The 144,179-nt window shown below is 37.7% G+C and overlaps 2 long non-coding RNA genes and 2 pseudogenes across 3 annotated transcripts, besides 3 other annotated features; 2 read left to right on the plus strand and 2 right to left on the minus strand.

The window, feature by feature from the left end:
* Positions 1 to 31,369: 31,369 nt before the first annotated feature.
* YY1P2 (YY1 transcription factor pseudogene 2) lies at positions 31,370 to 33,220 on the plus strand (annotated as a pseudogene). The gene has a single exon (NR_033658.1). The product of NR_033658.1 is annotated as a YY1 transcription factor pseudogene 2 (transcript).
* Positions 35,450 to 36,878, minus strand: AHCYP4 (adenosylhomocysteinase pseudogene 4; annotated as a pseudogene).
* Positions 36,200 to 36,700: an enhancer, noted in NCBI's record as "H3K4me1 hESC enhancer chr2:139659724-139660224 (GRCh37/hg19 assembly coordinates)". NCBI's record gives its function as "activates a minimal SCP1, AML or CMV promoter by ChIP-STARR-seq in primed H9 embryonic stem cells {active_cell/tissue: H9 hESC(primed)}" and the evidence as "EXISTENCE:reporter gene assay evidence [ECO:0000049][PMID:30033119]".
* Positions 36,701 to 37,201: an enhancer, noted in NCBI's record as "H3K4me1 hESC enhancer chr2:139660225-139660725 (GRCh37/hg19 assembly coordinates)". NCBI's record gives its function as "activates a minimal SCP1, AML or CMV promoter by ChIP-STARR-seq in primed H9 embryonic stem cells {active_cell/tissue: H9 hESC(primed)}" and the evidence as "EXISTENCE:reporter gene assay evidence [ECO:0000049][PMID:30033119]".
* On the minus strand, positions 44,101 to 51,279 carry LOC105373639 (uncharacterized). The gene is made up of 3 exons (XR_923370.3): positions 51,162 to 51,279; positions 50,690 to 50,851; positions 44,101 to 44,533 (listed from the first exon to the last, which is right to left on the minus strand). It is a non-coding gene; the product is annotated as an uncharacterized LOC105373639 (long non-coding RNA).
* Positions 51,271 to 109,297, plus strand: LOC105373640 (uncharacterized). Its single transcript, XR_923371.2, has 3 exons — positions 51,271 to 51,358; positions 54,009 to 54,106; positions 108,688 to 109,297. It is a non-coding gene; the product is annotated as an uncharacterized LOC105373640 (long non-coding RNA).
* Positions 76,821 to 77,321: an enhancer, noted in NCBI's record as "H3K4me1 hESC enhancer chr2:139700345-139700845 (GRCh37/hg19 assembly coordinates)". NCBI's record gives its function as "activates a minimal SCP1, AML or CMV promoter by ChIP-STARR-seq in naive H9 embryonic stem cells {active_cell/tissue: H9 hESC(naive)}" and the evidence as "EXISTENCE:reporter gene assay evidence [ECO:0000049][PMID:30033119]".
* Positions 109,298 to 144,179: the final 34,882 nt, after the last annotated feature.

Consider the following 144,179-nt stretch of genomic DNA (forward strand, 5'->3'; position numbering starts at 1 on the left):
AAGACCAGCAGATAAATCTTTAAATACTGAAAAATTTACTTTTCAATCAAACATAAGGGTATATTTGTCATAATAGAGACAGAGACTAGGGTTGTGTCCAATATCATTTTAGCTATTAGTTCCAAGTTCTGTTCCAACCATTCAATGGCCAGTGAGTGGAATTAAAATAGCATGTTCTCTGGAGGAAGGAAGAGCTGCAGCTGCAATTGAATTTGCATGGGGAAAGATACTTAGGTTTGCTTTTTTCTTAACTGGTTGATTTTTACTTTATTTCTCTTATTCCTGAATACCAGTTTCAAGAGTAAAATGCAGTATGCACCTTGCCTTCCCTTTCTCAGATTGGACCTTTGACCAGCGCAGCAGTCATTAACCCTCTAGCCATTCCTTTCAAGGAAGAACATGGAGTGGGTTCTTACAGTGGCATTGTCAACAATCACAAGAGAGTTTCAACCCATCCTGCATCTTTGATTTTTTATTCAGTTGGAACTGAACATAAAAGATTGATCTTTCCAAAGTCATTTTGTGACAGGGAAAAGAATCAGTTGCTTTTGGTTTTATAAATGCAGCGTAAAATAAAGTAATACCTCCAGCCTTCTTCCTTGCAATCTGCTTTCCACATCTTTCCTCCACATTCTTTCTAAAATGCATATTGGCTTATATAATCTATTCATTTCTGGTAGATGGAGTCCAAATTTATCACCACAGACTGTAAGTTCCTTCCTGCCCTGGACTCCTCCTGCCCAGCTTAAGCTCTCGTGACTGCCACCATAAGGTCTCCTGCACTCCAGGGTTGCTCAATGTGGCACAGTTTCCAAAGGTGTCTTACTTCCTGAAGCTCCCACTTGGCCTTTGTAAATGCCATTTCCTCTGTGTTGGGTACATGGCCTCCTCTATTATGCAACTCAAGTGTGATCTCCTCTGGGAGGCCAACCTGAGCACTCCAAGAAGAATCAGACACATCCTCCTCAGTGGTATCACATCATCTTATAGTACTTACAACATTGCTGTCATTTGATGATGTGTCAGTTTCCCCTGATGGAAAATAGAGAATTTTCTACTTATCTCATCAGATACATTGACTGGCACACTTCAGTAGCATTTTTTGAATGAATAAATGAACAATGAGTACATTTCCCATAGGCTGATTCTTTAATAAGAGTAGAACCAGCACAGTTATTATGGGCATCTCATTGTCAAATAGGAAGAATGAAAACTAAAAGATGCTGATCCAAGTCTTAATAATTATAGCAAACACGATGGCATTCATCACCTCTTCAACAGATTTTTATAGAGTGTCTGCCATTTACTGGTTTAACCAGTCACCACTTCTGTGACAGCTGGGCTTTCTACATCTAGATTAAATAAATAGCTGAGGGAATACAGGCCCAGTCTTAAGCGTGTATTACTATTCTTAAGTTTATAGTAGAAAGTCAGATAATCATGTTACAAAAACAGTTTTCTGATTTCAGAAATAGGAGCTTTGGAAAAAAGTGATTTTCTTTCTTATTTGTGTAAATTTGAATTGGCTACTTGTACTCCCAAGGGTATTGCTCAATTATACTAACCTGCTTAATAGGATTACATTGATTTGCACTAGCCTGAAACAAATTTCATTACCTTCTCAGACTCTGAGCATTTCAGCAATTCTGAGAATTTTAGCAACAGGCACTGCTTGTTTTTCTCTTGGTCTGGTTGAATTTCTTTAAGGGCAAAGACTTTTGAATAGTTTGCAGATTTGTATAATGTTAAAGTTGGGAAGAGTCCATTGTAACCATCTTTGCTCAGTGCTCTCATTTTAAGGATAGGGCTCTGAGAGCAAGGTGAGTTAAGGAACTTGCTAAAAGTCACAAAACCAGCTGGTGGCAGACATCGTTTAGGGTTCTGGTTTCCTTTCTGTAAGGCCAGTGTTATATTCTTTACCCTGCACTGCCTCTCACAATGAGTTATGACTTTACATATTCAATCCAGGGCAGTGCAAGTACATGCAGCCATGTGTACACTGAAGGCTTTCAAATTATATCTTCAAAATTGAAGTTAGTTTAAGCACAGGCTTTGAATTTATTCACCAGTTAGAAAAATAGATGTATGTGATATTCTCAACCCACTGAACCATAATCTTTCTACAAAATACTAATGAAATACACAGTGTGATCCAGCTTCTCATTTCTCTCTTCCCCCTGTGAACCCTCCTTCCATCTGCAGAACTTCATTTGAAGGCAGTGGCATGCACGTAGCCCCTTCCAAATAACCTTCATTAAAGAATGTGCAAGACAAAGATCCCTTTGCCCTGGAAGCATCGACAAAATGATTTAAGAATAAGAATCCATGTCATAGGATAGTTGAAATCAAATAGGAAAAATTTCATGAAAGTTTAAAAAATTATCTTCTAGAAAGAGAGCTAAAAGAAAATGAATACACTAATATGTACAATTTTAGTTGATAGATAAAATGTAAAGCCTACAATATTCCAATGCAAAGGAGAAGATTGTAGCTGAGCAGAGACTCTTAAAGACCCAGCTCATTGGAATTAGGAATAGTTTGAGTTTAATTGGTAGGGAAGGGAAAACAATAATGCATGGGAAGAGTGGGATGGTAAGGAGTCCCAGGCGAGAGCTCCAGAGCTAAGATTGCACCTCATGTGCTGAATAACCTAAGCCCTCAGTAAGGCTATGCCACTGGCTGTGAGCCTGAATTCAGGAGATCTGTGGTCCAGGAGAGGTACTTACGTTTTATTCGGCTCTGCATATTTCATCTGCAAAATACTGGGGCGAAATCAAACAACCTTATAGCATGTGCATTCTGGGCTTGTGGAGATCTTGCTTTCTCTGAGTTCATACTACCAAAAAACCTAATAAAAGAAAATATGTGGGAAGTGTTGCTTTTACTCATTCCTAGTTGTGGACTGTTCTCTGCCCTCTGTATATCTTGGCCTGATGGACAGGTGATGACTGGGAATCCCAAAGAAGGGTCTAGATTAGTCTCACTCTTTCTCCATCCCATGGATGATCTAATGAAGCCCTTCTTCAGCTGTGATGTGGAGCTTAGTTGATGTCTTCTCAGGACTAGCAAGTCAAACTGCCCTTATTGAAATATGGAGTACACCACTTACAAGCTATGGGCCTTGGACAAGTCTTTATGGGCCATTTAAGGGAAGCAATTTACAATTCTGAAGACTTCTGCTTTCATAGATGATTAAAGGTCACTTACTGGTAACCACCCAGTATGTTATTAAGAGCTACCAACCTTTCATCTTAGTTGAAAATGGCTCCATTGCTAGTATTTACCGAGGCCCAGTATTCAAGACTGCTAAGATCCCTGTTGCAACAATTCTGGACACAGACACATATGCAGAAAGTGAAATGGTCTCAGATATTAGTAAGGCAGCAACAGTATTGGCTAGCCCCAGTGGTCATTTTCAATGGCTAGTCTTATTTTGTGTTATAAATTACCATTATATCATGAACATTTAGTTCCTATGTAGTTAATCCTTCCATGTATGTGCCTAAACTAAATTATATATATATTTGCATTGTTGTTCTCCCATACCCAAATTTCTTTTTTTAAAAATTATTTTTAGTTCTCGGGTGCATGTGCAGGATTTGCAGGTTTGTTACAAAGGTAAACATGTGCCACAGTGGTTTACTGCACCTATCAACCCATCACCTAAGTATTAAGCCCAGGATGCATTAGCCATCCTTTCTAATACTCTCCCTCCCCTGACCCTACCCTCTGACAGGCCCCAGACTGTGTCTTTCCCCTCCCCATGTCCATGTGATCCCATCATTCAGCTCCCACTTATAAGTGAGAGCATACAGAGTTTGTTTTTCTGTTCCTGTGTTAGTTTGCTGAGGATAATGGCTTCCAGTGTCATCCATGTTCCTGCAAAGGACATGATCTCATTCCTTTTTATGGCTGCATAATATTCCATGGTGTATATGTATTACATTTTCTTTATCCAATCTATCATTGATGGGCATTTGGGTTGATTCCATATCCTTGCTGTTGTGAATAGTATTTTAATGAACATATGTGTGCGTGTATCTTTGTAATAGAATGATTTATATGCTTTTGGGTATACACCCCATAATGAGATTTCTGGGTCAAATGGTATTTCTGGTTCTAGTTCTTGAGAAATCGCCACAGCTTCTTCCACAATGGTTGAACTAATTTACATTCCCACCAACAGTGTAAAAGTGTTCCTAGTTCTCCACAACCTCATCAGCATCTGTTGTTTCTTGACTTTTTAATAATGGCCATTCGTGACTGGTGTGAGATTGTATCTCATTGTGGTTTTGATTTGCATTTCTCTAATGATCAGCGATGTTGAGATTTTTTTCATATGTTTGTTGGCTGCACGAATGTCTTCTTTTGAGAAGTATCTGTTCATGTCATTTACCCACTTTTTAATGGGGTTATGTTTTTCTTGTAAATTTGTTTGAGTTCTTTGTAGATTCTGGATATTAGACCTTGGTTGGATGGGTAGATTGCAAAGATTTTCTCCCGTTCTGTAGGTTGCCTGTTCACTCCGATGATAGTTTCTTTTGCTGTGCAGAAGCTCTTCAGTTTAATTAGATCCCATTTGTCAACCATACCCAAATTTCTAAAGCAAATGTATTCACAATGCTTTTTATAATTTGCTTCTATAGCTCATTGGCAATGAGCAGCCTGTGAATACCTCTGCAACATAGTGTTGCTAAAAGAAAGACTTTAGACATTTTCAAATTTAACAGAGTTTAATTTCGCAAAGAACGATCTTTTGCAAATCAAGCAACCTCTCCCACCAACCCATGTTCCCCCTCTTCCTTCCTTTCTCCAGAGAATAAATTCAGTGATTTCTGTGCCACTTCGTTGTTGGAGAGGATTCAAGGACAGAAAAAGGAAAGTGAGGTGCTGAAAGGAGAAGTGAGGTACAGAAACATCTGGATTAGTTACAGCTTGGCACTTGCCTTATTTGAACAGGGCTGAATAGTTGGCTGTCTGTGATTGGCTGAAGCTCAGTGATTACTAGAGTAGGTCATAATTTGTTTACACATCTAAATAGGCTATAGAGAAACCTTTAGGCTGAACTTTAAATATGTAAGGGGAAGCTTTAGGCTAAACTTAACACTATCAAGGTAAGTCTTATAAAATTATTCAGCTAATTTTAAGTTCAGAGATCATTGTTATTCATATAAGATCAGTGTATATATTACTACACTTGCTTTAAATAAAAGAAGGGCAATTTCTTCCTTTTTTTGGTAAAGGGTTGGATAGAAAATATTTTAGGTTTTGCAGGTCATATGGTGTCTACCACCACTATTCAACCTTGATGTTTTAGTGCAAAACCCACTGTGGACAATACATAAACACATGGAGTTGGCTATTTTAAAATTGAAACTTTATTTACAAAATCAGATGGTGAGCCAACCAGGCCTACAGACTGTAGTTTGGTGACCCTGTTTAAAAAAGTAAGTGATGAGTAATTTGTGCAATGTCCTCTGAAATTCTTTTTCATGCAATTTTCTTGGTCACTGGAATGTGAAAATTAGTTCAGAATTGGATCAGTTGGTCCTTGCCCTATATGAGTCAGCTATATTAAAAAAAATTTGAGAACCACTAGTATACAAAAGGCAGGTTAGAGGTATTAGTGTTCTACAAATAGTCAACTTCATTTTTTAACCTGAGTGTTAGAGGCTGTGACTTGTAAAACCATCGAAAACATTTCTTTATGTATTTTTGTGGGGGAGCCACAAATAAAGGGATGGGAATGCAGCCTACTAGGCTAAATTATACTCAAATGTCTGTTTATCAAAATGGAACAAGGCACTCAAAAATAATGACGGAATTTCTTAAAGAAATTGTATTTTAAATAAAGATGAAACTACATGAATTCTGTGGGCAAGAGATTGGATTAAAAACTAATGTGCATCTTTAAAATGAGAATAGGGCACTTGAGATTAGGGAGTGGTGACTCTTAACGAGCATGCTGCCTTCAAGCATCTGTTTAACAAAGCACATCTTGCACCGCCCTTAATCCATTCAACCCTGAGTGGATACAGCACATGTTTCAGAGAGCACAGCGTTGGGGGTAAGGTCACAGATCAATAGGATCCCAAGGCAGAAGAATTTTACTTAGTACAGAACAAAATGAAAAGTCTCCCATGTCTACCTATTTCTACACAGACACAGCAACCATCCGATTTCTCAATCTTTTCCCCACCTTTCTCCCCTTTCTATTCCACAAAACTGCCATTGTCATCATGGCCCGTTCTCAATGAGCTGTTGGGTACACCTCCCAGACGGGGTGGTGGCCGGGCAGAGAGGCTCCTCACTTCCCAGTAGGGGCGGCTGGGCAGAGGCGCCCCACACCTCCCAGACTGGGCGGCTGGCCGGGCGGGGGGCTGACCCCCCCACCTCCCAGACGGGAGAGGGAGAGGGAGAGGGGAGAGGGAGAGGGGAGAGGGAGAGGGAGAGGGAGAGGGAGAGGGAGAGGGAGAGGGAGAGGGAGAGGGAGAGGGAGAGGGAGAGGGAGAGGGAGAGGGAGAGGGAGAGGGAGAGGGAGAGGGTCCTCTGCCTAGGAAAACCAGAGACCTTTGTTCACTTGTTTATCTGCTGACCCTCCCTCCACTATTGTCCTGTGATCCTGCCAAATCCCCCTCTGCGAGAAACACCCAAGAATGATCAATTAAAAAAAAAAAACAACAAAACCTCAAGGAGAACAAGTTGGTGAAATATCTCTCCATCATTTCAGGAATAATTGATTTGCACTCTGACACAAACCGGTCCTGTATTTAACATATTAGAAACATGGCAATCCTCAGATATTCTGTTTAAAAGAAAAGATGCAATCTAATATGGGCAATGGATACATAGGTGTTTGCTGTATGATTCCCTCTACTTTGGTATGTTAGAGATTTGGGGTTATGGTTCTTGTTAAAACGAAGTAAGCACAGTCTACTCTGTCTCTGCCACCAAAACAAATAAAATCTCTGGAAAGAAAAAAAGAAAAAAAATAAAATAAAATGAGAATAGGGCAGAAATATTTATTTTATTAATATAATATGATTTTTAAAAGAGAACATTTCTAGTTTGTAACCTATACTTAAACCTTAAGTATATAAAATTGTAGGTTTTACACTATACACCTGAAAATATAAATCATATGATATTACTAGTCACTTAGTGTTGCTTTAAATAGATATAAATGCAAGCTGTTATGCTACCTAATGTTAGGTCTTATATTAAGAAAAACACAGTATCTAATTTTGGTCAGCATAAAATGGTTTTAACCTTGAACAACATTTATATATAATTGATATAATAAATTAGAAAATGACTTTTAGAAGTTTCAACGAAGGTTAAAATTAACAGAATAATAAGAGTCACACTTCTGGTTAAAATGTGAAACAGAAAATTTGAGTAAATATACTTAGAAGTGTCTCTTAAAAGTAAAAAAATTATTTTATAGAATAAGTTTTTCTAATTACAATATATTTGCAAGCACCTTCCAAAAGTCTTTATTATCTTCAGCAATCAGGTAAAAATTTAGCTATGAGCAAAATGCAGCCCTTATGGTGATTTTTCACAATAGCTGTTTTTAAAGTAATACTGCAGTTTTGCTAGGCTAGCAAATTACCTTGCATGCACTGCACATTACATATATCCCACGGGAATTTTCCTACCAATCAGTGGAGAGAGTACAAGCCTAGTGCATGTATCAGTAACAATTTAGGCCCTCTCTTCTAGTTTAGGCCTGCAGCTCCAGAGGCCCCAGTGATAAACAACTTAGTCTGGGAGAAACTATAACACACCTGTACTTCAGCCAATGAATGAGACAACATCAAAAACACCCACCAAATTCTTCCCAGTGTAATGAATCGTTACAAAAAGGCTTTACCTTATTTTCTATGTAACAAATATATGTCAGTTATCCAATTTTTGCTTATGTCAGGCATTGCAGATTGTTTTTGTTTTAAAGTAAAAATTAGTGATTTAACTATGCTCCTAAACAAAATTTGTTATATATGTTTATATACTCACTGCAGTCTGCTTGAGGTTATTATCCTTGGTTCTTTGTTTCTTTGAACACCTCTTTATCCTGTACTAATACATGTTTTGAAAGGTTCAAATGCCTTGGTAGAAATTGTCTAAAAACAGGAAGAATACTTAAAAAGCTTTTGTTTATGCATTTCTCATAAGCAATTATGAAACAAAGTGCTTATAGTATATGATGTCAGAATTTAGTAATTTAGTCTTTATTCTTGATTTACTCTTTCCTAATCAAGTCTGTGTATACAAAAAGTGGTGGATCTTTGCTCTCACATTATGACTACAAGCAAATTTTCTCTGCCTTGAGTGTTTTAGCATTGAGTCTGCAGCACACACATTTAGCCTCACATTTTGCCACTACCCAATTTTGTCCAGTTTTGTTTTATGCATGTTAGTTTTATTACTTCAATTTATTAGCGAGTGTTTTTAAAGCTAAGAATCAAATCTGAGATGTTTTTAGCATCTCTCAGCATATTTAGCATAATGCCAGCCTCATAGCAAACATTAAAGACCTATTTGTTGATTGACAGTAATCTAAACATAGTTAACATTTCTAATCTATGTCTACTTATGTGCCACTGGACAAAGATAGATCATCAATTTAGCAAAGAACCAAATAGAAATCAGGTTGGTTGACACAACTGGGTCAAATTTAAAATTTTGAATTTGACAGGTTTAAATAGCTCTACTCCTACTCATCATAATTCCTCATGATACATTTAGATTGAAAAGAGCACCTCCTCTCTGTCTCTCTTTCTCTTTTTATTCCCATTCTTTATTCAGTTCTAAATCTTGGCTTAATGATTGAGAAAAGATCATTCTTTCTCAAACCTTCACTGATAAAACCTCTCTCTCTTGATAACAATGGCTGAAAAAAATGGAAGGATCTGGCCTGTGATATCTGATAATTACTTTGGGTTATAAGAAAGAAGGCTTTATTTTTTACTTTATTTTATCATTTAATTATTTCCCTGTTGTAGTGCACATCTGATAATTTAGCTTGTCTGGTACCTCTTAATCCAGCTAACGGAGTTCCCATTGTCGTTTTGTGAAATGTTTCTTCCATATTCTCAAGACTAAATTTTTCTTCTTCTTTACTCCATAAGTAGGCTCATGACCCAGGCCTGACCAACCAGAATGCCAGTTATTGGGTAGGGATAAAGCATAGATTTTTTTTGTCCAATGAGAAACTGGTTTGGATCTTCTGCTTGAACCACTGGGAGAGAAGAGATTTCTTTCTGGCAGGGCTGTTGAGGTGGAGGATTATATGCCTGGGGTTAGCTCGTCACCTTTGTCAACACATGATGTTTTCCAAAAATTAGTTAACACCAAAGAAAGAAGAATCGAGAAATAGCAAGAAACAGATTTTATGTGACTTAGTTTGAACACTTTGCAATATTAGTAATAAACTCCCTTTTTAGCTGAGGCCTGTTTGAGTTGAAGTTTCGTTATTCAAAACTGAAATAGTTCCGCCTAATTCAAGTGCATAAAAAGAAACTCTTTCTCATAAAAATAAGCTACTATGTCTTGGCTTAATGTTTTTTTCCTATTATGTTAAAAGTAACAGGTTTATCCTGTCCAGCACTATAGTGGGTGGGATAGAATTGGTTAGAAGTTCACGTTTTGTTGCATGGCCTAGTTTTAACAAGCCTAAGTATTAGGTTTAATATTGCTAACACTAACAAGGTCTGCTATACCAGGTGTAACAATTGCTTGATGCTCAGTTTTATTTCCAAGATACTATGAATAAATTTATTACATTAAAAAGAATATGAAACCGATAGGTTGTTTCCATACTAAAAGTTTTTAATTTATTTATTTTTATTTTTAATTTTACTTTAAGTTTCAGGTTATATGTGGAGAATGTGCAGATTTGTTACATAGGTATAAATGTGCCATGGTGGTTTGCTGCACCTATCAACCCGTTATCTAGGTTTTAAGCCCCACATGCATCTGGTATTTGTCCTAATGCTCTTCCTCCCCTTATTCCCCAGCCCCCAACAGGCCCCGGTATGTGATGTTCCCCTCCCTGTATCCATGTGTTCTCATTGTTCAACTCCCTGCAAAGGACATGATCTCATTCTTTTTTATGGCTGCATAGTATGCCATGGTGTATATGTGTCACATTTTCTTTATCCAGTTAAAAGACTTTTTAAATGTGGACATAATTTGTGAGTATAGCAGTGTTGCCTAAACATGTTTACCCTTCAGTGCAATGGCTGTGCAAATTTTCATCACCTGGAGTAACTACCTATACTTTAAATAGGTCAGTATTTTTTACTGGCTCAGTCCTGCAAGAGGATAGAAGAGGATGTGCTAGTGGCAGCAATGACTAAACACTTGGTCTCATTACACTTTCAGCTTTCTGTGTTTGCAGAAGGCCAGGTACTTTTCATCAAAGAAGTGAAGTTAAATGAAAATGTATTACACCAAGAAACTTACTTTCTAGGAGAAATTTCTAGAAAGAGATTCTGTGGTAGTAAATAATATAGAAAAACTAAGGGAAGGGTATTATAAAGAATTACCAAAAGTACATCTATGCAGTTCTAAAGAGAGACAAATATAACTAGGTGATGACAGTTACATTTGAAATACAATCTGAATCACACATGACATTTAAAATTTTCTAGTAGCCATGCTAAAAATAGCAAAAGAGGGAAATTAATTTTATAATATATTGTATTTTACCTACTGTATCCAACTCTATTAATCTGTTTTCATGCTACTGATAAAGACATACCCAAGACTGGGTCATTTATAAGGAAAAAGAGGTTTAATGGACTCACAGTTCCACGTGGCTGGGGAGGCATCACAATCATGGTGGAAAATGAAAGGCACCTCTCACACAGTGGCAGATAAGTGAAGGGAACTTGTACAGGGAAACTCCCCTTCATAAAACCATCAGACCTTGTGAGACTTACTCACTATCACGAGAATAGCATGGGAAAGACCTGCCCCTGTGATTCAGTTACCTCCCACTGGGTCCCTCCCACAACACATGGGAATCATGAGAGCTACAATTTAAGATGAGATTTGGGTGGGGACACAGCCAAACCATATTACCAATATATCATCCTTTCAACATGAAATTAATATAAAAATTGAGATACTTTACATTTCTTTTCATGTTTGGTTGTCAATATTCAGCATGCATTTTGTAGTTACAGCAAATCTCTAGCCACATGGTAATAGTCACATGTTCTAATAGTTACCATAACGGACAGAGCTGCATTAGAGAATGAGGAAAGATAAAATTCATCCTAGCTAGTTTCTGAACTTTAAATTTCTACCTTAAAAAGGAGAGCTAGGGGGCACATCTTTATAGCTACCCTCTCCCCAACTCTAATCTTAACCTTAACTCTAGCCCAGCCTTTACCTTGCTTCCTGCCTCAGGAATGAAAGATAGTCAGTGCATTTTGATGAATTATTATGCATCAAAATGTTATAAGAAACAGATGGCACCCAAATTGCATAAATTAAGGAAAATTTAATAAAATAGTTGTTTACAAAACTATGTTGCCAGGGTGAATAGAAACCACAGGGTATAGTGTGATACCCAAGGAATTTAAAATAAGTGAGACTTTACCACCTCACGCCTGAAGGGAAATGGGAGGAAGTAATCTCCAGAATCTGGAGAGGGTGAGTCATGTGTGGAGGGCCACATGATAGGAGCTACATTCTTCAGTTAGAGGACATTGCCCGTCCATGGTAACACTGAGGAGACAGCAGGAAAACTAAACCTCAGGCTCCACTTTCTGCTCCCTCTCCAATCTCTGGTGGTTATTCGTATTGAGCAAGCCCACCTGAATGCTGGAGGCAAGGCAGCCTGAGGATGCAGCCTGCATAGTCAATTGCTGGAGCACCGCAGGTGGGGAAGTATGATCTGGAGGGGAAAGTTAAACACATCCGGAACAATTGCCAGCTTGAGGAAATTAAGAAGCAGCAAAGCAAAATCATTGATAGAATACAAAATTAATGAGGCCTCGAAAAGAGTAAAAAAGAAAACACTAAAAGTATGCGTTTTCTTAATCTTCCGGCACTTTGGCATCTTATGTTTTGTTCCCTGTCTTAAATAGTGTGTCAAGGTCAATAATTTTGAAACTAAGGCCCACAGGTGGGTTTCAGGGGACCCAGAAACTCTTTGAAATGATGTAGAATATTGTGTATATATGGTGTTTTTTTCCCCTGAGCAAAATCCGTGGCTTCCCATAAATTCTTGGTTGTGGGAGCTTAAGAAACCCCAGTGATAGAGAGCAGAACATAAAGCTGTCCAAATTGCTGAACATTACCCAGGGGTAGTAGGGTCAGCAATTTTCGTGGGTTGAAGGCCCCAAAGCAGACCTTGATTTATTAAGAAACTGAGCCCGGAAGAAACTCATTGGGAACTTGGGAAGCAGGACAGGGAAGGCAAAGGAGGCAAACAAGGGTGTGACTTCAGGCAGCGTCCTGAGAAGGGTGGCTTCTGCCTGGCCTGACTCTTAGGGGGAACTCTGGAGTGTAAGCTACAGTTGTCATTTGTCATGTCTAAGGGCTACCCAGAAGATGTGAATTTCTGAGCAATTTTGGCTTTTTGTACAAGAGGCCTAGCTGCTTTGGTAGCCCAAGGGCTGTACTCTGAAGAGCCTGAGATGCTGGCAGTAGGAAGGAAAAGGTCACCCAAACAGGCAAAGGGCCACATAGACTAGGTAAGGGGTATCTGACAGTGACCACCAAACCAGTGCATTTGGTGCCACTGGTGGTGGAGATGAGTGGCAGGTAATTAGTTTTTTAAGGCATGCAGAACTCAGTTTCTCATCACTGAGCCAAAACATGCATATTATGCAGTGAGGACTGGGTAGTTGAGCCAGGGTTCCACCAAATGCCTACAGCCACTGGGTCATAGATCCCTGCTTTTTACCCCCATGGAAAAGTCCCAGAGCTTTTTCCAATGCATAGCCTTGAAGTGGTAGCATCTCATGGTTCTCTAAGTTATCAAAGTACAACATGTACAAAAATTCATGTGTTGTATCCTAACTAAAATTCTGGTCCCAGCCTCAATCCACTCAGTCACAGAGTAATCACAATCAACACAAAATGTTAAGCTATTTCTAACCATTGCTCTTCTTCTGATTCCCACTACCCTGCTCTTAGTCTCTTCCTTTCTCATATAATGACCATAATAATAATACAATGATGATGATGATGATAGAAACTTATTAAGCACTTATTCTATGTAGCCGCAAGCTAAGTATTTTATATGGATTGCCTAATTTAAATAAACCACATTGTAATTTTGATAGGATTATTATTTTCATTTTATAGCAGATAACACAAGCTTAGTGAGTTTAATTAATATTCCCAGGTCACAGAACTGGTAGTGTGAATCCAGCCTTGCTGATTCCAGAGCTTGCAAACTCTGTAGTCTTGATTTTCCTTTTAATATAATGTTTATATCTTCCATAACTCTTATTTCGTGTGATTCCAGGTGTGAAGATCATCTCTTGCCTTGCTCTGTCGAGTTGTCTATTTCCTCTTCCAGTAATGGAACAACTCTTCCACTTTAGGGACTCCTCTCCATTCCTAGACCATGTCGTGCAGGTAAAGCAGCTCTTCCCTAGCTCTCTTCCCTTTATGGAAAGTCAGGGCATGTGATCTAAGCTGGTTAATGACAACCCTTTTCTGAAATATTTGTTGGAACCATTTGTAAAGAAGCATTTTCTCCATGAAAGCCTGAGGGTACACACACAAACCTGCAGCTGTGGAGGGACCATTATTGACACCTTGAGAAGAAATCACAAGGCAGGCAAGGACTCCTTAGGTATCCCTGGGTGCTCTGATGAACACCCCACTTTCCTTGTAATGTTAGTAAGCAATGCCAACCTCTCCCCTACATGGCCGGGGGCACAGGGGTTGCTGTTATCTCTGGTTACTTGGATTGAAGCAATTGTCTAGGTTTCTCTGGAAAGATAGAGATCAATAGCAGCCACATGGTGAAGAACATTATCCCATTTTGCCTCCTCAGTGGGACCTAAAGATTGGTAGTTTCAACACTTCTGGTTTTTACGTGTGAATCTATTGTCAGCATCTCTAGTCTTCAGCAAAACCAGCCTTCCAGCAATTACAGCTGAGCTGCATGTGTGAGCCTCTTCATATGCACCTGGGGACCATTTCCCTCCAAATTCTCACTTAGTCATTTAAGTCAAAGGCACTTAGTTTCTCTTGAGCGGCTTACCCATGTCAGTTAGAAATAAGCATACTGCTCAAATTCTGCCCAGCATATGGCAAAATGAGAGTCTGGTCCAGGCTTAGGGAAGGGAGGACTAAGCCAGAATGGGAGGTGTTATGGTTATCTGACTGAGAGTATTTTTCTGGTGTTGTTATTCACATTATTTTTATTCTAAACTATGAAATTATATTCCCTGTAATGTAACTGTGCTGTAGCTGTGGAGTCTTCAGTTGCACATATCTGTGTATTCATAGCTAGCTCTATGTGTATGCAGATTAAATGCCTATGTTACATAGCTTATATTAAAATGCAAAATTACAGCCAACGTATTATGGCCCACAAGACTCCCAATTCTATAGAAACTCTTCTTTATTAATATTGTTGTCTCCACAAAGACTAGTTAATTGAAGCTCGATATGCTAACTAAGAAACATGGTCATTTGAATCGTTTCTTTAGATTTGGTACAACACTGGAAATATGTTTTATCCTGGGATCACTGCCTTAAGAGGAACATTTATAAAAGGAGGTGAATTCAGAACAGAATTAATCCAGAGTATTTCAGATGCAGCCTGATGGGACAAATAAAACAATACAAAATAACAAGGACAACAAAGGAAAGTTTGGGGGAAATGTGGTGTTTGTCTTCAGGTAACTGAAGGACAACTGTAGAAAAGAAATACCACTTGTTCGAAATATCACTTGTTCTTATCATCACCATAGGGCAGAGTAGTGATCAGGTAGAAGCATCATGAAGGCAGGTTTCAGCTAGACACAGGAAAAAGCCAGTCTGCTATTGAATTGGTTTGCTTTTGGTTGTAGGAGATTTCGCTATCACTGGAGATCGGCTAGCCAGAAGTTGGAGATAATTTGGTAGGGGAGTGGTGTGGCAGTGACAGCTCAAGGCCTCCTCAGTATCCATTCTCCTCTTCTTTCTTACCAATAGGATCTGGGAGGTTGTTTCAGATGAAAAGGTACATTTCCCAACTCCCCTTGAAGACACATGTTATCAATAGGGTATAAGGAGCACTTATTGGATGGAGTTTCTGGTAAAGGCTTTTTGCCCTTCCTCTCTCTCTTCTGGCTTCCTCCTGGGAAAGCAGATGTGAGGGCTGTAGCTCCAGCTGTATTTAGGATGAGGATGATGACATGACCTTGAGAATGAAAGAGACACATCTGGTGTGGTGGAGCAGAAATACAGAAGCGACTCAGTCCCTAATGGCCAAGTCAGACTGGACTGCCTATGTCCTTTTGTACATAACCAGCAGCCTAATGCAATTCCTATCTCTAGCAGCCTAATGCAATTCCTATCAGATACATGTGTCAACCACCTAGTCCTGTGGTCTCTTTGAATTTTAAGCATCTATGAATTTAAGAATACATCACTGCACTTCTACCTATTATCTTAATAACCTACTCCCTAGAAAGATTAAAATATCAGAAGATATAATGTGAAAATAATATTGAGATAATACACTAATGTATTTTTATTCTAAATTGTCTCTGGGGCCTAAATGTCCTGTAACATTTACTCAAGCACAATTATTCATTTATTTGCTTCAGGGACATCGAGAGCAAAGAGGTCATTGCTCACTCTAGTTACAAATTGGCATCTTATGTATCCTAACTAGACAGTGTCTTCAAAGCAAGACTTTATTGAGAGAGAAGAGAGTTTTCTAAATTCCAAAAGCATCCTTCTCCTAATAAGAACCAAGCGTGCCTGACTCAGATAATAGAGCTTTTATGTAAGTCACAGAATACAGAAGGAGAAAGAGAGGGTATAATAAAATGAAAGTGCCCTTTTCCCCAGTAATAAAAGGTAGGTCATAGGCTCTCTATGCTGGTAGAATAATCTGTAGAGATGGGAGAGATGAAAATAAATGTTGACTTGAGTTCTACAGCTCCCCATGGAGCCAATTCTCCTGAAGTGGGATTAAGGAAGAAATCTAGGTAAGTTAGGAACAGTCTGAGAACTACAGTGCTGGTGTCCCTGAGAGAAGGTCACTTTTCAGGCCAGCTGCTGAGGCAAAAAAGGTACAGAAATAGAGAGCAAAACTGGCAGAGGGAAGGGCCTCGAGAGAGTCTTAAACCATCTGCCAGTTCCTTAAGAACCCTGTGAGCTTACACAAATGCCCCATGTGCTTCAGGGTGGGCAGGTACAGTAACGCTGGGAGGCCTGTAATTTGTACCAGCAAGGCACCAAGGTGAGCACATTACCTGCTCCTTGCATTTGGACTTCATTTTGAGGGGAAACGAAATATCTTGAGAATCACAAAACAATCTTGACCTCTCAACTGAATATTTACCCAAAGAATCTATTTTTAAACTGGAAGGAATCACGATACCTTTAATTGTCAAATCTAAGTGTGCCTCAGCATATCAGTCAGGGTTTGATCAGGACTTAGGAAATCGTGGGAGTAATCTGACAAGGCTTTTTCATTTATGCCAGGTGGTGGCCCAAAGTGACTATGGGTCAGCTACTCTGGCAATAAAGAGGGAGATCAGAACATAAAGTTGCAAAGAGCAAAGACAAACTGGAATCTTCAAGAACCAACTGGAGCTCATGAGGACAAAGTAGAACCTGCATCTCTCTGTTGCCATTTCCAGTGTGCATGACGTTGATGGCCTGCAGAAGGAGCTGGTACCTTCGCCATAAAAGTGCACACACATCCAGCCTAGCACTTGGGGGAGTAGGAGGAGGATATCTGGCAGGAGATGGAGATGCTGAGACCTGGCTGGTATTCCCGCCAACAAGGTGAGCTACTGCCATAGAAGCCAAACTCCCAAGTATAAACATGTCTGCTCTTCTTTCTCCACCTTCCAATTCTCATGAATATTTCTTGTGAGCAACCACAATCCAGAACTACACAGGCAAGTGTCTACTAGCGAACATAATTCCCACATAACTCAAGTGACACGGGTCAGAGCCACAACAATTAGTAATAATTATTCCAGAATAACATAAAGTTTATTTCAGAAAAAAGTTAGACATTTAGCAAATCCGAGTTGAAATGTGTATATTTCAACCCACTCCACAAAATTTGTTTATTGGATTGTTTATCGGAAAGTAAGGCTCTTAGGGAACAGGGACAGGTCAGGAAATGTTTGATAATTTGGAGAAGTCTTTGGAATGTGGTGTGGTCCTGGATAAGACATGAATAAGATGATGTCAAGGTGGCTCCTAATGGAAGGTACCAGCAGAGAAAATGATGCACACGGAGGCCAACACGATACAAACAACTGCCTTCCAGCGTCCTCTAGGACCGGCAAAATATTTGTATGTGAAACTTTGACCCCATTTTCTTAGCTATATACAACAGGAACGGAAGTAGGTGAGACAATGACTACAGCCTCTTTTAAGCCATCTTCTATCTCAGAGCTTGAGGCTTCTGCCTTTTCCCTGCTCCTAGGAGGATGAAGGGAAGTATATAGGGATCTTTGTGACGAAGGTTCTCATTTGTAGAACTATGAGGCATCGTTTTGATCATGGAACGACACGTATTTTAAAATAACTCTCATCTGGACTCTCCATACTGACAGGCTCATCCAGTTTACTGATACATTAATCTTTTATTTCCTTAAATAGTTTTGAACAAACTTCAGAATTGTACATCCTTTTAAGAATAGAAGCACTCCAAGAATAAAAATGAGCTTTCCAGTTCATTTCCAGCCCTCCTTGATTAAAATGCCCTTTCTTGCTTGTGTGGACCACTGGCCTTCTCATGCCAGATACCCACAAAGGACCTGGGTGGACTTGGTTGTTTCCTCATCTACATAATATGTTGTAGTATTCAGCTCTGGCTAAAATGTAACTTTTTAAAATGTCTGTGCAAGCCTGGAGGAGGTAAGGAAAGTTGCAGGGGTTTAGTTAAGTGTCTCTGGAGGCATTTATGATTAATATATATGTGTGTTGGGTGGGAGTGGGATAGAGTGTGGGCTGGTCCTTCAACAGAGACCTGCATTTGCTACATCATGTCCTTTCAATCAGAAGCATTTCTGCCCAGGACAATTAGAGGCTTTGACATCAGACTGGGCACCTGGCCCTCTTCCAGTATGGCAAACACACTGACATAGTCTCTTGACGATCTTTCCTCCCTTCCATCTGTCAGGATGGTCCTAATTCACTCCCCAGCCACTTGGCCCTTTCTCTTTTGACGTAGGTTCTAGGCAGGGGTGAATTTAGAGGAAAAAGTTCACAGAACCATACCCATTGTATCCCTTAACATTTTTTTTTTGCAAGTTCTGTGGCTTTTAAAAAAATCCTTTTAGTTGGTGTCATAGGCTCAAATTTTGGTTCATTAACTCAGGCAACTTTCTTTGGGTTTCCTACTCCAGCTTCCTCAGTTTTTTTATCTGCTTGGCAAATTGCTACTTGCTCACTGAGAATTATTTCTCTGAGTTGTACCTTTCCAACTCTTGTCTCCAAGCTCCTGAAAAAGCTAATGAGCACTGATGCTTGGATTTTAACACTAGACATTTGCCACAGAGCTAATGCAAAATGCATGGCATGTGTCCAATATCAGAAAGTGAGGGGTTGCAGCATAAGAGGAAAAAGGAAGTGCTTTCTTTATTCTGTGCAACATAATTATCTAGAAATTTGCTTTTAAAGACACAGCTAAACCTTACGAAAAACCAGCTGTCATCAGGATGAACTTGGAGGAGAATTGACTCATGACCATGTAGTAGGTGTCTTGGAAATCATGTGGAAAATCATCGGTGACCAAGGAGAAATTATAAAACAAAAGTTTACATACATTAGACATAGTCAGCTTAATTGCTTGGCACCTCTATGATTCTGCCAGGCTGATTCGTGTGGGCCACATCAGTGGGTGACTTCCACTGGTCTGACTTTCAGCTGAGTTAGGCCAATAGGGAGTTCCAAGAGGAGATTGGAGAGGGGAGAGAGAGGTCATATTATTTCCTTCCCTGGTTCCTTCCTTCAAGGTCACCTTAGGTTGGCTGTAACTTTTGATCTCTCACAGTGATTCATTCTGCAATTCTTTGTTCCTCCTAATCCCAGAAACTGGCCTTCCTTAAACTCTAAAGATTTAGGGGGTGATAACAAATCAGCTGCTACTAAGCCATCAGTTACAGTGCTATTTCTTGTGATTTCCCTACACCTTCAATTTTGTAAAGTTTCATTTTAAAATGTCCACCACTATTATTCCATTATGAGTGTGTCATCTGTGTACCATTGGGATCCCAACCAATACATATATTGCAAAAAAATGAATTCTATTAATATAAAAGTGTTATGTGTTAGAAATTTTGGTTAGTGTAACTATATTCTATTTATTTATTTATTTAAGACAGGGTCTCACTCTGTCACCCAGGCTGGAGTGAAGTGGCACAACTGCACCCTCGAACTTGTGGGCTTAAGTGAGCCTCCTGCCTCAGCCTTCTGAGTAGCTAAAACTATGGGCATGTTGGCACCATGCTCAGTTAATTTTTTAATTTTTATTTTTTACAGAGACAAAGTCTTGCTATGTTGTCCAAGCTGGTTTCAAGCCCCTGGCCTCAAGCTACCTTGACCTTCCAAAGCACTGCAATTACAGGTATGAGCCACCACACCCAAACTAAAAAATATGTATCTAATCAACCATGACATTGGGTGATGGAATATTGCAGTGACTAAGAACAAACCCAAGAACCAACCAACCTGGTTGTGACTCCTATAAGCTTGTGGTAAAACTTCAATTAGTTTATCTATGTAAATGTCTGGCATTTAATGAACAACATGTAAGTACAAGTTATTAGTATTACTACAACTACTATGTTTTTAAAAAAGAAATTTTACAGAGGGTTAGGAAGACTTTATTGCAGGTTTCTCTTCGTAAATACATATTATCAAGAAAAAGCATCATACAGTTAACAATGGGAAACATTGATTGAGAGTTTGCTGTGCCAGGCATTGTGTTATTAGGTATCCAGCAACACTATATGCAGACTTCTGCCCTTAAGAAGCTTAGTCGAGTTTAATAAAATGGAAAAAACATCATACAAAATGAAAAGACATGAAAGGAGTTAGGATCTGATGATAGGAAACTCTCTCTCTCTCCCTCTCTCTCTCTCTCCATCTATCTGCTTACCTACCTAATATGGTCTGAATGTTTGTGTCCTTCCAAAATTTATGTTGAAACCTAATCTCTAATGCAATAGTATGAAGAGGTGGTACCTTTGGAGAGTGATAGGTCATGAGGGCTCTACTCTCATGAGTTTATTGCCATTGAAGAAGAGGTTTGAGGGTGCTTGTTTGCTCCTCTGCCATGCAAGGATACAGAAGGCACCATCTATGAGCAACAGGCCCTCACCAGACACTGAATCTGCCAGCACCTTGATCTCAGACTTCCCAGCTTTAGAATTCTGAACAATAATTTCTGTTGTTTCTAAGTTATGCAGTCTAAGATATGTTTTTATAGCAGTCTGAACAGTCTAAGATACTATCTGGCTGTCTATCATGTATCTGCAGATTTATTATAGGGCTTTTATCTTACAGAACTGTAAGGATTGGCTAAATGATCATTGGAAAGCTGGTTCTTCTTGTTGGGATACTGAAGTCTGAACATGGGCAGTCAGAAATGGAAGATGGATGTGAAGTGAGGGAAGCAAGGACAAACTAGAACTGGTGAAGATGAGAGCAAACCTACAGCAATGGGCTGGAACCTGCATCGTTCTCTCACCACCTCCTTCTAAGCTCCATCCTTTACAGTGGGAGAGTGTCCTGGAAGAGAGTCTGGTGCCCTTTGTCATGAAGCTAAACACACCCTGACCAAGGAGTTAGAGAAGCTGAAAAGCATCTGAAAGGAGCTGGAATTGCGATGGGCTCAGGTGCTGCCCCATGCCAACAAAATGAGCCGGCTGATAAGCAACTATGTGCCTGAGTTGAGAAATTATCTTTTGGCCTGCTCTGACTTTTCCCTGTGTGAAAAGCAGTAGAGCCTCTACGTGCCTTCTGCCTTCAGTCACTTGCAGAAGATTTCTTGTGGCCCATGCTCATCGGAAGCCATGCTGTCAGGTGTATTCTGGGAAATACAGTGCCAGCTTCGCCAAATTCACACAAAACAAATACACCAAGAGGAGTTATACAGACTTATAGGATTCTAGACATGGAAAGAACCTAATACTCCACAGTCAGAGGTGAGGAAACTGAAGCCAGAGAACACAAAACAAGGATTATTCTCTAATGGAAGTGTCTATATCCCTGGTCTACTTAAAATCATCATGAGCATATGTAGTTTTAGTTTAAAGAAATTTTAATTAGTTTAAATAAACATATTGTACAATATGTAAACATGTGAGTATCAAAGTGCGATAAGAGTAGTATACGGTTAATATATTCAAAGCAGATGCTTGTTACTTAATGGCACATACAGCAAAGACGTTTACTGAGAACTTTTTTTTTTGACGTAGTTTCACTCTGTCACCCAGGCTGGAGTGCAGTGGCGCGATCTCCGCTCACCACAAGCTCCACCTCCTGGGTTCACGCCATTCTCCTGCCTCAGGCGCCCGCCAACATGCTCTGCTAAATTTTTTTGTATTTTTAGTAGAGACGGGGTTTCACCGTATTAGCCAGGATGATCTCAATCTCCTGACCTCGTGATTCGCCCACTCGGCCTCCCAAAGTGCTGGGATTACAGGCGTGAGCTACCACGCCCAGCCGAAAACTTTTTTTAAAAGAGTTGGGTCAGTTGCCAAAATTGGAAGGAGAGGTTTGTGCAGGTACACGAGAAAGTTTTGACTAATCTGCCATGGTCCCCATTTCCACAGTTGATCCCACACATCATCCTTTTGGGACTGAATTGAGTGACCCCAAGACCTGGCCTTCTTGTCTGTTTCCTCCCACAGGCCTGTGAGACTGGTTGGCCCCTAAGAAAGGTGATGTGGTGCCAGCCCTGAAGGAGGATCACCCCAATTCATTTCCCTCTCACTCCATTACTAAGGAAGAGATTGACTGAAAACTTGGCATTCTTCTGAGTAAAGAGGAATTGTGTTCCCTGAATTACCACGGGGCTGACAAATATATCCATTGGCTCCATAAAAGAAGGCTGAATCCTAATCTTGGTTCAAGCCCTGTTTTGTTGTGTAAATTTGAGCAATTCACTTAATCTCAGGGTGTACAATATATATTCAACCTACCTTATGGGATTATTATCCAGAAACCTTGCCCAGGTCTCTCTGGCCCTAAATACTGAGACTCTTCCCAAGCCCAAACCTGCTCCCTGGCTTTCTTTTTCTTGCAATTGATCAGCCTTCGTACCTCACCATTTGTCCTGCTTTTCAGGGTGCCTCTCATCCCAAGTGTTTTTAGATGCCTTATACTGAGATCTCCATTTTATTTCTTTACCAGGTAATTAACAAATAAAGCCTCATCACTGGAAGGTTTTAATACCAAGCACTTATGATTGTAGCTAATACTCACTTAACTCTTTCCATATTCCCAGCTCACCTAACACTTTCCATCTTCATAGCAACCTTAGGATATAGGTGCTATTATTGTCTCTATTTTACTATAAGGAAACTGAGCCTTGTGGTGATTTTGCAAAGCTTAGAGCTTTGGTCCTTTGTCTTTATTTCCCAATTTATTTGATAAGAGGTTAAAATGGAAGCATCACCAGGATTATACCTTCAGTTTTTATTTCAAAGGATGAGAATTATCAACATTTGGTACACTTTTTTTAAACTTTGTGTTAATAAAGACTATGTCTTTTTTTCTATGGTGACATTGCCTTACAGCCCAACGAATAAAATAAATGCATAAAAATAGTGTGCTTCCTAAATGCCCACAGGAGAAAAAGGGAAAGATCTGAAATCGACATCCTAACACCACAATTAAAAGAACTAGAGAAGCAAGAGCAAACAAATTCAAAAGCTAGCAGAAGACAAGAATAAGTAAGATCAGAGCAGAACTGAAGGAGACAGACACAAAAAAACCCTTCAAACAATCAATGAATCCAGGAGCTGGTTTTTTGAAAAGATTGACAACATAGATAAACCGCTATCTAGACTAATAAAGAAGAAAAGAGAGTAGAATCATAAAGACTCAATAAAAAATGATAAAGGGAGATCACCACTGATTTCACAGAAATACAAACTACCATCAGAGAACACTATAAACACCTCTATGCAAATAAACTAGAAAATCTAGAAGAAAGTGATAAATTCCTGAACACATACACCTTCCCAAGACTAAACCAGGAAGAAGTCAAATCCCTGAATAGACCAATAACATGTTTTGAAATTAAGTCTGAAATTGAGTTCTGAAATTGAAATTAATATCCTGCCAACCAAAAAAGCCCAGGACCAGATGGATTCACAGCTAAATTCTATCAGAGGTACAAAGAGGAGCTGGTGTCATTCCTTCTGAAACTATTCCAAACAGTAGAAAAAGAGGGACTTCTCCCTAACTCATTTTATGAGGCCAGCATCATTCTGGATACCAAAACCTGGCAGAAACACAACAAAAAAGAAAACTTCAGGCCAATATCCCTGATGAACATCAATGAGAAAATCCTCAATACAATACTGGCAAACTGAATCCAGTAGCACATCAAAAAGCTTATCCATCACGATCAAGTCAGCTTCATCCCTGGGATGCAAGGCTGGTTCAACATACACAAATCAATAAACGTAATCCATCACATAAACAGAACCAATGACAAAACCCACATGATTATCTCAATAGATGCAGAAAAGGCCTTCAATAAAATTCAACACCCCTTCATGCTAAAAACACAATAAACTAGGTATTGATGGAACATATCTCAAAATAATAGGAGATATTTATGACAAACCCATAGCCAATATCATACGGAATGGGCAAAAGCTGGAAGCATTTGCTTTGAAAACTGGTACAAGACAAGGATGCCCTCTCTCACCACTCCTATTCAATATAGGGTTGGAAGTTCTGGCCAGGGCAATCAGGCAAGAGGAAGAAATAAAGGATACTCAAATAGGAAGAAAGGAAGACAAATTGTCTCTGTTTGCAGATGACATGATTTTATATTTAGAAATCCCATCATCTCAGCCCAAAAATTCCTTAAGCTGATAAGCACTTCAGCAGCCTCAGGATACAAAATCAGTGTGCAAAAATCACAAGCATTCTTATACACCAACAATAGAAAACAGAGAGCCAAATCATGAGTGAACTCCCATTCACAATTGCTACAAAGAGACTAAAATACCTAGGAATCCAACTTACAAGGGATGTGAAGAACCTCTTCAAGCAGAACTACAAACCCACTGCTCAAACAAATGAGAGGACAAACACAAATGGAAAAATACTTCATGCTCATGAATAGAAAGTGATTTATACAGTCAATGCAATTCCCATCAAGCTACCATTGACTTTCTTCACAGAATTAGCAAATCTACTTTAAATTTCACAGGGATCCAAAAAAGAGCCCACATAGCCAAGACAATCCTAAGCAAAAAGAACAAAGCTGGGCTGGATGCGACAGTGCACGCCTGTAATCCCAGCACTTTGGGAGGCTGAGGCGGGTGGATCACCTGAGGTCAGGAGTTCGTGACCAGCCTGACTAACATGGTGAAACCCCGTCTCTACTAAATACAAAAAAAATTAGCCAGGCGTGGTGGTGCATGCCTGTAATCCAAGCTACTTAGGAGGCTGAGACAGGAGAATTGCTTGTACCTGGGAAATGGAGGTTGCAGTGAACTGAGATCGCACCATTGCACTCCAGCCTGGGCAACAAGAGCAAAATTTTGTCTCAAAAAAAAAAAAGAAAAGAAAAAAACTTGGAGGCATCACGCTACCTGACTTCAAACTATAATATAAGGCTACAGTAACCAAAACAGCATGGTACTGGTACCAAAACAGATATATAGACCAATGGAACAGAACAGAGGCCTCAGAAATAACACCACACATCTACAACCATCTGATCTTTGACAAACCTGACAAAAACAATGGGTAAAGGACTCCCTTTTTAATAAATGGTATTGGGAAAACTGGCTAGCCATATGCAGAAAACTGAAACTGGATCCCTTTCTTATGCCTTATACCAACATTAACTCAAGATGGTTTAAAGATTTAAACATAAGACCTAAAACCATAAAAACTCTAGAAGAAAACCTAGGCAGTATCATTCAGGACACAGTCATGGGCAAAGACTTCATGACTAAAACACTAAAAGCAATTGCAACACAAGCCAAAATTGACAAATGGGATCTAATTAAAATAAAGAGCTTCTGCACAGCAAAAGAAACCATCATCAGAGTGAACAGGCAACCTACAGAATGGGAGAAAATTTTCGCAATCTATCCATCTGACAAAGGGCTAATATCCAGAATATGCAAGGAACGTAAGCAAATTTACAAGAAAAAAACAAACAAACCTCATCAAAAAGTGGGTGAAAAATATGAACAGACACTTTTCAAAAGAAGACATTTATGTGGCCAACAAACATGAAAAAAAGCTCATCATCATCGGTCATCGGAGAAATGGAAATCAAAACCACAATGAGATACCATCTCACGCCAGTTAGAATGGTGATCATTAAAAAGTCAGAAAAAAACAGATACTGGAGAGGATGTGGAGAAATAGGAATGCTTTTACACTGTTGATGGGAGTGTAAATTAGTTCAACCATTGTGGAAGACAGTGTGGCAGTTCCTCAAGGATCTAGCACTAGAAATACCATTTGACCCAGCAATCCCATTACGGGGTATATACTCAAAAGATTATAAGTCATTCTACTATAAAGACACATGCACACGTATGTTTATTGCAGCATGATTCACAATAGCAATACTTGGAACCAATCCAAATGCCTATCAGTGTTAGACTGGATAAAGTAAATGTGGTATATATACAGCATGGAATCTATACAGCCATAAAAAAGAATGTATTCATGTCCTTTGCAGGGACACGGATGAAACTGGAAACCATTATTCTCAGCAAACTAACACAGGAACAGAAAACCAAACACAGCATGTTCTCACTCATAAGTGGGAGTTGAACAATGAGAACATATGGGCATAGGGAGGGGAACATCACACATTGGGGCCAGTTGTGAGGTGGGGAGTTAGGGGAGGGATAGCATTGGGAGAAATACCTAATGGAGATGACAGGTTGATGGGTGCAGCAAACCACCATGGCACATGTATACCTATGTAACAAACCTGAACATTCTGCCTATGTATCCCAGAACTTAATGTATAATTAAAAAAAATACTGTGCTTCTTTTTCTTAAATGAGCAACTTATATTTCTAAGAATCTTCAATCTCAGCTTGGGGTCTGCAGAGAACCCTGTTTTGTATATGTAACACTAATAATACTGTTTTTGGCTACCTCTGATTTCAAAATGACTGGATCCAAACTAGCCATATCATAAACTTTCATATATTATCAGCTATAATTATTAGTAGTAATATTCTATCATTGGAATCCTACATATAATAGAAGTGTAGTTTAAAAAATAGTAGAAGAGAAGGCTCCTTCTTTAGACTCTTAGCACGTATGTATCAAGAGCACGTACATATCACATTTGAGAGAAGTGAAATGTAGATTAAGAGAAAAGTGTATATTAATATACAGTCTGAGCCTGCTTGCAAGTTATATTAGTAATAATACTCTTCAAAGAGCAAGAGACGATTATTAAATATATCAAATATTAAAATATCAGCTAGAGAAGCTAAGGCAAGTATCAACAAAACAAAATATAAAGCTGTAAAAACAGAAGACATTCAGTTATCAAAAACATGAAGAAAACAGGCAGATGGATCAACTCAAAGTATTGGTAGTCATTTTGAAAGAGAGAAATAGAGATGTAAAAAACCCTGTAAGATGGAAACAAAATAAGTAGGTCAAAAAACCAAGATACTTTTATATGGGTTGACCTATAATACATGCCATTAAATGACAAAAGCAAGGTACAGATAGTGCATTCTTTCAAGAGACTAGTTACTGGGGGTTGACTCATTTAATACTCAAAACACTCTATAAAGTAGATATTATTATTCACATTTTACAAGTGAGGAAACAGAGGCTGCATTCCTTGAATAGGTCACCTAAGTAGTAAGCAATAGCACTAGGATGCTCATTCAGGCCATCTTTTTCCAGAAGTGATGCTTTTAATGCTGTTTGCTTCATTTTTAAGAAAATATACTTACAGGTACACAGACTATTTCTGAAACTTTATATATGAAAACAGTAACAGAATTTGCTTCTAGATAGAGAAGGACTAAGGACTAGTAGTCTAAGGTAGGAGAGACATTTACATTTCTCCATATAGTATTCTGTATTTTTGATTTATTACTTTTTTATCACGTGCATGTAAGTTTTTCAGTAATACTGTAAAACATAACTAAAATGAAAAAGAAAATAAACTAAGAAGGGAAACTCTGCATTTACCGGTGCTGACTCTCTTTTTTACAGCTCCCCTTTCCTTTTAAAAGTTCCTTCAATTTAGTTTATTGTTCTATGACTTCTCCCTTATGCCTCTGACTCTGACCTGATCCCTCCTGTGCTGGTATCCAATGGACACATCAGGCCACATTGGAATCCTTTGTTAGCATGTGCTGTCCTACATCATCAATTCTTGAGAACAGGGGCCTTGTCTCATTCATGTTGGATTTTTAGTGCCTACCTCTGTATCTGGCCAAGAGTAGGCACTTGATAAGTTCGTATTGAAAGGACCAAAATCAATGTCAAAGATCTGGAAGTTTAAATAAGGTAAACCTGATCTTCAGTCTCTCAGGAGTACTTACTTATGCAATAGTCTTATCTGGTTTGTGATCAGCTGTACACACAGTTCCTTTGAGTTGACTTACACAACAGAGAACTGGGCCAGGTTTCGGTAAGACACTTACTACCCTATAAAATATTGGGACAAAAATTCATCAACAGATTCTTCCTAAACTGACCTCTAGAGGAAATAGACCTAGGCATGGCCAGTAAGAAGTTTCTTTACATTAATAGTTACGTTTGGGGGTTTAAATTATCAGAGAAAATATATTATTTCTTTCTTACTGTATATTTCTTTCCAAAAATTATCCTACCCTTTTAGTAAATCCATTTGCATAAGCCTATACATTAAAATAGGATGAGACGGAAAGGATAGAATCTAAAACAGGAAAGCAGGGAAGTATTATGTAAGAAATGTTCTCGAAGGTTTTTACTCACAGGTTAGAAGTTGATAGACTTAGGGATTAAAACATTTTTACTAAGCTTCAGGAAATAGAACTGAGACAAAGAATGATACCATGAGCTATATATATGGTTTCTATGGGTTGGAAAGATCATACCGCCGCATTTGTTTAATTAAAAAATATGGTAAGTAGAGTGTTATACAAGATTTGGGAAAGACAATAGTAAGAATGGGAAAGCCGCAGTTACAAAGAACAGAAGTTATGAGTAAAGGAGGAAAGGGACAAATAATTTTCAAATAAGAATAGCTAATGTACTGAATTATGTAAATACTTAAAAGAGTACATAAAAAGATAACTAAAAAGTTAAATAATAAAATAATTGAAAAAGAATATAATGGAAACAAAATGTGTGTATATATGGCTTGAGAACAGAAGGATTATAAATACAGATACCATTTTCATTATAAAACCTGTGAGGATCAAATGTTACACTTCAGTATTTTGAAACGTAAGGACTATAAAGATTTATTTTTATTAAAATAACAGCATTGAACACATTGTCATCAAAACTATCTTAATCTATGAAAACATGGTAGAAGTGTAAAGAGGTCATCTCAAGTTGAAAATTACTGATCAAATCTTTCTGTGTAAAAATTGGCATTGTTTTTAAAGAAAAAGTACCTTTTAATAAAAAGATTCCAAAGTTCAGATGAAAGAAAATGGTTTATTTAAGATTTTTTTCTTTGTTGACTTCCAGAGTGTTTTTTTTTTCTTTACAAAAGACAGACTATACAGGAAACATTAGAAAAAGATTGGCATCCAGAAAAGTGAAAAAAAAAAAAAAAAACACTATGAAAGAGAATGAATGTTATAAAAAACCTTCAGATTGGCAGGTGACACTGATAGAAAAACTCACTTCATATGCAATTGTAGAGTGTCTATGATAAAGGTGACTGAATTCTAGGTGCTAGAGGAACAGCAATAAGGAGAACAAACATCTCTACGCTCATGGAGTTTATGGTTAGTGGTGAGAGATGGTGATAAAGACAAAGAAATTCAAGCAGGAAGGAGCTAGGGAGATACTGGTTGGTTGTGCAATTTGTAATAGGATATTTGGAGCCTATCTCCCTAAGATGATGCTTGAACAAAGACGGAAGAAGTGAGGGACCAAATCTTGTGACTATCTGGAGAAAGACCATTCCAGCTGGTGAGAAGATGGAGATCCTGTTTGGAATGTTTGAGTAATGCCAAGGGGCCACAATGGCTAGCAGAGAGTGAAGGAAGAGGATGAGAGCAGATGAGATTCAAAGACCAACAACTCCAAACTGAGAATAAAGGTTTTATTTCTGGGCATCCTTGCTCCAGATTTTAAGATAACAGCTCCTCATTGCTCTTTATGTGTCGTGTTAGAGAGAACCATGAGGAGAACTAATCAGAGGGCACTTGTGAATGATATGTATTAGGTGTGTAACCTTTTGTGACTATTAGCTCTTTTGAGCTGAGCTTGACACATGCCTTACCTACTCCCATGATGCTGGTGTGCATCATAAAACAAAAAGTCATACCCGTTGACCTCTACTACATTCCCAGTGAGAATGTGGGGCCTCTCTACACATAGGCAGAAGGATGAGGAATGGGGCCAGTTACTTGTAAAGTCATAGTTCAATATTCAGGGGTTGAAATTTTTCCAAAACATTTTTTGCAGCTCTATTCTACCTTGTCAGATATCTTCTAAATTTCTGAGGTTAATTCCATTTTTGATTCAATACTTTGTTTTTATTAGGTACATAAAGATCAAGAATAAAAGGGTAATGAAATTAAATCTTTTTAGTTAAGTTTTTGTTTGGGTTTTCCAATGACTCCCAAATACAAGGCTCAAAATTTGGATACATAGAGAATTGAAATATGTCATTTTGTGTATTGGTTAGTATCTTTTTCTGTCTGTTTTAAATCCTCCACATGTTGAACCATGCCAATATTATCCATGCTAGATTATAAATCCCTTCTAATCAGAGACTATGCTTGTCTAAATCTCTCTGTAGCAACATTTGTTAGTGATCATAGTTATCAAAAAGTTATCTCTATGTATACAGAAAGCCATGCCATTTCATCAGCTCAGTAGACCATAGAGCCTTCCACAAATATCTTTGAGCCCCAAGGCCAGTCCAACTATTGGTTAATGCAAATAAGCATAGCAAATGTTTCTGCTCTGCCTCAGTAACCTCAATCCCATTTGAAATAGAGTTATGTATTATGGGATTACTAGGCAGACCCCTTCAAGCAAGGCAAGATCTGTATGCAGTTACAGAATGTTCAAATTGGTTTCTCTTTAAATAGAGGAAGGTTTGGGTTTGCTGATCAAATCAATTAGAGTATTTTTCCCTAGTTCACTCACAGAAGGGGAAATTGCCTTTTCAAACATTGGAGAAAAACAAGGACCCCAGACCAAAGGTCCAAAGAATTTAGGTATACACATCTGGGGAATCGACCTGGGGCCTATTTGTATGAAGAATATCTACTCATAGCTTGATCTATTTATCTATCTTAAATTTTTTATCACTTTATTGAAGTATAATTTATACACAGTAAAATGCACAGATTATGAGAACGCTTAGATGACTTTTGACAAATGTGTACACCCACATTATCAGCACCCTATTCAAGACATACAGTACTTCCATCATCTCAAAATGTCTCTTGCATCCCTCTTTGCAGGAAATTCCCATATCCCCTGTTCTGAGACAGTCTGATTACTATTACCATAGCTTCGTTTTTCCTATTCTAGATCTTTATAAAAATTAAGCTTCCTTCCTCACAGTTGGCCACCTCCTTGCCTGCCACCACAGCTGAGGAGCCCAGGCCACTGGATGACACCCTCTGCATGGGTACAGACGCCTCGGAGATGCTGGCTGAGATCTTGCAGCTGCAGTAGATCTAGGTGGACATCATCCTGGTGAAGACCATTGAGACCATGATGGTAGGCGAGGAGGAGGACAATGACAATGAAGACGGTGGCAGGGGTGGCCATAGGCATAGGGTGTGACCACCCACACCACCTGGCCAGGATCTGCTGCAGCCATTCCTCACGACGACCTCACCCAGGTTCACCACCACCAGGAGGTGATCCTGGTGCAGGCATGCCAGGAGGTGGTGGGTAGCGACGACTTGGATGGGGAACCAGATACTCATCCTGGTGCCAGAGCTGGCCAGCGGCGACCACCACCACCACCTCGAGCAGGCCCTGGTCACCATCGTGGGGGCTGGCAAGGGTGGATGTGGCACCATCTTGGGCAACAAGAAGTGGGGGCAGAAGCGAGTGCAGATCAGGAACCTGGAGGGCAAGTTATCTGTCTCCATGTGGTACTCGGATGAAAACAAAAAGACATTAACCATAAAATAGTGGTTGAGAAACAGATCACTGGAGAGAACTCACCTCCTGATTATTCAGAGTATATGACAGGAAAGAAACTTCCTCCTTGGAGGAATACCTGGCATTGACAGCTCAGATCCCAAAAAACTGCAGAATTCGCCAGAATGAAGCCAAGAAAAATTTAAAAGATGATGTTCCATGAACAATAGCTGGCCCTCGCCAAGGCTGCACAAAGATGTTCAAGGATAACTGACATGAGAAAACATCTGCACACTCACTGTCACGGAGTCCACTTCTGCACAGAATGTAGAAGAGCTTTTGTTGAGAGCTCAAAACAAAAACCACACAAACTGGTTCACACTGGAGAGAAGCTGTTTCAGTTCACGTTTGAAGACCGTGGGAAATGCTTTTCACTGGACTTCAATTTCCACACACATGAATTTTAAAAAGGCTTTAAAAGATGCTTTATCTTGCTCTCTAATCTTGTTTCAAAAACATGGTTTTTTTGTAAAGTGTGTTCCCAACAGGACAACTCGTAGATGCAAAAGACAATTCTTTATACAACAGTGCTAAAAATGGGACTTCTGTTTACATTCTTGCAAGTATGAAGCTCATTTGTTGCTTATAATTTTTTAAATTTTTTATTTTCTAAGTGTGCATATTGTACACTTTTTGAAGATATGCTTAGTAATGCTATGTGTGATTTTTCTGGAGGTTGATAATTTTGCTTGCAATAGATTTTCTTTGAAAGAATGGGCAGTTACATGCATGCTTCAAAAATATTTTCCTGTAAAAAAAGTTATATAGGATTTGTTTGCTATATGAATTTTGGTTATATTCTTTGATGTTAACACATTTTGTATAATTGTATCATATAGCTGTATAGAGTCATGTAGTATCAAATATTAGATGTGATTTAATAGTGTTCATTTAAATCCATTTTAGTCACGTTTTTCCCAAAAAATACTGCCAGATGCTGATGTTCAGTGTAATTTCTTTGCCTGTTCAGTTTCTGAAAGTGGCACTCAGTTATAGAAATGTTGTACCTTTTAAAACCTGTTGTGCACATTCCATGTAACAAAAAGGGCAACAATAAAATAGCCATCCTAAAGAAAGAATATGGCAGAACAAGCTCTGTAAGCACAGTCTTATTTTCTTTTGTTGTCCAGAATACTTATAATTCTTGAGTCTCCCAGAAATTGGAAGCTAAATAAAGCATCTTCTTTCCTTTATTTTGAACTCAGTTACAATGATTTGTTATTAAAGTGATGCATAGATATTTCAATACTAAAAATAATTATATAGTATGTACCCTTGTATCAAGTTTTGTTTACTGTACAGAATGCTTTTGAGATACAGCTAGACTATTGTATTTATGCATAGGTTTTTATTTATTTATTTATTTATTTATTTATTTTACTAGTTTTGTTTTGCCATTCATGACTTGATGGGTATTTGGGTTGTACCCAATTTGGGGCTGTTATGAATAAAGTTGCTATAAATACTTATGTATACATCTTTGCCTGAGCATAAGTTTTCATTTCTCCTGAGCAAATTCTTAGGGGTAGGGTTGCTGACTCATGTAGGCAGTATATATTTAACTTTCTAAGAAAATGGTAAACTGTTTCCCAAAGTGGTTATATGTTTTACATTGTCTACAGAAGCATAGAAGAGCTCTAGTTTACTATACATCTGCTCTGGCACTTCATATTGTCACTCTCAAATTTTAGCTCTTTTAGTATGCATGGAGTTTTATTTTGTTGTTTGAATTTTCGTATTTCTAGTGACTAATGAGTTTGAGCATTCTTTAACATATTCACTGGCTATCTTAATATTTTTATGGTGAAGTATTTGTCCAAGTCTTTTGCTCATTTTTAAACTGGTTGGTTATTTTTACTATTGAAGTGTAGCAGATTAAAAAAAATATATTTTCGATACAAGTTCTTTGTTGTACGTATGTACTAAGAATGTTTTATTCCAAACAATGGTTTGCCTTTTGAGGCACAAGATTTTAAAATTTGATGAAATTTATCAATATGGTTAGTGTTTTCTGTTGAATAAATATTTGTAAATTTTTAGAGAAGATAATTTCCTGTATTTTATTCTAGATAATTTAAATTTATAGTTTCTATATTTAGGTCTTTGATCCATTTGGCAGGGATATAATTTTCATGTATAATATGAAATGGGGGGGTGAAGCTCATTTTTTTCCCCATATGAATATACAGTTGTTCTAGCACTATTTGTTAAAAATATTTTTTTTCCCAAATATTATCTTGGCGTTTTGTTGAAAATCAATTGATCCTATGTATGTGGTTCTAGTTCTAGAGCATATTCTATTCAGTTGATTTATTTTTTTATTCGTATGCCTATACCACTTTTTTTTAAACTATTGTAGCTATAGAACAAGTCTTAGAATAAGCTACTGTATCTCTATCAACATTTTCCAGATTGTTTTAACTCTGAGTTTTTTTGAATTTCTAAAAATGAATTTGAATCAGCTGGTCATTTTGTAGAAACATTTCTGTAGGATTTTGTCTGGCATTGTTTCTGAGTTTATATAGCTATCTGGAGACAAATAAAATATTAATACTGAGAGTTTCAATTCAATTGTTTAGGTCTTCTTAAATTTCTCTCAATATTCTTATAATTTTAGCATACAGTTTCTATAGATTTTTATTAAAGTAATTTCTATCAATATTGTAATAATAATAGGATGCTATCACAAATAGTATTTAAATTTTGTGCTACTGTAAATGGTATTTTAAAGAAGTTTATTTTCCAGTTTTTAAGTGATTAGTATATAGGACCATAGATAATTTTTGGACTTTTCAGCTTCTGATCTAATTTTATTAATTCTAATAATTTATTTGATATATATTTTATGAATATCTATGTAGTCAAACTACATGCAGATAATGAAAGTTTTTGCTTCTTCCTTTCCAATCTTCATAGCTTTTTTCTTATCTATTGCTCTGGTATAAAGATATACAGAAGTGGTAAGAGCAGACTTCATTTTTTTTTTTTCCACCAAGATTTTTATTTACCCACCTTTCTGCTTTCTTTTAACATTATAAACATTGTAGGCCAAATTATTCTCTGATAGGAACCATCAGGTTACAAAGTGGTGGCAGATCTCTGCCAGCTTTTATGTTTTTATGGCCCCTCTCAACCTCTGGCTGTCACTTCTCTGTTCTTTCTCAGTTGCCCCTTAACAGTCTATTCTAATCCCTGTAAAACAGGGACTAAAAGTACTAACCTCATTGTTATGAGGTTTAAGAGAAGGCCCAGCACTAAGCCAGTCTCTCAGGAAAATTCGATCGACAGATCTTCTTTGCCCTTCAATATAGCTCTTTCTCATCTGTCATGGGCTGAGGAACCACTGGACCTGTCAACCAAGCACACAGGTATAAGTCCATAGACCAGGTGAAGGCCTAGATGACAAAATACACGGGCTTTGTGACTCCACTACTGACTGAGACTAAGGAAGGACTGACTTAGTGGGCAGTTCTAAGACCACTGAGCTCATGGTTCCCTGTGGCTGGGACCTCCATCATGACCGTGGCTTCTGGAGGGGCCTCTCAGTTCCCGCTGCCACTCTTGGAACAGTATGAGGACTGCAGCAGAGGCCAAAAACTGAGTGACCGGCCCCAGAGAGTCGATGGGGGACACTGACAAACGAATCACAAAGTTGGTGCCGTTTGCTCTTAGGGAGGAGAGGAGGGGCCTGGGCAGGGACAGCGGCTGAAAGGTGAAGCGCAGACCGGGTTCTCAGTAGCGGTAGTGATCTGGCTTGAAGGGGCAGTAACAAGACATGCCCAGGTACTGGGCCTGCTTCTCAGTCAGCTTGGTCAACTTCATGTTCAACTTGCCCAGGTGGGCTTCAGCCACTGACTCATCCAGCTTCTTGGGCAGGAAGTGAACCCCAACGGGGTACTTGTCTGGGTGGGTCCACAGCTTGATCTGCGCCATCACCTGGCTGGTGAAGGAGTTACTCCTCACGAAGCTAGGGTGACCCATGGCACAAGCCAGGTTAACCAGCCGACCCTCAGCCAGCAGGATGATGCCCCGCCCATTCTTCAGCCGGTACGGGTCCACCTGCAGCTTGACGTTCACCTTCTCCACAGTGTTCTTGTTGAGCCACTTGACATCCATTTCCACATCAAAGTATCCAGTGTTACACACAATGGTATCATCCTTCGTCTGCTCAAAGTGCTGGCCAAGGATGATGTCAACACAACCTGTGGTGGTGACAAAGACGTCGCCCTCCTGACAGGCCTCATCCATGGTAGTCACCTCATAGCCCTCCATGGCAGCCTGCAGTGCCTTGATGGGGTCAGTCTTGGTGATGATGACGCTGGCCCTGAAACCCCGCAGGGCCTGGGCACAGCTCTTGCCCTTATCGCCATAGCCTGCTACCACCGCTACCTTGCCGGCAATCATCACGTCTGTGGCCTGCTTGATACCACCTATGAGGGGCTCCCACAGCCATAGAGGTTGTCAAACTTGCTCTTGGTGGCGGAGTCATTGACATCGATGGCAGGCACCTTCAGAATCCCATTGACCATCATCTTGTACAGGTTGTGGACCCCGATTGTGGTCTCTTTGGATATACCTCGGAAGCTCAGCAGGAGCTGCGAGTACTCGCTGTGGATGAGGTTGGTAAGGTCGCCCGTCTTCCAGAATCATGTTAAGGGGCCCGTCCTTGAGGTACATCATCTGCTCAATGCACCACAGGTACTCCTCGTCTGTTTCGCCCTTCCAGGCATGCCAGCCTTGGCAACGGCAACACTGGAATGCCAGTGCTGGCTGAAATGCCAGCTTTGGCAATGGCAGCAGCCGCATGGTCCTGGGTAGAGAAGATGTTGCAGCTGGACCACTGCACCTCAGTACCCAGGGTGATGAGGCTCATTAGGACGGCAGTCTCCACGGTCCTGTGCAGACAGCCAGGGATGCGGGCGCCGTTCAGTGGCTTGGAGGCGGAGTACCGCTCCCATATGCGCATCAGGCCTGGCATCTTGTTCTCTGCAATGTCCAGGGCCTTGCGTCCCCAGGCTGCGACTTTGTAGGGCAGTTTGTCAGACATGCTGGTGGCGCTCGTGATGGGCACGGGCGAAGGGGGCTGGGCCTCAGTCTGGGGACAGGCACTGGGCGGTCGGCGCCGGGCAGGGCAAGAGCAGACATTCTTGCCTTGCTCACTTGGTCTTGGGAGAAAGAGTTCAACGTTTCAACATTAAATATGATATTAGCTGTAGGTTTTTCATACATGCCCTTTATCAGGTTTGTTGAATGTTGTCACATATTTTTGCTGCATGAATTGAATAACTTATACTTTTTCTAATCTTCTGTTAATGAAGAGAATTCCAACTATTAATTTTTGGATGTTAAAACAAACTTGCATCTTGGGATAAACTCCACTTGGTCGTTATGAATTATCCTTTTTATATATCATTGGATTTTATTTCTTAATATTTTGTTTAAAAATTCCTCCATCATGATTGTGGTCTGTGATTTTTTCTTGTAATATCTTTGTCAGGTTTTGGTATCAGAGTTACATTATTCGTATGAAATGAATTAGAAAAGATTAATTATTTTTACACATTAAATAAAATTTATCATTGAATACATCTGGACTTTTAGTTTTTAAAATTTTTTTGTGGGAAAGTTTTATCGTGATTTCTTTATCAGATAAGTGGCTATTTTATTTTTTTCGTTTTTGTGTCAGTTTTGCAAAGTGCATTTTACAATAACTTTATCCAATATATAGTAATTCAAATTCACTGAATAAAAGTATTTTTCAGTAACATTTCATTGTGTTTTTAATGTTTCTAGGACACAAAATGATATACCATATTTTATTCTTTGGGTTGATAATTTGTGTTTCCTTCCTTTTTATCCCCTGGTTCGTCTAGCTAGATATATGCCCCCCTCCCCTTTTTTTAAATCCTTTTGAAATTAATTTTTTGTCTTTTTATTTATGATGCTATTTGTTTTTTCCTGCTATATGAATTTATGCTCTTCTATTTGTTACTTCTTTCTCTCTGCTTATTCCTTATTTAATTACACTTATTCAGGCTTTTTAAGTGGAAAATCTAGATTGTTGATTTCACATCTTTCTGCTTTTCTTTATTTAAAGTGATAGATTTTTACTTTTATAACTGTTTTAGCTACATCCTATCCATTTCGTCTTTTGTATTATCATTTTGGAATAATTCTAAACTCACTTTTGATTTTTTCTTTGATTCACTGGTTACTTAAAAGAGGGTTATTTTCCATACTTTTGAGATTTTTCTGTATATCTCAATGTTATTGATTTTTATTTTAATTTTGTTGTGTAAGAGAACAAATATATTTTAAATAATTTCAAGTTTTCAAAATTTCCTGAGGCTTATGATATACCCAGTATAGGGTATATTTTCGTGGTTGTTCCATGTGATTTGAAAAGAATGTGTATTTTGTCCTTGTTTGGGTATAATATTCTATGAATATCAAATTGTTTTGATTTGTTTATTCAAATATTCTTACTAACTCATACTGTGTGTGTATGTGTACTTGTTCTATCAAGTACTAAGAGATGTAAAAATATTCTTTCATTGCTATCAATTTTTGCTTCATGTATTTTGAAGCTTTTTTATTATAGATATTTTAGATATACATTTAAGATTATTTTGACTCTTTTATCCTTTTGAAATGACCCACTACTTGCCTTGAAGTCTAATTTGTCTGACATTATTACAAATTCACAGGATTTCTTATGGTTAGATTTTGTGTGGCATATTTTGTTCATTTTCTTTTACTTAATTTTCTTTCCCAGTATGCTGTCAATGTCTTTATTTAAGTCATTGGTAAAAATGTTTAGGCCAGGAACAGTGGCTCATACCTGTAATCTCAGCACTGCTGGAAGCTGAGGCAGGTGGATTACTTGAGACCAAGGAGCTAGAGACCAGGAGGTTGAGACCAGCCTGGCTAACATTGTGAAACCCTGCCTCTACCAAAAATACAAAAATTAGCCAGGCATGATGGTGCACAGCTGTGGTCCCAGCTACCCAGGAGGTTGAGGCATGAGAATTGTTTGAACCCGGGAGGCGGGGGCTACAGTGAGCCGAAATTGTTCCACTGCACTCCAGCCTGGGTGACAGAGAAAGACTCTGTCTCAAAAACAAACCAATAAAAAAAGGTTTAACAGTAGCAAATGTCTTATTATTCCACTCCCATTTCTTCATTTATTTCCCCCCTTTATTGACTTTTCCCCCCACATTCATACAATGCTAAATTAATGCCAAGGATATTATAGGTACTTAGTATTTATAGCTTTGAGAAACAAAAATATTTATAGCTTTGAAAAACAAAATGTTTTATATGTTTTCATATATTTAGCTTTTGTGGTATTTTGCATTCCTTCCTGTAGATTCAATTTTCCATCTGGTATAATTTTCCTTCATCATGAAGAACCTGCCTAGCATGTTTTAAATGTTGCATTTATGTTGGCAATAGTCTCCCAGTTTTCATGTATTTAGAATTCTGATTTGATAATTTTCTTCTTTTGGTCCTTTAAGATGTTGTTATATTTTCTTCTTGTCTCTCTTGTCTCTGATGGGAAATCATCACTCTCTTTTATAATTTATCCCCTGTATTAGTCTGTTTTTTCTTTAGCTATTTTTATGAGTTTTTTCTTTGTCTTCGTTTAAAGCCATTTTATATGATACTCTTAGATGTGTGTGTGTGTGTTTTCAATTTATTGTACTTGGTGCTTACTGGCTTTTTTGAACCTCTAAATTGACATTTGTAATCAATTTTAGAAAGTTTTTATTCTTTCTATCTCTATATTCTATTTCTATATTTTTTCATTTCTTATTCTTTCTTATTCTATATTCTATGTCTATATTCTTTCATTATTTTAGCTATTTTTTCATTATTTATAAAATGCAATACTATGTATTTGACTACTTAATATTGTTACACTTCAATCATTATTTTAAATATTTTTCTTTCTGTGCTTTAGTTTGAGTGATTTTTGCTGTCCTGTTTTAAGTTTATTTGTGTCCAATATGCTCATAAACACATTCAGTGAATACTTTATTTCAGGTATCTATTTTTTAGCATCAGGATTCTATTTTGGTTTTCTTTTACAGTTTGCAAATCTCTCCAAAATTGCTTTGCTCATTATGCTTACTATTTTGTATAGATTCTCATACAAATTTATCAGACATTTATATGTTCTTATTTTATAATTCTGGCATCTAAACTGTGTATCTATTTTTATTAACTGATTTTCCTCTTGATTATTGGTCTAGAACACATTTTACTGTTTCTTCACATATCTTGTAATTTTTTTATTGAAACCTAGACATTATGTATAAAGAAAACTAGAGACTGAAGTGGACTATGAGGTTGCAGGAGTAGAAACCCATAAAACTTTGAAAATGAGAGACAGTGAGCTTACAAAACATGAGGCCATTCACATTGTACCTGCACATAGAATGTCCATAAAATTTTAAAAGTCACAGTATTGAGGCTTGTCTGATCCTATTTTAATGATTCCTAAAATTTCAGTTGAATAATGAAGTTATCCCTACATTTTCACCTATAGCAGTCTCTAATGAAGAAGGAACTTATCTTGAGTGAAGAAAGAGTTGACATAAAAGGCTTAACGAGTAGTTATCTACAGTCATGCATTGCCCAATGATTGGGATATGTTCAGAGAAATTCATTCAGAACAAATGAACCATTTTGAGTTTGATATCTCAAACTAGTTGCTATTTTTCCCACACACAAAAAATAGAAGAACTGTATGCCATTGTGATTGTACTCCTCATGAGACACGAACCAGAGATTTTTGGATTAGAAAACACTACCATGAATTTATTGTGCTCCGTGGCTAGTGTAACCTGAAAAAAGAATGAATATAGACCCTGAAAAAAAGGGGCTAGATCTGACTCTACCACAGAGACATTGAGACATTTTGTAGTGATTTGCTTCTTATTCTTGACAATATGATGATTAGAGCGCATAATCATAAACTGCCAAGATGCATGCTTTGTTTGATGGCAGGAAAAGATTGAATTATTTCTCTGGAAGGAAGATCAGGAAAAGAATGAGCTGCTGCAATTGTAAATGTCATTACTTATGGAGAGCCAGAGGAAAGTGTTCAAAGTGGTCATGAAAGCCAATGTACCAATTAAGTAAAGATCTTGAGGTGAAGAAGTAAATGGAGACTAAATGGCTGCGAAGCATGAGAAGCAGGCCATGTGCACTTAGGAAACATTGAGCAAAGCAGTTCCATCAGTTGTTTATTCTTGCCTCAGTCTTAAACATTAAAGGATTCAATTGTAAATTCTTTTTTAAACTATTATGGTATAAAATTAATTAATGTAAAAATGTGTGTCTTTACCATGTACAACATATTTTGAATTATGTAAACATTGTGGATTGGCTAAACAGAACTAATTAACGTATGTGTTATCTCACATTATGTATCTTTTTTTGCGGTAGAAAACAAAATCTACTCTGTTAGCTATTTTTAAGAGTATAATACATTGTTGTTAACTATAATCACCACTTATTCCTCCTATCAAACTGAAATTTTATATCCTTTGACCAAAATCTCTCTGACTCACTCCCCATCCCCTACCCAGCCCCAGGTAACCACCATTGTACTCTCTGCTGCTATGAGTTCAACTTTTAAAAATTCCACATACAAGTGAGATTATGTGGTATTTGACTTTTTGTCCCTGGCTTATTGGGGTTAATATAATGTCCTCCAGGTTTATCCATGTTGTTGCAAATGACAGAATTTCCTTCTTTTTTGAAGGCTGAATAGTGTTCTATTGTGTAAATATACACCACATTGTCTTTATCCATTCTTATGTAGAGAGACACTTAGTTTGATTCCATATCTTGGCTGTTGTAAATAATACTTTAATGAACATGGGAGTACAGACATTTCTTTGGCAGGTTGATTTAATTATAAATCCTGTGAGAGACTGTCTGCTTGGACCACAAAATGTGCCTCACATTATTTTCTGGGGAGGCGACAAAAACTTCTCTGCCCTGTATTTCACAGTTACAGGATATTTACCTGATGTTGGGGTGACAAGGACAGAGTTGGAGAGGATGTCAGGACATTATTCTTCTTTGATGCTGTATATTAACTTCTCCATTATTCCCACTGAGGTGAATGCACAAATATTACAAATAAATTCAAGCGTATTTTTGCTTAAGTTCTCTGGTGATACATTCAAATTGCAAAGAGGTAGAGGCCATGCAAAACCATGTTTTGTGGTGTGCTGTGTCACTGTGGCTCTCATTCCCCATTTGCACTGTATGAGAAGACATGGCCTCATTGCTCTGACCTGTTGGAAGACCCTCATTGTCATTCCACAGGTAAGCCCTTAGAATCCTCTTCTTTCTTCTTTGTTACAACCATCTTCCTCTAGCCTGTGACCTCCAGACCATGGGTTACATAATAAAGTGTCCCTCTATTAGCTTGACAACAAATGACACCATAATCAATTGTTCCTTCCCAACACCTGGATTTTTTTTCTCTGATATGAGTGGTGAAGGTGGGAAGGACATTTCATCCTTCCACATGGGCCAGTTTTTCCCCATGGCCTAGAGTCTCCTTTAGTACTGCCTTATCCTTGAACATATTTCCTCTTAGATCCTTTTCCTGACCAAACTCTTGATTGAGTTGTATTTGCTTATTTATTTAGGCCCCTCATAGTGTAGCTATGCATATTTATCTAGTCATTTCTATGTTATTTATATAGTTATTTTTAGTATGACCTGAAACAAAATATCTGCTCTTTGAGCTGTTTTTCTATTACCAGTAGGGAAAGCCTGAGCTTATCCTTCCATACCTTCTTGCCTAGTGCCCAAGGCATATATTTAAAGGGAATGTACCAAGGTTAAAGGAGTAACTTTTGGTTTCTGTAAAAGAGTTTTTGGTACTTATACAAAATGAATCAATGAACTAACACTATTTAATGAGAATTTACTCGACCCTGAGTTTAATATCTTTTGCACTGTCCTCAGTTCTGTTAAATTGATCTAACTCAGGATTCCCCTTTTTGATGCATACGGTGGCCTTGCTGAGAGTAATATTGAATATTAAAAAACTTTGTGCTGGATACCTGAGAAAGAAAATTCTGAACTTCTTCATAACTAAAAATTACAAAATTTTGTATATATATCTTGACTGCATTGTGCAGAGAACCAAGGGAGGGTAACAGAAAGGTCTCAAGTTTATTAATGAAGCTAAATATGTTTGTGATGAAAGTCAACCCTACAGCCAGAATTGATGCTGGAAATAGAACTAGCGTTGAAGTGGGAGATAGAGCTGAAAAGAATATTGTGACTTGTGCTACTACTTGTCATAATGTAATGGAGAGGACCCAGTGAAATAACTAGTATAATTACCTGCTGAGAGAATGGACTATATTATAATTATACCAGAAAGAGAATCACATGCAGTTTTTTTAGACTCCTTAAATCAGAAAAATTACCACCTCAGCTGGACATTTCCCCAAGGTCTATGAGTCTTTTCATTGCCTAATCAAAATCTCTCTTGCTGAAGTTTAACATAATATACCTAATAGGTGAAATCAGGACTGCAAAGCCAGATTTTCTGGGTCTAAATCCTGGCTGTTTCACTTATTAACTGGATGCTCCAGTTCTGCAAGTTCTCTGTTTTATTTTTAACAGAATTTAAGACAACATTAAATGTTTTATTTTATTTTAGTGGTATTTTAAAACAACTTTAAAGGGTGGGTACAAAAAGCAAATTAATAGATACATGTAAATTACTTGTAGCACCCCTTGGCATGTATACATGTATTGAGGGCTTTGTCAGTGTTCACATTTTTATTGCACATTTTTTTCCAGGTGAAAGAAATCAACATTTCATTCCCAAGTTCTCATATAATATCACCTTTAAGCAAACACTATCTTTTATTAAAAGGTCAAATCTTAACGAGTCTGAGGAGAATGGCTTCGTAATTCTTGGAGACTGTTTACCTTCCCTTGGTAGCAATTCCATTAAATGGAACATATGCCACCTCTTTGACAGACAAGAGCTGAAAGAACGAACTTCCTGCGGAATACAACACAAGGGTTTTGTTAACAGTCAAATAAGAAGCTCTTGAATCAAATAGAACAGAAAGAAAGAGAGAAATTTATGAGAATTTGAAAATAGAAAAGTGAGACATTTTTGGAAAGGCAGAGAAAAAGACCGTGTGTGTGTGTGTGTGTGTGTGTGTGTGTGTGTACATATGTTCAGTTATTAGGTTACTAGTCTATAACACTGTTTTTTCCCTTGAGAATAGTTTCCTAAATATATGATGAATTTCCAGCATGGCCTAATTTTGTGGAGCATATTCATACACAGAGAAAAACTCTACTTCAGTGTTTGTTTTATTTGCTCAAGGTCTTATTCTCTGAAATAGGAATGCAGGATATTGGTGTGGCATTCCTATGTTACAGATCCATCCTGGCCAGCGGGTCATAATTTCCTCTGTTCCATTTGGTCCATGACTCCCTTGTGTCACAGGAAGGTAATGTTTGAAATGCATCACCTTGATGGCGCACTCTGTCACCCTGCAGCAAAACTTTTCACTCACGAGATAGCACTTAATTCATATGTTCTTTCCAATCAATTTAAACTTTCAAAAAAATCAAATATTGTTTTGCACGACACAGGTGATATTCATGAACTTATTACCCCTCTCAAAGGCCATTTCTCTTGGCAGCTGCTTTACACTGAATAAAGATGAGGCTTCTTCACTCCATCAATTGAGACTAACATCAGTGCAGCTGTGTCCTATTGAGGCTGAAAAAGTAAAAATGAGATTAATTTTTCAGTGAGTTAGATTCATCTATAGAGAACATAGAGACAATTTAGGCCAGACAACTTTGTTTTAGAAGGTTTCACACCTCTACACTATTAACAAAGTTGCTTCCATATTTAACTTTCATTTTGACTAAACCCAAAGGGTTAGACATTTTTTCTTCTTATTAGAATTGATGGTCTGTGTTGCACAGGGCAGACAGCTCAGTTGATTTTTACTTAGTGTCAATTACATTTGGTCTAAGGCCATGAATCTCACCCTGGAGGTACATCAGAATCACCTGGGGAATAGGAACGGTATAAAAAACTCAGGAAACATTGTCAATGTGTTTATTTTTTTATATTCATACTTTTCTCTGAATGCTTGCTTATGCAATGACATATTCATTTATCAGAGCCAGATTTCTGCAGACACTGGAAATTAAAATAAAATAGGACAGATTTCTTGGTTTTAAGAAGCTTACAGTTGACTGACAGGGAAACTAATAAAAAGGCAATTTCAATGCATGGTTCTTCTTAAATTATGTGAGAAAAAGGAGATCTTCTAACCTGGTGGCTCAAGACATACATTTGGTGAGGAGGGAGGCTTACTGGACGAAGTGTCCACTTAACTGAATACTGCAGAAAGAAAAGGCGTTAGCAGGATGAAGTAGGGTAAAGGAAATTTCATGAAAAAAGTCACATAGCTGGAGCATGAATAACAGTCTTTTTCATGTACTGAAACAAAACAGTTTGATTTTGCTAGAATACCAAATACAAGGAGATGAGTAAAAAGCGATAAGACTGGAGAGGTAGGCAGGATTCAAGTTTCCATGCACCTTCCATGCCAGGCTTAGGAGGAGAGATATATCCTATAAGTGACAGAAAGCGTGTTAAAGGTTTTGGGTTTTCATTTTAGATGGCTCCTTCATGCTTCCGATAACATCATGGAAAACCAAACAAATGCAAATATATAAAGCAAACTGGATAATACAGATTAACATATCTCAGACATGGTAGACCCTGGTGGAAAAAAAGTACTTGCCATCAATCAGCAATCTAAATTAAGCACACAGCCACAATATAGGGCCTTATAAGTCATAGAAGTGGCCAAAATGGTCATTTCATTAAGGTTGACACAAAGGAGGAGTCCCTTCTGGCTAAAGAGTTTAGAGATGGTGTATTAGACTGTTTTCATGCTGCTGGTAAAGACATACCTGAGACTGGGCAAATTTACACAAGGAAGAGGTTTAATTGGACTTACAGTTCCATGTGACTGGGGAAGCCTCACAGTCAAGGTGGAAGGCAAAAAGGAGCAAGTCACATCTTACATGGATGGCAGTAAGCAAAGAGAGAGCTTGTGTAGGGCAACTCCTGTTTTTAAAACCATCAGATTTTGTGAGACCCATTCACTATCATGAGAACAGCAGGGAAAGACCTGCCCCCATAATTCAGTCACTTCCTACTGGGTCCCTCTCACAACATGTGGAAATTATGGAAGCTACAAGATGAGATTTGGGTGGGGACACAGAGCCAAACCATATCATTTCACCCCTGGTGCCTCCCAAATCTCATATCTTCACGTTTCAAAACCAATCATGCCTCCCCAACAGTCTCCCAAAGTCTCAACTCATTTCAGCATTAACTCAAAAGTCCACAGGCCGAAGTCTCATCCAAGACCCTTCTGCCCATGAGCCTTTAAAATCAAAAGCAAGTTAGTTACTTCCTAGATACAATGAGAGTACAGGCTTTGGGTAAGTACAGCCATTCCAAATGGGAGAAATTGGTCAAAACAAAGGGGCTACAGGCCCCATACAAGTCCAAAATCCAGTGGGGCAGTCAAATCTTAAAGCTCCAAAATGATCTCCTTTGACTCCATGTCTCACATCCAAGTCACACTGATACAAGAGGTAGGTTCCCATAGTCTTTGGAAGCTCCACCCCTGTGGCTTTGAAGGGTACAGCCTCCCTCCCAGCTGCTTTCATGGGCTGGCATTGAGTGTCTGTGGCTTTTCCAGGCACATAGTGCAAGCCGTCAGTGGATCTACCATTCTGGGATCTGGAGGATGGTGGCCCTCTTCTCACAGCTCCACTAGGCAGTGCCCCAGTAGGGACTCTGTGTGGGGGCTCCCATCCCACATTTCCCTTCTGTACTGTCTTAGCAGAGGCTCTCCATGACGACCTCACCCCTTCATCAATCTTCTGCCTGCACATCCATGCTTTTCCATACATCTTCTGAAATCTAGGTTGTTTCCAAACCTCAATTCTTGACTTCTGTGCACTCATAGGCTCAACACCACATTGTACATGGATGGCAACAGGCAAAGAGAGAGTTGTGCAGGGCAATTCCCATTTTTAGAACCATCAAATGTGGCACATATACACCATAGAATACTATGCAGCCATAAAAAAGGATGAGTTCATGTCCTTTGAAGGGACATGGATGAAGCTGAAACCATCATTCTCAGCATACTAACACAAGAACAGAAACCAAACATCGCATGTTCTCACTCATAAGTGGGAGTTAAACAATGAGAACACATGGACACAGGGAGGGGAGCATCACACACTGGGGCATGTCAGGGGGTGGGGGGCTAGGGGAGGTATAGCATTAGGAATACCTAATGTAGATGACAAGTTGATGGGTGCAGCAAACCACCATGGCACTTGTATACCTATGTAACAAACCTCCACATTCTGCACATGTACACCAGGACTCAAAGTATTATGATAATAATAATAATAATAATAATAATAATAAACCATCGGATCTCATGAGACCTATTCACTATCCAAGAGGAGCATGAGAAAGACCCACCTCAATAATTCAATTATCTGCCTCTGGGTCTCTCTTACAACACGTAGCAATTATGGGAGCTACAAGATGATATTTGAGTGAGGACACAGAGCCAAACCATATCAGATGGGTAGCAGAATACAGTGGCCCATGCTTGGCTCTGAATAAGGGGTAAAATTTTGATAAGCAGAATTCTAGAAAGAAGGAAAGAATGACATGAACAGACAACTGCAAATGTGAGGTCCTTGTTGTTGATTGACAAAATGGTCAGAGCATGGGGATTCTTAAGGGGCTAGGAATGGAAAACACTATGAAGTTAAGCAGGAGCCCAATCATAGCATGTTTCTTGAATGCCAAATCCACAATTTGGAAATTTATAGAAAAATGTGATCCAGGGAAAATTTCTAAGCAAAGGAGAAGCATCTTTAATACTAGGTGCTGTGAAGTTTGACTTAGTATCAGAGTTCCTTATGGAATTAAAAAAATGCAATTAATAATCTGAACTAGTATGGTAGCAAGTAGAAACAGAAGAAATCTAGGAGCAATGAGATTACTTGCCTATTTCTGATCTATTGGCCAAAAGCATTTTTATCAAGGCCATTGTGTGATTCTGAACTTCATCTGGAATTGGAAGCAATGACTTTGGTGATACCCCCAGTACCCATAGTCATGAGGACTAAATTTTACACTGGAAGGTGGAGCTAACTATAGTATGTGGAGCATGAAGAAATTCAGTTATTAAGCCAGTGCTCCCCAACTTTCCTATTGTTAAAGACTCTTAGATAACTTGTTAAACAGATTTATAGACCCCACCAAGGTAACAGAATCAGATGCTCCAGGGGAGCATGTGTGCTGAAGCCCTGTCCTACCATCAGACAAGTTGGTGAACCTAGATCCAGGGAAAATGTGACTTCAAAGCACCAAGGTAATTGATGGGCTATAAAGGCCTGTGTTGACATCATTTGCACAGCAGTTTTTAAAGTATAATGGTCATTAGTTTTCCCAGGTCCTGAGAAGTTAAAGTCATAACCCAAATCTGACTGTTTCCCCTTCCCTCCTCCACTATCACCCTATTTTGATCCACCACTATCTCCTTCCAGGGTCGCTCTAATGTATCCTAACTGGTCTCTTTGTTTCTGTGCTTTCTGGGATATAGTCTGTTTCCAATACAAGAGATGAAATAGTCTTTTAAAAACAAATCTCAGATCATGCCATGCCTTGCTCTACAACCTCCAGTGATTTCTGTTTACGCATTTTAAAAATTCAAACTTCTTATCATGGCCTCCAAAGCCCTACAGGGGCTGTTCCCTGCCCATCTGTCTTGTTTCAGCTTCTACCACTTTACTTTGCTCATGCTGGCTTGTTTCCTGTTGCCCTTGGCATCAAAAGCTTGTCAATCTCTTTGAGTTTGGCCCTCATTATTCTTCCTTCAAGGGACCATCTTTCTCCAGATATTCACTGGACTTGTTCTACAGTGTCATCCAGAAAGGCCCTCCTAACCCAAATGTAGACGAGCTTCTATGTACCAAAATCACCTCTTCATACTCCTGTTTAACCCTTTTCCTGATTCATTTCACCTCAAAAGTCCTATCACTATCTGATCTTTTATTACATATGCATAAATATGTTTTCCTCTGTCTCCTCTACTAAAATGTATATGCCCTGGGATTGTGCATTCTATCTGGCTGTCTAGTTCACCATATTCCCCAGTGCTGAGAATGGTTTCTAACAGTTAGTTTATGCTCAATAAGCATGTCTTGGATGGGTGGGTGAATGAATGATGTACTCATAATGCAAGAGGAGTTATTTGGTGTATATGCCTTTTGAATCAGTGCCTTTTTCTACGCTACCATCTCTATAATCCAGCCTTTAATTGTCTGAACTACATACTCTTTGTAATCTTTTCTCATATTTTTATGCTTACACACCAGATGACCTGTTTTTTTTGTGCGTGTGTGAGATCATTATTTATACAATATTTTATTACATACATTGGGAGAGATTTCTATTAGGCACAGTTAGGCTACGAAGAACATTCCCATCTTTATTGGCCTCTTGATACTTCTCTCTTCTCATACTTGATTTTACCCTAGGTGTTTGAGCATCCTACTCACATGTCTGAGGAGGGAGACCATCTAGTGAATGCCAAGACTCTGTCCGAGGGCTTTACCTAGGATCAAGTAGTCCTTGGTTTCTCTGACCTTCCTCCTCATCTTTCTCTAATAGAAGCAGTCTCCTACTGGACTGAGAGTCAGAGACAAGCTCTTAGAAAAAGTTGTTGCTTCTAGCGAAGGTATACTTAGGTCCAGATTTGGGACATTACTAGTATTTAGAGGGTCTGGACTCCATTAGCCTCAGGAAAGTCTGATGTCCAGGTAGGCAAAAGCTCCTGTAAAATACACCATTCAGTGTGGCCAAATTTATATTTCCCAGTTTGTTTTAAAGACATGAGATTTAGAGCAACATGGCACCGGGCCATTGATTTGGTCTTTATTGTGTCTATCTCACTGGCATTAAGTCAGTCATAATTATCTAATCAGCTCTTTGATGGTCTGTTTATCTGAGATTTTCTAATTTCTAAATTCACTTCACAGAATAAGCTAGCCAATGAGCAATTCCAAATGAGGTTTACAAGACAGACTTAGGATCTCTTATAATCACTGCTATCTCTGATTCATTTCACCTGTTGAAATTCAGGAATATAAAATTTGTTGTTATTGTGGCTATTTTAAATATTCTACCAGCTATGTGCTTTCTTTCTCATATTTGATTGCGGTGTCCTCCCTAAAAAGAAATTCACCTGAAATCATAGGTTGTGAACTCAAGATAAGATGGTAAGAATCATTAACTGGGTTGCATACAGACGATACAACTGTGCATGCAAACAAAACTCTCATCAATACATGCACATGCACAGAGATCTATCAGCTGCATTTACACCTTGCCCAAGCAACAAACACATTACATTCTTCCTTTATCTTTTCAGAGCAAGATAGGTCAGCAATTGCCTCAGAGTCTAAATCAGTACTTCATTAGAAGAAATTGCTCTTCTTCTAGAAACATCGTTACATTGACAGCATGTTGAGAGGAGCCTAAGGGTGGGCTTCTACAGTTTAGCTCCATGCCCAGTGGCCCTGCCTGCCTCACGCTGACCTGCCTTCCAGGATGTGCTGAGGAAGTTTCCTGACTAGGAGCTTCAGCCCCCGTGGCTTCTGCCTTATTTCCTAGGCAGGCAAGAACGGTTGCCTGTCTGGTAAAGTTTCGCTTGCGGAGGACCTGCCTGGAGGCAAATCTGTCTAGTTATCTCCTTGCCTTTTGAAGTGACACTGCACACAGCTGCTTTTGCCTCATCTCAGCTCCTACCTGCCTGGAAGAGACTTTGCCTGAGAAGTCCTGACCAGGGCGCCTGAAGACTTATTTATGTGGGATGAGAATCTCTCCACAGGAACCCAGAGAGTCGATTTGCACACCATGCTTTTCATCACTGAAGGCGATATTTTTTTCTTTTGGTTCAGATGTCTAGAGCTAAAACAGAGAAAAATATTTTCCCAGTTGAAGAAACATCCCTTTACAAATTTGACAAGGGTAAGGGTAAGGCTCTTATGACAAGTAATTGGCATGAAAACTGGTAATACGTGGTATTAAAGGGCATGAAAAAAGGAGAGCGACTGCTATCCTTTAAAATGGCTGTGAACTTGAGTAATGAAATATTTTTGGGGAAAAGGTGGGTAAAATGTGAGTGGCTTTTAAAAAATGAGTAATTCTAAATTAATTTTGAGAGATTTCATATTTTCTAAGTTATTAATAATCATTTAATTATATGACTTTTGCCTACATTTTAGTATTCTGGAGGAAAGAGATCTAAATCCTTTGGGGCGAGTCACTGAAGTTGCTTGACGGCTGTTTTGCTGCCTTCTACCTGTAGGGTAACTGCTGCCTTCTACCTGTAGGGGAAGCGCTTCCTCTGGAGCGGGGGATGCAGCACCCGGAAGCAGTCATGCCAGGCCTGCCTGATTCCCATCTTCTTGCCAGGTAAAATCTGATTGAAGTGGCGGGGCTTAATACCTAGGTGAAGGGTTGATAGATGCCGCAAGCCTGCATGGCACACGTTAACCTATGTAACAAACCTGCACGTCCTGCACATGTATCCCAGAACTTAAAATAAAATAATATTAAATTAATACTAAAAAAATCTGGTTAGGCCGGGCGCGGTGGCTCACGCCTGTAATCCCTGCACTTTGGGAGGCCGAGGCGGGCGAATCACCAGGTCAGGATATCGAGACCATCCTGGCTAACACGGTGAAACCCCGTCTCTACTAAAAATATAAAAAATTAGCCCGGCATGATGGCGGGTGCCTGTAGTCCTAGCTACTCGGGTGGCTGAGGCAAGAGAATGGCGTGAACCTGGGAGGCGGAGCTTGCAGTGAGCCGAGGTCGCGCCACTGCACTCCAGCCTGCACTCCAGCTCCTAGTCCAGCGCAGAGCGAGACTCCGTCTCAAAACAAAACAAAACAAAACAAAACAAAACAAAACAAAACAAAAACCTGGTTAAAGTGAACGCCAAAGCAGCAGGGTTGATTGAATTAGGGGTGTGGCTGCCTGCAGTGCCTTGGAGGTGGACAGGAAAGGAATCCTTGAGCCTGCCTTTGCTGGCTTATGTAGTCCTGATTTCTGGGACTTCCTCCTGCTTTCTCCCTGAACCTGTAGGCACTGGCATAGTTCTGGTTTCCTGGGTTCCCAAATTGGGGTCAAAGTGGGAAGAATAAGCAAAGCATCAATAGAAATGACCAGAAAATATCTTCCATCACTGCATCGCCATATCTGGTGGTGGCTGAGCAGTTTGCAGAGGCTGCTGCAGACTGCCACAGTGTGCTTTCATGGGTGATGGAGGTTAGGAACCAAGACCTTAGAGCTGGATCAGCCTACTGTGGATCCTGGCTCTGACACTTAATTGCTGGGTGAACTTGAGCAAGTGACTTGAATTCTCCGAGATGTAGTTTTCTTATAAGAAATGAGGATACTAAACCCCACTTTGTAGGAGTTCTATATGTTCAATGAAATAATATTTGTTAAGTATCCAATATAGCATGGCTCATTGTAAAGGCTCAATTAAGGGTAGCTTTTGGGGGTAGTTATGTACATGTGCTAAGATAGAAACTTTTGCTGTTGTAGCTATTCCCACCTCAGTATAACCAATGCTCAGTGAATAACAGGTGAAACATCGACTCTGTGTGGCTCTTGACTGCAGGTTTAAAATCCCAGACTCGTTATCCTCTCCTATTCAACATGCTTGCTCTCACCAGTTGTTACTTTGCAAAGTGCTCTAAAGTAACCTAAGACAAATCAAGAAAATTAAATAAATCACAATTATACTTCCAAACCAGTTTTATTTGCTCTAGATCAGGGTCAGCAAACTTTTTCTGGAAAGAGCCAGATAGTAAATATTTTAGGCTTTGTAGGCCATAAGGTCTCTGTCTAACTACTAAACCCTGCCATTGTTATGTGAAAGCAGCCAGAGGCAATTCTTTAAAAATGAGATTGACTGTGTTCCAATAAATCTTTATTTATAAAAGCAGATGGTGGGCTAGATTTGTCCTGCGGGCTCTGATTTGCTAGCCCTTTACTAGAATATGGTGATTATGTTCAATCTTGGGACATTTTGCTTTGCTTTTTGTTTGTTTCTTTAACAAGAAAAAGATACAAGAGAAAGTGATGGCACGGAAAGTGATACCTGGACCTCTGGAGTACAGTGTCCTAGTCCCAGTGCTGACACTAGCATACTGAGTCACATGAGAATTACATGGGACTTCTCTGAAGTATTTCAAAATGAAAGATTTTCATTTTAAAAATCATACGTTGGAGCTGGGTCTCTCAAAACATATTTTTTACAGTTTTATGACCTGTACTGTGCCTTAGATGTCATATCTGACTGCTTAACCATTCTCACACACACCACTTGTCAAGACAAGATCATCAGCCAGTGCTTATGAGCCATCGATGTTTAGGCACTGCCCCATAATTTAACTCTGCTCAGGTCAATATGTGCAGTGAATGTTCAACAGCAGGATGCTGAAGCAGTGTCTAGAGGTTGTATTAAGTGGGATAGAAATAAGTGGGCTAAACAGAAAAAATGCTTTAAAAACACTAAAGTGCCATCCTAAATTAGTCAGCCAGCTGTGGATTGCTTAGGAACAGCAGGATCAGCCAGACAAGACTGGCTTTCAGCCTGCAGGTCAAGGGATAATGTGTTTGACCTCCTGTGCACCCGTGAGTAAATGTTGCTGGCTGTAACACTGCCTCATCCACATAGCCAGGGTTTGTCTCCATGGAGCCAGGAGGCCATTCGACTAGGCCTTCCTCACAGTCAACATGGCTCAAATTTAGACTTTCAGCATTATCCCCAAATAAGGTCATACATACTAGCACAGAGATACATGACAGGATGGAAAAAAATATGTTGTAAAATATGGAAAATATGTCTCATTACCATGCCACAGTGCTTCTAGGACACAACAAATTAATATTTTACGTTAACTTAACAAAATATATAGTGTAGAGCAAATAATATGCCTTTTGTCTTTTGTGTTTTACAAGTATTAATTTGTTAAATGTAAACAACTCAAATAAAACATGTTTTTTTGATAACCAAGTTTAGGCATATCTTTATTTTTTAATGCCCTAGAGATCTTTGAAAGTGCAGGTGGAACAGAGTTCTTGCCCCATGGCTCCACTACCGTTGCAGTCATAGTGAACGTGAGACCAGATGGCAGGGATCTGATGGTAATGCATTTATTAATTTATTTGATACCCGTAATTTCTGCGAATATCTAAGCTCTTAGATTTATGCTAATTTAAAGTGCTATTTTAAAGACTCAAAGATGACTATTCACTTAAGCCCTTTTGGTGATTTCCCATTGCTCTTAGGGCAATATCCAATGTCTAGAAACTGCCCTGTCTCTTCAGGCTCATTTCATACCAGCCTCCTTCCTTTTTCTTTTATTCCAACCATGTTGTTTATCTTTCGGTTCATTCCTTGCCATGCTCTCTCTCTCTCCCTTGATCTCTGCACATGATATTCTTTCCTGGAACCATCTTCCTACCTCATTCCCTAAATGGCTGGTATATTTCCTTAGGTCTCAGCTTAAAGGATGTTAGAATCCCCTAAACATTTCCAACTCCTACACCAGCTCACACTTTCTGTTTTAAGCTGTGACAACCTCTATCATAAGCACCATCAGAGATGACTGGAATTGCTTATGTAATTGTATGTTTCCCCTGTAAGACTGCATATTTTATGAGGTTAGAGATTATGTCTGTCTTGTTCAAAGCTATACTATCATCCTGCACATTGTTCAATAAATATCTGTTGCATGAAAAACCTTTACCAATGACCAGAGGTTTTTATATTTTCTCTAGAGAAGAGAGTGCTGTAGCTTCTACTTGTTTGCATTGAAGGAATTCAGGACATGCCACCCAAAAATATACTACCGTGGCATATTGACCGTTTTGAGCTGAAGGCACTTGAGAAACAGCAGATACAGGAAGGGCTTTCTGAACTCCTCTTTTCCATCTAAAAAACAGGCTATAAAATTTGCCATGAGAAAGGTGCCCTTCCTGTACAAGGAAGAGAACATCCTTATCAGCAGAGACTGGAAATCAATGCTGAAGTGGATCTGTACAAACAACCTTACTAAAATAATCCTTATCTTCCATTAGTTTCCCCCAATATGTCTCTTAATCACTACCCCATAGCTTACTGTTCCTAGCCCAAACGCCTGTGTCTTGTCATTTGTTCACAAATCTTTCATTTCTTTGTTTAAATGGCATATAAGCTTTCTGCTCTGGTCACTTCTTTGAGGCTTCACTTTCTTGTGGGGACTCCAGGTACATGTAAAATTCTAAGACTGGTACATCTTTCTCTTGCTAATCTGCCTTATGTCAGTTTAATTCATAGGTGCAGTCAGAGGCCCCCCAAAATAGAAATTGTTTCCTCTCCTACAGCATGAGCTTAGTGGTAATCTTTGAATAGGAAGGGAACTGTGTTGCTTGCACTTTTATACATGTGGACATGTAAAAGCTGGCTAAGAGAAGTAATTAGTAAATTGGGCCTGTGTGGACAAGCCAATTCTCATTCTAATGCTGTGAATACTTAATAGTCATAAAAGGGTACTGTGGTACATAAAAAGGATATTCACACTACAGTGAAATGCACAATTCAGTGTTGAAGATTAGAGCTTGTAAAGGAATACAATTTTTCATTTGGTCTGTCTATTACAGGTTTTGGACATGCTAAATGTCTTGATTGAGAACACTGCTTAAGTGATAGATTACTGACCCCAAGGCCAACAGGGATCAGGCATTAATGTAAAGAAAAGGGCTGGGTGGGGACTGGGGCAAAATGGGGTTCAGCCATAGGTAATTGTTTCCATGTGGAAGTGTGAGCTTGGACAGGTGTTTTGATTTTTGAAGAGAAGCAGAAAATCCATAGCATTGATGTGAAATAATGATTTTTTTTAAATGTTGGTAAATAATTTCAATTTTTTAATTTTTTTGAGATGGAGTCTTGCTCTGTCACCAGGCTGGAGTGCAGTGGTGCAATCTCGGCTCACTGCGACCTCCGCCTCCCAGGTTCAAGCGATTCCCCTGTCTCAGCCTCCGAGTAGCTGGGACTACAGGCCTGCGCCACCCCGCCCGGCTAATTTTTTTTTTTTTTTAATTTTAGTAGAGACAGGGTTTCACCACGTTGGCCAGGATGGTCTTGATCTCCTGATCCAGTGATCTGCCCTCCTCGGCCTCCCAAAGTGCTGGGATTACAGGCGTGAGCCACCGCACCCGGCAATAATTTCAAAAATTTTAAATACTTTTCTTAGTAGACAAAACATGTCTGCTGGGCCACCAGCTTGCCAGCTGTGAATTTAAAACTTAATCATTGGGCTGCAATCAGAATTACTGAGACAAACAATAAAGTTGCTGATGCATGAATAAATGATGCATGGATATTTAACTAAATTAACAACTGATGCATAAATAGTAAATCAAAGAATTTTAGAATGAGAAGGGACATTAGAATCACCTTGGAACACCTTTCTCTATGATACAGATGAAAAATCTCAGGTCCACAAAAATTAAATTCTCGGGCTTAAACTCAGATGCACAAATTAAATAACATGGACTTGAATCCAAGTGTTTTGATGCTTGGCTTTTCCCACATCTCCAAGCAACTGTGGGGTGTGTGTATGTGTGTGTGTGTGCGTGTGTGTGTGTGCATATTGTGCTATAATAAAAGTGTAAATGGAATGACACATGGTGGTCAATGCTAGTACAATTCAAATTTTACTGTGCGTGCGAATCAATTGGGGATCTTGTAAAAAATGAAAGTTTTGATTCAGTAGGGCTGGAATGGGGTCCAGGTCTTTTCAGTTCTTAAAATGTCCCAGGTAATGCTGATCCCAGTACCAAATTTTGTTAGTAAGGACCTACCTTATTGACAATTGTCCTGGATGCCTGGGCTGGACTAAATGTCCAAGAGCAGAATATGTTCTTTGCTCTTTTCTGTGTCAGTCAACACTCTAATATTGTATTTCTCTCATTCTGAATCCTTGATAAGTAAAATATATTAAATTAAATGCTAAATTCACTCAACAGGAAAAGTAGATGAGCAAATGACTGGAAACAAGGGGTAGTAAGCTATATGAATCAAAAATCTCCGTGATGCAAAGCATATGAGTCCTCTCATGTCTTGTTTTATAGATAAGTATTAGTTCTGGTTAGTTCTTGGGGACCTCTCAAATCATTTTGTAACTAATAGTAACAAAAAAATGACATTCTTGACAATAAAGGAGAAAAAGGTATTTCAGAATGTAACAGCAAACATTCCACAAGATGGCAGTAAACTCTTATGCTTTACATTATCCTTAACTTTAACCTTTTACAGAATATATATTTCATCAGTGGAAATTTTTCGGACTGAGAATTACACATTGTTTTTTGAAAAGACAAAACAATACTTAATAAAACTTATATTTTTCACAGTCCCCAAACTAATGACTATATATCTACACTTTCTTCTTCATATGAGTATGACACAGTCATGCCATTCTTTTAACTTGTACTTAGTTTCAGGTTCTCATTTAAGACTGAGTGGAATATACTTTGGTGAAATATTGTAAATGTTATGAAAAAATAGGTAGATGATTAAGAGATTTTAAAAATAAAAATAAATAAAAAAATGACCAAAAGTAAGAGCTGGAAAATGTGTTAAAAACCTTGAATATAATAATAATCTATTTTTCCATAAATTTCACAATATTTCAACAAAAATGTGTTTTTTATCAACCTAAAAATACTGGTAATTACGGTTTAATACCCATTGCATTATAAGACTGTAAACATTAAAGAAATCACACTCTTAAGACTTGTCTGTAAGCTCTGTATTCTCTCTAAACCAGTCTCAGGAGATTACAGAAGCATGAATTAAGAAAAAGAAAATACAACAATTAAGGGTTTTCTAACAAGCTGTTCTCATGTGAATAAGAAGAAATGGGTAATCTACTGACCTAAAGATGGTGATATACATATGTACAGATACCCTCCTTTATACTGCAGTGATAATGGCAAAATTGGGTAGTACCCTCTTTCATCATCAAACCTGTGTGTGACCTAAAACCACTCATTTAATGACTTTGGGATTCAGTTCCTTCTAGTATAAAATAAAGTATATAGATTAGTTGATGTCGTTTCCAGCTCTGTAACATTCCAGGTTTCTCAGGAGAAAACATAGTTAAGTAAGATAAGTGTAAACTTTGAGAAGGACCATGGTGTGTAGAGGTTACTGGGGCCTTTAGGGTGTGGCAACACCGTATCTTTTTTCTTTATGTATTCTAGGTTGCTCGTAGAGAGAATCCTGGAACCGTATTTGTTTTAATATAACCCAGAAAGAGACTGGCAAGGTAGAGTGCTGCATCAGCACTGAGGGGTGTGTGGCTGTTTTCTGTATTCTTGAAATAACCGTATTATGAATCTCTTTTCTTCACGCATAAGTTTCATTTCATTAGGCCCTTAAAATAGTCAAGGGAAGAGTTGACAAGTAGTAAATGATTTGTGTTTAGCAGAGAGTGCTTTTATATATTAGAGGGCACCAGGAACATAAGAGAGCTGTGTCAATTGTAGGGGTGGGATGCCCTCTGGTAGCTTTGCCCCCTTCCTGGACAGTAGTAGCTCGCTTCCTCCTGCCTCCCTGACTCTCCCACTCTTTTCCTTCCACCTTTTCTCTCTTCTCTACTCTCTTTTCTCCTTTCTTCCTCACCCTTCTGGTCTCCAGGCCCGTGTTTCCCAGGCCCATCCCATTCCATCCACAACTCCTCGGGCACTTGTACTCCTGCAGATGTGGTCACACAGAACGTCTGGTGGTGCATGACCCCTGCTTGCCATTGAGACCATTGGGCCAGGGTGGTGCTTTGCTTCAGGCATGTCATTCCATTCCTAGCTCAGCTGAGGATGGGGATGTAGTACAGTAACCCCTCCCAATCCATAGGGGACATGTTCCAAGACCGCCGGTGGATGCCTGGAACCACAGATAGCACCCAATCCTGTATATAGTGGTTTTTTTTCTATATGTACATACTTATGATAAAGTTTAATTTATGGTAGACACAGTAAGAAGTTAATAACAATAATCAATAATCAATTAGAACAATATAGTATAATAAAAGTTGTGTGAATATGGTCTCTTTTTCCTCTCTCTTTCCCGAAATGTCTTATCTTGTTTTACTTACCTATTTTTGCACTGCAGTTTATCTTGGATAACTGAAACAGTGGAAAGCAAGACTGAGGATGAGGGGAGACTACTGCATTGCTTTGTCTCTAGTGGAGTAGAGAGTCCTCTTTTGCTTCCAAATGAATTTTTAAAGATATTAGCTAAAAGCACCATTGTGTTAGATGGAGCCAGATAATATCATTAAGCTCATAAGCATGTGTCACTGGTAAGTAACATAAATGCTGAATGGTTGAGTTTCAATTGAGTGCCTGCTGACCCAGCTCCAACGCTAAAATTTTCTTCACATACCTTTCACACATACACTACATTTATGACTCTTGATCTCAGAAACACTTAAGGACATTCTACAGGAAAAACAAAGTCAGCTTTATTTCAGGTTCTGGATTTTTAGACTGTCAGGCACTTCCACACGTGTGCTCCATGATCTATGATATGTTCCACACCTAGCACTCATTTAGAATTGGCTTAAAGATTATATCTAAAAAAGGTATCAAAACCAAAATAAAATAGGTAATAGATGTTTTGCTTTCTCCTACTCCACAATTTAAGCCTCAACCAATTGTATGCAAACCTTGTCCCTCTCCCCCATGATATTATCCTCAACTTCTGTCCAGCAGTAAAATTCCTATTCCAATTTAAAGAGTTGAACTAGTCCCCAGAAAAATGCAAAATGGGAAAAGATTGTCTTTAGAATTTCTCTACCTTTCTCTCAGAGTTCCCATCAAGTATTGCTGCTTAGCTTCCTGGTGTCCCGGCTGCCGCTCTGTCCTGGTTTCCCTAGGAGCCTACCAAGAACTCAAACAGGACATTGAACTCAGAGAATTATTTTTCATAGCCTGTTAGTGATGTTTCTCTCTTCTGAACACTTGTCGAGTTTAAGCAGTGGGTTCCAGGAGCTGAGCCTTAAAGCATGAGATAGGTGGAGGCATGCTCACTTTGGTCAAGTAGACAGTTCTGTTATCACCACACTTCGGGGTTGAGTCTTCTCAGTTCAGTTACTTTTAGGATAATTTCACAGCAATGGACTAGAATCATTTTTTGACAGTATGATTTAATAGCCAAAATGACCAAGGTACTTGGATATCAAAACTTTGGCCTTATCAGGTTGGTAATTTTAGAGATCCTATCAGATGAACCCTTCAGCAATTCTATCGATTGCCTACTACCCAAACAAGCTCCTTTATGGCTAATTGTTTAAGGGATAGCTACAAAGATGCATTTCCTGTCTTTCAGTAGCAAACAGTGTCTGGAAGGCACTGACCTTTACCAGTGGGACAAACAGGTTGTATCCCCAGAAGACAGTGATGTTCAAAGTAAGATTGCAAGAGAAAAACAGTATTGATTGGATTTAAGGAAGAATGGTTATATTGTATTTATATTTAGACAAACTCATAAGATGTAGTCACAAAGAAACAGTGGTAAACATAAGGAATCAATTCGACTCCTGTTGATTTCATTATTAATTACAAAATGATATCCTCTGTTATGAAATCTTTCATTTATTCATTTGTTCAAGGATAACTTCATTCTTTGAACAAGTGTTTATTGAGAGCTTAATATTTATGAGGCACAATACCTGGATTAAACTAAGCTTGATTCAAAGCACATGAAGTATTTAACAGATGAAAAAAATACAGAAAAATTAATTTCTTTGGTATAACAAATGCAAAAGGTCTTACTTGATACATAGTGATTTTAGTCTATTTTATAGCTTCAGGATCTAGAGGTTAAATTATTTGCCCAAAGACACCTAAATTTTGTAACTAAAACCTGCATATCTCTATTACCTTTCTAGTGCACTTTTCCTATTGCACACTGGCATTACATTCATTGATTCTTAAAACAACCCTTCATCCAGGCCTTAAACCTTGGCTTTAGGCTCCAACTCTGGCTCTTTTTATGAGGCCACCCTGAGCTCCCAACCTGGGCTCTTAACTCCTTTCCCAAGAAGCAGGAAGTTTCTGCATTCCCCAGCCTGCAACTATGGCAAACACACAAACACATGAATAATGAAACAAGCAAACAGACAAACAAACAAAGCACGGCCTTTTCCTTTCCTGAGATACTCAGGAGAATTTTAAAATATAGACCCAATTTTGGAGTTAAAAGGTTTGTGCTCAAAATTCAGTTCTGCACCAGGTGACCTTGGCTAGGTCCTACCAACTCTGTCACTGAAGCCAGCAGCTTACCTGATTGATTGACTTTTCATTTATTTCATCTACCATCTTCATGTTAGGAAGCCACAGACTCATGGATACCCAGGAAATAAACATGACTTTTTTATAGCTCAAAAGCTTTCTAAGGGAATTTGAAGAGGGTTCTTTGTGTGTGTGTGTGTGCCAATTATTATGTTTTACTAAGCTCCACCATCACTTTGGCATTAATAATGCAAACAAGAACCTTTACTACTTGGCTGACCCCAAGGAAATGGCTAATTGTGATTCTTAAATCTATAGACCTCATGAGACAGCAACTATACCTTTATGCATATGCTTGTTATTGATCATTGCAGAAAGTATTTAACTGTCTGGAATAGTCTCAGAATTACTGTAGTTGGTGTTGCTCAACAAATTTGTCTTTTGATGTAAAATGTCATTGTCAAAATTCAAAGTTATAATAAGATTCTGCACAAAGCACTCTGAATTACATTTCTCAGAATAACTTGAGAAAGTATTGTTCAGTAGCAATGCAAAGCACTAATTGTAATATTTCAGAGAAAACCTTTCATTTTTTCAAAACTTGTAAGTCTATTAATCCTAAAATTATGATTCACTCCAAGGATATTTTAGCACAAGTTCAGAAATATAATATAATGTTCTATAATATAATTAGTAATCCAATAAAATATTTTGCTCTAAATTACTTAATAAATGTACTATGTGAGTAATAATATTCTTAAAATGAATTCCAGGAAAATTCTTCAGGTTCTTCTTTCAAAATAATTGCATATAATTCTAAAAAATGTATTGGAGTTCCAAAGACTGCAGTCTTTATTTTATTGAATTAGACAGCACGCAGGCTAACGGTAGTCCATAATGAAACTGCTAGGTGTCAAGGTAAAAAGTGATAAAGGATGAAATTTAAAGCTTTCAGAAATTCAGCTGAGAGAAAATCCACAGATTGTGCCTTTTAGCCACTGTTTTACCACTACTAATAGAGAAGCAGCAAAGTCTGATTTTTTTTGTTTGTTTCCCGTCACTACCAAGCTGCCAGTTTAATTCCTCATTAAATAGATAAACATGTTTCTAAGCTTACATGGCAAAGGATCATCAGCATCCAATACTCTCAACTCAATACCAGGAATCTATTAATGTTTCTAAGGTTCTTTTATTTTTATGGTGATTTATTTTGTCTATTCATCCTCTGAGCTCAATGTGGGACCTATATAAGCTTTTCTATCTGAAAATCCTCAAAGAAGGGTGAAAAAAAATCTGTGTCATGGTGAGAGGCAGTGGATATCTTTCTACATGACAGAGAATGTAGGTGCATTCATTTTATTTGACTTCATAGCTCTAGTGAATTATCTGCTTTGTTTCATGAGGCATCACTACTTATGTAAAAAAGGGATGCAATTTGAGGAATTTAGCATAAATACTGGTCAGTCTTTTGCTGGTGACAGTTTAGTGCCCATCTTTTAGACATTCCTTTTAATGCTGTCAATATTTACAATGGAACATCACAAGCACAATTTCACCACTGAAAATCAATTTCATGTAAATGCCATTCTCTTGTAGGGCTGGTGATGAAAGACCCCTCTCCAAAGTCTCCCTCCTTCCCTATTAGGCTGTTTTGCTTTGCAGTTTATTATCTGTGCCTTCAGCCACACAGACACTTGGGAGAGGGAGAAGAAGAATGATCTGGTATGCCAATTAGTCTCAGAAAACCCTTTATATAAGACTGCTTATAAGTTTTGGAAATTACCATATTTAAGAGATTCCTGACGTGGGCTGAGCTTTTCATTTCTGATCTTGTATGGTCACACAAAATTGAATGTCATTCAAGCTCATGTGACCTTACTATTTCTTTTCAAATTACTTCATTTTATTCAACATCATACATGTTCCATTCTTAGCAGACCCCTCTCCTTACTCTGAGACATGTAATGTTGACTTCACTTTCTCTTTCTTTCCTTCCTTCCTTCCTCCCTCTCTTCCTTCATTCCTTCATTCCTCCCTTCTTCTTTTGTTTCTTGCTCATAAATTTCCCTTCCTTGACAAGCAGATTTCCTAAACATTACTTGCTATTCAACGACCAGCTCTGGCTTTTTTTTCCTTGTGAAACTGTCTTGGATTACTCATGAAGAATAATGAGCCCTAACACAATGTTAGCTCACAGTTGGCCTTTGATAAATAAGAGATGATAAGGCTCTTACTATCTGGAAGGTAGGATCTGGTTATGCACTAATGAGCTTATGCAAAAAGTGCTGGCTATGACTATCAACTCGCAATTTCCGATATGGAAAAAGTACAAATATCTTTATCTCTTGTAATTAGTGAATTTCTCTTTTTACCACCTCCATCTTACTGGAATGATCAACAGGCATTCCAGTGAGGATTTATGCTGTCTCCTTTCCCACAGTATTGTCCAAATTCCAAGGGACTTGATGCCAAAGCCATAGGAAGAATTTTGGTGGATGTTGGGTCATTACTCAGTGCTCTTGTCAAAGCTTGAGTCTACTGAGATATTCACTGTTCCCCCAAGACACTTGCTCATTCATCCACTTTAGGTGCTTTTCAATACGGCCTTCACAGGTTCATTGCTCTCTCTGTGGTCTTTAGGTCATCCTTGGATATATGGCCACCATTCTGTGTTCCTGAACCATTAAGTATAGGAAATCCAAGTGAAGTTGTTTAAGACGATGCTTGCCTATGTGCAGCATGTGGCTCTTCCTCTCTCAGTGTCTTTATCTTAGAAGGAGTCCTACCGCCTCCCTGTGTCTTCTTCTGGGAAGTGAGTCACAGGTTTCCTGCTCTCTGATCCCGCAGGATTTCTTACTATTTTGCTGTTTTTTTTTTTTTTTTAATGTATGGGACAGGATTCTTTTCCCGTCCTGGGGATTCTATTCCAATCTGTATGGATGAGGATTAAGAGCAGTGAAGGCTGGTCTTACTTTTGATGTTTTCTTGGATTCTCTTGCCTATGCATACATCTTTTATACTCTCCCAAGTACTAATTTTTTTAAAAATACAAAGACTAGAAATAAATTTATTTTTCCCCTACTTCATGCTGTTACATTTTGTAAATAAGGTGAAAATCATAGGTCTTTAAAGTTACCTAAATACTAAGTATGGAGGGCAAGTTTGAGAGGAGGGAGAAATGGTGTGATAATGCATAAAATACTCACAAATACATTAAAAACCCTATTATTTAGTATGCTGAAAATATTATAATACATTATTTTTCACATCTTATACTACTGTAAGTTCCTTGAAGAAGGGGAGCAGTTTTAGTATTGTAGAATCTCCTGTAATGCCCAGGAACATGATGCACATATGGGAGGTGCATTAGTTCGTTCTCACACTGCTATCCAGAACTACCTGAAGCTGAGTAATGTATAAAGAAAAGAGGTTTAATTGACTCCCAGTGCCACAGGCTGTACAGGAAGCTTGGCTGGGGCAGCCTCAGGAAACTTACAATCATAGCAGAAGTGCAAAGGGGAAGCAAGTACGTCTTTACATGGTGGGAGGTGAGAGAGAGTGAACAGGGAAGTGCTACACACTTTCAAACGACCAGATCTCATGGGATCTCACTCACTATCACGAGAACAGCAAAGGGGAAATCTGCCGCCCGTGATCCAATCACCTGCTGCGAAGTCCCTCCTCTGACATTGAGGATTACAATACTACATGAAATTTGGGTGAGGACACAGAACCAAACCATATCAGTAGGGATTTGTTAAATTTTTGCTAAATGATGGATTGATGGTGAGACATTTGTGGTTTAATAAATGTAGTTGTTAGATTACCAGAAGAATTTGCATTTTGTAATCGGACTTGCTTATCTTTCACGATGTTTCTTAACAGAACACAAAGTTATGTAGAACTAAATATCACACCGAGTGTGCTGAACTTGTTTGCTGTTCTGGGAAATTTATAAGCTTCTGAAATATGTATTCTGCTTGCCCTGTGCAGTGAAATTGAGCTTAAGAAACTTTACATGCAAGACCTCTACAATGAAGAAAACTGAAGGAGGGCAGGGCAAAGATGGCCAATTAGAAACAGCGGCAATTGGAGGCTCCCGTCAAAAAGAACCATAATTAGCCTGTGAATTCTTCACTAGCAACCAAGGTATCCAGGTTCTCTCATCAGAACTGACTAGGCAGCTGGCGTGACCCACGGAGAGGAAAGAAGAGCAGTGTGGTGCAGCCTCCCACCTGAAAGCCACATGGTGCAGGGGAACCCCCACCCCCAGCCAATGGAGGTGGTGAGTGAGCATGCTACCCAGCCGGGGAAACCATGCTTCTTCCATGGAACTGTGCAACCAACGGATCAGAAGATCCTGCTTGTGAGCCCACGCCACCAGGGCCTAGAGTCCCAACCCTGGAACCGTGCAGAGTCTCAACAGCCTCTCAGCTGGAATCTGCTTAAGCATATGGAGCTCCCAGCCGGGAGGGGCGACCAACACCAGTTGCAGCTGTGGCTGGCTGCTGTCTAAGCCATTTGAGCTCTTTGAGAAAGGGACAGCAGCCAGCACTGGGGCTCACAACTACCCAACACGCTAAGCTCCCTGGGCGGGGGAAGGGCGGCATCCATCTCTATAGCTCTAGGCCGTGCTTTTCCCCTTCTGGAGCCAGAAAGGCTGGATGGCTTGGTCCTAAGACATGTCCTCCACAGCCCAACACACCAGCTGTGGCAGACTGTGGCCAGAGTGCCTCTTCAGGCCTGACCCTGACCCATCCTTCCTCAATGGGCAGGGCTTCCCCTGCAGGAACTCCGATAAATCCAGCCAGAGGCTCAGGGACAGAACAGGGACCTCCCTGGGCCTGAGCTACCTCGGGGGAGGGGTGGATGCAGTCTCTGCAGACCAGCAGACTTAGCCTTTCCTCCTGGTAGTTCTGAGGAATCCTGGCAGCCCAGATGAGTGGGTTTCCCCCCAGCGAAGCACAACCCCTCCACCATGGGACAACGGGTCCTGTTCCCCGTGCCACCCAACTGAGTGAGACCCTCCAACAGGGGTTGTCAGACAACCTATACAGGAGTATTCCTGCTGTTATCAGATTGGTGCCCCTCGAGATCAGAGATCCTAGAAGAAGCAGCAGGCACCCATCTTCGCTTTCCTCCAAGCTCCTTGAGCCATATCTCCAAATTAGAAAGCTAGAAAGATCTCAAATAAACACCTTAACATCACAATTAAAGAGCTAGAGAGGCAAGAACAAACTAATCCAAAGCTAGCAGAAGACAAGAAATAACTAGGATCAAAGAAGAACTGAAGGAGACAGAGACACGAAAAAGCCTCCAAAAAAAAAAATTAATGGATCCAGAAGGTGATTTTTTTGAAAAAATTAACAAAATAGATAGCCTGCTGGCTGGACTAATAAAGAAGAAAAGTGAGAAGAATCAAATAGACAAAATATAAACTGATAAAGGGAATATCACCACTGACCCCACAGAAATACAAACTACCATTAGAAAATACTATAAACACCTCTATGCAAATAAGCTAGAAAATCTAGAAGAAGTGGATAAATACCTGAACACATACACCCTCCCAAGACTAAACCAGGAAGAAGTCAAATCCTTGAATAGACCAATAACACGTTCTGAAATTGAGTCAGTAATTAATAACCTACCAACAAAAAAAGCCCAAGACCAGAGGGACTCACAGTTGAATTATACCAGAGGTACAAAGAGGAGCTGGTACCATTCCTTCTGAAACCATTTCAAATGATTGAAAAGGACAGACTCCTCCCTAGCTCATTTTATGAAACCAGCATCATCCTGATACCCAAACCAGGAAGAGACACAATAAAAAAAGAAAACTTGAGGCCAATATCCCTGATGAACATCAAAAATAAAAAAATACTGGCAAACTGAATCCAGCAGCACATCAAAAAACGTATCCATCATGATCAAATTGCCTTCATCCCTGGGATGCATAGCTCGTTCAAAATACACAAATCAATAAACATAATCCATAACATAAACAGAACCAAAGACAAAAACCACATGATTATCTCAATAGATGGAGAAAAGGCCTTTGATAAAATTCAACATCCTTCATGTTAAAAACTCTCAATAAACTAGGTATTGATGGAACATATCTCAAAATAATAAGAGCTATATATGACAAACCCACAGCCAATATCATATTGAATGGGCAAAAACTGGAAGCATTCCCTTCAAAAACTGGTAGAAGACAAGGATGCCTTCTCTCATCACTCCTATTTAACATAGTATTGGATGTTCTGGCTAGGGCAATCAGGCAAGAGAAAGAAATATAGGGTATTCAAATAGGAAGAAAGGAAGTCAAATTGTCTGTTTGTAGATGACATAATTTTATATTTAGAAAACCCCATCATCTCAGCCCCAAAACCACCTGAACTGGTAAGCAACTTCAGCGAAGTCTCAGGATATAAAATCAATCTGCAAAATCACAAGCATTCCTTTAGCTTACCAATAAACAATCAGAGAGCCAAACCATGAATGAACTCCCATTCACAATTACGACAAACAGAATAAAATACCTAGGAATACAGCTAACAAGTGATGTGAAGGACCTTTTCAAGGAGAACTACAAACCACTGCTCAAGGAAATAGGACACAAACAAATGGAAAAACATTCCATCTTCATGTATAGTAAGAATCAATATCATGAAAATGGCCATACTGCCCAAAGTAGTTTATGGATTCAATGCAATTCCCATCAAATTAGCATTGACATTTTCCACAGAATTAGAAAAAACTAATTCAAATTTTATGTAGAATCAAAGAAGACCCCGCATAGCCAAGACAATCCTAAGCAAAAAGAACAAAGCTGCAGGCGTTATGCTACCTGACTTCAAACTACACTACAAGGCTCCAATAAAAAAAACAGCATGATACTGGTACCAAAACAGACATAAAGACCAATGGAACAGAACAGAGGCCTTAGAAATAACACCAAAAATCTACAGTCATCTGATCTTCAACAAACCTGAACAAAACAAGCAATGGTGAAAGGTGAAATGGTGAAATAAACGGTGCTGGGAAAACTGGCTAGCCATATGCAGAAAACTGAAACTGGACCCCTTTCTTACACCTTATACAAAAACCAACTCAAGATGAATTAAAGACTTACATGTAAAACTCAAAACCATAAAACCCTAGAAAAAATCCTAGGCAATACCATTCAGGATATAGGGATGGGCAAAGACTTCATGATGAAAATACCAAAAGCAATTGCAAAAAAGCCAAAATTGACAAATGGGATCTAATTAAACTAAAGAGCTTCTACGCAGCAAAAGAAACTATCATCGGAGTGAACAGGCAACCTACAGAATGGGAGATAATTTTTGCAATCTACCCATCTGACGAAGGTCTAATATCCAGAATTTACAAGGAACTTAAACAAATTTATAAGAAAAAAAAAACAGCCCCTTCAAAAAGTAGGCAAAATATATGAATAGACACTTCTCAAAAGAAGACATTTACATGGCCAGCAAACACATGAAAAAAAACCTGAACATTACTGATCATTAGAGCAATGCAAATCAAAAACGGAGGAATATTAATGGAAATGAAAGGTAAAAATTTGAGTAGCCTCTAGCTGTGATAAAGCAATAAAATATACTTAGGACTTACATGCAAACTTTGTATACATGAATTCTCAACACTTTGAATTACTAACAAACAATTTTTCATAGGTTTGAGAAACTCTTCCTTAATATATAAAAACAAATTTGCTGCAGATAATCATTATGGAGATTCCACTCCCCAAACTGTGAAATCAGATGTATTCACACCACAGATAATTAGGCAAGGTGGAAATAGATATTTTGTCTCTTCAGCAATCTTGAATGTTACTTTTTGGGGCAATCATGATGTAGTGATTATGCAGACTTTAATGAGAGGAATGCCTCTGACATTAGCTAAAATCTCCCCTAATGTTGGTGTCTGTTTAATTACCAACAATGAACAGCAAGGTAGCCTCTAGATATTTAATAAAGTTGTTGGATTTTAAAATGCTAACATGCTTTTCATAGGGTTCTTTGATAATGCTGGTTGCTTATTTTAATTATGTCAACCTCACTTCTAAGCAAGGACTAATTTGTACGTTTGATTCCTGTATTGACGACTTAGGTAAACTGTGTTCTATAGCCAGAGGGCACACAATTAAACACTAGCAACCAGCTCACTTAGTCCTGCTATAGGCAATCAGCAGCACACAAAAGAACACAGAAAAAGCAGGCAAATCTACCTTCCCTCTGCTGAAACAATCCTAGATGCAAGTGTAGGGGTGGTGGGTTGTTAGGACCTTTATATAGGAAGGATAATCTGTATTTATATTAAATAATTGTAAGTCACTAGTGCATGCATGCAACAGTTCAGTCCTTAATCCAAGACACACAGTCATTCATACGATTTGTACCAAATCACGAATTTCTAAAAGTAAAAACTAAGATGCTTAATGCTGCAGAGATTATCCTTTATAAGAGATATTCATATCTGTGCTATTCCCTCATGACATATCTCATTTTATTTTGCATTTTGTACATTTTATTTTTTTGCTCACCATAGCTTCTGAAAGTTTAGCACTCTTTGCGTATATCTTCAATAATAGACCCCAAATTTAAAAGTGTTATAATGCTACCTAACTCATATCAAAAATACACATCAAAGGAAAAATATCAAAAGTATTTTCATGAACAGCTATAGATTTAAGAAAATAAAGATGAGTAAATGTATGAATGCTTTACAGACATTATTCCATTTAATTCTCAACCTTGTGCTAGGAGTTCAGAGAAGTTTAGGTAGCACAGTATCTTCATATGTCCTCATGATTTCCAGCAAGAGTTTGTGAAGAAAATATCTGTGAGAATGAAGTTTAGTTATCATATCTGTGACAATACCCACCTATTTGTATCACCTTTTAGATTAAATAAGATGATGCATGCGATGGGTGGAGCTTGTAGTCTATACATAACCATTAACCCTGGAAATGTTAGTGCTTTGTCTTCTTTTTCTTTGTTATCTTATTCTTTGGGATGCTCCTCTTTTATTACTAGTTTTTAAGAATGAATTTCCTGCCTTCACCATCCCTGCCAGGAAGACTTTTCCTACCTCTTTCCCAGCAAATTATTGTCTTTTTCTTTGGTTCCTGTCAAAGGTGATGCATGTCATAGTCCAAGAAGAAGGTTTGCCAGGAATGGCTTGATCCAAGTATTTGTATTGGGCCTCTAAAATATGGTCTTCCTCTTTTACAATTTAACCAATAAGATAATCTAAACCAAGAATAGTTCTCATACTCTGCATTGTCCTATGCTGTGCAGTAATTCTCTTTTCCTCTTTTTATTTTTATTTTTTGGAATAGGGAATAAGCCCACTGATTTTCCCTTCCCTTAGGTCAGTGGTCCTTAAACTGGTTTGAGAACCTCTTTCTGCTCTTTAAAATTATTAAAGACTACAAAGAGCTCTTTTTTTAAATGCAGGTTATATCTATTGACTGTTACCATATTAGAAATTAAAATAAAAACATTTAAAAATATATTTTATTAAAAAATAATAATCTCATTACATAGCATATATATCATATTTTTATGAAAAATTAACTATTTTCAAAAACAAAAAATTGTGAAAAAATGCCATTTTTTACATATTTCAAATCCATTTAATGGCTGATTTAATAGATAGAAGTCAACATCTCATTCTTATATCTGCCTCTTTTTTTTTTAATTATACTTTAAGTTGTAGGGTACATGTGCACAATGTGCACATTTGTTACATAGGTATACATTTGCCATGTTGGTTTGCTGCACCCATCAACTCATCATTTACATTAAGTATTTCTCCTAATGCTATCTCTCTTCCAGCCCCCCACCCCCAGACAAGCCTTAGCGTGTGATGTTCCCCACCCTGTGTCCATGTGTTCTCATTGTTCAACTCCCACCTATGAGTGAGAACATGTGGTGTTTGGTTTTCTGTCCTTGTGATAGTTTGCTGAGACTGATGGTTTCCAGCTTCATCCATTTCCCTGCAAAGGACATGAACTCATCCTTTTTTATGGCTGCATATGGTGTATATGTACGACATTTTCTTAATCCAGTTTATCATTGATAGATATTTGGGTTGGTTCCAAGTCTTTGTTATTGTAAATAGTGCTGCAATAAATATACGTGTGCATGTATCTTTATAGTTGTATGATTTATAATCCTTTGGGTATATCCAGTAATGGGATGCCTGGGTCTAATGGTATTTCTAGTTCTAGATCCTTGAGGAATTGCCACACTGTCTTCCACAATGGTTGAACTAGTTTATACTCCCACCAACAGTGTAAAAGTGTTCCTATTTCTCCACATCCTCTCCAGCATCTGTTGTTTCCTGACTTTTTAATGATTGCCATTCTAACTGGTGTGAGATGGTATCTCATTGTGGTTTTGATTTGCGTTTCTCTGATGGCCAGTGATGATGAGCATTTTTTCATATGTCTGTTGGCTGCATAAATGTCTTCTTTTGAGAAGTGTCTGTTCATATCCTTCACCCACTTTTTGATGGGGTTGTTTATTTTTTTTCTTGTAAATTTGTTTAAGTTCTTTGTAGATTCTGAATATTAGCCCTTTGTCAGATGGGTAGATTGCAAAGATTTTCTCCCATTCTCCAGGCTGCCTGTTCACTCTGATGATAGTTTCTTTTGCTGTGCAGAAGCTCTTTATTTTAATTAGATCCCATTTGTCTATTTTGGCTTTTGTTGTCATTTCTTTTGGTGTTTTAGTCATGAAGTCTTTGCCCATGCCTATGTCCTGAATGATATTGCCTAGGTTTTCTTCTGGGGTGTTTATGGTATTAGGTCTTACATTTAAGTCTTTAATCCATCTTGAGTTAATTTTTGTATATGGTGTAAGGAAGGGATCCAGTTTCAGCTTTCTACATATGGCTGGCCAGTTTTCCCAGCACTATTTATTAAATAGGGAATCCTTTCCCAATTTCTTGTTTTTGTCAGTTTTGTCAAAGATCAGATGGTTGTAGAAGTGTGGTGTTATTTCTGAGGCCTCTGTTCTGTTCCATTGGTCCATATATCTGTTTTGGTACCAGTACCATGCTGTTTTGGTTACTGTAGCCTTGTAGCATAGTTTGAAGTCAGGTAGCATGATGCCTATAGCTTTGTCCTTTTTGCTTAGGATTGTCTTGGGTATGCAGTTCTTTTTTTGGTTCCATATGAACTTTAAAGTAGTTTATTCCAATTCTGGAAAGAAAGTCATTTGGAGCTTGATGGGGATAGCATTGAATCTATAAATTACCTTGGGCAGTATGGTCATTTTCATGATACTGATTCTTCCTATCCATGATCATGGAAAGTTCTTCCATTTGTTTGTGTCCTCTTTTATTTTGTTGAGCAGTGATGTATAGTTCTCCTTGAAGAGGTCCTTCACATCCCTTGTAAGTTGGATTCCAAGGTATTTTATTCTCTTTGTAGTAATTGTGAATGGGAGTTCACTCATGATTTGGCTCTCTGTTTGTCTTTAATTGGTGTATAGGAATGCTTGTGATTTTTGCACACTGATTTTGTATCCTGAGACTGCTGAAGTTGCTTATCAGCTTAAGGAAATTTTGGGCTGAGATGATGGGGTTTTCTAAATATACAATTATGTCATCTGGAAACAGAGACAATCTGAATTCCTCTTTTCCTAATTGATCACCTTTTATTTCTTTCTCTTGCCTGATTGCCCTGGACAGAACTTCCAATCCTATGTTGAATAGGAGGGTGAGAGAGGGCATGCTTGTCTTGTGCTGCTTTTCAAAGGGAATGCTTCCAGTTTTTGCCCATTCAGTATGATATTGGCCGTGGGTTTCTCAAAAATAACTTTTACTATTTTGAGATACGTTCCATCAATACCTAGTTTATTCAGAGTTTTAAGCAAGAAGGCTGTCGAATTTTGTCGAAGGCCTTTTCTCCATCTATTGAGATAATAATGTTGTTTTTGTCATTGGTTCTGTTTATGTGATGGATTACATTTATTGATTTGTGTATGAGGAACCAGCCTTGCATCCCAGGGATGAAGCCAACTTGATCATCGTGGATAAGCTTTTTGATGTGCTGCTGTATTTGGTTTGCCAGTATTTTATTGATGATTTTTGCATTGATGTTCTTCAGGGATATTGACCTAAAATTACCTTTGTGTGTGTGTGTGTGTGTGTGTGTGTGTGTGTGTGTCTCTACCACGCTTTGGTATCAGGATGATGCTCGTCTCATAAAATGAGTTAGGGAGGATTCCCTCTTTTTCTATTGATTAAAATAGTTTCAGAAGTAATGGTACCAGCTCTTCTTTGTACCTGTGGCAGAATTTGGCTGTGAATATGTCTGGTCCTGGACTTTTTTTGGTTGGTAGGCTATTAATTATTGCCTCAATTTCAGAGCCTGTTATTGGTCTATTCAGAGATCCAACTTTTTCCTGGTTTAGTCTTGGGAGGGTGTATGTGTCCAGGAATTTATCCATTTCTTCTAGATTTTCTAGTTTATTTGCATAGAGATGGTTATAGTATTCTCTGATGGTAGTTTGTATTTCTGTGGGATAGATGGTGATATCCCCTTTATCATTTTTTATTGTATCTATTTGATTCTTCTCTCTTTTCTTCTTTGTTAGTCTGGCCAGTGGTCTATCTATTTTGTTGATCTTTTCAAAAAACCAGCTCCTGGATTCACTGATTTTTTTTTGAAGGGTTTTTTGTGTCTCTATCTCCTTCATTTCTGCTCTGATCTTAGTTATTTCTTGCCTTCTGCTAGCTTTTGAATTTGTTTGCTCTTGCTTCTCTAGTTCTTTTAATTGTGATGTTAGGGTGTCAATTTTAGATCTTTCCTGCTTTCTCTTGTGGGCATTTAGTGCTATAAGTTTCCTGCAACACACTGCTTTAAATGTGTCCGAGAGATTCCGGTATGTTGTGCCTTTGTTCTCATTGGTTTTAAAGAACATTTTTATTTCTGCCTTCATTTCGTTATTTAGCCAGTAGTCATTCAGGAGCAGGTTGTTCAGTTTCCATGTAGTTGTGTGGTTTTGAGTGAGTTTCTTAATCCTGAGTTCTAATTTGATTGCACTGTGGTCTGAGAGACAGTTTGTTGTGATTTCTGTTCTTTTACATTTGTTGAAGAGTATTTTACTACCAATTATGTGGTCAATTTTAGAATAAGTGTGATGTGGTGCTGAGAAGAATGTATATGAATGTATATTCAGTTGATTTGGGGTGGAGAGTTCTGTAGATGACTATTAGATCCACTTGGTCCAAAGCTGAGTTCAAGTCCTGGATATCCTTGTTAACCTTCTGTCTCGTTGATCTGTGTAATATTGACAGTGGGGTGTTAAAGTCTCCCATTATTGTTTTGTGGGAGTCTAAGTTTCTTTGTAGGTCTCTAAGGACTTGCTTTATGAATCTGGTTGCTCCTGTATTGGGTGCATATATATTTAGGATAGTTAGCTATTCTTCTTGAATTGATCCCTTTACCTTTATGTAGTGGCCTTCTTTGTCTCTTTTGATCTTTGTTGGTTTAAAGTCTGTTTTATCAGAGACTAGGATTGCAACTCCTGCTTTTTTTTTTTTTTTTTTTTTTTGCTTTCCATCTGCTTGGTAGATCTTCCTCCATCTCTTTATTTTGAGCCTATGTGCATCTTTGCAGGTGAGATGAGTCTCTTGAATACAGCACACCGATGGATCTTGACCCTTTATCCAATTTGCCAGTCTGTGTCTTTTAATTGGGGCATTTAGCCCATTTACATTTAAGGTTAATATTATTACGTGTGAATTTCATCCTGTCATTATGATGTTAGTTGGTTACTATGCCTGTTAATTGATGCAGTTTCTTCATAGCATCAATGGTTTTTACCATTTGGCCTGTTTTTGCATTGGCTGGTACCAGTTGTTCCATTCCATGTTTAGTGCGTCCTTCAGGAGCTCTTGTAAGGCAGGCCTGGTGGTGACAAGGTCTCTCAGCATTTGTTTGTCTGTAACGGATTTTATTTCTCCTTCACTTATGAAGCTTAGTTTGGTTGGATATGAGATTCTGGGTTGAAAATTCTTTCCTTTAAGAATGTTGAATATTGGCCCCCACTCTCTTCTGGCTTGTAGAGTTTCTGCCAGAAACTGTTAGTCTGATGGGCTTCCCTTTGTGGGTAACCCGACCTTTCTCTCTGGCTGCCTTAACATTTTTTCCTTCATTTTGACCTTGGTGAATCTGACAATTATGTGTTTTGGGGTTGCTCTTCTCGAGGAGTATCTTTGTGGTGTTCTCTGTATTTCCTGAATTTGAATGTTGGCTTGCCTTGCTAGGTTAGGGAAATTCTCCTGGATAATATCCTGAAGAGTGTTTTCTAACTTGATTCCATTCTCCCAGTCACTTTCTGGTACACCAATCAAACATATATTTGGTCTTTTCACATAGTCCCATATTTCTTGGAGGTTTTGTTCATTTCTTTTCACTCTTTGTTTTCTAATCTTATTTTCTCACTTTATTTCATAAATTTGATCTTCAATCACTGATATCTTTTGTTCCACTTGATCAAATCGACTGTTGAAGCTTGTGCATGCATCTTGAAGTTCTTGTGCCATGGTTGTCATCTCCATCAGGTCATTTAAGGTCTCCTCTACACTGTTTATTCTAGTTAGCCATTTGTCTAACCTTTTTTCAAGGTTTTTAGCTTCCTTGCGATGGGTTAGAACATGCTCCTTTAGCTCGGAGAAGTTTGTTATTACTGACTTTCTGAAGCCTACCTCTGTCAACTCGTCAAACTCATTCTCTGTCCAGTTTTGTTCCCTTGCTGTGAGGAGCTGAGATCCTTTGGAGAAGAGGAGCTCTGGTTTTTGGAATTTTCAGCTTTTCTTCTCTGGCTTTTCCCCATTTTTGTGGTTTTATCTACCTTTCATCTTTAATGTTGGTGACCTACAGTTGGGGTTTTGGTGTAGATGAACTTTTTGTTGATGTTGATGTTATTGCTTTCTGTTTGTTAGTTTTCCTTCTAACAGTCAGACCCCTCAGCTTCAGGTCTGTTGGTTTTGCTAGAGGTCCACTCCCAATGCTGTTTGCCTGGGTATCACCAGCAGAGACTGCAGAACAGCAAATATTGCAGAACAGCAAATATTGCTGACTGATCCTTCCTCTGGAAGCTTTGTCCCAGAGGGGCGTCCACCTGTGTGAGGTGTCTGTCGGCCCCTACTGGGAGATGTTTCCCAGTCAGGCTACATGGGGCTCAGGGACTTGCTTGAGGAGGCAGTTTGTCTGTTTCAGGGCTTGAACACCATGCTGAGAGAACCACTGCTCTCTTCAGAGCTGTTAGACAGGGACGTTTAAGTCTGAAGAAGCTGTCTGTTGCCTTTTGTTCTACTGTGCCCTGCCTTCAGAGGTGGAATCTATAGAGGCAGTAGGCCTTGACGGGCTGCAGTGGGCTCCACCCAGTTCCTGCTTCTGGGCCTCTTTGTTTACACTGTGTGCTACTGAAGCCTCAGCAATGGGATGCCCCTCCCCCAGTTAAGCTGCAGTGCCGCAGGTCAATCTCAGACTGCTGCGCTAGCAGTGAGCAAGGCTCTGTGGGTATGGGACCCACCGAGCCAGGCATGGGACGGTGTCTCTTGGTCTGCTGGTTGCTAAGACTGTAGAAAAAGCACAGTATTTGGTCAGGAGTGTATCATTTCTCCAGGTATAGTCCGTCACAGCTTCCCTTGGCTAGGAAAGGGAAGTTCCCCAACCCCTTGCACTTCCTGGGTGAGGCAACACCCCTGCCCTGCTTCGGCTCACCCTCTGTGGGCTGCACCCACTGTCCAACCAGTCCTAATGAGATGAACTAGGTACCTCAGTTGGAAATGCAGAAATCACCCATCTTCTGCATTGATCTCACTGGGAGCTGCAGACCAGAGCTGCTCCTATTCAGCCATCTTGGAAGGGACCCCTTGCCTCTGCTTTTAATGTGGTGGATTATGTTACTTAGGTGAAGTATATGAAGAAAATTTGGTCTCATGTAGATGTATATTTGAAGAAAGGAGGAATATTTTCATGCATTTTCAAATAATTGTAGATAATCTTCTTTGATATAACACTGAAATTTTGCAAGTTGCAGTTTCCTGTAGGTTAGTTGAAGTGTGGCATCCGAAATGCTAAAAATGTACTCTTCATCCTCTATTAAATCACAATCCATCCACTAGTCTATCCTGTACTTTGAATGGATCATCCATTGATCATTTTTTCTTAATGTTGACATACTTCATTATACAAAAAACCCCACATTTCTTAACATTACCACTGATATCCTCAGAAAAGTCTTAAGTGTTGGGAAGCTGTCAAGCTCAGAGTGCATAAAAAGTTCTTCAAAATTATAATAGTCACTTGAAAGTAAAAGTTTTCTCATTGGAAATACATAGTGTCAGTTGTTTTCCTTGACACGAAAAGCTTACTTCATTTATTTGATTGCCAAATGCACAAATCTGAATAACTGTAGTTGTCTGTCAGTTGTTCTTTCAAGTAGAAATAATTTTACATGAAATAATCAACAAGAACAGCTCACAGCTCTCTCACACCAGTGCTTTTACTTGAGACCGCCATTGTACTTAAAAAGGCAGTATAAACACTTTATGTGTACTTCTCATTTCATCACACAAATAAGTATGAAAAAATATGAATTTTTTTCATACAAAAACATATGAAAAACATGAAAAAATATGTATTCAAGGGTCAGGCTTTGAAATTAATTGTTAGTGCTCAATCAAGGGAATTCTTAAGTGAAACTGGCATTTATTCTTATTTATTTCTTTCTGCAACTGTCTGACAGAGAAGAATATCATGCCTACTAGGACAGCTAGTACCACGGACTTGATTCTTGCTCAGGCTGCAGCTGTTTTACCTAGTATGGCTTCTGTATCATCAATACATAATCAACACAATGTCACAGACAAGTAACTTCTTAGTATTATTATGAAAATCATTTTGATCTTATAGCCCCTCTGAAGGGGTCTCTGGAACCCTGAGGAGTACATGGACCAAACTTGGACCCCATGCTTTCGTCCTCTGGAATAAAAAAGATTCTTTAACTAAAAGTGGTAGCATCTTGTAGCTGGGTGTCTGTGTTCTAATATAAAGACCATATGAGATTATTAGACTATTCAATACTGAGTGCTCTTGGAGAAATAAAATACAACTGTAGTCTCAATAGCTAAGAAAAGTGCTTGGATGGACTGGATCTTCAATAACTTCAAGATTTGGATTGTGTCAAAAGCTATGGGTACATAGCTTTCTTATTAGCTTAAGTCTTCCCACACCATGCCATTCTCTGTTTATTATTCAAGCTAATTGGAAAACACAGTACTAGCAGTAGCTTTAGGTAACATCTTTATGATCTTCTTCTGGGTAGGATTTATACTCCTTGGTGCAGTGGATGTCATGGAAACCACTGTTTAAAGGTGTAGAGGAAATACTGTGCCCCCCACACACTGCTTAATCCTGCAGAAGGGGTTCCCCAGCAGGATCCAGCCCTTTCTCATTCTATCTTTCTCTCAGTATCTCCTCCAGAATCAATCTCATTATTTACTTTTTGCTCATGCCAGCGATTATTTACTTGGAAACTATTCATCTTTGCATTTTACATTTTTTTGCAGATATAGTTGAAAATATACCCTTTTAACAGAATTGTTGCCTCATCTCCTACTGATAATGATGCATAATGATAGGAGCTTGGTTCAGTGAGAAACTGTTCTGATAGGGACAGACAGAGCTCATCTCAGCATGCTGCACTGCCACTGCAGTTCTCATGGATCTCTGGGATCCAACCTTAGGCTTTGGCTTTCTGATCTGTAGATACAAAAAGCCACATAGGGAATACAGACCTGCAGTAACTTCTGCGTTGCTTAAAAAAAGCTGAATCAGTACCTACCTAGACACTTATTACACGTTTAAAGAGTTAACATGCCAAAAATATTATGCGCAGCTACTTTGCTATGTTCCAGAAAAAAAAGAACTCATTTTCCCACCTCTCTCTAGTCTCTTAGGAAAAACACCAGCCTTGAGCACTGTTTTATTATTGACTTATATGGAGCCAGGTATTCTCCATCACTCCTGGAGTCCAGATGGTTTTGTGGTCCTTGTCCCCATAATATACCCATCAACCCAACCAAACAGCCAACACACAAATCTTCTGGAGCATCTAATGTGTACAAGATAATAAGCTGAGATGAGCTAGACTCTGGTTTAAAGACTGTATTTGAAACTATGCACAATTTCCTATATTTTTTCCTGCTCCAGGAAATCATAATTTTATGAATCAGTCATAATTTAAAAACTGGAGCTTTTTTCCTGAGAAGATAAACTCCAAGAGATGATGTCTATTTAGCTCATGAATATAGAACAGCACAGAAATGGATTATAGTGGCTGCAAAGGAGGAAACAGAACTCATTTTGATAGATTTGTGTCATCCATGCCTTTCTCACACCAGAGCAAATTGACCTCAAAGCTGTAGGTGGAATTTCTTCTCCAGACACTTGAGATGTAGGGCAGTCTTGCAGAGTGGATGGAGCAGAAGATGGTGCCTGATTTCTACACACTCCACATAGTTCCATCCTCTTACTGAAAAGCTCTAACATTCTGAAGGAGCCGAATTCTCAGAATCCTCTAATGGATACCACTTGAATTCTTGAAGATTTAAGAGGGAAAGCCCCTCAGCTTTACAGATATTCATTGTCTGTGGAGGCTAGAGTTACAACTTTTCAATCCACTCTAAAAGCAAAGCAGAAAGCAATTACAGCAAGGTCACACAAGTCAGTGACCAGGTGACTGGCCACTCCCTAAAAGAAGATCCTAACTTTGGTCTCACCCCTTTCAGGGTTAAACAGTCTTGCTGTTTTGTAGGTATTCGTGAACACATCAAGTTGTATTTAACTTACTTAAGGGATTTCTCTTAGAATCTTCCAGTGTCACTTGGAAATAATTCTATACATAAAAATACATGTATATTTGGTATTCCTGGGTTACAATGTCAGTTCCCATTTCAAGTGCATTCTTTTCTCTAATTGAATCTAAGAATTTTATTAAAAATCAAGATTTTAGCCAAGTGCAGTGGCTTACACCTGTAATCTCAGCACTTTGGGAGGCCAAGGCAGGAGGATTAGTTGAGGCCAGGAGTTTGAGACCAGCCTAGGCACCTGCAACTACAAAAAAAATTTAAAAATTAGCCAGGCACAGGGGTGTGCACCTGTAGTCCCAGCTACTTGGGAGGCTGAGGCAGGAAGATCCCTGGAGCCCAGGAGTTGGAGGCTCCAGTGAGCCATGATTATGCCACTGCATTACAGACTGGACAGCCCAGTGAAACCTTGTCTCAAAAAAAAAAAAAAAAAGATCCTCCTGCAGCTATTCTGATTTAGAAAGATTAGCGGTAGAGGCAATGAGTTATAAGATGAGTTCCTGGCGAGGGATTTTCGAAATCTGACCTGCAGAAAGCCAACTGGACAGTTAAGAATGGTCACATGAACTTGATCACCATCAAGGTGCATGCCACCTTTGATATTATCATTGGCTATGAATCTCCAGTTCAAGTTTTATGCTTCTTCTGTCCTGGAGTCTGATGTTTCTTCTGCTGTTCAGAGGAGATTTATGATTTTGATGGCAAAACTCAAGCAATTTTCGTTATTTCTCATAATCCCTGGGCCCAGAGCAGAGCCCTTCTTAGAGTAGCACTCACTAAATGAGTAAAGATAGCAAAAAGAGTGACACTGATTTCAATTGAATCAATTATTCCTTTGATCAAAAATATTGGCAAGTTTCTGGCACTGTCAAAATCTGCTAGGCCTGCCAGGCAGTGAAAGAAGGAAGACTTGGAATTGTCATTATTCAAGTGGAATTTGAGGTGAAAATTCAGAGAAACAGCTCCAGTGAAAAATCTTGCAACAGAACTCCATCCAAATATATTAAAAGACATCAAAAAGAAAGTGTTTTCTCTTGTGATTTTTCTTTCACTGCTAACTGAACACTTGTAAAATTGATGATGATGTGTCTTACCAGCCACCTAGAATGCTCTGTACACTGGAGAAAACAAAATTATTTTAATATTTTTGAAGGTTTCTTTACTTTGTAAGATGTGCCTGGGGAGCTTATTAAGTTCATTAGAAAACTGGAAGAAATGTAAAAGTACTTCTAAGGGCTCTTTTCTTCCTATCTCAAACTACTTTTGCATTTTTAGATAGGAGCATGAATAGATAAAAGGAGAGCTTAGCTAAAACAAATAAAAATTGATATGTATTTTTTAAGGAGCATGTGAGGAGGAAATGAGCCTATTTATTAATTTCCCTATAGCTGCACTCATCCTACCATAGGGCCCATACTCAATCCTGACTTGCAGTAGGAGCTTCTTAAGGAAAAAACAGTCATCTATATTGAGGTTTAGCCTCTTTCCCTGTATTGCTGGAAAATCCTTATTGTTAATTTTATGTCAATAATAATTGTATCTTATTATGAATAGTAAGATTTAATAACTTTCATTGTTTCATATGCTTGGCAAAGCACACAGGCATTTGTTTACTGAATTCTCACAACATCCCATGAAGTCAGCACTAACAATATATGCCCATTATCGTAATCAAGAATATTAAAAAAGACTATCTCCCAAATATCTCCTTGACTCAGCTAGTCAGGGTCAAAGCAGTGAGCCTAAGAATGGAGAACCCCTGCCTTGCATCTAGGCTGGGAAATTTTGACAGAGACAGGGTTGGGTCCCTGAGGTTCCAGTTATGAGTTCAAGAAGGTTTTCTTCATTAATATGCAGTAGAGATAGGTTTAGGGGAGGTAAAACAAGACAGAAGCTTTTTGTTTTCTCTTTTCCTGTTGTTATATAAGGCTATATTTTTATTCAAAATCAAATAAGATATTGCATAAAGGCCACATCTTTGCTGGGCCTTCTATGACCACAAGGCACTGTGGCCACGTCCCTAGCAACTTGCCTGACTCATTTGGCAGGCCAGTTTCCATTTGACTCATCCTGATTATCTCTAACACTAACAAATGAGACATTTCCTGGCTGCAAATCAAAGTATCTCCTTTGGGTGATAAAATTAAACCACAGACTTGGTGATGCAGCTGGATCTCTGGACTCAAATATTTCCTTGTGGTTTCTAGCAGACCTCAAATTGGATTCCACTTCTAGAACTTACATCCTGAGGTAGAAAGGTCTAGGAATGTGTCTTCAACTGGCAAGTCCCTGTGATTATTTCTGGCAGCAAAGGAGGATATAGATATTAGCAGGGAGCTGAGATAAGTATCACTTACCCTTTGGATTCACCTTATACTTGACCTGGAGGAGATGTTTTTCCCAGCTGAAGTTTAAATGAATATGTAGGCATTTTGAAGGGCTTTCTTCCTTGAGGTTGCTTCCAGAGAATCAAAATCTTGTTAGAATTATTCTGGGCATTGATTCAAAGTATGAGAGGCTAAAATATTGCCAACACGGTAATTTACACAATATAATAGCAGGGGAAAATAAATTATCCACAACTTACAGCAATGCCCTGTGAGCAGAAAGCCTCTTGGAGCACACAAAAATTATATCTGCAATATATCAGCAACATAAAGCTCAAGATTATAAGAATAAGATTCAAGTTCTTGAAAAATTAGTGAAAATTCCATTTCACCATCACTTTAGAAATTGAACAGTAATAATAAATGGGCACAGCCAGTGCTGAGGCATGACTGATTGAATTACATATTCCATCCTATTTGTTATTCAGCACCTCATATCCTCAGAGGACTTTGTTCTCATGCTTCAAGTATGGAAACTTGGTATTATTCCCATTTTGTTTACAAGGAAATGGAAACACTGGAAAGTGTGTTTCCTTTAAGGTCACTTTATTGATCTGAGAAAAAACTGTAATGGAATTGGAAGCTATCAAATCCCTATGTCCTGGGGCTGTCATGGACTGTAGCTTAAGCCAGAATTTCAGAGCCAGGGAAGATCAAAGAATAAAGACAACTGTATGTGCTGGGGATTCAGACCTCTGGTGATCTTTTCATTGAAATCACTGTTCTTCTTATCAACCTTTTGTTTTCTGGGTCTTTACATAAAAGTTTCCCTTTGCTGTGTAGCTTCTTTGTCATCACTGTTGGGAGCAGAATATTCCCTTGCTGTGCTCTACATTATGTTCCTGTCTATTCCTAAGAAGGTTTTACTTGAGAATATAGCTTAGAATGATTAAGCAATATGATCCTCAGCTGAATAATATGTGAAAAGGGCAATTACATGAGACTTTTATGTAATATCCAGAGAACAAGAAAAAGAGAGTTAACAGAATAAAGAAGGCAAAGAAGAAAGAGCAAATTGTATAATCTTACGAATAGAGAGAGTGGACGGGGGGAAATATTTTGGTGCAGGAAGATTTCACAACTGATAAGAGATGGAATTCATTGTGGATTCTCTCTCCCTTTGTTATCCGTGTTGAGTCATCAAATCCAATGTCCACACCTCTTCCTCTCTTTCTGTAGCTTTGCCTCTGGGCTATGTGAAAAGTAATACATGTCATCTATGTTTCAGGTATCAAAGGGGACTTGGTCAGAGAGCTAAATAAGTTTCTTTTTTCCTCCACTTAACTTCCTGCAGCAGCCTCTTAAATGCCTTTCCATTGGTGGTTACTCTCCATTCCAGTTCTAGCTGTGTGCCACTCCTCTGGCTTAGTCATTTTAACCAAAATTTCCATCAGGTTACTTCCTGGCTGAAACCTTTGCTCATCCTCTCTTTACCTTATCCCCCAATTAAAAGTCAGCTGATTAAAGCTCGAATTCCCACATCTCTTCATCATCTGGACCAGCATTATCTTTCTATGTTAAGCCTTGCATAGCCTCTTTCAGTTTCCTATTGCTATTCACATTAAAGTAAAACGTTAGTTGCTCTCTGAGCATATCTCAAAGTTTTCTGCATCCACTTTGTTATCCATTATCTTTCTTCTGTGGAGAATGCTATCCATTTCTTCCCTGATCCATCTCTGCATCTGTTGACCTCCTACTTGTCCTTCAAGGCTTGCCTTCAAAGGTACCTCTCGACTGTCTATTTCTGTACTTATTAAAGATCATCTTGTATTATGGTGTTTTTCTGATCCATCCCCCCTGCTGTATTACAAGTTTGCTAAGGTTAAAAACTGTGTCTTAGTTATCATTGGATTTTCCGTCCTTTCTCCTCCAGCCAGGACCTGGCACAATGCTGTGCTCATAGAAACAACTAAATGAATGAATAACAAATAAATTAATGGCCAAATGAAAGAGCAAGTGATATATGAGCTCTAGAGAAATTAAGAGACACAGAATAAAATCTCTGTACTTTAAAAAGATAAAATTTGGAAAAGATATATAGCCCATATATTTGAAATATAAAAAGTTACGCTTGTTTATATTAAGGGTTACATGAGTTTATGAGTTCTCTAGAACAAATGTACTGCAAAGTGCAGCTGGAAAAGGAGATTACTCTGGACTGAGATCAATGACTTCTTAGAGAAGCTGGGACTTGAGCCGAGTCAGATGCATGCATATAACTAAGCTAGACATAGAAGAAACTATGTTTATTTTACTATAATTTTCTGTACTACTTATTATAATTAATTGTGTATGTACTTGTTCATGAAACTAGACTATTAGAAATTTGAAGAAAAGGCACTTTTTTGTTGTTGTTTTCCAGTAATATGTGCATCTCCTGCAGTTATTACCACGTGCCTGGCATATAGAACATGCTTAATAAAAGTGTGGTAATTGAGAGTGTTGAACATTTCAGGCAAAACAAATAGGGTAAGCAAAATAACAGAGATTGGGATTCACATTAGATATTTAAAAAACAGTGAGGAGAATGTTTCCATTGGTTTCCAAAATACCTAATAGGGAGGATAATTTGATAAAATTAGAATAAAGGGAGCTAAATTACAAAAGATGTTCAATGTTACACTGAATTTGCTTTTTAGTAGTAACCACAGAAAAGTTTTGAAATGTGAAATGACTTCCCATGTATGTGTTTGAAGAATATTTCCCTGGCAGCTCTGTATGTAAGAACGTGGAATTGTGACTTACACTTGGTTGGTTACCCCCAAAGCCCTGCCTTCTACTTTTGTTTGGAACTGTTCAGAAATTCTCTAATCTCAAGAGAGCCAGGCCCAGACTCAGGTTTAGGAGTAAAATATGCTGTGGTTTGAATGTGCCCCCCATAAACATGGGTTGGAAACTTAATCTTCAATGCAACAGTGTGTGGAGGTGGGCTCTAATGAGACATGATTATCTTGGGAGTAGGTTTGCTATAAAAAAGAGAGTTAAGAGCCTTTTACTCTCTCTCTCCCTCTTTTTGCCCTCCTGCCAGGGAGTGATGCAGAAAGAAGACCCGGGACAGATGCTGGCCCTTGATCTTGGAACTTCCAGACTTCAAAACCATGGGCCAATAAGTTTTTGTTCATTATAAATTACCCAGTCTGAGGTATTCTGTGACAGCAGCACAAAACCAACTAAGACAGCATATAACTTAGCTATAGCCAAAAAGATGTAGCTGAAAGCTTGGCAGGGGAACCCTGAGGAAGTGCTTCCGTTTCACCCCTACTTCCTGTTGCATCCATCTTAGTACTGTACTGTATGGCCAAGAGCATTGTTGAGATGCTGACTCAGGCCCTCCTCATCTGTAAGTCCCTAAATCTAAGTCACACTAATAATTGCCTACCATTATGGGAAAAAAAGAGAACACATATATCTTTATCTACTGTTAGTCCAGCTTTTTTACAAAAACTTTCCTATCTCTGTCTCTCTGTTTTTTTCTCTCTCCTCTCTCTCTTCTGTCTCTCTCTCATTTCTCACAGACACAGACACGCACACACACAGATTAATATAGATTTAGTAGTAGCAGAGAGTCTACGTACACTGGAGTAAAGGAGAGTAAAAATCCCTGCCTTAGAGATAATGTAGTTTAATGCCCTAATTTCACCGATTAGGACACTGAAGCCCAGCAAGGAACGTTGGCTTGCTCATAGGAACACAGCAACAGATTTCTGAGCAGAACACACGTCTCCTTACTCCTAGACCAGGGCTCTTCTCCACTTCTTTCTGTGTAGCTTGGCCTTAAGAATCCATAAAGCTGTACAATTTTAGCTTGCAAAATACCTGCTTCACTGTCTACTTACAAGAGTTTTAAATTTGAGCCAGCAGAACAAGGTTCAAATCTGGAGCTTGAGTTGAGGGGTTTTTGTAAATTGGGCAAGTTACTTACTTTTTCTGTATCTTGACTTCTTGATCTGTAAAATAGAAATTATTAAATAGGACTTGGCTCCTAGGGTTCTTGATTAAAAAATGCAAGTGAATATATGTGAAGTGCTGAGTACAGTGCCTGGTACAGACTAACTACTAAGAATGTTGGCTATCACTAACATTTTTATTGGGACCTCAGGATGTTGGTCCCAGCCACTCCTCACAGCACTTATTCAAACTTCGTCTAGTCATCAGAGGTATTGTAGATAAAATATGTCAGCAACTAAGAGGAGAACCTGGCATCCTTTTCTAAATATATGATGTATTGATTTTGATACTGGAAATGTGGGGAAGATAGAATCTGCAAAAACTCAGATGATGGATGGAAAGTAATAAGAAAATTGAAGTAAGGCATTTGAGAAAATAGTATTTTTTCAAGACTATTAGATCAGAATCATAATTTTAGATGCAATGTGATGAGGGCCTAGATGAAAGATGCTAGTAGATGAAATGGGAAGAACAGATATGAGGGTTATATTATGATGAAAACAAATGACTGGACCTGACAGTACACTTTATATATTGTGAAGGGTGGTGGAGTGCTAGAAGAAAGAAGATGTCAAGTTACAGCTAATCATTAATTCTTCTTGTTTCTACCAATGTTCATGAACTTTTCATGCTCTGGTGAGAGATACAATGTATCTTGTTTGTACCCAGAGGGCATGATTCCAATGATGATTGTAACCTAATTTAAGGTAGATTTTACTGTCTTTTCATAATGAGAAGCAGGCATGGATATTTCCCAGCATTTAAAACCAAAATAAATTAGATTACTTAATTTTTGAGGACCATTTCTGAAAAACTTTGTAGTCATTTAATTTTTCCCCGTGATTCTTCGTGATGGAAATTAAGAGACTCGAGTGGAATATTGACATTTCTATCAAGATTTTAACTGGAAAACCAAAGAACTAGTCTGCTGAAGGGCTTGAAGAAGACCCTCATGTTTGCACTGTTTGTGTTTCAGTTGCTCTTGATGATTCCTCTTTTACTGTCAGTTTACAATGTTGCGTTTTTCAAACCTGGAGGGCTTTAAGTGGAGCACTCACTTTGGGTTTACTATATAATTTTCCTTCAAAGCCACTCTTGAGAGGTTCTGGTCAGTTATTATTTTGACAAGAATGTTTGTGTGCATGTGTGTAATGTGGAGAAGGATTCATTCAAAATCCACCGAGACCTCAAGCTTATGCACACAGGCTGTTCCTGTGAATCACTGGGTCTTTCATTAGACCCAAAGGGTATGCTGGTAGGTCTTAGCAAATAATAATGTAGAACATAGAATCTGAAACTCAGCCTAGATTTCAATCAAATCGTGGTATTAGTTTGCTAGGGTTGCCATGAAAAATACCACAGATTGAGTGTCTTAAACAACAGAAATTTATATTCTCACAGTTGTGGAGGCTACAAGTCCAAGATCAAGATATCAGCAGATTTGGTTTCTTCAGAAGCCTCTCTCCTTGGCTTACAGATGGCCACCTTTTCACTGAGTTCTCACATGGTCTTTCCTCTCTGTGTTCTCCTCTCCTCCCATCCCTGATATTTATCTGTGTGTTCTAATCTTCTATTCTTATGACTGTGACTTCCCACCAGTCACATTGGATTAGGTTGTATCCTAAAGGCCTCATCTTAACTTAATTACCTCTTCAGAGACCCCATCTCCACATACAGCCATATTGTAAGGTAGTGGGGCTAGGGTTTCAATGTATTTTCAGGGGACACAAAGCAGCCCGTTAACACTCCACCCTTGGGACCCTCAAAACTCACATCCTTTTCACAAGCAAAATACATTCACCTCCATCCCAACAGCCCCTAAGTCTTAATCCATCCCAGCATCAACTCTACGTCTAAAGTCTTATCCATATATCATCTAAGTCAGGTATGGGTAATATTAAAGTATGATTTATCTTGATGCAAAATTCCTTTCAGCTGTGAACCTGTCAAACCAGACAAGTTATCTGTTTCCAAAATACGATAGGAGAGGCATTGTCTAGACATTACAATTCCAAAAGCAGGGAATCAGACAGAAGAAAGAGGTCATAGGTTCCAGGCAAGCCCAAAAACTAGGGCAAATTCCATTAGATTTTAAAGCTGGAGAATAACCTTTTTGGTTTGATGTTGTTTTCCAGGCTGGCCCACTGGGATGGAAGCATTGTCCCTGTAAACTGTGGCTGCAGCCCTCCCCCTGAGTGAGCAGCCCTGCCTCCGAGGTCCCAAGTAGCCTCTCCTTGATGTTGTAAGTGGGCATCCCTGCCTCTGAGGTCCCGAGTGGGTAGCCTCTCGTCTGAGGTTCTGAGTGAGCAGCCCAGCCTCTGAGATCCCAAGTGGGCAGCCCTGCCTCCATGGTCCCGATTGGCCACTCCTCTGAGGTCCCTAGTGAGCAGCCTAACCTGCTAAAATGGAGGAGGTGGCCCCACCCTCTGAAACCAAGTAGGATACAGCCTCAGTTCTCCTAGCACCCCCTACGACTTCTGCAGCCACTGTGGCAGTGCAGTCTTGCTTATTTCTGAATCACCTTTGGGATCATTTTCCAGAAGGATAATGCATGTTCACAGGCTGATTGCTCTGTTGCCCCATCCTGTAGAATCTAAGAAGTCCAAATGCCTTCCTTCGTTTTGTACCATCTCTGTCCATTTCAGTCCAAGCTGTCAGAGTTTCTGCTGAGATGTTTGATTAGATATATGAGTCACATTCTTACTAATCTCTTTATCAAATGGTTGTCCAGTCAAATCCTGGATGTTCTCTTCAGAACATGTTTTATCTTTTATTTATTTATTTATTTTTGCAATATGGATAGGCTGATAATTTTCCAAATCTTCAAGTTCTGGTCCCTTTTTGCATAACAATTTCTTCTTTGATTTATCTTTCTCCTCTTGCCTTTTACTGTAAAGTAGCAAAAAGAAACTAAGCCACACCTTTAGCACTTTGTTTAGACATCTCTGCTACTAAATATCCAAGCTCATCACTCACAAGTTCTACCTTCCACACACACTAGAACACAACTCAGCCCAGTTCTTTGTCATTTTATAATGAGTGTCTTTCATCAAGCATCAAATAATAACATGTTCCTCATTTACATCTGCACCAACAGAACCTTCAGTATCCATATTTCTACCAACAGTCTCTTTAAGGCAATCTAGGCTTTTTGTAACATTTGCCCTAAAACTTTTCCAGCTTCTAACCATTATCCTATTTCAATGCCACTTCCACATTATTAGGTGTATACTACAGCAGTACCTTGCTTCACTGTACCAAAATCTGTATTAGCTTGCTAGAGCTGCCATAACAAAATGCCACAAACTGGGTGGGTGGCTTAAACAACAGTAACTAATTTCCTCATAATTCTGGGGGGCATAAGTCTAAGATCAAGGTAATGTCAGGTTTCGTTTCTTCTCAGTCTTCACACCCTGGCTTTCAGATAGCTACCTTCTGTGTCTTATTTCTGTATGTGTATCCCTCTGTGTGTCTTAATTTCCTCTTCCTATAAAGACACCAGTCATATTCAATTAGGGCCCTTCCTACTGGTCTCATTCTAAGTTAATTACTACTTTAAAAGCCCTGTCTCCAAATAGAGTCACATTCTATGGTACCAGGGATAGGGCTTCAACATATAAATTTTGGAAGGACACATTCAGACCATAACAAATTCTTATATCTTTTTCTGGGTAAATATGTGAGTAAAATACCTCATGGTTTATATTTTTTCTGAAGTATTTCAGATATCATTGAATACATTCTTACTGGGTGCCTTTTAAATTTGTGATGATCCTACCTGATCTCTAGTCTTGAAGCGACCATAGGGAAAAGGAGAACAAAATACCAGTGACTCACTCCCACCAGCTGGTTGGCAATTTCAGCCTCTCCAATTACATACGCCTTTATGATTCAAAAGTAGGGGGTGTCTTGGGGTGTGTGACAGTTACCATATTCTGATTCAAATGGGATCTTGGCTGTCTGATAAAGGTTGTAATTATTGCTGAACCTGTTCCCAGTACTGCTGGGACTTTGTTTACTCCACAGCCAAATCAGCTACTGATTGGATTCCCATTTCTCTTTTTCTGCTTCAGCTATCTCAGAACCAGTGTTATAGGGTGTGTTAGTTTCCTAGGGTGACCTTAACAAATTACCATAAACCGGATGGTCTTAAAACAACAGAAATTTATTCTCTCACAGTTGTGGAGGCTAGAAGTCTAAAATCAAGGTTTCAGCCAGATTGGTTCCTTCTGGAGGCTCTGAGGAAGAATTCTTCTTTGCCTCTTCTAGTTTCTGGTGGTGACTGTCAATCTTTAGTGTTCCTTGGCTTGCAGTTATATCACTTCAATCTCTGTTTCTGTCATCACATGGCATTCTCCCTGTGTTCCTCTGTACTCCTGTGTCTTTACATGACCTGACCTTCTTGTAGGGGTAATAGTCATTGAGTTTAGTGCCTATTTAATCCAGTATAGCCTCATTTTAACTTGAGTACAACTTCAAAGACCCTATTTCCAAATAAGGTCACCTTCAGAGCTTCCAGAAATTATGGCTTCAACATATATTTTAAGGGGATACAATTATACCCACCACACAATGCCTTTCTGTCCCTTTTTCTTTAGGGTTGATGTTGCTAGGGATGGTTGTTGAATTCACAATTTTACTATTCTATCAAGCTTTTTCATTCTTTCTGCAATTGATACTATGATGATAGAATTGACAAGACACGGTGGCTGACTTGAAAAAGGTGGAGGTAATAAATGAAGAATCAGATGGTTTCAAGCTATGGTGACCATCCTGAAAGCCCAGACAATCCCTGAAACAGGCTTGAAGAAGGGATTATCAGCCCATCCCCAAGACAGACTTGAAGTATGAATTATATGCAGGGTACATAGGTAAGGCTCTTAACTCTAGCAACTCCTACAATCAAACAAAGCATTACATTAGGGCTCAGTGGCTCTTGCCTTCAAGTATAAAATTAAAATTACTATGGTTTACTAAGCCTCTAAATGAGTTACCCTTATCTACCTCTCCATATTCAATTATTTTACCTCTTTTCCCCGTGACAAATTGCTTGTTGCATAAAATATACATTTCTTTTTCTCTCTTGGTAAAAAAGAATACCTGTTTTTTAACTTCCTTCTGGAATTTCCCAGCCTTTCTTGTACTTAGATTAGTCATTTGACTTTTTTTTCTGGTCAATGGAATATATATTAAAGTGTTGTGTTCACTTCCAGGAAGTATCCTTAAAAAATGAGGTAGATTCTTTGTTATTTCTTCCATCTGCCTATAACTGGAATTCACTTGTGAGAGCTGGAGCTCACGTGGCCATTTTAGGTCACGAGGAAGATGATGACTCCATAATATGGAAGTAACCTGGATTTCTGATGGCTTTGTGAAGCTGCCCTTCAATTTTAGACTAATGATTTTTATTTAAGGTTCTGTTACTTTGTAATTTTTCGTATTTGAAGTTGAACCAAATCCTAACTTATATTCTTATAGACTATTCTTCAGTCACACTGTTTTTGAAAACACCAAGCACAATTCTAACTTGGAAATTTATTCTTGCTGCCACTTCTGCCTGAAGTATCTTCTCCCAGTTTTCATGGTTGTGTGGCTTTCTTCTGGTCTTTTTTTCTGGCCTTGCCTCATATATCACCTCTTGAAAGAGGCTTTGGCTTATGCCACCTATCCCACCTTCATTGTGACTTTGAACTCTCTCCATCTCATTAGCCCTTCTTTGCTTCATAGCATCTCCTCTATCACTCTCTGAAGGTAGCTCATTTGTTCACTTGCTTGTCAGTCTCTTGCTTAGAATATAATCCCCACCAGCCCCATCACCTTGTGTATCTTTTTATCGTTGTATACGGGGGCCTAGAACAAAGTGCAACAGTAAGCACTCAAATACCTATGGGAACAAATGAATGAAGTCTCCTTCTGAGTCCTCTCTCAGCTTGAGAAGGGTACAATATTTTTATTTATTTATTTATTTATTTATTTTGAGATGGAGCCTTGCTCTGTCGCCCAGGCTGGAGTGCAGTGGCATGATCTCCGCTCACTGCAAGCTCCGCCTCCTGGGTTCACACCATTCTCCTGCCTCAGCCTCCCGAGTAGGTGGGACTACAGGTGTCCACCACCAAGTCCGGCTAATTTTTTTTTATTTTTATTTTTAGTAGAGATGAGGTTTCACCATGTTAGCCAGGATGGTCTCGATCTCCTGACCTCGTGATCCGCCCGTCTCGGCCTCCCAAAGTGCTGGGATTACAGGCGTGAGCCACTGCGCCTGGCCGGGTACAAGATTTTTATTAGCTTTTTCTTTTGTTTTTGTTTTTTATTTCTGTGACCCATGGCTACATAAGACAAGATCTTAGAATAATAATTGAGATTTTGACTTTGCGCACTTCCTTCCATAACCCTCTTTGCGTGAGCCAGTGACTCACAAAATTATTTTTACTATTGAAAAAGCAATAATACATGATTTACCCCAATAAATAACACATTTATTCAGCAGAATGGTCTGGCTTTAGTGCAGAATTAGCTACATATATTTTTAGTCAATTATCTTTTAGGTTGTATTTAAAATATTTAAAGTTGTTTATGCATCAATATTCAGACCTTGCGTGTGTGTTTAGTTAGGCTTCCTAGTAGAAAATATGAAATCTCTATGCATACAGCTATAATGAATGTAGATATAGTCAGCATGATGAAGTATAAGAAGCATGCACTTGGGTCAAGACTGAGTTCAGCTTTGGCTCTGCTTTCACTGGTTATGTGGCCCTGTGCAAACTGCTGGACCTCTATGAGCCTCTCTCTCCCTAGCCCTCAAGCGGGGAAGATGGTAAGTCCTTAAGAGGTTTATTATTAGAATTAGAAGAGATTATGCATGTAAATGGCTCAGTGTGAACCCAGTCATTGTTAATCCCCTTTCCTCTGTTTAGAGAAAATTGCTTAACAAAAAACAACAACAAAAAAAATGAGTAATTTTTCTTAACTTTTTATTGTGAAATATAAAACACAAATAGAAGTGTGGATAAGACATAACTATATAGCTTAATAGATTAAATATTGCCCAATAGGCTAATATATAGAATATCACGTCCAGAAATTATACATTATTGGTGCTCCCAAATCCTGTGTTCTGAAGGCTGTTTCCCATCCACAGTTCCCTCCCTCCCCAGAGTGTTACCACTGTTTTGATTTCTCTGGTAATGTTACCCATCCTCTTCTGAGAGTTTAAAATTTAAGAATGCAAGTCTTCACATTATAATTAACTTTTGCATGTTTTTGATGAAATCAGATGGTATGTATTCTTTGCTGTCTGGTTTCTCTTACTCAAAATTTTATATTTGGAAGTTTATCCATGTTTTCACAAATGTCTGCAGTACTCCTTTTAATTGCATGTAGTAATCCAGATTATGAGCATATTTATAAGTTATCTAGTTTATTCTTGATAGCATTTTTTTCCCAATGTGGGGTTATCATAAATAACACTACTGTCCTTCTTATTCTTATTCTTATGCACGTTCGTTGGAGCACATGTGCACTTATTTCTTCAGGGTATATCCTAGGAGTAAATATGCATATCATGCACACGAACTTTACTAGATAATCCTACAATGTTTCCAAAGTGGCTTTAACAATTTGTATTTCCACCAGCAGTTTAGGAGAGTTCCTGTGGTTTCATGTCCTCACATGATTTCCTTTTTCACAACAAAGTTTGTGAACAGCAAATTGGCTTTCTTTATATTGAAAACAAAACAATACTAAAAAAAAAGTAGGAAAATAAGTCACTTAAGGAAAACAAAAACACGTTATTTCATTGAAATGAATTTAAGAAATGTGACATAATAGCTGCTGGTATTATAGAAAGATAATCACCCTTGCCCCTTTCTTCTTCCCTTAGTGCTGAAGAAACCCAGCGTATCTGATTACCTTCAATACCCCAGGGCAGTAATTATTCCACGTAACAGCACTGAGGCACCCAGAGTGTTGTTATCAATTTCCTCTTAGCACTATAGCTAAACACATTAACTGAGGACTTTGTCAACCATGAGGTCTATAGGGATTAATCTGCCTTTCTCAGTATATAATTGACAGTCGAAATGTTTTTGGAATCTATTTTACATTATTTTCCTCAAGAGTCCAGGAAAAATTTCTTGTTACAGAAGACCAAAAATATAGAGTAGAGGATTTCATTGAATGATAAATGAAACTGAAATCCATAAATGTGTTTCCAAAAGGATTGCTGGAGAAGGTTAAAAAAAATTATATTTTCCGATTATATCTGCATTCTTAGAGTTTAAATGTTTCCCAAACAAATACAAAGACCTGTATAGATATTTTTCCTTTAAAAATGATGATCAGGTGGTGACCTGAAAGCAGAATGTTGAAATGTATTTAAACATATGTATTCCAATATTTTGTTTATATGTCTTTATAATTACTTATTCATTAATTTGTTATTACTATTATTTTTTAAGAGTTGGGGTCTCACTGTGTCACCCAGGCTGGAGTGCAGTGGCACTATCAGAGCTCACTGCAGCCTTGAACTCCTTGGCTCAAGCAATCCTTGCACCTCTCAGTTAATTTTTTTTAATGTTTTTAGAGACAAGGTCTCCCTGTTTTGACCAGGTTGGTCTTGAACTCCTGGCCTTGATAGTGGCGGTAAATCTGTATGTGTCTGTTGCAGCCTCAATTCTTGCCTCCTCAGAAGAAAGAATTCGACTGAGGGGCATCAGGCAGGAGAGACCGAGGAGAGTTTTAGAGCAGGAGTGAAAGTTTATCAAAAAGCTTTAGAGCAGGAACAAAAGGAAGGAAAGTATACTTGGAAGAAGGCCAAGTGGGCAACTTGAAAGGCAAGTGCATGGTTTGACCTTTTGATTTGGGGTTTTATATGTTGGCATACTTTTGGGGTTTTGTGTTCCTTCCCCCCTGATTCTTCTCTTGGCATGGGCTGTCCCCATGTTCAATGGCCTGCTAGTGTTTGGGAGCGGAGCATGCACGGTGTGTTTACTGGAGTTCTAAGCATGCTCACTTGAGGTGTTCTTCCCTTACCAATCTATCATTCCTAGAGGAAGGTCATATACCAGTTAAACTCCACCATTTTGCCTCTTAGTGCACATGCTTGAGCTCACTTACCCAACTCCTGAGATCTTACTGAGAAGCTACTGATCACCAGTTTCAGGTTTTTGCTACTTATAGGAAGACTGCCTTCCTCTGGCTCTGGCTGCAACCTATTACTATTTTAGAGAAACAGAGTAACAGCTGCCTGACCATCACCTGATGGTTGCCAGATATTCCTGGTTGGGAGTGGCCGTCTCCTTTGTCTGAGTAGCTACCTACTGTAACAGCCTCAAGGGATCCTCCTGCCTCAGTCTCAAGAGTAGCTGGGATTATAGGCCATCCTATAATTATAATATGTTATCTTATATTTACTTTGTGCTGTCTAACTAACAAGCCATTTTTCCTATCTTCTTCCAATTTTCTTTTCTCTGAGAATTTTCACTTACACAGACTCTGTTTTCTCCTTAGTTTATCATATATAACTTTGTAATTATGAAAATATTAATAATAGCTACCAATTATTCAGTCTTATCTAGTCACTGACATTTTGCAGAATGTTTGGCATAGATTGTCATTTTTTGATGTAAACTCTAGGAGACAGGCATAATTATTTCCACACTTCAAATGAAGATACAAAGCTCAGAGAAGTCACAGCGACTTGTTCTAGATCACACAGCCAGATGTACAATTACCTCTCTCTGAATCCTAAGACAGCATTTGTTCCACTGCATTCTACTGGCTCCCTGAAATGCCTGTTTTTCTTGGTATTTCTCACTAGGAGAAACATTGGCATTTGGGCTGTGTGATTCTTGCTTATTTGGAAGTGTTCCATGCATTGCAGTGTTTAGCATTAGCACTCCTACCCTACTTCTAACTCTTGCAAGGGACATGGATGGTGGTGAACCTACTCTCCGTGGTTCATCGTGGACTAAGGTGGTCCAATAAGGTCATGGACCTATCATCTCTGGACTCATTTATTTTCCCTATCAGACTGTGAGCCCTTCAGAGGCAATGACTACATATTATGCATCTTGTCCTTTTTGAATGTTTATACACAAAAAAGGAAATGTAATGAACATTTATTGAATGGTTACTGAATATTAATGTTGAAAAGAAAAACAATGTCCAGTGGTGCGATCTTGGCTCACTTGCTTCAGAAGGTGACCTGCAGCTAATTCTGTTTAGCTTTACTCTTTCTGATCACTTCATTCTTTTACGTGCTGTAAATTTTTTTTATCCCTTTAACTCCCTCTTTTCCGTCATCATTTTGGCTGTCATCACTTCCTTTATGCAAGGAATGCTCAAGTTACTAAGGGAAGAAAGGGGTATACAGATAGAAGGAAATAACTTGGAAACAAACATTTAATGAAAAATACTGTAACAATAATATATCTATCTACACACAGAGCCAAATGTGGGAGTTGACTCCCTCATCTGGAATGTATTGAATTATCTGCTGACAGATAGCAGAGAGGAACCCCGTCTTTCTCTGTGTTGTGGAAGAAACAGAGTTATGATGTGTGCCCCTTTGGAATTTACTAGGTGATGTGGTTTGGCTTTGTATCCCGACACAAATCTCATGTTGAATCGTAATCTCCGGTGTTGGAGGTGGGCCTGGGGGAAGGTGATTGGATCATGGGGGTGCTCTCTAATGGTTTAGCACCATCCCCCTAGTGCTGTTCCCCCCCCCCCTTTTTTTCTCTTTTTGAGAGGGAATCTCTGCTCTGTCACCCAGGCTGGAGTCCAGTGGCACAATCACAGCTCACTGCAACCTCCGCCTCTCGGGTTTAAGCAATTCTTCTGCCTCAGTCTCCTGAGTAGCTGGCATTACAGGCCAGTTGGGATTACACCACCAGGCCCAGCTAATTTTAAAACTATTTTTAGTAGAGACAAGCTTTCACCTTGTTGGTCATGCTGGTCTCGAACTCCTGACCTCAGGTGATCCACCTGCCTCGGCCTCCCAAAGTGCTGGGATTACAGGCGTGAGCCACAGCGCCTGGCACCTAGTGCTGTCTCATGATAGAGTTCTCATGAGATCTGGTTACTTAAAAGTGTGTGGGACTTTCCCCTTCTCTCTCTTCCTCCTACTCTGGCCATGTAAGATGTGTCTGCTTTCCCTTCGCCTTCTGCCATGATTGTGTTTCCTGGCGTCTCCCCATCCATGCTTCCTGTACAGCCTGCAGTACTGTGAGCCAGATAAACCTCTATTCTTTATAAATTATGCAGCCTCAGGTAGTTCTTTATAGCAGTGCGAGAATGGACTAATATAGTAGGTTTCAACTAGCTAATCATCGAGGAGCACCCTATGTTAGGATTTCCAGGTTTAGCAAATAAAAATATAGGAATCCCAGTTAAATTTGAATTTCAGATAAAACAATAGGTTTTTTAGCATATATTAAACAAAATTTGAGACATACTTACGTTGTTTTATGTTAGCTATCTAAAAGTCAAATTAAATTTGGCATCCTGTATTTTATCTGGCAATGCCAACTTGAGCTAATCTGGTTAAAAATGAGTTTATTGCTCATTTATTAAAGGCATAGCCAGTTATTACCAACAATAGGTCAGCGCAATTGTAGGTATAAAATGTTTCTCCTTGACTGCTCCAAGACAGGCAGGACTCACAAGTCAGGGTGTGCAAGGCCTCTCTGGAAGTTGCCTGTGTGTTTACTACTGGAGAGGACTAGGTACTACTGCCAGGAGAATTGTCTGTTGCCACTTGCTTCTGAAGCCCAGTCCTATGCTAACCCAGTCCAGCCCAGACCAGTCCCAGCTGCCATCACCTGTTCAAAAAAAAAAAAAAAGTTTGTTTCATTTATTATGCTGCTATTGACTCAGATTTCTTATTATTTGGTTGACATCAGTCTAACCATATTCCAAGCCTGCCCTGGGTCCTGCATCTGCTTGCTTTCTGATTTAATATAATTATAAATTAGAAACCATTTCTGAACTAATTACACCTACCATCTGAGCCCCACACTTATTCACAAGCTGAGCAAGTGTTCACCTGGCTGTCTATGCTACACCTTTATCTCACTGGCCTCAGAACTGTCTGAGTACTCCTCTGTCAACATGACTCAACCAAATGTAATCACAAATGGAGTGGTTTGGAAATTATGATGCGAGTGCATCAGTTATCTATTGACACAATGATGCTGAATAACAACCAACCACAAAATCTCAGTGGCATGCAACATTAACATATCATTTAGCTCATGAGTCTGGGGGGTTCAGCTAATCTAGTCTACTGAGGATCTGGGCTGTGCTTGCTCATGTGTCTGTGGTCTGCTGTGCTTCTGCAAGGCAGAGCTGTTATGTCAGTGGGCTGTGGGCTGAACTAGCACAGTTTGGTTTCACCTGGGAAAAGTGACCTGTCTCCTATTTTTCATCTTTCAATAGGTAGGCCAGGGCACGCTGTTATGGTACCAGCACAGGGCGAGATTGAGCAGAAATGTATGGGCACTTTTCAAGCTTTCCTGAGTCAGACTTGTTAATGTTCCATTGGCTGATGGAAATCACGGTGTCAGTCCAAATTCAAGAAGTGGGAAAATAGACTCTGCCATTTTGCTAAGAGAGTCTTGGAAGAAGATCACGGTGGTAAAAGTTGAGATTGGGTTTGGGGAGTGAGTATCTAGAGGGAAATGAGACTGGAGAATTTGGAAAGGACAGTCCAGGACTTGCCAGCCTTTTTGAAAAAAGAACTACTTAGCAAATCCTTCTTATTTTATAGTCATTTTAGTATATCATAGTAGTTTTGTCACTTATTTCTGAATATTACTTTCTCCAATTGTAACATGAGGGAATTGAATTAAATAAAAACTTAATAACTTTGAGATTGATCCAGCTAACAAATATAGATTTTTTTGGCCAAAATAGCGTTAATTAGTACTCTAAAATGCTTTATGGTAATATCTGTTCTTCAAGTTTCCACAAGTTTGTAATCTTAATCTTTAAACTTGCTGCCTCACACATTTATATTTTCTTCTTCTCTTTTTTTTTAACCTTCTTCACATTTATTTTTTAACTTTTATGTTCAGGGGTACATATGCAGGTTTGTTATATAGGTAAACTGTGTGTCACAGGAGTTTGGTATACAGATTATTTTGTTACCCAGGTAATCAGCATTGTATCCCATAGGTAATTTTTTGATCCTCACCCTCCTCCCCTCCTCCACCCTGAAGTAGGCCATGGTGTCTGCTGTTCCCTTCTCCATGTTCATGGGTACTCAATGTTTATAAGTGAGAATGTGAGGTATTTGGTCTTCTGTTCCTGGGTTAGTTTGCTTAGTTTAATGACCTTTATATTTTCTATGTAGCTCTTAAGGTATTTGAATTGGCAGGTCCACAGTTAGGATATTTTAAAATTTTCTTTCAGTTCTGTGTTTCTCATCATCAGAGAAGCATGCATATAAATTTGGGAGGCATTTATTGGAGAGGTAAAACAGCATAAGTGAAAAAATATTTTACATAATCCCTATGAAAATATCAGTGGATCAAGAACAATTTCAGGCTGGCAACAGAACAACTAAGTTGCTTAATTAAGGGAGGCAACATTATTGCGGCCAAGATGACAATGGATTCTTGTCTATTTACCTGTCCCAGGAGAACAAAATTCTGATAATTGAGAAGAATGTAAGTGAATGAGGCCTGTGGAAATTAAAACTAACTCCAACTGAAAGCACTATAGACCCAGGGTTAGGAAATGTTCTTTACCTTTTCTTTTAAATGTAATACTTCTCTTTTAATTTAAATCTAACTCCTTGATTTTCTTAAAAGTTCTTTTTTGTAGTCTCTATTAGTCTGTTTTTACACTGCTATCAAGATACTACTCAATACTGGATAATTTATAAACAAATGAGGTTTAATTTACTCACAGTTCTGCATGTCTGGGGAGGCCTCAGGAGACTTACAATCATGGTGGAAGGGGAAGCAGGCACCTTCTTCACAAGGTGGCAGGAGAGAGAAGTGTGTGAAGGAGAGACTGCCAAACACTTATAAAACCATCAGCTCCTGTGAGAACTCAGTCATTGTCAGAAGAACAGCATGGGGAAAACTGACCTCATGATCCAATCACCTCTCTCCCTCGACATGTGGGGATTACAAGTCCCTCCCTCAACACGTGGAGATTACAATTTGAGATGAGATTTGGGTGGGGACACAGAGTGGAACCATATCATAGTCACTTTGAAATATATGCCATCTTGCCTTTGAAAGAGGAACAATTTGTGTGCAAAGATGAAGTAAGTATCCTTGCCCTCTCAAATTATACTCTTCAAAACTGAGAACGTATGTTTTAGGTATAGCAGACTTCAGAGAATTATCTTGGGGTGTATGCTAGAGGCACATGGGTTGAAATTTATAAAAGATGCAAATTTGCATGTCTGTGTTTTCTCAAATGGACAAGGAAATTTCTCGCCAATTTTGGCTTTACAAATTGATTCTCCTACAATGGAGTATCTACATTTGTTGTATAAAATGAATGAAAAAAAATCAGGAAAGTGTTTCATCCCAGAGGATTTCAGTTTACAGCTCAGTCAGAATTGTAGTCATCCCTTGGTATCTGTGGGGTTTTTGTTCCAGGACCTCCCACAGATACAAAAAATCTTTATATATAGAATGGCACAGTATTTGGATATGACCTATGCCCACATCCCCCTGTATGCTTTAAACCATCTTGAAATTACTTATAATATCTAATACAGACCAGGCACAGAGGTTCATGTCTGTAATCCCAGCACTTTGGGAGGCTGAGGCAGGAGGATCACTTGAGCCCAGGAGTTCGAGGTTAGAGTGAGCCATGATATCACCACTGCACTCCAGCCTGGATGACAGCAACCCTGTCTCTAAAACCAATGAAAAAACCTGGTACAATGCAAATGCTAAGTAAATAGTGGTTATACTGTATTGTTTAGGGGATAATGAAAGAAAAAAAATTCTGTACATGTTAAGCACAGACATAACGTTTAAAAAATATTTTTGCTCTGCAGTTAGTTAAATCCATGGAGGCAGAACCCATGGATATGGAAGGCTGACTCTATATCATTTAAAGTGCAGGTTAGATTACACGTTTATATTTTGCTATTTCTGGAAGATTTTAGGTCCACTTGACTTTCTATTGGCAAAATGGAAAGACATGGGATGAAGGGGAACATTGTGGAAATCACATTTTGAGAATCAGGAAGGAGCAATGAGAAAGTAGATTATTTCTTCACCCATAAAAGTTAACTGCAGTCATTGAGAAATAAATTGAAAAAAATGGCTTTAGCTGATAATTCCCCTTTGGGAACTAGAGCAAGTAAGCAGATCCTATCAAAGGTAGGACCAAGACATTAGGCAGGGGCACTTGGGGCCAATCAACTTGCTAGTTGTTGGAGTTATGCTGTATGGGTGAAGTAGCTCCAATCCAGCAAAATTACTCTTTATTTTATTGTTATTGAGACGGAGTCTCGCTCTGTTGCACAGGCTGGATTGCAGTGGTATGATCTGGGCTCACTGCAACCTCTGCCTCCCGGGTTCAAGAAATTCTCTGCCTCAACCTCCCGAGTAGCTGGAATTACAGGCGCCCACCACCACACCCAGCTAATTTTTGTATTTTTAGTAGAGACAAGGTTTCACCGTCTTGGCCAGGCTGGTCTTGAACTCCTGAACTCATGATCCACCCACCTCGGCCTCCCAAAGTTCTGGGATTACAGGCATGAGCCAATGTACCTGGCATCTTTATTTTTTAAATTCACTTTTGTTTATTCATTTTAACATTGCCAAAATAATTATTAGCTTAATATCTGTGTAATCAACATATAATAGAAACACAATAAATATTTTTGAATGAAAGTGTAAAACATTGATTGTAGAAAATACAGAGACAAAAAAATTAACCCATCACTGTTAATATTTTGGTTTTAAAAAGGGTCATACTATACATAATGTTTGCTAATCTTTTTTTTCCCATAAATCTGTTTCCATGCCACCAAACGTGCTTGCCAAAACTGTTATTTATCCACTGAATAGTAATTGCATAGTTTCTAGAAAATTATTTGTAGATTGCCTATAAAAGTCTCTAGGTGACTCACCTATTTATTTTAGTCACTGTATTTTAATTTACATTTTCAAAGTTCAATTAGTTTATTCTGATTATGCAAAGAATATTTGCCTATTAAAATTACAGATATACGTAATAAAAATGTAGTATTTTCTCAATTATAAGATAATATCAAATGAAACTTACACCAACATTTTATGACTTTTTATTTTTTATTAGAGATGGAGTCTCAATATGTTGCCCAGGCTGGTCTCGAACTCCTGCCTCAAGTGATTCTCCCTCCTCAACCTCCAAAGGTGTTGGGATTACAGGTTTAAGCCACTGTGCAAAGTCCTTAATAATATTTCTTAGAGAAAAATATTTTATTAAATGTGCCTGTCAATTGTAGGACACAACCTGATTTTAAAATGAATGAAAAAACACTTTTCAGAATAAAGGATGTACAGTATTAGAGATAACTATTGTGATTGTGTTTGAAGGATGCTAAAAGTGCCAAATTGTCTCACTCCCCACTGCAGGCTTGTGAGGGAGGTGTGGGGCTGTAGTTATTATTCATATTTTACAGCTAAAGAGACCCATACTAAGAGGTATTAAATAACTTGTTCAAGTTTCTTCAATAGGTAGTAAAAGCAAAATCCAAACCTATACCAATCTGAGGTGAGAAAATATATTTTTAAAAATTGTGATGAGATATATATAACATATATTTTCAATTTGTAAAGGTATATTATATATAACATATGTTAGTATGTTATATTAACATGTTAGTATAATATTGTATAAAATATGTTATACATAATACATGAAAAAATTTGTCATATATCATATAATTATGTATATTATTATAAAATAATTTGTATTATGCATTATTTTATGATACATAACAAATATATTATTATGTATAATAATATGTGATATATGATAAAATGTATGGTAAAGTAAATACATCTTACATAATATATACTATGTAATGTATATAACAAATAAGTAATATATAAATATACAACAAATTTTGCCATTTTAATAAAAGTGTACATTCACACCATTGTGCAAACATCACCACTATTTCTTGAAATTTTTAATGACCTTACACAGAAACTCTTCAACCATTAAGCAGTAACATCCCATTCTCTCCTCTCTTTGCCCTTGGTAATTGCTAATATACTTTCTTTCTCTGTCTCTTTGCTCATTCTAGATCCTTTATATAAGTGAAATTTTTCAGTATTTGTTCTTTTGTGTCTGGCTTATTTTGCTTTGCATACTGTTTTCAAGTTTTGTCCATATTGTAGCATATAACAAGACTTAATTCCGTTTTACAGCTGAATAATATTCCATGGTCCAGGCATTAATTTTCCGTTAGTCTGTTGACAGATGCTTGAGTTATTTCCACCTTTTGTATATTGTGAGTAATGCTGCTATGAACACATCTTTTTGAGTACTTGCTTTTAATTATTTTGGGTGTATTCTTAGGTGTGAAATATCTGGATGATATAATAATTATATGTTTAGCTTTTGGAGAAACCACTCAAATGTTTTCTTCAGTGGCTACATAATTTTTTATATATCCACCAGCAATGTAGAGGTTTCCAATTTTTTTATATCCTTACCAACATTTGTTATTTTTCAATTAAAAAAATTATAGCCAGGCTAGTGAGTGTAAAGTGGTTTCTCATAGTGATTTTGATATGGATCTTCCTAATGATTAATGATGTTGGGAATCTTTTCATGTGTTTATTGGCCATTAGTATATCTTTTCTGGAAAGCTATCTATTCAAGTATTTTGCTCATTTTTATCAAATTGTATCTTTGTTGTTAAATTTTTGAGTTCTTTATACACTCTGGCTAGTAAACTCTTATCAGATATATGTTTGTCAAATACTTTCTCCAATTTTGTAGGTTGTCTTTTTAATATCTTGATAGTGTCCTTTGATGTGTCAAATGTTAATATTGATGAAGTTTAATTTATTTTTTTATTTTGTTGCCTGTGCTTTTGGTGTCATGTCTAAGAACTCATTGCTAAATCCCAAATTATGAAGATTTACCAGTATATTTTCTTCTAAGAATTTTATGGTTTTAACTCTTACATTTAGTCATTAATCTATTTTGAGTTCTTTTTCTTAATATGGTGTGAGATAGGGGTCCAACCTCATTCTTCTGCCTGTGAAAATTTAGTTGTCCAAGCAGCATTTGTTGAATAGACTATTTCCCCACTGAATGGACTTGGCACCCTTGTTGAAAAATCAATTGGTTAGAGATGTCTACTGTAGCTTTGTAGAAAGTTTTGAAATCAAGTGGGATTCCTCCAATTTTGTTCTTATTTTTCAAGATTGTGTTGACTATTCGAGACCCCTTGAAATTCCATATGAATTTGAGGTTTGGCTTTTCCAGTTCTGCAAAATGGCTTAAAATTTTTATAGGGGTTGAATTAATTTGTAGCTCACTCTGCATAGTATTGTCATCTTAACAATACTAAGTCACCCAATTCATAAACATGAGATGTCTTTCAATTTATTTAGATCTTCTTTAAATTCTTTAAGCAATATTTTGTTGTTTTCAGTGTATAAGTCTTTCACATTTTTGGTAAAAATTCTTTTTAGGTATTTTATTATTTTAGATGTTATAGTGCATGGAAATGCTTTTTTAAATTTCCTTTTTGATTGTTCTTTGCTGGTGTACAGAAACATTAACTGATTTTTGTGTCTTTATCTTGTACCTTGCAACTTGCTGAATTTAGTAACTCTAGTAACTTTTATTCTTTGAGATTTTCTATATGTGGGATTCTATCATCTGTAAATAAAGATACTTTTGCTTCTTTTCAAATTTAAGTGCTTTTGTGTTTTCAAAGAATTTATTACTACTACTTTTCAAGAAAATAAAATTCAACCCTAATTTTATTACTCAGGAAGAGATTAATTTTCGACAATTGACGGATAACTTTCTAGATTCATTCATCTACTATTCATTCCCTCACTCATCATTTTATACATACACACACACATATATGAACACACACACACACAGATACATAAAATGCTCTAAAATTTTCCTGATAAGTCAATTTTAGAAATTTATATATTTTTAGAAAATTATCTATTTCATTTATTATTGCAATTATTTTGACACAATATAATTTTATTTTATGGATACATTCAAGGAATTACCTGTTCAATTTAGTGTTTTAATGCCTTATTTTTTATTAGTAAAATATTACTAATATATTTTTTAATAAAAATACTAAAAATTCTATCTTTTGTTATTTTCTTCTTCCTACCTACTTGTTTATCTACCATTTTTTTTCCAGAATTTCGTTACAAATTTTAACATTTATACTTTATTTAAATATAGTTTAAGGGCTTTGCTTGTCTGATTACAATTTTAATTATGTTTCATGTGTACTTTTCTCATTGTAGGTACATGTTCTTAACCTGTAATTGCAGTTTTACATTCTATTTTGACTCATGAATAATTTAGGGTGTTTAATTACTTCTGATGATCTTTGTATTTGTAAATGGAGATGGAGGATCTGGACTGTTGTTTGTGGTAATTGGTAGATTTGTTTCTACTCTCTTTTGCTATAATTTAGTTAATTATAGCCATGTTCAGTTTTTTCTTTTTTATACAGTCAACCAATCAAAAGCCTCCCTGACCTATTGAGGTGGCATTTCCTTCCTACCCTTAATTCACGTCTAACATTTCCTATTTTCATTATGCTCTAAGGTTTTTTTCTATCTCAGCCTCCACTTGAAGTCCCCAGGGCACGCTGCTACCACCAATCAGCTTCCATTTCCTGCCTGGCAGTTTTTATGAACTTTGTAGCCTTTGTTTGTTTGTTTGTTTTAACAATGCAGCCAGTGCAACTGTTACAGGGTGGAGAGAAGGCAGGAGGCTACACACTTCCAGTCCCACATTGCATCACCCACGAGTTATAGTTATTCCTCTTGTCAGCACAATCGTGGGTCTCAGAATTAGGAAACATATGATGGTAAGGTAAAACAGAACTTCCTTTTTTTTTGTCAGTCATCCCCATCTTTTGAAGGGAAACTGAGGCATGCAACAGACTGAAGCATGTGCTAGTCTATTGCAATCTTGTCATATAAGCACTATTGTTATATTTTCCATTAGACTTCTGTGGAGTTTTCTGACTGTCTTATATACTTAAATATTAGAGAAAATTTCCCACTTCTTGGAAATTTGAAGGTATTTAGTGAGCATTTTCAAGAGACTATATAAAGAAAACATTGGCTAGATGATATTTTTGAACTGGAAGATACTTCAGAGAGCTTCTTAAATGCACATCTCAAGTTCTGACAACAAACATGCTGTCTATGTGGTAGATGCACTTACAAAAATCTAAGTAGCACAAAATAATTGAAGCAGGTTTAACAATGCTCTTGACACTCAGTGCCAATGACAGCCCTCATCAAAATAATCTATAACTCTTAGAAAAAATAGATAGAAGGATATAATTAATTCATGGCAAAATTAGAGTATTAAAATAAATAATGGTTTCTTGGAGATAAGATACATATGTATGAGCTTTAACCAAGTTTAACCAAGTTTAAGAGAAATCTCATTTTTATAAATTTAAAATTAGAGATTGATTTTCTCTATAGGAATAATTAAAAATTAATTAAAGATTTTTATCAGGATCTTTAAAAGGTTAACACCATTATAAGATTTCAAATACAATATATTTTCAGAAAGCTGACCTAATCACAGATTTTCTGAAAAATATAGCAGATTACATTTTTCCAAAATGGCCACAACACTATTTCTTATCCCTTTTACATCTCTTAGAATATAATTTTTACACTCTTACCATAGAAAGGTAGGGATCTATGATTTTTTTACCCTTTTATTAGGCTGGACTCCTGACAATGGCAGTAGTGATGCCATGTGACATCTAAGACTTGTTTATAAAAGACAATCCTCTTGAGTTGGTTACTCTAGAAACTCAGCAACCATGCTATAAAGAAGGCATTCTGCTATGTGGAGGGGAGGCATGGAAGTGTTCCAGCCAACAGCCCCAGTTGTACTAGTCAACAGCCCATATCAACCATCAGATATACTGTGAGGGAGCTCTCAGTCTTTGCCCCAAATGACACCATGAAAGTAGAAGCAAACTTTCTTCCCTCAGCTCTGCTCATATTATTGTGGATTGCAAATCAAAATAGTTATTGTTGGATTATGTTGCTAAATTTTAGGGAGAAGGGTTGTTATGCATCAATAAATAACTGGAATACCATCTATCCTATGCTGCGCATTATAACCTTAATATGGTGTTATGGATATATCCAATTTGTACGTCAAACCTATAAAATACATTTTTAAAAAGTAGCGTCTAAAATATCTGATTCAGCTTTTCTAAATATTGATTGATGATTATGTTTATCAGCTGGCACGAACCAAAAAGTACATTGAGCAACTTACAAACAAACTTTAGATCTTAAGTGAAAATGAAACATAATAAAACCACTTCTCCTGAAAGGGTATGTGTTAGTCTGTTTTGTGTTGCTAAAAAGGAGTACCTGAGACTAGGTACTTTATTTTAAAAAAGAGGTTTATTTTGGTCAGTATTCTGCAGGCTGTACAAGCATGGCATCAGTGTCTGCTTCTGGTGAGGGCTTCAGAAAGACTATAATCATGGCAGAAGATGAAAATAGAGCAGGTGCATAACATGGGAAAGGGGGCACGAGAAAGCAGGGTAGGTGCTAGGCTCTTTTAAACACCCAGCTCTCATAGTAACTCATTACCATAGGGAGGGCACCCAGCCATTCATGAGAGACCTGCCCCCGTGACCCAAGCACCTCCCACAGGGCTCTACCTTCAACATTGGGGATCACGTTTCAACACGAGGTTTGAAGGGGACAAATATCCAAACTATATCAGTATATTATAGAGCAAAATAGTCAGATTTCGGATTCTGCCAATATTGTAATAGATCAACTTACTGAGAAGAACTAGAAAAAAAAATAAAAATATGAAAAAGCATTTATCTTAAGGACACATCAGACAGAAGTCAAGAAAGTGAGTTATTGAGTTGTCAAGGTCTTTGAGAAATAGAATGCCTGAAGAAGTAATCTAAAATTTGGTGTTCTTTTTTTCTTCCAGAAAATTATTGATTTAAAGGATGCAGATGAGAACCTGAAGAGCTGACTAAAAAGTAATGACTGAAAAGCTGAGATACTGAGCATAGCTTCCAAATGTCTCATGGGGCTATAGAGAAAAACCCTGTGTTCATGGCCCACTGTGAAATAAGAATGCTAGGAAACCTCCAGGCTTTTAGTTAGGACTCCTGAAACATGATAGTAAGGAATGTGAATATAAACATAGGAGAAAACCAAAAATATGCCAGACCTCACAAAGAATGAAGCCTGAATTTGAATTAGCTCAGTGGTTGATTGAATTAGGTCATATTCCTTCTTTAAACTGCCTCATTGGAATAAAAAGTAAATCCTTTCTGGAGGAAAATAACATCACCGAGTTCCTTAAATTACTTGTATATGTTCCCAGACTTTGTGTATTCAATCTAAAATACTCAGGTACATAAAAAGGTGAAAGTTAACAAACAAAAGAATACAACGAAGAGGATCCAGATATTAGAACTATCAATCACATCCTTTAAATAAGTATAAATAGTATGTTTAAGAAGTGCCAATCTGAAAGACTTAAGTAGATAACTGAAAATTATTCAAAACAAACAACAAAAGAATGGAAAAGAAAAAATGATAAATGCAATTAGATAATAGGTTTCCTCAACATCTTACTGAACAAAGAAAAAAAGATAAATAGTGTATCATAAAATAAATCAGAAGAAAATATCTATAGTGAAATACAAAAAAATGGGATAGAAAAAGATAGAAAACAGAATGAGTCATGTGGAATATATGAAAGTAAAAAAAGTACGATGCATATATTGTATTCTCAGAAAGATGAGAGAGAGAGCAAAGGGAAAAAAGACAATATTTAAAGAAACAATGGATGCACATATTCTGAAAGTGATATAAGACATGAAATCACAGATGTAAAAAGCCACAATTAATCCAAAGAAAATATGTAGAAATGAAAGCACATCTTGCTATTCAATGTAAAATTGTTGAAAACCAAAAGAAAAGAGAATATGTTGATAAAAAGAAAAGTCTTATTTTAAAATTAATGATAATACTTATAACTGAGTTTTCATAAAAGCAAATGAAGATGAAAGACTATAGATGATAGTTTTCAAATATTAAGAGAATATAATTGTAAACATATTTTGCCCAGAAAAAAAATAGCAAAAGGAGAGAACAAAATAAAAATACCTTCAAAAAAAGAAACAAAAAACTGAGTAAATTCATTACTAGTTGATCTGATACTAAAGGAAATTCTTATAGTATAAAGAAGATGATTCCTGATAGAAGCTTAAAGATGGAGGTATTAATAAATAGTAGATAAAAGGGTAAACATATGGAAAATATAAAAACATTTGACTATACAAAAGAACAACAGTTTTATGAAGTTTAAAACTTATAGGACTAAATACATAAAAATTAGCACAGATGTTAAAATTTTCTCTGTATTGACTATAAGAAAGCAAAAATAATAACTGTTATTACATTTAATAAGTAAAACATTCTTGTTTTACTATCTATGGCAACCACCAAAGGAATTGTTTATTTCTGGAAATGTCCATATATTTTTAGACTGGTTGACTCCAGGTAACTGAAACCATGAAAAGTAAAGCCATGGATAAAGAGGTAGTACCACATGTGCATTTCTGAAATTTTTTTCTCAAGAGCTAAAGAAAGAAAGCTATAACTGGGTTTAGAGCCCTGGGCATTCAGGGATAACATTTTTTTTTTTTCTGACTACTTATTCTAAACCAACATTTGTTTTCCCCAAAGATAGTGAAGAAATAAAATACACAAATTAGTAGGCTGACTCATTTATTTATTTATTTATTTATTTATTTATTTATTTATTTATTTATTTTTGAGATGGAGTCTCATTCATTTTGTCTCCAGGCTGGAGTGCAGAGGCGCCATCTCAGCTCACTGCAACCTCTGACTCCCTGGTTCAAGCGATTCTTCTGCCTCGGCCTCCTGAGTAGCTGGGATTAGAGGCACCTGCCACCACATCCAGCCAAGTTTTGTATTTTTAGTAGAGATGGGGTTTCACCATATTGGCCAGGATGGCCTCAATCTCCTGACTTTGTGATCCGCCCACCTTGGCCTCCCAGAGTGCTGGGATTACAGGCATGAGCCACTGAGCCTGGCCTAGACTGATTTTTTTATACCCAGGATTATGGTAAGTTCTGGCTGTAGTAACTGTCATTAGATATTATGAGTTGAATCATGTCCCATTAAAATTCATTTATTGAAGTCCTAACCTTCACTACTTCAGAATGTGACCTTACTTGGAAATTAGACAGTTGTAGATGTCATTAGTTATTTAAAGATGAGCTCATACTAGAGAAGGATGGGCCCCTAAGTCAATGTGGCTGGTGTCCATATAAAAGGAATGCCCTTATGAAGTGATAGACATGTACACAGGGAGAATACCAAGTGAAGACTGGAGTTATGCTGCCAGAAGCCAAGGGACTACCTGAAACTAGGAGAGTGGTCTGGAATAGATCCTCTGTATTGCCTTCACCTTGGGCTCAGACTTGTAGCCTCCAGAATTGTGAGACAATAAATTTCTGTTGTCTAATCCATTTAGTTTGTGATAATTTATCCTCAAAATTCTCAAGAAATAAGCATAGGAGGAATGTACTTCCAACACAGAGAGAGGCATATATGACAAGCACACAGCTGACATCATACTCAATAGTGAAAAGTTGTAAGAGTCTCCTGTAAGGTCAGGGATAAGACAAGGTGCCCACACTCATCACTTTTGTTCAATATAGTACTGGAAATCCTAGCCAGAGCAATTAGGTAAGAAAAAAAAATAAGCAGCATCCATATAGGAAAGGAAAAAGTAAAATTATCTCTTCATTTCTTCATGCTGATGACATAATCTTACATGTAGAAAACCTTAAAGACTCCACCAACACATGGTTAGAACTAATCAACAGATTCACTAAAGTTTCAGGTTACAAAATCAACAAATAAAAATTAATGACATTTTTACACCATATTAATAAAGTATCCAAAAAAGAAATTATGGAAACAATCCCACTTACAATAGCATAAAAATAAAATACTTTGGTGTAAATTTACCAAAGAAGTGAAATATCTATACCATGAAAACCATAAAACCTTGAGAGAAATGAAGAAGACACACATTAAGGAAAGATATTTTATGTTTATGAATTGTAGGAATTAATATTGTTAAAATGTCTGTTAAAGTTTTTAAAGCAGATCAAAGTATTACATTTGTGTTTGAACTCTAGAGTTTTATCTGTAAAATTTGTATTGTAAAATGTGAATAATAAATTACTTGTCAATTGCCCATTAATTCACCTCTAAGATCTTTAAATGAAGATAGTTCTCTAGGAATATTAATGATATTTATCACCTGGATTCTCCCACCCTTTCATCCTTTATCTAACACCTGATATCACTTGGGGTTCATTCTTTTCTTTTTTTAAAGATAGGTTCTTGCTCTGTTGGTCAGGCTGGAGTGTAGTGGCTTGATTATAACTCCCTGCAGCCTCAAACTCCTGGGATCAAGTGACCCTTCCATCTTAGCCTCCTGAGTACCTGGGACTATAGGCATTCACCCCCATGCCTACTACTTGTAAGAACTGTTTTTAGAGATGGAATCTTTCTATGTTGCCCAGTCTGGTCTTGAACTTCTAACTTCAAAGGATCATCCTGCCCCAGCCTCCCAAATTGCTGAGATTATAGGTGTGAGCCACCACACCCAGCCAGGGTTCCATTCTTGAGAAATGCAGATCTCCCCTTCCAGTCTAAGACAATTTTCCCTTTCTTCCCTTGCCTGGATCACCACCTGGATGAAATGGAAAGCCACATGTACAGTGTTTGAAGACTACCACAGAGCACCATATACAAAGTGAAAACATTAAAATAAAATTTAAGAAACGTATTTTGGCCTCCTACAGGGCCTATAATTATCTCCTCTATAAGGTTATATAATCTAATATTCCTTTGGTTAAGGCTTGGTTTGTGGATGTTTCTATTACAATATGAAACTATTGACATTCTATATGGAAACAGCAATTTGTCATCATAAATCAGGTTATTGATTCATTATAGAACAAGATACAGGGTAAATGACTTTTCATGGGTGTCAATTCACTTATTATAAAGGCAGCTGGACCAGATCAAGCATTCCTAGTAGAAATTTTAATGTATACCATACTCTCTCAGAATTCTTCAAGGATAAGAAAGATCAAGAAGAGAGAAGTAGAAAGAAAAAATAAATTGCCTAAAACGTAAGTTGGGGACATGATTTGCCATCATAAAATATTTGACTTAACAGTTCATAATGGTTAGAAATCACTAGCCTCAATTGCAGTGAGGTCCCATGTTCCCTAGAGAGACTCTGAGAGCCCCAGCAGTGACAATTTGGCCATTCAGCCTCACGAGATGGAGAACATGGCACCAGGAAGAGGCACAGGTCTCTGAGCTACCCGATTCTAAGCATGGCCCTGCTTCGATGCCTTTGTTAAACATCAGCTAACTTTGGGAAGATGAATTACTTTGTTATGCTTAAGTAAAAATAACTGGGAAGAAAACACTGCTAAAAACAAACAAGCAATCAACCCAACAAAAATCCAGCATAATAATATGTGCAAGAGCCAAGAATAAATGCTTAGGGGATTATCCCCCACAGGGCTGTTTCTCTCCACTAAAGCAGGTAATTGAGAGCTAGCCAGATTGGTCTTGGATTTAATTCTAGTCAGCCACACTAATTAGGGCACTTGATTTGACATTTTATACTTGGATTTAGGGGCTTATCAACATATTATGCGGATTTATGGAAAATTGGACACAAATGAATACTTGGAACAAATCGCCCTGATGATTTTTAAAAATAGGTCTGTAATATTTTATAACAATCTTTTTATTAGTGACTTTTTTCCCTCATATGTCCGATCTTTTCTAGGATATTTTCATGGTTTTCCCCATGGCTTTATCTTTTCTAGATTATTTGACGAACCATCTTTCATTCCCTTGCATTTGTGGGAATTGGATGAATTTTGTCATATTTATGCCAGATTTCATTTCAGCAGTAAACTCCCATCTTTAGCCTAATTCTCTTTTATTGCCATAACTTAGAATTGTTTGAGGTTTGAAAATAGAAGACAACCACTTGCAAAAAGAGAGTGGAGTTTGTTAATGATTAGAAAAGAAAGAAAAAGTAAATATACTCAGGAGGCCGAGTCAGGAAGATCACCTGAACCCGGGGAGGTCAAGACTAAATTGAACTGTGATTGTACCATTGTACTCCAGTGTGGGTGACTGACAGTGAGACCCTGTCTGAAAAAAAAAATAAGTAAATAAAATTATTCTTCAATTAGGATACTGCTAGTCTGCACTTGACATCAGATTTTTCTGTTTTTTTTTAAAGTTAAGTATTTCAAGTTTGGTTATTTTAACAAATCTTCTTGATAATTGTAAATAGTAGTAAGGTTATAAAATGTCTATAAAATATTGTAAGTTGGGGGTTGTGGAGACAAAAGGAAAATAATTTAAATTGAAAAGAGGAGCTGAATTCTCTTTGTAGGTCAAGCATGTGTTCTTGCTTAGAGGGACAGGAATAATTGTCATGACGTTTGAAGGTGATGGAGGCTTGACACACTAGCTAGCTTTGACATAAAATTATACTGCCTCTCTTTAACATGTCTGTCACATGTATCAGTCTTTTCTTTTCCTTCTCCTCCTGGGCATCCTAGCTTCAGTTAGCCTAATAACTCTCTTGGCTCTTATCAGTCTGATAACCCCAATTTCAAGATGAATGATAGGTCTTCTATTAGAGACAAATGGACATTCACATTGACATTCAATGAGGGCACCTTGCTCAGGCTTTTGAAATTCATCTTTTCTTTGATTATGCCTTTCACTAAGTCAAGAAAGCAGGGTTGGAGGAGGCAACAGAAATGGGACATTTTTTTTTTTCTGTTCTCCACCTCATTTGTCAGTCACTGCACTGTGCTTTTGGCTTTCAGTTCTGCCTTCTATTTGTTTATTTCCATCATCCATCTTTTCTACACCATTTTTCTTCCTCTGGTTGTTTCTTTTTCTTTCTTTCTTTTTTTTTTTTTTTTTTTTTGAGACGGAGTCTCGCTCTGTCGCCCAGGCTGGAGTGCAGTGGTGCGATCTCAGCTCACTGCAAGCTCCACCTCCCGGGTTCACACCATTCTCCTGCCTCAGCCTCCCAAGTAGCTGGGACTACAGGCGCCCGCCACCACGCCCAGCTAATTTTTTGTATTTTTAGTAGAGACGGGGTTTCATCATGTTAGCCAGGATGGTCATGATCTCCTGACCTCGTGATCCACCCAGCTCGGCCTCCCAAAGTGTCTGGTTGTTTCTTAACCTTCACTTTTTATTTGATCTAGATCTAGTTCTATACAAGAATATTCAAGGTAGAGACAACTGCAAAAAGGGGGAAAATAGTGATCTAAAAAAAGTTCAGGGCTATTCTTGATAGATTTCACAGCTCTGGCAGAACCCAGTGAGAGGCACACTTGCCAGAATTGGGCCAACTATGGTCATTGCAGCCTTAGGTAGAGAAATTCAGTAACTGCCAAATTGCAGCCATCAAGGAGGGAGCCAGGGGCCAATACTATCACCTCTCTTTCATGACATCCTTCAGTCTTTTCCAGGGCCTTCTATTGGTTGAATACAGCCAGAAGCCAGAAGGCAAGAGAGCTTACTTTATATTGCCCATTAAGGTTAGCATTCTGTGCTACATAGCAGGATGAAAAAGGGTGGAGAATAAATATTGAGGAGAAAATAGACAATATGCAGTACAGAGGGTAAAAGGAGAAAAATTTTGTACATATTTTTCTTCTCATCCTCATTTTTCTCTTTTATTTATTCTTTATCCAATGCATGCCCAGTCTCTTTCACTACTGAGCTTCATTTTGGCCTCTGTTTCCTGAGGTACCTATCTTCTTTACCATTCGTTTGATAAATTAGTATATGTTTCTGGCACTTAAATTTTTTTAATCTATCTATTCTTTTGTCCAGCTCTAGACCATACCTTGTGCTCTCTGTGACCTTAAACTTTAAAACTTTTAATAATTACAGATTAGTTTTTTTAATGATATTTTGTGAACATGGAAGGTATAAACCAAAAAAATATTAACTGCAACCACATAATCAAAAATAAGAATTAGAAAGTCTTCTACAATTTTAAAACAATATGGCTGGTTTTATATAGCCTTGATATATGGTTCTTTAGAACTAGAAATTTTGAGGGCTACCTGATACTTCCAAGAAGATCCTTGGTCTTACTCCTTCGTAGCTAAGAGACCAAGGGCAACTGATGGTCAGTTACTTCAATTAAAGTTGGAATAATAATACCAATCTCATAAAAATGTTTATTTCAAGAATTAAATGTGATAAATGAAATAAAAAATACATTGGCGCTTGCTATTGTACACTCTTAACTTGCTTTTATTTTTGTCTAAATGAAAGCAAGAATCCTACTTTGTTCTTTGTAAGGATCATAGTCAAAATAAAATAACAATTGTATTTCAGAAACCATAAAGAATAATGTAGCTGCTTGTTTTAGGGGTGTTTAAAATGGACAAGCCTAAAGTTATATTTTTCTGCATTCATTTTTACAACATACCATGCTGAAAGTGTCACAGATAGTTTCACTGAAGACTGTTGTGAAAATCTTTATCACTCGTATTCACATGTTTCTTGGTTCTCTCATCAACATGTAGGTTCCCTGGTTACTTCCTCCCTCATATCTCCTCTTTCCTTTTGTTGGCCACATTACTCTTTCTCCTGTCTAGAAGTTACAGTGTTCCAAATGAATTTCACTCTTATGAAAGGGGTCAAAGGCATAATACAGTTAAGGGGAATGTTAGTGAAGCCATTGTCTGCAGTTATCAAAGATAGCACCTGTGTCCACAGAGCTCCCTTGCTGTCTATTCAGCCTAGAAATTTTAGTTCGGAATATCTCAAAGTTCATTCAGTGCAAAAGTAGTATCACAAATTTTTTTATTTTTATAAAAACACCGCAGGCTTTGAAAGTCAATTTTATGTGAGAATTTCTTATCTTAGAGATTCACCATATTTTAGAGATTCACCATATTAGCATAATAAAGACTCCGAGAAGTGTACAGTAAAAAAAATTATTTTTTTAAAAAAATTGGGGCATTATTTTCCAAACTAAGTTGACCACAGATCAAGTTTGTTCCCTAGTTATATCTCTTAGGACGTATTTTAGGCACCCTGACCTATGTCATATTGTATAAATTACGGAGAAAATATTTTCTTAGCAGCTGTTATAATCAAATATTTTCCCTAAGGAAATGACTTTTGGTTGAAATTTCTACATAATTAAAGATGGATATTAAAGGCAGTGAAGTGAAAAGAACTGATGATGGGAAGAAAGAAGAATCAATTAAAAAAAACACAACTGTTGTTTGGCAATGAATTAGGACTTTGAGGAAAACAGACACATCTAATGATTATTTTCTTGTGTGGTAAGCATCGTAACATTCTCATTTTCCTTCTTTTCCCCAAATTTTGCATTTGAATCTATAATGTTCACTAATGATTTGTGAAATGTATTTGATTTGGGGAAATGGAACAACATATTGAGTCTTGCTCCATGGCTAGACTATGTGGTGAAACTAGAGATTGCTCATGGAAGAAAAGACATTAAAATTTGTATAGTACAGGAGGATCTTATCAACAGAATTCTTAATAGTGTATAAAATGGAAGCATAGGCAGGGCGCGGTGGCTCACGCCTGTAATCCCAGCACTTTGGGAGGCCAAGGCGGGCGGATCACAAGGTCAGAAGATCGAGACCATCCTGGCTAACACTGTGAAACTCCGTCTCTACTAAAAATACACAAAAAATTAGCCGGACATGGTGGTGGGCGCCTGTAGTCCCAGCTACCAGGAGACTGAGGTAGGAGAATGGCATGAACCCGGGAGGCGGAGCTTGCAGTGAGCCCAGATCGCGCCACTGCACTCCAGCCTGGCGACAGAGCGAGACTCCGTCTCAAAAAAAAAAAAAAAAAAAAAAAAAAAAGGAAGTATAAAGAGAAAGGACAAAGAAGCATTCATATATGGGAGTGTGCAAGGTTGTCAAGATGGGATCTTGGAGGCAACATTCAAAATGGCACTAAATTTTCTACACAAAATTGCATTTTCAGATTGCATCTTGATTATAACTTTGGTCCCATGGACAAACGACTAATAAAATATTCATAGCAAAATTTATCTGATGACTAGATATTAGAAAACCATATCCTAAAAACAAAACAAACCAAACCAAATGCAAAAAATCCCACCTGTTCTTATATTAAGTCACTGCAGCAAAAGTAAATACCATACAATAATTCTGAAATGACATTTTGTCTTGAGAAGAGAATGTATAATTTATATAGCTTGTGTGTTGGGCTTAGAGTTTTTGAGGTTAGATAGTAAGGGAAGAGAAATCTGTGGATTGATTGAATTTTTTGAAAACCTCTTTATTGAGGTATAATTGATATACAAAAGTTGTACATATTAAATTTGCACAAGTTAATGAATTTAGAGATAAGTGTATACCTTTGAAACTATTGCCACAATCTGTGCCATAAAGGTTCACACTATACCATCCAAAATTTCCTCCTGATATATTTATTTACTTATTATTTTTGCAATAAGGATCCAACATAAGATCTACTCTTTTAGCAACTTTCAAGTATGTAATATGGTATTGTTTACTATAGGCAGTGTGTTATACAGTAAATCTCTAGGATTTATTCATTGCGTGTAACTGAAAGTTTGTGCTCTTTCACTAATACGTTTCCATTTCACCCTCCTCTATCTCCTGGAAAAAACCTTTCTACTTGCTGCTTCTATGAGTTTGACTAATTTAGATTCCTCATATAAGTGGTAGCATGGAGTATTTATACTTTTTGTGTCTGGTTTATTTCACTTAGCATAATGTTCCCTGGGTTCACCCATATTGTTGCATATGGGGAAATTTCCTTTTTTTAAAAAATAGAATGATGATCCATTGTATGCATGTATCACGTGTTCTTTATCCATTTATTCAGTGATAAATATTTAGGTTGCTCCCACATCTTAGGTATTGTGAATAATGCTACAATAAACATGGAAAGGCAGATATCTCTAAGAGATACTGATTTTAATTACTTTGGTACACCTTTTAATTACTTTGGTATAACTTTACTCCTCCCTCAAAACTTTATGTTACTGATGTTACAATTTTTATCTTTTATATTGTATAACCTTTTACAGATCGTTGTAATTACACTTTCCTTTCTTTCTTTTTTCTTTCTTCCTTCCTTCCTTCCTTCCTTCCTTCCTTCCTTCCTTCCTTCCTTCCTCCCTTCCTCCCTCCCTCCCTCCCTCCCTTCGTTCCTTCCTTCCTTCCTTCCTTCCTTCCTTCCTTCCTTCCTTCCTTCCTTCCTTCCTTCCTTTCTTTTTTTGAGACAGAGTCTTGTGTTACCAACCAGGCTGAAGTGCAGTGACACAATTATTGCTTACTGCAGCCTCAAACTCCTGGGCTCAAGCAGTCCTCCCACCTCAGCCTCCTAAGCAGCTGGGACCACAGGTGCATGCAACCATGCATAACTGATTAAAAAAATATATATATATATATAAATATAGTGTACACACACACACACACACACACACACACACACACACATATATGTATATATAGTGTACAGATGAAGTCATAGTATGTTGCAGGGATCACAGATGTATGCCACCATGCACAACTGGTTAATTTATAATCTGTACAACATAAATCTGGATGTCCATGTCTCTCCCCAGATTTGGTAAGCTTTCAGCTATTATTTCTTTAAATAAGCTTTCTGTTTCTTTCCTCCTTATCTTCACCTGTTTGTGTTCCATAATATGTATACTGGTTCATTTGATGGTAGCATATATATGTTACAGATGAGGTTTCGGTGTGTTGCTGCCCAGGCTGGTGTCAACCAACCAGGCTCAAGCCATCTTCCTGCCTTGGCCTCCCAAAGCGCTGGGATTACAGGCATGAGCCATTGCACCCAGCCTATAGCTATTCCTAATACTGTGTTTTTTTTTTTTTTTTAACTTTTATACTTGGGCTAAAAATGATTTATCCACCACCATTACAGCACTATGTTATTCTATGTCTATGTATATATTTACTTTTACCTGTAAGTTTTCTACTTTCTTATGCCGTCTTGTTGCTTTTAAGCATCCTTTCATTTCAATTTGAATAACTTTCTTTAGCACTTTTGTAATGCAGGTCTAACAGTGATAAATTCCCTCTGTTTTTGTTTGTTAGTGAAAGTCTTTAGCTCTTCTTCATTTTAAAAGGAGAGTTTTACCAATCAAAATATTCTTGGTTGGCAGTTTTTTTTTTCAGTGTCTTGAATAAATCATCCTGCTCTCTCTTTGCCTGAAAGATTTTTGCTGAGAAATCAGCTGATAGTCTTTTGAAAGTTCCCTTGTGTATAATAAGTTAATTTATCCTACTGCCTTCAAAATTCTGTTTGTTTTTGACTTTTGAAAATTTAAATGTAATGTGTCTCAGTGTAGACCTCTTTAGATTCAACGTATTTGGTGTGTTTTGGGTAAATCATAAATCTAGATGTCCATATCTCTCCCCAGATTTGGTAAACTTTCAGCTATTATTTCTTTAAATAAGCTTTCTGTTTCTTTCCTCTTTATCTTCACCTTTTTGTATTCCAGAATATGTACACTGGTTCATTTGATGGCAGCCTATAAGTCCCATAGGCTTTCTTCATTCTTTTCACTTTTTCACTCCTCTGACTAGATAATTTCAAATGAAACTCTCGTCACATTCATTGATTCTTTTTTCTACTTGATTGAGTTTACTCTTCAAGCTTTCTATGGAAATGTTTCTATTTTACAGTTCAGTCGTTGTATTCTTCATCTCTAAAATTTCTGTTTTTTAATGTTTTCAATCTTTTAGTTCAACTTTTGATTTTGCTGATATATTGTTTTCTTTATTTTTTAAAACTTTTATTTCAGGTTCAGGGGTACATGTGCAGGTTTGTTATATAGATAAATTACGTGCTGTGGGGGTTTGGTGCCCAGGTTTTTTCATCACCCAGGTAATAAGCATAGTACGTGATAGGTACTTTTTTGATCCTCATCCTCCTCCCTCCCTTCACCCTCAAGTATGTCCTGGTGTCTGTTGTTCCCTTCTTTGTTTTCTTATGTACTCAATATATGAAATATATAAATAAGAACATATGGTATTTGGTTTTCTAGTCCTGTGTTAATTTTATTAGGCTACTGACCTCCAGCTCTATTCATGTTGTTGCAAAGGACATAATCTAATTCATTTTTATGGCTGCATAGTATTCCATCTTGCATATGTACCATATTTTCTTTATACAGTCTACAATTAATAGGCATTTGGGTGGATTATATGTCTTTGCTATTGTGAATAGTACTGCAGTGAACATATGTGTGCATGTGTCTTCACAGCAGAATGATTTATATTCTTTTGGGTATATACCCAATAATGGGATTTCTGGGTCAAATGATAACTCTGTTTTGAGAAATTGCCAAACTGCTTTCTACAATGGCTGAACTAATTTACATTCTCATCAGTAGTGCGTAAGTGTTCTCTTTTCCTCACAACCTCACCAACATCTGTTATTTATTTATTTATTTATTTATTTATTTATTTATTTATTCATTTTTTGTGAGGGAGTCTCACTCTATTGCCCAGGCTGGAGTGCAGTGGTGCGATCTTGGCTCACTGCAACCTCCACCTCCCTGGTTCAAGTGATTCTCCCATCTCAGCCTCCCGAGTAGCTGGGATTACAGGCACCTGATACCATGTCTGGCTAACTTTTGTATTTTTAGTAGAGATGGGGTTTTTCCATGTTGGCCAGGCTGGTCTGGAACTCCTGACCTCAGGTGATCCACCCACCTCAGCTTCCCAAACTGCTGAAATTACAGTTGTGAGCCACTGCACCCAGCCAACATCTGTTATTTTTTATTTTTCCATAATACCATTCTGACTGGTGTGAGAAAGATATTTCACTGTGGTTTTGATCTGCATTTCCCTAATAATTAGTTTATTTCTTTTAGTTGCATGTCTGTGTTTCTTGTGGCTCGCTGAGCCACCTAACAATGATTATTTTGAATTATTTATCAGGCAATTCATACATCTCCATTGATTTTAGGTCAGTTATTAGTACTTTATTTTGTTTCTTTGGTGGTGTCATGTTTACCTAATTATTCATAATATTGATAACCTTGCATTGATGTCTACACAGTTGAAAAAATATAGTCCCCCTCTTCCAGTCTTTATAAACTTGCTTTGGGATGAAAAGACCTTCATCAGTCAGCCCAGCTAGAGATTATAGGGATCTCTTAAATCTTTTCTGTGGATACATCCACTCAACTCCTCTTTTTCCCTCCTGGGGTAAAGTCTTAAATCTACATGCCTTCTCTTTATCCCATAAAACCATGTTGGGTGCTGAGAGCTGCCCATTCCTTTCTCCTAGGTAAGTGCTGTGATGTGCTAGGGCATTGGATGCAAACTCCTTTTTCTCTTTCCTCCATGAATGGGATGTTTCAGGTTGATGCACCTTTCTTCTACCCTGCAGAGCCACGCGGAAAGTCAAGTGTCACCCACCCCTTTTCCTTGGAGCTGTGCACTAAGATTCTGGGACAATGGGTGTAACATTCATTGCTTTCTATCTCTTCTGAAGGAGCAGTTTCAGGCTTGTGTGCTTTCTCCCAGTCCCACAGAGTTAAGCCAGTTCCTGAAGTCTACATGCTAACTTGGAAGTACTTGGGATGCTGGTTTTGGGTATTTACAGGATGCCATCTGTGGAAGCACACATGCTGGTTGCTGTGAGCTCCCTTCTTTCTTCTTTCTTTTTTGTTTCTAGTTGCTCTCTGATTCTCCAGTCATCCAATTTTCTCAGTGTTCAGGATACAGTAGGATACAAGCAGGCCTCTCAGGATGTTCCCCTTCAAATTCTGGGAAACCCAGACCTTTTCTATGCTCTCTCTTTCTCCTGCAGGAAAAAAGAAATTCCTTTTGGCACTGATTTGTACCTGCCCCTGGGAGGGTGTTATAGGCAGAGTAAAACTGCTTTCTCTACCCCTTTCAGTGTAGTTGATCTTGTACTTTGTGGTCCACCAGAGTGATGGAAACTTTCAATGGACTCTGGAACTCTCATAAAGATATTTTCATTCATGAATGATTGTCAAAATAAGGTTTCTCTGGAGGGATAAGAGCTGAAATCGCCTATTCTACCACTACCACTTTGCTGATGTCACATTCTAGATTAATTGATTTCTTAAAGTGAGGGCTGATCAAAGCAAGGTTCTGAGCAAAGAAGGAAATATTATATGAAACAATTCCTCATTTATAATTGCCTAACTAATGAAGTGATTGCTCTGGTTCTTGTGATTAAAACCCAGTAATACCAAAACCTATATTTCAATGACTTCTCTTATTTGGCACTAGATTTTAGAACCCCAAATCAGTATCTGTTTAGTTAAAGGAAACCTATATACAATAATGTGATGGTAAAAGTTTAACAACAAACTCTCTAAGGAAACTAACAAAAATAAGTCATGATTATTAGTATTTGTCATTTCTGTGGTATAAATACTATTTTTTACCATGTTAAATTTCAAGCCGTCAAAGTCACTGAATGTGGAACTGGGAAGAGATGCATAGGTAGCACACCAATATATAGTATTTACAGCGTACAGATACAATAGATATAAATAACCTTAAAAGTATAGGTAAAAATATGATATTTAGAAAGTCTGAGTTCTGGGTGTATATTAACTTTTTAAAAAATTGCACAAATGTAAGCTTATGTAATTTGCTTTTGAATAATAATTGTGTTTAAAAAGAAGATTACGACATTTTTGAAAATTTAAGGTATAAGCTGCCTGTAGCACACCACAGCCTATATCCATAAAGGATAATCTGAGAATTACAAACAGATCTTTCTACTTTAAGTTATCTTCCAAGTTATCTTTCTAGCCAGAATTCATAATGTTTCTTTTTCTTTGGATGTTCATGATAAAATATACAGTTGACCTTGGAACAACACAGGGGTTGGGGATGCTGGCCCCCCACATAGTTAAAAATCCATGTATAGCTTTTGACCTTCCAAAAACTTGACTGCTAATAGCTTACTGTTGGCCAAATGACTGGCCAATAAACACAAAGAGTTACCACATATTTTGTTTAAGAGTTATACACTGCATTCTTACAATAAAGTAAGCTAGTGGAAAGAAAATGTTATTAAGAAAATCATAAGGTATGATTATTATGCATTGCATGCCTATATCAAAATATCTCATGTACCTCATAAATATATATACCAATTATTTACCTACAAAAATTTAAAATAAAAAAATCTAAAAAGGGCTGCTCTGCCTATGGAGTAGCCATTCTTTATTTCTTTACTTTCCTAATAAACTTGCTTTCACTTTACTATATGGACTTGCCCTGAATTCTTTCTTGTGTGAGATTCAAGAACCCTCTCTTGAGGTCTGAATCAGGACCCCTTTCTGGTAACACCATCCTGGGGAACCACAAAGGGGTGATACTGAAGAGACCCTGACCCAAAGGAAATAGACTGCAGCACCAATTGGCCAACTTTGGGTAAGTGGTAGGATACCCAGGTAAAGGATGGGATTGAGTTAGAGGCCCAACTTAGGGGAGTTAGAGTCTCTCCTAAGACAGAGTGGGTTAAAAGTCCCTCTTAATAAAAGACAAGGATGCTTGACCAAATATGGTTTCGAGGCCCAACTTACAAAGGTTAGAATCTTCCTAAGATTTAGTGGGTTAGAGGTCCCTCTCAGTAAAGTCTGTCTTGTCTAAGGGTGGATTTGGCACTATGGGATGTTAACTGCCATTTTGTTTGCATTAATCTACCTTGCACTCTTTGCTGACAGCTGTGGGTGAGAGGATTAGGCATGTACAGGACCATGGGACATGGAGAGCTTTTTTCTCCCCAGAGGGGAAACTTGAGAGCTGATGGGACTGCTGGAAAAAATCCCTTCACGACCAACAAGTGGTTGCCTAAACTTTTGATTCAGTGTCGCTCCAATGGGTAGGTCTTTCTCTGGCCTCCCTGAGCTCCTTGCCTTCTCTACCCTGTCGCAGGCAATGCTTTTCTCCTTTTCTCTCTTTTCTCTTTTCTGTTTTTCAGGGCAACCATCTTGCCCAGAGACCACATGTTGGAACTCCTCATTGGAGGTTGGATTAAAGATGACAGGGCCTGTCCAGGGGCAAGTTTGAGCCTTGCCAGTAAGATATTGGGTACTAAGTGGCTAATGTCTATGTTTTGTCACATCACATGTATTTTGCTCTGGCCAGAATGGAAAATGTTACTTTGGTTACCCCATGCAACCTCTTGGGCTGTGTCTTGAAAAGTTGAGAGGCTTTTGCCTATGAAATGTTCCTCGGGAGCTTGACCTTGTAACCAGATGGTGGTACTTTCTCTTGGTCTCCACTAAGGGAACAGAAATTTTAGAATTCATACCATAGTTAGCCCTAAAAATTATCTCAAGCAGTTAAAAGCCTTTGCAAGCTCAAAATTGGCTGCTCTAGGCTCTTTCTGGGAAGGGCAATGGAGACCACCCAGTGCTGCAGCTCAGTAGCTAAAGCTTTGTTTTTTCACAGTGGTGGCCCAGGTTCAGGTTCAATTTTTGGCCTAGGGAATAAGTACTTTTTGGTTGAAATCTGTATGATTTTTACCATTTGTTGAATCTCTTTCTTCCACAAACCATCTTGAAATTTCCTTTCTCTGAGTGCCTGGAAGGTTACCTTTGGTAAAGTTCAAAAGCCAGTATTGGCCATTTCGCATGGCTAAAGTAGGGAAATAAGAAATTTTAAAAAATGTTTTTTAAAGAGTGCTATGGTTAAAAGTCAGCTTAATAAAAAGCAGATATTCAAGCTCTAACAGCCTGAGACTCCATATGGAGAAAAGATGTATTAGTCCGATTTCACACTGCTCTTAGGAACTGCCCAAGACTGGGTAATTTATAAAGTAAAGAAGTTTAATTCACTCATAGTTCTGCATGGCAGAGGAGGCCTCAGGAAACTACAATCAAGGTGGAAGGTGAAGGGAAAACAAGGACCTTCTTCATGAGGCTGCAGAAGAGAGACAGCAGAGAGCAAAGGGGGAAGAGCCGTTTATTAAACCATCAGACCTCATGAGAACTCATTCACTATCACGAGAACAGCATGGGGGTAACAGCCACCATGATCCAATCACCTCCCTCCAGGTCCATCCCTTGACACCTGGGGATTACAGTGTGAGATGAGAAGCATGCTCTTGGCCATCTAGAAGGTATGGAAATGTTCTCAACCCCCCTCCCCCGCCCACAGCCATTGAGAGATAAGACTCCCATGGGAAATGGGTTGATTCCCTCTTTTGGTGGGGGGGATCCAGGATCTGGTATAAAAATGAGACACTTTTGAGAAAAAATAACAGTTTCTGGCGAGGATGCGGAGAAAAGGGAACCTTTATACACTGTTGGTGGTAGAGTAAGTAAGTTCAACCATTGTGGAAGACAGTATGGTGATTCCTCAAAGAGCTAAAAGGAGAACTACCTTTCAACCCAGAAATCCCATTACAAGGTGTATACCCAAAGGAATATAAAGCCTTCTATCATAAAGACACATGCACGCGAATGTTCACTGCAGCACTGTTCACAAAAGCAAAGACATGGAATCAATGTAATCCCTATCAATGACAGATTGGATAAAGAAAATGTGGTACATATACACCATGGAATATTATGCAGCCATAAAAAATAATGAGATTGTGTCTTTTGCAGGAACGTGGATGAAACTGGAAGCTATCATCCTTAGTGAACTAATACAGATACGGAAAATCAAATATCCCATGTTCTTACTTAATATTGGGAGCTAAATGATAAGAACTCATGAACATAAAAAAGGAAATAACAGACACTGGGGTCTACTTGAGGGTGGATGGAGGCTGGAAGGAGCAAGAAGAGCAGAAAAGATTGAGTACTGGGCTTAATACCTGGGTGATGTAATAATATATACCCTAATGACATGTTAACCCAAGCTTATATATGTAGCAAACCTTCACATGTATCCCCAAAACTAAAATAAAAATTAAAAAAAGAAAACAAGAAAATTATATGGAAGAGAAAATATATTTACCATTCATTAAGTGGCAGTGAATCCTTATAAAGATCTTCATTGTCTTCATGTTAAGTGGACGTAAGAAGAGAAGGAAGACGAGGGGTTGGTCTTGCTGTCTCAGAAGTGGCAGAAACAGAAGAAAATTCACCTATAAGTGGACCACGTGAGCTGAACAAATCTTGTTGTTCAATGGTCAACTGTAACGTATTGTCCTGGTGATGTAGCTGGTGGTTACTGAATATGTGTCTGAGTGAATGGAAAGCACAGATGGCTGATGAGATAGAAAAGTATGAGAGAATGTTTGTTGCACATGCCCTGATGATTATAAAGGACACACACTGATAGAGAGCCAGAATGAAGGGACTCTGGCATTCTACATAAAGAGAGTTCACAAATACTCAAAATTCTGACTTCCTAAATGTTTTACTGTAGACATTGAAGAGTATTTTTATTCCTGGACTTTGACTTCAACTCATCATTGACTTGAACTTAGAATAAATGCAAGCAAGCAAGCAAAAAACTCTTCTTCATATACTGTCATAAAGCAAATCAACATTAATTCTGTGTAGTCCCTTTTGTTCATGAATCATATGACAGAATCAGATTATGACCCCAAAATTGATAAAGAAATAAAGAAATTATTCAAATGGGAAATAAATCTTTTGGAGAAGCACAACAGGAAAGAACCATAAGAATTCCCAGACTCTAAGATTCTGGATTTTTCTTTCTTGGCTCCCCTTATTGCTTTGAGATTTCTGAGTTCAGATGTCCAAACTTGGCAGAATAAAGAAGATATGCAATTATAGAGCCTCTCTAAATATATCAAAGCATACTAAAAAGGGAGCTCTGATTTTTGCCACAGGACCTTTAAACATAAGAGCCAGACATTGCAAATGAAAGCATGGCCTGTATTGAAATTGCCTAATTATCAATCCATCTCCCCATAGATCTTAAATTCTGTGAGAATAGAAACTATTTGTCTTATTTATGACAGTCGCCTCTAGTACCTGGTACAGTGACAGCAAAGTTTCTGTGCAGAACACAAAACGTGTTCAATTAATATTTGTTGGCTGAATGAATATGTGCATGTTACCTTTGACATAGTATAAGTGGATTAATGTTGGCTGAATCACATTTCTGTACATAATATCTGTGTGATATTGACATATTACCTCTCCTATAAAATGAGGACAATAATAGTACCTCATATGGTTGTGTTGAGGTTTAAGAGAGGTGATTAACATAAAGTCCTCAGTACAGTGTCTAACTTATGGTAAAGAATTAATAGATGTTAGTTATCATTATTCTACCCTTCGATAGACAGATGTTAATTATCTTCCTCATATTTTATGGATTATATCACAATAAGTGCAATCGAATCCAAAATATTTTATTATGTTAATGGTCTTCTCTATTAAACAATAATCCTAGAGATTATTGGTAAAGATGGCAATCATTGGCAAAGATGATAGAAAAAAATCATCAAGATTTCTACAATTTTTATTTGGAGAATTACCAAAAATGTTATATTGTCATATCCTCTAAAGCTTAGCATATATTAATGGTACAATAATATGGATGTTCAAGAAATAGGAAATGAAAACATTTTATATTAACTGTCAATGGGAAGTAAACCCCAGGTTAGTGCCTACGAAATGTTAAGCTTGGCTTGTGAACTAAAATTGGTTGTTATTAAAATAAGGGGCAAAATGGAATTTCCTCATGATAATTTTAACAGTTCTTGTATAAATGTATCTTCAAAATTCAGACCATCACCATATTAGCATTTAACATAACACATTTGGTTGACTTTAATCTATAGCAGTAATAATGACTGAAAATGTCACTACCATTATGCAACAAATTGTATGTTCTTGTGACATGCCCTTAAGCAGTCTGTCTGCTAAGTAGAACAGCAAATTACTGGACTTAGATAATCTTCTTTCAGCAGCTTGGTATTTGTATGTTTTTAATTGTCAAAGCAATTACAGAGCCTTCTGCTCAAGCAGCCTCTGTTATGTGGAGGGAAGTATAAAATATTTTTATTATTTATCTTTAAGTATTACGATGTATTTGTATTGTTGGGAGACAAGAGTTGAATTCAAACTTTGAAGCAAAACATTTTCAAAAATTTTCATGCAGACTTTAGGATTTAAAAGAGTTTTGTCTTTTAGAATGTTAAAGTTGATACTATTTTTTAACATTATAAGTAAGACTGAATTGTAAAGTGAGGAAGGAATAGTTGAGAATGTGGGAAGGCCACAGTTAATTTAGCAGAATAATGAAAGCCACATTTATGGGTTGATATAAAGGAGATCAGTGTTAATTTCTGTTGTGTGAGTGCAATCATATCCTCCAAAGGTTTATGTATGCAGTTTTTGTTTCTCACAGTACATTTCTCTCAACAGGTTTTAAAAACAGGGATGTAAATTCAGTATATTATAGCACTGGCGACTACCATTGTAAATATATATTTTTGTATACATAGATTTCCTGACATGTTTACCTCTTTAAATAATGGAAAATCTCATCTTGTAATTTTCGTTGAATTGAGGCACAGAATGCTTGCCTTTCTCAAGTCTGTGGTGACCAGGTTCTTCTTGGCCAATGTTCTTTGCAGATCAGTTATCAAGGGGTCATTCTAGCATCACCTTCATGAAAAGGCAATAAATATGAAATGGTTTCTAAAATGACAAGCAGTCTTACATAATGATTATTAAGGCTCGAATTGATGGTACCCTTGACACAGTGTTCAATATTTCCTGAAAAAATATTAGCCAGCACTCTCAGTGAATGACAGAAGAAATATAGACACTGCTAATGAATGGGCCAAAATTGGTCTCAGTGGCACAATATCTAGTACATACAGTCTAATTTGCATGAAAGCATCAACTCATCAATATCGTCAATTCAATCACACTTTGGGTCACAGGAAAGTCTCATCTTCCTCTTCAATGATGAGAGGCCCTGTCCTCCATGCCTAACTCTTTTGCTAAAAAGGATTGGTCAGTACCTAGGCTTCCTTTGCCATATCTGAGTTGAGTAACAATTTGAGCATTTAGAATAGTTCAAACTTTCTTGGATGCTTCTTTTATCCCACTGAGGTTTGATTTCTTAATTCATACATTGAATATATGCTTATTTCACAGTACAGCTGTATTTATGAGATGTTACATGAGAAGGACCTGGCTGAGTGGTACATGGCACACACTCAGTAGTAAATCCTCTTTACCTAGGGTCACAATAATGCCTAAGATACCCAGCTATGGCACCCCTGTCCAACCATGCTGGCAACATGCTGGAAAGCTTGAATGCCTCTCTCACTATTTCTAGGTCTTCATCACTTGGCTCAGCTTCCTTTTGTACTATACATTTTCTCTAACTGATTATTTTTTCCTCTCTTGAGTCTTTTCTGACATAGATTCTGTTTCCTAAGAATGCCTTTGAGTCTTGCTTACTTAAATAAAAATTCAACCTGTTTTTAAAGATACGGTTAGATTTTAACCAGATCCATAGAAATTATTTAATAACTGGGAGTCTGAAACACAGGCTTATTCAATCAATCCTCAATAAACACGTTTGTTAGATAAATAAATGAATGACTGAATAAAGAGGAGGAATTCTCAACTCTTCCAAATGTTACGGTGTTTGCTCATACCTATCTTGTAACAGATAATGTTACTTTATAACTTATTTGTTACTTAAGTGTTGCTTTAGTTTTCTTAAAATTGTGCACAGGAGATTCCTAGTGTATTAGTCAAGTTTCTCTAGGGGGACAGAACTAATAGGAATATATATATACATATATATGTGTGTCTGTATATATATATATAGTGTGTGTATATATATGTGTGTATATATGTGTGTGTGTTTTTATATATATATATATATATATATATATATATATATATATATATATATATGAGTTTATTAACTATTAACTTACATGATCACAACGTCCCATAATAGGCTGTCTGCAAGCTGAGGAGCAAGGAGAGCCAGTCCAAGTCCCAAAACTGAAGGACTTTTGAGTCTGATGTTCCAGGGAAGGAAGCATCCAGCACAGGAGAAAGGTGTAGGCTGGGAGGCTAGGCCAGTCTGTCCCTTTTCACATTTTTCTGCCTGCTTTATATTCACTGGTGGCTGATCAGATTGTGCCCACCAGATTAACGGTGGGTCTGCTTTCTGGAGCCCACTGACTCAAATGTTTATTTCATTTGGCAACACCCTCACAGACACACCCAGGATCAATACTTTGTATCCATCAATCCAATCAAGTTGACAGTCGGTATTAACCATCACACCTGGATAGAATATATGTCATGATCTTTGTATGCATATAGAGAAAATAAATTAGTTGTTTGTGAGAAATGACCAGTTTAATGAAGCCAAACAACTGATTAGTTAGTGTAAATATGGTCATAGAGTTTATTTTAACCGATGTATTTTGCATGGCTTTGGAAAAATTGCTTAACCTTTTGGGCTTCAGTTTTCTTGTATACTAAATGACTTAATTGAATAAGATAATCTCCAAGAAACCTTTCATCTCTAGAAATAATGATCCTGTAAAGAGAAGAAAAAAGTACATTAAAGTAACACCATATGAAAGAAGCAACGTGCCTCTAAATATCAATATAATGGAGTGAGTTTTTACTCAAGTGTTATGTGTATAAGTCAGATATAGGCCAGTGAAGAAATTAGTGCAGAAACGCAGACTCAGAGTTTAATGATTTGCTGAAGCTAGAGACATGACTAGTGAAAATGTTTTTTGCCAGAAAACACAGAGCTAGTAAATTGATTGAAATAACATATCTGTTACAACTCTTTATGTTGCAAATAAGAGGAAAAAAATTCAATGTGGTTTAAATGACAAAAAAATCCATCAGCTCATATAACTGAAAAGTTAATACATTGTCATGATTTAAAGGAGACTTGATCTCAGAGGACTAAAGATTTCAGAAATAGCCCCATTTCTCTTCAGCTCTTTGCCTGGTCTCAAGTACTCCTAACAGTTTTGGATACCTTGGTTGATGTTAACAAAATAAATTTTGAATTCCAAATTTCACATTTTACAGTACTATAGCCAGGGAGGAATTATAGCATTATGGAAGCAAATTATCCCAGGATTTTGTGATAAATGTCTCCTTGCGTCTTATTAGCTTTATTTCAGTTACGTGTTGCTCTATGAGTCAATCATTGCAACCAGGGAAATAAGATACTTGGTAAGCTTAACCCATTCATTACTCATCTCTGGGGCATGAAGTGTGTCATCAAGCCACATTTACTAAGAATCAGAGAGAGATGATTTTCCAAAGATAATTTAGAAAGTTTTCAAGAGAGGGATATAGATTCAGGAGAGGCAAAAACACATGAACACCAAGTATTTTTTTTTCCTCATCAAACATTTACTAAGTATGTGCTATTTAACAAGTATCATTAGAAACTAGGAGCTCAGAGTACAGGGAAGGAAGCAGGCAATGGAATCTATAATGAGATGCAATGTGATTAGTACACTAAGTGCTCTGCCTAGAGAAGGTCAGGGATCTCACCTACTGGGCAGTGACTGTGTCCCAGGAGCTGGGCTAATTACCTCATAATTAAACCTTAAAGAGGTTGAATAACTAACAACATTAGTGCATTCGTGCAGTCATACTACACAGCTTCAGCTATTCACCTATCTTATACAAAGTTAAATTTATTGCAAGGAAACCAAGTAGCTCATACATTCAAAGAAAGAGATAGATAACCAGGTCTTGAACAAGAATAGCAACTAAACCAGCTTTGAGGATCTCAGAAGTGGGGATTCATAAAAGGACTTTTAATAACTGCTATGAGGATGATTGTGAGAAACTCTAATGCTAGAAGGTGACAAGAGAGGACCAAATTGCGGGAGGAGGGGCGGGGGGAATGGACATCAAAATATACTCCCATGAGGTGATTGACCTTGAGCTGAGTACTGGAGAAGACACAGATAAGAAAGGGGTTTAAAATGGTCCACCAGCAAGAAAGAATATTTAAACTCAGAGGCATAGGAGATCATGCTATTGTCAGGAGCCTTCAAATAACTCGTTTGATTCGAATTTTAGGGTACCTGTGGGAGAACTTGGTAGTATTTACCTTGCAAAGTGGGTGGGTGCCTCATTCTGAAGGGCCTTTTATGAAATGGCAAGGAGTTTGGACTTGTTTCTGCAAATATAAGGTGATCCACTGAAGGATCTAAAGATAAGAAGTGACTTGTTTCAATGTACATGATTGGCATCGTGAAGATAATTAACTGGAGAAGGGACAGAAACAAGGATAGGTAGAAAATATTGATATCAATGGATAAATGTGAATGTGAGGAAGATGAAGAATCTATAGTAATGGCCATATTGCTGTCTAGAGAAAAATGTGTGGCGATACTTTTTCCATTCTCTTACTTATTAAAAAAGAGGGAATAGAGAGAAAGGAAGATGAGCTTTCAATGGGTAAGAAAGTTTTAGAAATATTCAGATGTCTCCAATTGAAGATACCTAGTTAGAAGTTGAGATATAAGTTAGAAAAAAATTTGTAGAGTTAACAACCTATGAAAATATAGCTGTGACCCAGAAATGTACGTAAAGTTAAAAGAGCAGAGAGCTAATGATGAAATAGTAAGAAATATCAACATTTAAGGGCTATGTGAGAAAAAGAATACAGAAAGACACATGGAAGGAAAATCAGAATAAAATTGTGTTATCTCAAGATTATAAAATAAAAAACCAGGCCAAATGGCACCAAGAGGTTAAGAAATGGAGAAAACAACCTGTTGAATTTGACAAATACATAGATCATTAGTGATATTAGGGGAGATGCTCTGTGACTTGATGACAGTAGAGGTCAGATATGATTGGTTAAGGACAGAAGGTAAGAAAGCAAAGACATTGAGTGTCAACCAATCTTTCTGGAAGTGTGTCCATGAAAGAGAAGAGAAAGAGGGTGGTAGGACAAAGGAGGAGGAAATGAGATTCTTTCAAATGGCAAGTATTTGATAACAATTATATATTGTGTTTTAATTGAGAAAAATATGAAGAAATAATAAAAAATTAAGATGAGAACAGTGACAGGAGGAAAAGAATATAATTAGTGAAGAGAAATTCGAGAGAGAGAGAGAAGGGCTGAGACTCAGGGGACAAGATCAGGCTTGAAAAGAGGGAGAGATATGTTTTCAGTCCATAGGCCAACGACATTTGGCTCTATTGGATTTCAGTCTTGAATTTCTGAGAAAGAAATTTCTGAGCATTAAAGGAAAATTGTGAAAAACCCATAATAGAGGTTTGATGGGTTATAATACTCATCTTTGAATGATATTAATGTCGTATTAGCCAGAGTGGAACATTTTATAACTTCCTTTAGAAGGTCTTGTTTCTGCGGTGGAGTGTGAGCATAAAGAGAATTTTCTCTCTTAATGTTTATAATTGTATAAAGAACAGGCTGGCCTGATCCTCTCCAGATGCTGTTTTCTTGCTTTTCTAATTAAATCCAGATGCGTGTTCCAGCTTGAAAAAAAATAGGTGTGCTAATTATTTATGTATAAATTGTGAGGAAAATTATTTACTTGTATGTTTGAAATTCACCAAAAGAAAAATATGAAGTATTTATTTTGTTTGTTGCACCTGTGTTTTAGAGAATGTGCAGCTGTATAACAGAAAAAAAAAATAGAAAAAATAAAACTTTGTGATTTCATCAAATTAGGAATGTGTGTTTTAAGGAAATCATTCATTTGCAATGTGTTTCGACTCCCCTGGGCTTGTTTAAGAGAGCTTACCATTTCTCCATTGTTTCCCCTCCTGCCGACTGACTCTTAGCAATGAGTTGGAATGTCTTATTTTGTCGTTGAAATTGAAAGAGCTGTAATAGAGAATTAAATGAACCTGTGAGAGTCTTGTCTCATATTTAGTCTGAGTAATTTAATTTCTGTATGTCTGCCTTCAAATGACAATTATTTTTAATTGTTTTGTCCTACGGAGATGTCCTTTTGTTATTTCTACTTTCAAATTTCTCTGTTTTTTTTTTTTTTCTTTTTCTCTGATTGTCGTCATTGTTAATATTTCCAGAGACTTACAGAGTGGATCCTTTTAGGTCAACTTAGCATATGATTTTACAGGTTTCGTTAATGAGTTTTTCTCCTGAAAGTTTAGTATAAGCTTTTCCATCAGGATGTTCCAGCTATCAAGCCATGTTCTTTCTCTTCATTGTATCACAGTAAATTACATTTGCATAGCACTTGACAGTTTATAGCCTCTCAATATATAATGTCTTGCTTTATCTCTCAAAGAAGACTTTGGTGTCGAAAGGCCATGGATGGTCTCAATTTTGTGAAATTAGCTAGAAACAGTACTGGAATGATAGACAGGAGATGTGGAATATAATCCAGGGTGTGACACTAACTTTATGTCTTACTCTTTTAACAGTAAAATTTAGTATTGTGTTGAAATTAGTCGTTACTTAAAATCTTTTCAGTTCTATAACCGTTGTTTAAAAATAAATATTATTTGTAACCACCAGACGTAGGTAGTTGGAATCATCTGAGAGTATCTAGAGGAAGTTGGTGGTGAAGTGCATCTTTCCAGCTTTCCTGTCACTTTCCATGAGCCTCTGAGGCTCCTGGAGATCATGCTTCTAGATTTTACCTCAGGTTCCTTTCTCCTCCAATTCTGTTTAATCAAGTTACAAAAAACAAAGCTTTAGGAGCAGAAATAACAAGGTGGGATTTGTGGGCCAGATCCAGCCTGTAGGTGTACTTTTGCACACAATATTTTTGAAAGTGTTGAGTTAGATGGTAAATTAACAAATTAAAGGGTTTGACTTACAAATTGGGTTGTATGTGGTTTTTTAATGGTTATACTGGAAATATCAGAAAATCTGACACACTAAACCTAGGCAACAATCAACAGGGGCTGTGTAGGAATTCTTTCTTTTAAATTAGGCTTGGAGTCACCAGTTGGCCCTCATCCTGGTATATTTAAGTGGTTTAAATTGTCCACTTGGTTCCTGTTGGCTTTTTGATTTAAAACCCCTGACTTAGACAACTTATGAAAGGACATCAACCTCTGTCTGGTGTCGAATTCAGGACTCTCATTTTTCAGGTTTAATTTTACATGACTCCTCAGTATTGTCCATAATTTTACATCAGAAGCAATGCTCCATCTGATCCTGTCATGAGAATCATTGAAGAGTCTGTTTGTGTCTTAACTCTTCTTTCATTTTTTAATATTAGGATCATCACTTGGAAAATAAGGTAAAGGCACTTCCTGTGTTCCTACACATGGGAGGCCTCCAAGTTACCAAACTGCTGCCAGTGCGTCTTTAGTCTATCATTTTCTCATCTCAGTCAACTAATGAGTATAGAACTCATTGGGTTTCACTTGCTCCTCAAGGAGTCTCTATTACATTCCATGCACAATTCAGAAAAGATGATGCATTTTCTAATTGGCAGCATAATTTTAAATATGGCCATCTTCAAGCTTTTTAATAGGAAGTCACTTAATGATAAGGATTGGTTGCATGTGTGTGCACATATGTGCTGATTCCTTACCTTTCTGGGGATCCTTCCTTCATTGAATATGATAGGCTGGAAACTTTCAACCTGCTTCAATATGAAAACAATTTTTGTCTCTTCATTTGAAGATAAGCCTTTCTTACTTTTACTCTTGAGGAAAGAAAGCCCTCCCTCTCTTTTTCTTCCTGAGGTGGAGGACTGCTAGTGATTCAGGCTTTTGATTTTATAATTGTTAGGATTCATTGTGAATAGAAAAGAAGAGAATATAGCCTCATGAAGAAATTTAATGTGAAGAGAGAATGAGCACCAACAGAAGATGGGAAAGCAAGGAGGTCCTGGCATGTTTGTATTCAGGTGTGTGCGTGCATGTGAGTGTGTGTGCACCTGCAGATAGGCTAGTGTTATGAGGACCAACCATCCTGCTTTGCCTGAGACTGGGTTTCCTGGCATGTGGGACATTCAATGCTAGAACCAGAAAAATCATTAACTGGCATAAGTTGGTCTTCCTCGCTAGCCTGCAACAATATTTCTTAATTGCAGCCAGATTTACCCTCAAGGAAGTTTCTTCTCACCATGAACACAGTCTGGACATGAACAGAAACTCCAATATACTCTCCCTTGGAAAATCAGATGTCCCTTTTCTGTCACTGAAGAGAAAAAGATTCTTGATAACTGGATCTTCATTTATTCTCCCCAGCTAATCTGTGACCATCTTGTTTCTCTTAGGAGACTTATAATTCCTGATTCCTAGGTAAATCCTGAGGTCCCTTGAATTCTTCTAATCTTAGAACCATTTCTTTTGATTATAATAAAAAATGCCTTAACCAGTATAAGAGATTGCCATATTAGGTGCCACAATCACCATTAATTCCAGTATAGTTGTCAATGAAAGAGGAAGGGATGTTGTCTAGGAAAGTCTAGAAGGGTGTACCTCATGATGAAACTATTTTAAGTGCCCAAGATGCTGTTATGTAGCGGAGTGTCTGCCAGTTGACGCATCAGAGTTCACAAGAGCAATGGCCTTTGTCACTTATACCCAGGGCCTGTGTCAATCAATTCTACTTCAGGTAATGAAGATGACATGCCAGCACCTTACCATTAATGGCCAGGAAGGAGTGCCTGAACTTTTCTGGCACTCCTAGATTTTTCTCTGGATTTGTCTAATGAAGTAGACTTCTCACTCACTCAAGGTGCTAACATGCCTCTAGATTGAAAGCTGTAGGGGCTGACCGCTTAGCAGGATGGTAAAGACATTTCCCTTGCTCTTCTACCTGGGGGTGAAATAACTGAGGTTAGAACTTCTGAGCTGGGATATGACTGCTTAAGACCCTTTTATATTATTCTTTCATAATATCAGTATACATACTCTTTCAGTGCTGCCCTAAATTATTTATTTTTAACATTCTAACCCTTTACTTGCTCTTAGAATTCAAAAGATAGTGTTTTCAAGTTTTATAAACTTATCTGCTGGAAGGGAGACCAGTTTTAATTTTGCATTAAGTGAGATTGGTGACTGCTTGATGGCAAGTGTAGATACTACATACTTGCAAAGGTTATTAAAATAATTTCTGTGTTCCTACCTTCTAGGAATCATAACATCCTTTATGATACTCCTTTGGAAAAAGTCTACCTCTAACACCTGTTATTGTTGATTCTGACTTGTTTTCTTCTCACTTAGTCTTATTCTTTCTGTCATACAATATTAGTAATTATTCAGTGGACATGGCTCTTCTCAAGTATGATGCCCCAAGACTTTGTATCCAGGGTACAATTTTGTGATTAAGAGCCATGATTCCAGAACTGGGTTTACCCCCAAGCTTATCATCTGGCAGATGGGCACGTGATGTAAGTCTTACTTCTTCAGCTGGAAGGTGGTGATGACAATAGTACTTACCCCACAGGATATATGGGTTAAATGAGGTGATATATTTAAGGAACTTGAAACAGTGCCTGGAACCCAGTAAATTCCATATTCATTGACTATTCTTATTGTTGTACAAAAAAAAGTGATTTGAGGTTATCCTTTAAGACCCGTTTCAACAGATTTTTTATTTACCTCTGACTCTAAGGTTTTTTGTTGTGAATATGTGCATGTGTGTTTGTCAAATTTTCTCTATTTTTTTAAACAAAATGCTGATTTAAATTTTACTTTTTAAAATGTCCTTTTCTTAATAAATTTATAAAAGAATAAACTAAATTACACAAATCTGTTCTCAATAATAGGAATATAGTTTTCTTCAGTGGGTGAAATCCCTAGTTACAAAGAGAAAATCTAATTGATCAAGACTAAAGAATCTTGATGTGTCATATTAGCAAATAGGTTTACACCTGTCTTCTCTAAGCAACAGCAAATAATCCTTTCACATTTAGATAGAGAGTGTCCTTTCCTCAGGTATAAGTGATCAGTATAGAAGTTTGAAATACTTCTGTGAAGAATAAAGCATGGTCTTTTACCTAGATAGATATGGCTTAGAGCAAGTGATATAAGATTGAAGAAAAAAACCCAAATATTTATTTTGGAATAGTTACCATTATTATCATTTATAAAGCTTTTAAAATGCCTAATCATGTGTATTACTGCTCTCTGTGTACTAAAAATAAAGTCTTAAATAACATTCTACATACTTATTATTTGATATCTTTTGTTGGTGTATGAGATACCATCAGTGGAGGCAGTTAAAGGCTCAGTGTTAAATGTAATGTAATTGTTATAACTTTTCAATAACTCATTTATTAATTCATTCATTATATTCTTATTGAGTGTGTACTCTGCATCAGGTGCTATGCTGTGTGTTAAAAGCTCAGCATTGTGGAACCATCTATTGGTTACCACCAAATATAGACTTTTCCTTATTTTTTCTCCCACTAGTAGAAAACAGAACTTGTTTAGGGCTATATCTAGCAAACTAGATTTGGCTGTATGATATAATTTTGGCTGGTATTATATAAGCAAATATCTTCAGAATGAGTCTGCCTGTGAAATTATCAGTTTTCTGTTTAGAAAGTTCATATTTGGCAGACACATGCCTTTCTTTGTCTTTTTTCCTCTCCCCATTCTTCCTTCCTAGCAATGGGATGCAATGAAGGGAGCTATAACACCCGTATTATGATGATAAGAATAGAAAGCAGGGATAGCTAAGCAGATAGATCAAAATAGCCTGGTTTGTTACTTCCTCAGGTAGCTAGATTATGTCTGGATTCCAGATTTTGTTGTCTGAAAAGTAAGCTTCTCATTGCTTAAGTCTCTCTTATAGGTTTCTCTCATATGTAGCCAAGTACAATTCATGATGATATAGTAAATAAAACACATGATGTTGTCCTCAGCAAACCTACAGTTTTACAAAAATTAGAAATAAATTTTATTCTCAAGTGAATGTCAATTTACTGCTAGTGACTGCCTGTAATATACTTTGCCATATTGACAATGATTCTGAAGCTTCTCCTAAGTCTATTGGCAAAAAGTGCAGTGTTTGATCAGCAATAAGCAGAGCGGTGGAAGGAGTGATTTATTTGCTATCCTTGGTGGGAAATATACCTGTCTATATAAGTGTCTCCTGGCTAAAATTTTGTAATAGAACAATGTATAAAGTTAATATGCTAAGCAAATAATTTAAAAGCATGTAGAAAATAAAGGTTTGGTGTAAGCTCAGTGATCTGTGTTTACTTGTGTATGTAAATTATGTCTGGTTAAGTCTAAGCCTTAATATATATGGAAGTTCGAAATGCTCATGGAAAATGCATATTATGAGAAAACTACTCATGGACTTCAACATTTTTTGCACCAAAATAAACTCATCGTACCTTGGTATAACATGTAACATGTCTGAACAGGATTTACTTTGAGGCAAGAAAAAAAATAAGAACTCAGTTTGAAAAGAGCCCTTATCAGAGCAACATGAATTCTGTTCAAATTTAAGCAAGGACAGAAACATTGAGTTTACATCGACACTTGAGTGGCAGACTGATGAAATCATTGATGCTTTATGAAAAGTTTATGGGGACAATGCCCACAAAGAAATCAGCAGTTTATAAATGGATAACTTGTTTTTTGTTTGTTTGTTTTTGTGGGTTTTCTTGTTTGTGTGTTTGTTTTGAGATGGAGTTTCACTCTTGTTGCCCAGGCTGGAGTGCAATGGTGTGATCTCGGCTCACTGCATCCTGGGTTCAATTCTCTTGCCTCAGCCTCCCAAGTAGCTGGGATTACAGGCGCCTGCCACCACGCCCACCTAATTTTTTTTTTTTTTTTTGTATTTTTAGTAGAGTTTCACCATGTTGGCTAGGCTGGTCTCGAACTCCTGACCTCAAGTGATCCACCCACCTCGGCCTTCCAAAGTGCTGGGATTACAGGCATGAGCCACCACACCCGGCCAGATAACTTGTTTTAAGCAGGGACAAGATGGTGTCAAAGATGAAGCTCATAGTGGCAGATCATTGACATCAATTTGTGAGGAAAAAATTCATATTGTTTGTGCCCTAGTTGAAGAAGACTGATGGCTAACAGCAGAAATGATGAAAACTTAATAGACATCTCAGCTGGTTCAGCTTACACAATTCTGACTAAAAAATTAAAACTGAGCAAACTTTTCACTTGCTGGGTGCCAAAACTTTTGCATCCAGACCAGCTGCAGACAAGAGTAGAGCTTTCAATGGAGTTTTTAAACAAGTAAAATGGAGATCCTGAAGCACTTCCTTGAAGAATTGTAACAGGAGACAAAACATGGTTTTACTGGTATGATCCTAAAGACAAAGCACAATCAAAGCAATAGCTACCAAGAGGAGAAAGTGGTCCAGTAAAAGCAAAAGCAGACTGGTCAAGAGCAAAGGGCATGGCAATAGTTTTTTGGGATGCTCAAAGAATTTTGCTTGTTGACTTTCTGGAGAAAGAGAACATCAAAGAACAAAATCATCTGCTTTTTATGAGAGTGTTTTGAGAAAATCAGCTAAAGCTTCAGCAGAAAAACATCTGGGAGAACTTCCCTAGAGAATCCTTCTCCATTACAGCAATGCTCCTTCTAACTCCTCTCCTCAAACAAGTGCAATTTTGTGAGAGTTTCAAGGGGAAATTATTAGTCATCCACCTTACAGCACTGATTTGGTTCTTTCTGTTTCCTAATTTAAAAAATATTTAAAGGGAACCTATTTTGCATCACTTAATAATGTAAAATAATTGTATTAACATGGATTAATTTCCAGTACCCTCAGTTCTTTAGGGATGGACTAAAGGCTGGTATTATCAGTTACAAAAGTGTTTCAAACTCGTTGAAGCTTATGTTGATAAATGAACCATATTTTTTTTTAACTTTTATCTTTTAATTCTATTTTTTCTATGAGCTTTTGGACATTCTTTCATATGGTATGTGTACATGTGTGCGTCTGTGTGTATGTGTGCATGCACACACATACCAGTCTTTTTTTTTTCCTTTTTTATAGCATGGAAGGACACAAATTCAAATGGACATGTTAAGAACTAATAAGGGCCAAGAAAAAGAGATTGGAGAGGAATATAACATTGTTTGTGCCCTTGAAGAATGTATTATCTAATGGAAGAAATAAAATGAATACAAAATGTAAATAGCATATACTTAATATACTTTATAATATATAGAAAGTGAAATCCAAAATTTATCAATTCTGTATGAGAAAAAAATAAAGGTTTATTTAGACAAAGTAAAATAAGGAAAATCTCCTAGTTAAGACTGATCTTGAGTATATAAATCAGATGGGCACATAGAAAAGAATAGAGAGCATAGTTCTGATGATGAGAATGATTCCTACAATAGCCATGATAAAAACAAAAGCAAGTTGCACATATACAACAATAAATACATCAACTCTGCTGGAGCAGAGATCCCAGAAATCAAGGTGGCTGAGATTCAGAGAGCAAAATAAAAGAAATATGCTTGGGTGAGGCAAAGACCTATACCTGGGGATTTTCAAAGTTCAGATGAAAGAGTTTGAATTCTATAAATGAACATTAAAGAAGTAATTTCTCTTCCTCTCTTGTTTCATTTCAAAAAACAGTTTCTTTGGAATTTGTCTGTTTATGTCCTTCTCATTTGGTCAAAGCGAGGCACAGAATTAAGGAAGAATGAAATAATGAATATATAAAGTTTGCAATTTGCTGGAAGGTAGATTATTTTAGTGCAAATTCTGCTCCATATTTATCTATCTACCCACCCACCAATACAAAAACAAACACCAGAAAGCAATTTTTTTCTTTTCCTCCATTCTTTTCTTCCTATCTCACTCTTCCAGATTCCCTTTTTATTTTTAAGCAAAAGATTTCTTGTACATCAAATGGCTCTTTGAAAACAACATGCACTGAAGTAAAAGCAGGTCAGCCCAAAAGGAAAAGGCACACTTATTAGAGAACACACAACTGTGAATAAAGAGAGGGGAGCCTTTCCTTCTATGAAGAAAAAGTTTCCTAAAAGGGCAAGGGATGCTTTTGAACCCAGTGACAAGACTGTCTTTTAAATTCCCAAAAGGTCATATAATAATTGAGATTTAGTGTTTTTTTTTTTTCCTAGCAGCAACTTCTACTAAGTGAACCAGTAAAAGTTAAGCACTTAAATTAACCGAGCTGAACATAGACCTAAACACCCCTAAGGCAGAAAATGACTTTTGCTTTGACTCTCCAAACTTTCATATCCCTAGTGACTATGAACACATGCCCCAAAGTCATCGCAGCTCAAATGCAAAACACATGAGATATTAGAAGCATTTTCAAACGTTGATTTCCACTTTTCTAGAGCTGTTATTTTACAACAACTTGGAGTTTGTCTTGGCAAAATTTCCAAAGACCTCAAAATTCTAGCTCTATCTCCCATTGCTGACTTTAATTCTCCTTTACAGTAACCACTTTTCCTCTCTAGCAACCATACATTTCTGCCTTGAGTCCTTTGGCTATACTTTTTCCTTTACCTGGATTAAGATTTCTACTGGTAAAGCACTAACCACCTTCAATATTTAGCTCAGATATTGAGCTATCGTCTTTACTGAAGCTTCCATGGTATCCCCTAATCTGAATTGGCCTGAATGATTATAGCAATTTGTTATGTTCCTGCTGCTCTTATTAACCCGGTGTCATATTACTTGTCCATCTTTCTGTCTTTTACTTTTCAATACCTAGATTCTATGCTCCCTGGGGAAAAGAATGTGTATCTTTTTTATTTTCATGTTTTTTAAAAGAGGTTGGATCACATGGTTTTGAACATAGCAATTTTCCTATCGAAATCCATTGAATTAGACTGTACATTTAGCATTAACGTATTCACAATTTATGAAGCTCTACCTCTATCCTTGAAAAAGATATTTAGTAAGCACCTATTAGTTGACGTGAAAGACAAATGAATGTGTATGCGTTCACAAACATGCACACATACACATATCTGTATATATATTATTTATGTATACATATTATGGGATTGTGTGTATATACGATAACCTCCTTGAAACTATTAGACATATAAACAAAAAACAATTTGCAAATAATATGCAATTCAACAGAGAAACAGAAATTTTCCATTTTTCATCTATCAAATATAATGAAATCAATCTAAAAAATACCTTATATATTACAAATGAGATTCCTAAAAAATCCTATAAAATTTCCAATTGTGTATCTTACTTGAGGTGTAAAAAATGCCAATATATTTACAAAATTGTGTTTACATGTTTTTGAATGCTGAAGCCATAGTAGATGAAGTTAAATTCACTGAACATTGCATTGAGGCAAAATAGTTGCTTCTTCCAACATACACAGTAGTTTCATGTAGCCTTTGAAAATCCCAAGTTGCCTCCTTC

This window comes from Homo sapiens, chromosome 2 (assembly GCF_000001405.40).
Source record: "Homo sapiens chromosome 2, GRCh38.p14 Primary Assembly".
Classification (NCBI taxonomy): domain Eukaryota; kingdom Metazoa; phylum Chordata; class Mammalia; order Primates; family Hominidae; genus Homo; species Homo sapiens.